The sequence below is a fragment of the Perca fluviatilis genome, chromosome 17, assembly GCF_010015445.1.
Source record: "Perca fluviatilis chromosome 17, GENO_Pfluv_1.0, whole genome shotgun sequence".
NCBI classification, from domain to species: domain Eukaryota; kingdom Metazoa; phylum Chordata; class Actinopteri; order Perciformes; family Percidae; genus Perca; species Perca fluviatilis.
The window spans coordinates 33,929,093-34,058,705 of NC_053128.1; the positions used below are offsets into that span (position 1 = coordinate 33,929,093).

Sequence of the window (129,613 nt, forward strand, 5' to 3'; positions counted from 1 at the left end):
ATTGTTTTTCCCGTCAAATGAATTGGCTTTTTGAGGGCCTTAACATATTCAAAAACTCACCAAATTTGTGTGGTGTGGGCGTGGCGTGGCGGCCATTTTGAGTGTTTAGCGATGAACAAAGAAGTTGTTGTAACTTGAGTGTACGTTGTCGTATCTGCCCGAAATTTCTCACGATGGACAAGGGTCCAGGCCTGAGGACAGCTACAGGCCAAAATTGACTTTTGGTCATAGCGCCCCCCCCTGGCCACAGGAAATGCCCCTTATATGACAAACATCATCCGATTGACATAAAACTTATAATGTGTGGTCTACATGTGATCCTGAGCCAGCCCCTATAATATGACCACGCCCACTTACTCAGGCCACGCCCCCTTTCATAACATTTGAACCGTTTAAGGTAGAATCTTGTGTGAGGTGTCATTGAACTCAACAGAGACTTCATTTTTATTTGGTGATGGTTTGACCCGCCCCCTATGCTTAAGCCCCGCCCCCTTTCATACAATTTGAACCATTTAATGTATACCCTTGTGTGAGGTATCAATGAACTCTGCAGAGACATCCTTCTTCATTGGTGATGGTTTGGCCCGCTCCCTATGTTTAAGCAACGCCCCCTTTCATACATGCTGACCCATTTAAGGTAGAGTGTTGTGTGAGGTATCATTCATCTCAGCAGAGGCTTCATTTTTAATTGGTGATGGTTTGACCCACCCCCTATGCTTTAGCCACGCCCCCTTTCACAGCTAATGAACCGTATGACGTAGAGTCTTGTGTGAGGTATCGTTGAACTTGGCGGGGAGTTCCCTTTTCGTTGGTGACGGTTTGCGGCGTCTGAGTGCCGTGCAAATCGGTCGCAAGGAGCGGCGTCCGCCGGTAACCCCGACGCGCGCAGAGGCGCGAGGGCCCGTCCATCGCTGCTCGCCGCTTTAATTATTCTTTTTTTCTTTCTTTCTTTTCCCGTCAAATGAATTGGCTTTTTGAGGGCCTTAGCATATTCAAATTTGGCTGTCACATCAAGTCTGGTGAAGGTTTACGTATTTTAAGGGTTTTGGGAATAGGAGCACAAAAATGGCTCGCTAGCGCCCCCTAGAAAGTTAAGAAAATTGAGCCCCTGCAGTGCGTTTAACGTAGACTCACGAAACTTGGTACACCTATGTAACATGTCAAGACGTACAAAAACCTTCATTAGAGCCATACCCTAAACCCAACAGGAAGTCCGCCATTTTGATTTCAAAGTTCAAAATTAGTGTGATTTTGGCCAATTCCACATGTCGTACTTTAACGAACTCCTCCTAGAGATTTCATCCGATCAACTTCAAACTCGGTCTGTGCCATCTTAAGATGTTAAAGATGAAAAGTTGTTAAAGAAAAAAACTTTTCGTCATAGGGCGTGCCGGCAGGGCGGCCATTTTGCGTCGTTTCGCCAAACAGGAAGTGGGTGTAACTTCGAGGTACGTTGTCCGATTACCTCGAAACTTTTCAGGATTCATAAAAGTCCAACCCTGAGGACAAGTAAAGGCCGATATTTACTTAAAGTCATAGCGCCCCCTAGTGGCAACAGGAAGTAGGCCTAAAAGTCAAGGTGCTATACTTTAACGAACTCCTCCTAGAGATTTTATCCGATGGACTTCAAACTTGGTCTGTACCATCCCAACACCTTAACGATGAAAAGTTATTAAAAGAAAAACTTTTCGTCAGACGGTCTGGGCGTGGTGTGGCGGCCATTTTGAGTGTTTAGCGATGAAGAAAGAAGTTGTTGTAACTTCAGTGTACGTTGTCGTATCAGCCCGAAATTTCTCACAATTGACAAGGGTCCAGGCCTGAGGACACCTACAGGCCAAAATTGACTTTTGGTCATAGCGCCCCCCGCTGGCAACAGGAAATGTGCCTTATATGACAAACATCATTCGATTTACATGAAACTTAGAATGTGTGGTCTACATGTGATACTGACCCGGCCCCTATAATATGACCACGCCCACTTACTTAGGCCACGCCCCTTTTCATAACATTTGAACTGTTTAAGGTAGAGTATTGTGTGAGATGTCATTGAACTCAGCAAAGACTGCCTTATTCGTTGGTGATGGTTTGGCCCGCCCCCTATGTTTAGGCCATGCCCCCTTTCATAACGTTTCAACCGTTTAAGGTATACCCTGGTGTGAGTTATCATTGAACTCAGCAGAGACTTCCATCTTCATTGTTGATGGTATGGCCCGCCCCCTATGTTTAGGCCACGCCCTTTTTATAACTAATGACCTGTTTAATGTAGACCCTTGTGTGAGGTATCATTGACCTCAGCAGAGACTTCCTTCTTCATTGGTAATTGTTTGGCCCGCCCCCTATGTTCAAGCCACGCCCCCTTCCATACATGCTGACCCATCTAAGGTAGAGTCTTGTGTGTGGTATCGATGAACTCAGCAGAGACTGTCTTTTTAATTGGTGATGGTTTGACCCGCCCCCTATGCTTTAGCCACGCCCCCTTTCACAGCTAATGAACCGTATGACATAGAGTCTTGTGTGAGGTATCGTTGAACTCGTCGGGGAGTTCCCTTTTCATTGTTGACGATTTGCGGCGTCTGAGCACAACGCAAATGCACGGTCGCAAGGAGCGGTGTCCGCCAGTAACCCCGACGCGCGCCGAGGCGCGAGGGCCCGTCCATCGCTGCTCGCAGCTTTAATTGCATTTTGTGTCTGTTAAGAGGCACAAAGGCACTCTAAAACTTGCCCCGAGCACTGCCGTTTTAGCTCAGGGGACGCTTGTAGTACGTAGCTGCAGCTTCTCCGTGTTACCTGCACTGATTCGGGTTGGGGTTTTTTCTATCGAAAGTTCTCGCGTAGCTATAGCGATCAAGACTAACGTAAAAATTGGCCGGAATTCTCCTTTAACTCTCCACGTGTCACAAACACTAGATTAGTTATGGAAGGATTATATATGAACCATGTTACATATTTATTAACTCTCCACATATCACAAACACTAGATTAGTTATGGAAGGATTATATATGAACCATGTTACATATTTATTAACTCTCCACATATCACACACACTAGATTAGTTATGGAAGGATTATATATGAACCATGTTACATATTTATTAACTCTCCACATATCACACACACTAGATTAGTTATGGAAGGATTATATATGAACCATGTTACATATTTATTAACTCTCTGGCTCTTTACTTTCTATTTTCATAGCTGTGAATAATGCTCTCTAGAGACTTTATTGTATGTTTCTTCAGGTTATAAATTGTTTTTTTGCTTGTCAGAACTTCCTGTTGTCTTATGTTTGTATTGTTTATGACGCTGAAGTTGGCCTCCGACTCACAGCGTCCGATTCAGCAGGGAAACATAAATTAGATTGATGAGTGACTGAACCTCTGACTGTATTAAAAGTTAGTCGTTAAGGTGAATTATTAATTATGTGTAAAACACATTTTTAGATTTGTGAAAGCTTTATTGTCTTCATGAGAATGCAATAAAGGGAGATTTCACAGATTTTTTCATATGTAGACCACATTAGACAAGGAGTCTAAATTATCCTAGAGAGGCTAAAGATTCTTAAAAACACTGTTTCAGATTAGTGAAAACTAATCTGAAGTCTAGGCGTAGTACCAGATCCATTCTATGACAACAACACACACTCATGTACACACTCGTCACTATCTAACTTAGTTAATATCAATCGATCCAACACAACATGATCAACAAATGGTAAATGCTTCTTTCTACCATATAAGGCTTATTCTATATTCAAAGACCTAAGCTTAACCTTTTGTGCATCAGAGTTAACCCTGAGTTCTTCTAACCACTTCCTTAATGAGATGCACACAGCTTCTTTAGTAACAACCACAACACCCTTAAACTGTCATTCCTATCTGACATCTGCAGCTTTAAGCATTAACAGTCAGTATGTAATGCTATTATTTCTACAACACTTAGAATTATTAATTATTTTACTTTTATTTGCTGCTTTGTCTCAGGTGATCAATAAAAGTCTTCTAACGATAACCCCTCCCTCACTTCCCTTCTGGTTAAACTGATGATTTGAAGTCAAACTGTTTCTATGAAATCACGTGACATGAAAATCTTAAAAAAATCCTTCACAGCAGTCTATGATGTTACTCCATCTCTGTGACCACAGAGGGTCCTCTCTCCCTTCCCGTTTACTGATGATTTGAAGTCAAACTGTTTCTCTTAAATCATGTGACCCCAGATGGTCCTCCTCCCTCTCTACTGATATACCGTATGAACTGTTCTCTTCTCTCTCTGCCTCCTCAGCATCACAGAGCAACAACACAGGTAAGAGCACTTTACAACTGGAAACACTTTAAAATGATCAGATCAGGAGGTAATACCATATACAGTGCCCTCCACAATTACTGGCACCCCTGTTTAAGATGGGGTCATGGACTTCTAAAAATTCTCCTTTTTTTTAAACAACATAGAACTCAAATGCAAAAAAAGAGAAAAATCCAACCTTTTATTTAAGTACATTACTTTGGTGGTAAAAAACAAAAATTGCATTTAGAAAAAGAAAACTTTAAATCATGTGTCCCACAATTATTGGCACCCCTGATGTTTATACTTTGTACAACCCCCTTTTGCCAACAAGACAGCACTTAATCTCCTTCTATAACATTTCACAAGATTGGAGAACACAGAGAGAGGGATCTTTGACCATTCTTCTTTGCACAATCTTTCTAGATCATCCAGAGTCCTGGGTCCTCTCTCATGCACTCTCCTCTTTAGCTCACCCCACAGGTTTTCGATTGGGTTGAGGTCTGGGGACTGAGATGGCCATGGGAGGACCTTGAGTTTGTGACTGCTGAACCATTGTTGTGTAGATTTTGCCACATGTTTATGATCATTATCCTGCTGAAAGACCCAGTGACGAACCATCTTCAGCTTTCTGGCAGAGGCCATCAGGTTTTTATTTAAAATGTCCTAGTAGTTCAAAGCATTCATAATGCCATGCACCCTAACAAGGTTCCCAGGGCTTTGGAAGAGAAACAGCCCCAAAGCATCACAGATCCTCCACCATACTTCATGGTGGTGAAGGTGCTTTTCGGCATACTCATCTTTTGTTTTACGCCAGACCCACTTAGAGTGTTTGTTGCCAAAAAGCTCAATCTTAGTCTCATCTGACCAAAGCACACGATCCCAGTTGAAGTCCCAGTGCCGCTTAGCAAACTCCAGACGTTTACGTTTGTGAGTGTTAGTGAGAAAAGGCTTTTTCCTTGCATGCCTCCCAAACAGCTTGTTGGCATGTAGAGAGCGTCTGATGGTTTTTTTTGAGACTTCGTGACCCCAAGATGCCACTCTTTGATGCAATTCTGTGACAGTGAGTTTAGGACTTTTTTTTACTTATCTTACCATCCTCACTGTGCGTTGTGGCATGATAAACTTGGGACCTCTTCCAGCCTTGTTTGTCACTGTTCCAGTTGTTTTAAACGTCTTAATGATTCCTCTGACTGTAGATACGGGCAAGTTAAGGCCAGTGGCTATTTTCTTGTAGCCATTTCCTGACTTATGAAGGTCGACACACATCTGCCTTACTTGAATTGTGTGTTCTCTTGTCTTTGCCATGTTGACAAATGGGTAAGAGAATTAGGACTCTGTGTCACGTCATATTTATACTCCAGGGAAACAGGAAGTAATGAATTACTATTTCAAAGTTCCTAGATACCCTGACCAACTTTAGCAACTACAGAAAAATATATAAAAAAAAAAATCAATTACATTTTTCAGCGGAATTGTTAGGGGTTCCAATAATTGTGGGACGCATGATTTCAAGTTTTTTTTTCTAAATGTGTGATTTTTTTTTACCACCAAAATAATGTACTTAAATAAAAGGTTGGATTTTTCTTTTTTTTTGCATTTGAGTTCTATGTTGTTTAAAAAAAAGGAGAATTTTTAGAAGTCCATGACCCCATCTTAAACAGGGGTGCCAGTAATTGTGGAGGGCACTGTATATATATTATATATATATATATATATATATATATATATATATAGGGGACACGGTGGTGCGGTGGTGCGGTGGTTAGCACTGTCGCCTCACAGCAAGAAGGTTGTGGGTTCGTACCCCGGTTGGCCCGGCCTTTCTGTGTGGAGTTTGCATGTTCTCCCCGTGTCTGTGTGGGTTCTCTCCGGGTACTCCGGCTTCCTCCCGCCGACCAAAGACATGCGGGCTAGGTTTATTGGTGTCCCTAAATTGTCCGTAGGTGTGCATGTGTGAGTGAGTGGTTGTTTGTCTATGTGTGGCCCTGCGATGGACTGGCGACCTGTCCAGGGTGTACTCCGCCTCACGTATGCTGGGATTGGCTCCAGCCCCCACCGACCCTGTGCCGGGATGAGTGGTTGACGATGGATGGATGGATATATATATATATATATATATATATATATATATATATATATATATATTTTTTTTTTTTTTTTGTAGATTCTTCACTGATTGTTGGAGGCATCAAAACTATGAATGAACACATATGAAATTATGTATTTAAAAGTGAAATAACTGAAAATATGTCTTATATTTAAGATTCTTCAAAGTAGCCACCCTTTGCTTTTTTATTAATAAGGGAAATAATTCCACTAATGAACCCTGACAAGGCCCACCTGTGAAGGTAAAACCATTTCAGGTGACTACCTCATGAAGCTCATTGAGAGAACACCAAGGGTTTGCAGAGTTATCAAAAAAGCAAAGGGTGGCTACTTTGAGGAATCTAAAATATAAGACATGTTTTCAGTTATTTCACATTTTATTAAGTACATAATTCCTTATGTGTTCATTCATAGTTTTGATGCCTTCAGTGAGAATCTACAATGTAAATAGTCATGAAAATAAACAAACACATTGAATGAGAAGGTGTGTCCAAACTTTTGGCCTGTACTGTATATATATATATATATATATATATATATATATATATATATATATATATATATATATATATATATATATACAGTATGTATATATATATATATATATATATATATGCATGAGGAAAATGTATTTATCATAACTAATAACATACTACCTTAAATTCCTACAATTTATTTTCTTTCTTCCAGTGTCCGTAGTCACCACGTCACCGAGCTTCAGGAACTTCAGATCTACTTCTCTGGACCGTCGGGGTCGTGGTGACCAGGACTTTTAAAAACACAGGTATGGATCACAGGTTGGATGGTTCTGAATCAGTCTGTCTTCCTGTTTGTTACAGCAAATGACCTTTCAAATGTTTTCCTAGGAAAGAAAAAGTAATAAAGTGTTAATTCCATTTGATAAATGGCCATAATGTGAAAGTTTCTAAAGATGGAGTCTAGAGAGAAGTTTCCACATACAAACACCTCTGATTTTACCTCTGCTTTGTGTTTGAACTTGATAGATGACTCAATTTTAGATTAAAGTAATTCATACTTTTGAAACATTATCTTTGTAAAGGATCAGCCAGCCAGTTTAAGTCTATATTTTGCTCTGTGAAAACATCACTAAAGAGATAAACTGTATGTTATGGATTCTCTCTCAAGAAGTGATTAACTCTGATTAAAGTGATGTCATAAAGCAGGAATGTAACTGATCTAGTTTAGAGCCCCTGACCCCCACATATTAAACTCACTGTGGTTGATCTCTGACTTGTTCTTCCAGAAAACTCACAAGGTGCTCCATCCTCAACTCCTGGGAAGCCGTTACCATGGCAACGTGAGTATTACTTGCTAAAACAGCACAGTTTTAGTATTAAACACTGCTGGACCACATTTTACTACATGATGAGACAAGTCACTACATAAGAGACGTTGGTGGCGATACTTATACAGTATATGTCAACTATCTATATTGCAAAAAAGAGCCATGAGAATAATTCATAATAGAGGTCAACAGTGTGGTTCTGGAATTAACAATATCATTGACTGATTGATTGATTGATTGATTGATTGATTGATTGATTGATTGATTGATTGATTGACTTATTAGATTAGATTATCAGAGATAAAGTCTAGAGACAGTCTGAGGTAGACCGACCCCGAGCTCTGAAGATGTGAAACAAAGTTTCTGCTCTGGTAGAAGACATAAATCTGTATAAAATCAATCATTTGTTTTTTTATTTTATTCATAATCTTGTGGAGAAGTACTACACTACCCTCAATCCTAAGCCTAACGACGTCTGTGATTGGTCCAACTCACGGTTACCAAAATGTTTGCAGAACCTGCAAACAGCTAGAGCGAGCTGATACCACTGAAGTCTGTGATAGTTTCTGTACATAGTCTTGTTCCTTTGACGTTTCTTCAATATCCAAAAAATAATAAATTTGCCAAATTAAATGTCTTCTGGTCCTGATTCCTCTCGTAGCTGGTTGTCTTGGTTGCAGGGTTAAAACTCTTTATATCAACATTTAATGAAACATCAGCAATGTTGTAATATGTACTAGAAAGCAATACTTGAGTAAAAGTACAAGTATCGTACTAGAAAAAGACTTCGGTAGAAGTGAAAGTTACCTTTTATAATATTACTTAAGTAAAAGTCTTAAAGTATCTGATATATACTGTACTTAAGTATCAAAAGTAATTTTCTGATATTAAATGTACTTTTTAGAGCATTTAGAGCACTTTTTTTTAAAGCAAGTGGTTAGAACTTTCATTGTGGCTTTCTTATAGTAAAGCATAAAGCATATTCAGGGTTCCCATATCTTCTTAATCTCACTCATCAAATCAAAATCACATTCTTTTCTCTGACTTTTCAGGCACAATTATCTTAAGTTCAAAGAACAAACAGCAGATTTTTAGAGCTGACATCAATGTACAGAAACATTTCTTGCAACACGGGTGTATGACGTTATCTTCACCACTACCCTGTTCACCGAGTTCACCACTATAGTCAGGGTGGTCGCAGGGCTCAACATAAAAAAAAGTTTTGCTGGCCCCTTCTACATTTTTACTGGCCCTGAAAGAAATATCAGAGGTGTGATTGGAAAAGGACAAAAAAGCGGGAAAATATACGCCGTACCTATGCTTTAGAAAATGGTTCTAACCCAACTATAAATATATAAATTAATATATTAATACCCAGCTATAAATATATAAATTAATATATTAATACCCAGCTTGCCACTGCCACTGGATGTTGTGCCATTAGCAGCAAAGCTAGACCAGGGGTCATCAACTACATTTTTCCAAGGGACAGAATTTTTTTAAGCAGACACTCCAGGGGCCGGACTTTCAAATAAAGAAAATAAAATTATACCTAATACGCATCATCTTGTTTGATATTTTCACTTTCTTACTAAATTAATGCTATATTTATTCACATGTATTAGTGTAAGCAAACCCCTAAAAACATGGAAAATCCATAATGATAACTAGATAGGCTACTTAACTAGAAAATGATATCAGATTAGTCCTGTATGCCTAATTTGAAATAAGACAATTCTGTTGCTAAATAACCGGCAACATCGTCAAGAATGAAGAACGCGGCATCATTCACGTGCATATTAAGTAGCCACATGTATTTGTTTTGGTCTTAAAATACCTCCATAGGTTTACCGCTCCAGCAGAGAGGATGGCTCGTTTAGACAGCAGCTAGTTTACAAGAGTTTGTTCAAAGTTCAAGATTGGTTGCAAATTAATTCAATTCAATTCAATTTTTATTTATAGTATCAATTCATAACAATAGTTATCTTGAGACACTTTACATATAGAGTAGGTCTAGACCATACTCTATGATTTCCAAAACCCCAACAATTACAGTAATTCCCTCAAGAGCAAGCATTATTTCAGTCGTTATTGCGACAGTGGCAAGGAAAAACTCCCTTTTAGGAAGAAACCTCGGCAGACCCAGACTCTTGGTAGGCGGTGTCTGACGGGCCGGTTGGGGGTGTGATGAAGTGGCGATAATAGTCACATTAGAGATAACAGTGACTTTGAAGGTTATCGTGGAAGTTCATGTCATAGCAGGGCACCTTGTGTCATACTGAGTAGTGCAGTCCCCTATACCGGATCCTGACTACTCTGTGCATAGGAACATCACAGCAGGGCGTTGCGGGATGTAACGTGGTGCTGCAGAGCATGGGTGGATGCGGCGGATGCAGCAGGACGCAGCAGGACACGGCCGGGAATTGCAGAAAATCGCAGAGCATAGCTCTGCGAAGAAGAAACATAAGGACTCCGGGGAGTAAACTCCCCAGAGCTAGGTTAGTAACAAGCAATTCTGGGACAGGTTAGGTGGACCCTTCAACTCCTCGTTCCTTAACTATAAGCTTTATCAAAGAGGAGGGTTTTTAGTTTACTCTTAAATGTGGCGACGGTGTCTGCCCCTCGAACCCAGAGTGGGAGCTGGTTCCACAAAAGCGGAGCCTGATAGATGAAGGCCCTGGCCCCCAGTCTACTTCCAGAGACTCTAGGAACCACAAGTAGCCCCGCATTCCGGGAGCGCAGTGCTGTAGTGGGACAATACGTTACTAAGAGCTCTTCTAAGTATGATGGTGCTTGACCATTTAGAGCTTTGTAAGTCAGGAGGAGGATTTTAAATTCGATCCTAGATTTCACTGGAAGCCAGTGCAGAGAAGCTAATACAGGAGAAATATGATCTCTTCTCTTAGTTCTTGTCAGAACACGTGCTGCAGCATTCTGGATCAGCTGGAGAGTCTTAAGGGACTTATTTGGGCAACCTGATAATAAGAAATTGCAGTAATCTAGTCTAGAAGTAACGAATGCATGGACTAGTTTTTCAGCATCGTTTTGAGACAGGATATTCCTAATTTTTGCAATGTTACGAAGATGGAAAAAGGCTATTCTTGAGGTTTGTTTTAAGTGGGCGTTGAAGGATATATCCTAATCAAAAATAACTCCCAAATTTCTGACAGCAGTGCTGGAGGCCAGGGCAATACCATCCAGAGTAACTATATCTTTCGAAAACGAAGTTCGGTGGTGCGTTGGTCCTATCACAATAACTTCAGTTTTGTCTGAGTTTAACATCAGGAAATTGTGGGTCATCCAGGATTTTATATCCTCAATACACGTTTGAATTCTTGCTAACTGACCACTTTCATCTGGCTTAATTGACAGATATAATTGGGTATCGTCTGCGTAACAGTGATAGTTAATTGAGTGTTTCCTAATAATATTACCTAGAGGAAGCATATATAAGGAAAATAGAATTGGTCCAAGCACTGAGCCTTGAGGAACACCATGGCTAACTTTAGCGTGCTTGGAGGGTTTATCGTGAACATTAACAAATTGGGATCGCTCAGAGAAATAGGACTTAAACCAGCTTAGTGCGATTCCTTTTATGCCAAGTAAGTGTTCCAGTCTCTGTAACAGGATGGTATGGTCAATAGTGTCAAATGCAGCACTAAGATCTAGTAGAACAAGTATGGAGACAAGTCCTTTGTCTGGAGCTGTTAGAAGGTCGTTAGTAATTTTCACAAGTGCCGTCTCTGTGCTATGATTCTTTCTAAATCCTGATTGAAAATCATCAAATAAACTGTTGCTGTATAGAAAATCACATAACTGATTAGCAACCACTTTCTCAAGGATCTTGGATAGAAAGGGAAGGTTAGATATAGGTCTATAGTTTGCTAAGACCTCAGGATCTAGGGTGGGTTTTTTCAGAAGAGGTTTTATCACAGCAATTTTAAATGACTGCGGTACATAACCTGTTAATAGAGACATATTGATCATATCTAGTAATGAAGTGTTATCCACAGGTAACGCTTCTTTGAGTAGCCTCGTTGGGATGGGGTCTAAGAGACAGGTAGTTGGCTTAGCTGAGGATATCTTTAACATTAATTGTTGAAGGTCTATAGGATAAAAGCAGTCTAAGTATATGTCGGGACTAGTCGTTCTTTCTAGCGGTCCTGCATTTAAAGAGGAACTGTTAGAAGTTAAGGGCAAAAGGTGATGAATTTTATCTCTAATTGTTATAATTTTATCATTAAAGAAGGTCATGAAGTCATCACTACTCAGAGCTAGAGGAATAGATGGCTCAGTAGAGCTGTGACTATCTGTCAGCCTGGCTACAGTGCTGAAAAGGAACCTTGGGTTGTTCTTATTTTCTTCTATTAGTGAAGAGTAATAGTCTTATCTGGCCTTTCTTAGGGCCTTCCTATAGGTTTTGAGACTTTCTTGCCAAACCAAGCGGGATTCTTCCACTTTGGTGGAGCGCCACTTACTTTCGAGGTTTCGCGAGATTTGTTTTAATTTGCGAGTTTGGGAGTTATACCAAGGAGCTGTTTTCCTTCGCTTTATCGTCCTCTTTTTAAGAGGAGCGACAGAGTCTAAGGTCGTCCGTAGGCAAGTCGTAGCACCGTCTACAAATGTATCAATTTGAGAGGGACTGAGGTTAACATAGAGGTCCTCTGTTATGTTAAGGCACGACATAGAGTGGAATGCTGTTGGAATATCTTCCTTAAATTTAGCTACAGCACTGTCAGATAGGCATCTAGTGTAGAAGCTATTATCTGGTTTAGTATGGTCAGGTAGCAAGAATTCAAAAGTAATTAAAAAATGATCTGATAATACCAGATTCTGCGGAAATATTATTAAATCCTTAATTTCAATACCATATGCCAGCACAAGGTCGAGGGTGTGGTTAAAACAGTGCGTCGCCTTGTGCACACTCTGACTGAAACCGATTGAATCCAGTAATGAGTTGAAAGCAGTAGTAAGGCTATTGCTGTCAACGTCCACATGGATATTAAAATCACCTACAATAAGTCTGATTTAAGCACTACACATGATAAAAACTCTGAGAATTCAGATAAAAATTCAGAATACGGACCAGGAGCTCGGTAGACAACAACAAATATAATTGGCTGTTCTGATTTCCGTGTTGGATGTTGAAGATTAAGAAGAAGGCTTTCAAAAGAGTTATAATGTAGTTTGGGTTTAGGGTTAATTAACAGGCTTGAATCAAATATGGCTGCAACTCCCCCTCCTCGGCCTGAGCCTCTAGGAATTTGAGAATTAATATGACTGGGAGGAGTCGCTTCATTTAGACTAACATATTCTTCATGGCCCAGCCAGGTTTCAGTAAGACAGAATAGATCAATTTGATTATCAGATATCAATTAATTTGCTAGTACTGCTTTAGAAGACAGAGATCTGCTATTTAGTAATCCACATCTCATTTTCCTATCCTTTTCTATCATTGCATTGGTAGTTTTAATTCCAATTAGGTTGTTAAGTATTGCCCCTCTATTCACCACTTTGTGTGGTCTGTTGTTGATTATAATTGGAATAGTACTAGTACTACATGTTACTGGAATAGTACTAGTACTACACGTTACTGGAATAATACTAGTACTACATGTTATCCTACAGAAAACGTTTTCAGATTCATCCACTTGTATAGTGCTATCAGGATCAATACCTGGGGGACATGAATCTGTGATATTAAGACAAACAGACTACAAAATGACATCTTTCATTTTAGCTCGTTTGTGAAGTCACTATTTTCAGAGTAGAGCTGTGTTTGCACAGCGCGGTGGACGAGAGTGGACAGCGCAGACTGAAATATAGTTTCTACGTGTTTCTGCCTGTAGAACAGGTACGTGGGTTATTCATAAATATTGACTCTTTAATCATGGAGGTTTTATTGTAGGCTACCTACTTACAGTAACGAGTGTAGCGTTAGTTCATCTGTGCCATCGGCGGTAAATAATCCTCGGTAACGTTTCCATTCAGTAGGCTACATGTGCTGCGTGAAGTAACGCACACACCAGTGACTGTGGCTGCAACCAGCCCGACATACGTTTTTACATCGGGCCATTGCTTATGTCGAGCCTGGTGGTCTACGATAAAGGGAGGTCCTCCAGAGGTGCTCGTGCTTCCATGGCGGTTAGTGTTGACGAACTGACCGAAGAGCCGGTTAATTAACTCGACTCGTGTCACTGAGCCGGGACAATCGAGTGTCATACGTTAATGAACCGACTCACTCCTGTTTTTTTCTTTTACTTCATTCGTGCTGTTGGCATTATATATATGTCAATGGTTGGCTGTAGCTGGTATTCTTCTGCTACTGTTTGTGTAGTATCTAGCTCATTAGCGCCTCCACTGGACTGGAGTGGTGGTGGTAGAATCAATCAGGAAATTAGCTACTAATGCCCTAATGCCTAGACCCTATGACTAACGAGACCGAATGTGACTTAACAGGCCGGCCGCTAGAGTCTAATGTAACCGTGCAAGGTGCCGGCCGCTAGAGTCTAATGTAACCGTGCAACGTGCCGGCCGCTAGTGTCTAATGTAACCGTGCAACCTGCCGGCCGCTAGAGTCTAATGTAACCGTACACCTGCAGCGTCCGCGCGTCCTAGAGTCTATTAACCGCTGCGACCTGCGGCCGCTCGAGTCTAATGTAACCGTGCAACCTGCCGGCCGCTCGAGTCTAATGTAACCGTGCAACCTGCCGGCCGCTCGAGTCTAATGTAACCGTGCAACCTGCCGGCCGCTCGAGTCTAATGTAACCGTGCAACCTGCCGGCCGCTCGAGTCTAATGTAACCGTGCAACCTGCCGGCCGCTCGAGTCTAATGTAACCGTGCAACCTGCCGGCCACTAGAGTCTAATGTAACTGTTCAACGTGCCGGCCGCTAGAGTCTAATGTAACCGTGCAACCTGCCGGCCGCTAGAGTCTAATGTAACCGTGCAACCTGCCGGCCGCTCGAGTCTAATGTAACCGTGCAACCTGCCGGCCGCTAGAGTCTAATGTAACCGTGCAAGGTGCCGGCCGCTAGAGTCTAATGTAACCGTGCAACGTGCCGGCCACTAGAGTCTAATGTAACCGTGCAACCTGCCGGCCGCTAGAGTCTAATGTAACCGTGCAACCTGCCGGCCGCTAGAGTCTAATGTAACCGTGCGACCTGCCCGCCGCTAGAGTCTATCGTAACCGCGCGACCTGCCGGCCGCTCGAGTCTAATGTAACCGTGCAACCGCGCCGCGCTAGAGTCTAATGTAACCGCGGTAACCGGCCCGCTCGAAGTCTAATGTAATCAAGCGGTGTCTTGGTTCTCAGCAAGTTTGAGTTATTAACCGAGCCTTGTTTCTGGTGCATCTTTCTAGGATTGTGTTCATGGCAATTCACGCATTATCAATGCGGAAGTACAGTACATCACATACAAATACAAGTCATGTTATTTTGGTAGTTATGTTAAGTTAAATGTTAGAGAAGTGAATGTTGCTACGTTGTAGCTAGGCTAGGCTATCACAAGGAGACCGCGCACCAGGCTACTGAACGAGACCGTAAGGACCGTAACCAAGGGTACTGCATGAGTCTATATTCAAACGGGTGTCTAGGTTCTCGGCACATTTGAGTTATCAACTGATATCAGAAGCCTTTATTTCTCCTGCATCTTAGATGATTGTGTACATACAAATTCATAGACTACATTATCGATGGATATCACATACAAATGCACGTCATGTTATCTTAGGAGTAATGTTAAGTTAACTGTTTGTTACGTGATAGGTAGGTCTGTCACCATTGTGCACCAGGCTACTGAACGAGACCGTAACCGTGGCTAATGCATGAGTCATGTAATCAAACGGGTGTCTAGGTTCTCGGCAAGTTAGAGTTATCAACCGATAGCAGAAGCCTTTATGTCTCGTGCATTTTAGAATTGTGTTCATGGAAATTCATATGCTACATTACCAAGGGGAAAGTATTATATCACATACAAATACACATAATGTTATGTAAAGTTAAACGCGATCCCCCCCCGAATCTATTAACTCGGTAGGCCAACCAACGACCGTCCGGTTGAACCGACTCCCGTAAAAGAGTCGGTTATCCCATCACTAATGGCGTTTTCAGTTGTGCGTCCTCCTCCTCCTTTAGCAACAAACAAGCTGAAATAGAGACATGGCGTATGGAGCGTGCGTAATGCAATCTAGGAGCAGTGATTCGCCAAACCTCCCTTATTGCAGTTGCACACATTTCTTCTAATTTTATTTTTTAGTAACGAGTAATGAAGATGCTTAGTGGAAATATAACGGAGTAAAAGTATACATTTTATCTAGGAAATGTAGTGAAGTAAAAGTGAAAGTTGACATAAATTTAAGTAAAGTACAGATAGGCCTACGTGAAATTTCTACTTAAGTACAGTAACAAAGTATTTGTACTCCATTACATTACAACACTGAACATCAGAGCCGTTTAAAAAGTAGGCGGTCACTGTTGAGCTTCCTTTGACAATTCTTCAGTTTAAAAAAAAATAAGAAACGTGCCAAATAAAATGTTTGATGCTCCTGATTCCTCTCGTAGCTGGTTGTCTTGGTTCCAGGGTTAAAACACAGATACACACACATCAGAGCCATTTAAAAAGTGGGCGGTCACTGTTGAGCTCTATACCATTTTTAGGGATCACACACGTTCATTATTCTTCAAATCAAAAACATTGATATTCACTGATCTGGTTCATTTTCAAACAGCACAATTATTTACAATTTGTTCTATGGTGAATAAATACATATGTATAAATGTATGTTTTCTTTTTTGTGTGTGGGTATATACATATGTAAAGCATATGTTTAGATAGGATATGATATAAATATGAAAAATAAGAAACGTGCCAAATAAAATGTTTGATGCTCCTGATTCCTCTCGTAGCTGGTTGTCTTGGTTCCAGGGTTAAAACACAGATACACACACATCAGAGCCATTTAAAAAGTGGGCGGTCACTGTTGAGCTCTATACCATTTTTAGGGATCACACACGTTCATTATTCTTCAAATCAAAACATTGATATTCACTGATCTGGTTCATTTTCAAACAGCACAATTATTTACAATTTGTTCTATGGTGAATAAATACATATGTATAAATGTATGTTTTCTTTTTTGTGTGTGGGTATATACATATGTAAAGCATATGATTAGATAGGATATGATATAAATATGAAGCCGTTCTGATGATCGTTAATGAGTAGTGGAGTAGGGGAAGGATTAAAGGGGATTAAATAGAGTTATCCTTCCTATTCCTTTTGGATATTTTAAGTTAATATTGTTTTTGTATTCTTAGCTTTTATTGTATTATTTTGCACATGTTTGAGCTAAAACCTTCGTACATTCAGAGAACTAACTAAACAAATCAAATCAGGTCTGTTTTTTACTTAAGTGGCAATCAGGGGCGATCCTAGGATCAGAGCTTTAGGAGTGCCTGGTAGACTTTTAATGTAGTTTTTTAATGGTCTTCTGTGCCATTTTGCATTTTAAAATCATTTTGGACAATCGTGATAGAGGGAACACTGAATTGTTACATTCAGAGAAAACTTACTTTAATGCTGAGCCACAAGGCTGTTAAAGGTCAGGTGGTATTACAAATGAAATCAGATATTTATATACGAAAAAGCAGACATTTCCAAAATACAGCATCAATAACTTTTGAAAATTAGAACTTTTTTTAGAGCACTTTTTTTCTGAAAATGGCTCAGAAATATTTCTGATTGATCTAGGCGTCTAGACTCTTGGTTTAGTTTCACGATGCTTTGATATTTCTAAAGCCAAACTTCTAAGTTTACAATAGATTAACACAGACATTTTTATCAATTATATATTTAGAGCTGTAGGGATCAAGTTTAGGGGTACTTCTGCACCCCTAAAAAAAGGGCTAATATCACCCCAGGTGACAATCCTTAAGATTTCAGTTCTGGTTGATTTAGAATTTCTATTTGAGTTAAAACAATGTAATTGTGCTGAAAGTTTATATTTATACATTATATTTACATTTTATGGTCTGGAATATTATTGTTTATAAGTGAGCTTCAGGTTTTCACAATTGTGTGAATAAATCCATTTTTATTGTGAATACAATGGAGTTTTTTTTCTCCAAGAGATGTTGAGGCCAGACACCCAGTTCATGATACTGCCAATATATAAATATTGCAATACTTTAATCAGTGGACTGTAGACTAAATTAGCATAATTACTTCCTTAAGTGATTTATAGGGACTTAACAAAACTTTATTTAAAAGAAATTCTCCAGATTACAGCAAGAACCAGACCAGATATATTTTTAAATAATAGTTTCAATATCAAATGTATGTTATGGTCACTTGCATTACTACATTATTACATCATTATATTACTAGCACTGTTTTATTAAACAGTCTCTAACATGTCAGTGTCAGAGTACATGTGTTTCAATTTAGACTTTATTTAACTATATCTTTTAGTTCTAATATTATTTTGAATGATGACATAATATCTGATGATGTGTAAGTGCTTAGTTTATAGATAGTTTCATATTTTGAGCATTCACCAGTTAAAATAGTTTGGCCCCAGTAGGTGGAGTGATATTATTTAATTTCATTGTTTAGCTCTGGTCTTTACTTTTCTACAGGAACACATCATCCAAGTATGACTACATCCACAACAAAGTTCTTATCCAATTAGGATGTCCTGCTGTCTACCAGCTGAAACCAAAGAAAGAGAACATTGGAACTCTGACTAGAATGACTCTTGGTGAAAAAAATCCAAACAAGCAAAACAAAACCATCTTACTTGTTGGTGAAACAGGAGCAGGAAAATCTACTCTGATCAACGCTCTGGTCAACTACGCCATGGGAGTGAAGTGGGAGGATGATGTCTGGTTTCAGATCGTAGAAGACGAGAAGAGAAGTCAATCAGAAAGTCAGACATCAGATGTGATGGTGTACCAGATCTTTGGTTTTGAAGGTAAACCTCTGCCCTACTCTCTGACCATCATCGATACTCCTGGATATGGAGACATCAGAGGGATCGAATATGATGACATCATCAGGCAAAGATTATTAGACTTGTTCCAGTCAGAAGATGGAGTTCATGAGATTAATGCAGTGGGTCTGGTGATGAAAGGGAGTGAGAATCGCCTGAGTGACCGACTGAGGTACATCTTTGATTCAGTGATCTCTCCGTTTGGAAAAAACATGGAGAAGAACATTGTCGCCCTCATCACACACTCAGATGGTGTGACAGCTGAAAATGTTCTGAAAGCTCTCAAGGAGGCAAACATTAAATGTGCCAAAGATGAAGATGGTGATACTGTTCATTTTATGTTCAACAACCGCCAGACAATACAGAAAACAAAGAAAAATAATGTTGCTCTAAAAAGTGCATGGGACTTAACAATGGACCAAATAAGTCAGTTTGCTGATTTCCTGACCAAACAATCCCCTCAAAGCCTGATGACAACTATTGAAGTTATGAAATACCAAACCAGACTGACAGCCTGCATCAACAACCTGCAGGACAGAATCAAGTTGATTGATCTAAAACAGACAGAAATTCAACAGACTCAGGAAGCTCTGAAGAAACATGAAGAAGAGATGAAGAACAATGAGAAGTTCACTGTAGAAGTTGATGAGCCCTACAAAGTTAAACAAAAAGTCGGCAGAGAGAGGAGGTGGTGGGCACTTGGGTTAAATTATGGAGGAGCTGTCTGCTGTACTGTCTGTGAGGAGAACTGTCACTATCCATGCACACTGGCCTGGTATCCAAAACACTGTGAGGTCATAAAAGATGGCCGCTGCACTGTCTGTACCGGGAAGTGTCCTGTATCAGTTCATGTGAAGGAAGAACAGTGCATTAACTGTGCGGGTAAGTGTTCAGATGAATCAAGTCATGTCAAAACCCCCTGGATCTATGTGACCAAGACAAGGAAAGTTCAGAAGACCCTGAAAGAAATGAAGGAGAAGTATGAAAAGATCAAAGCAGGAGAGGAGGACAAGTCAAGCCTTTTTGAAACTCTTCAAAAAAACATCAAAGAACTTCAGAAAGAAAAAGATCGGTTGTTGGCAGGAGGTGAGATAAAGTCGAGACTTTTGGAAACTCTTGAGAACAACATGGATGAACTTCAGAAAGAAAAAGATCAGTGGTTGGAGGAGTCCTTTCAGCATGTTGTCAAACTGAAGCAGATCGCCCTGAATGTTAATTCACTGTCCACTCATGTCCACTTGGACTTCCTGATTGAGAAGATGAAGGAGAAAGGAGACACAGAGAAGAAGAAGAAACTGGAAGAGATGCAGAGTCAAATGGTTAAAGATGAAGGAATCAAGGCAGCGATGCGCTACGGGTTTGGTAAACTAAGATAAGCAGTTGGTAAAGAAGTAACCTAGTGATGATGTAGATCAGTGGTTCTCAACCTTTTTTGTGCCAGCGCCCCCCTATCCATTATCCCGGTCCCTAACGCCCCCCATCAAATATTATGTAGGCTAATTGCCCCGGATATTAATGATTACGCCCTAATATAGGCCTATTATTGTTGTTACTATTGTTATTAAAAATAATCAATAAATCAAATCATTGAATGACAAACAACACATGTATTAGTTTCCCAGGTATCAAAAAAGCCATGTGAATAGAAATATATATTTTTTTAAATGCAACCATTTGACATTCAAATTAAATAACAGCAGCCAATCAGAACTACTAGATATGTAACATTCAAACTATAATTAGGTATTATCAAAAGGCATGCTGCATGGTGTGAACCTCAGCACCTTTATAAGATGACTATAATTTGAATGTCCTTTTTTGGTTGTGAAGTGACCTTGGGTGTCATGAAAGGCGCTTTAAATAATATGTATTATTATTACAAACACTAACAGTAGCCAATCAGAAACAGCTAGCAATTTAACATTCAAATCTATTTTTCATTCAAATTGTTCCAACGGAAAACAAGCTTGCACTTATCAAGGGGTAAAAGCAGGATTACACGCACGCACGCTCGCACACACACACACACACACACACACACACACACACACACACACACACACACACACAGAAACAAGGTTTTCATTTTGGTGATGACAAACGACACCTACTGCCGAATGGAAATAAGTTTACAACCTTTGAAAGTTAGTGAGAGCCCTTTGTTGATGCTTAGAAGAGTATAAGTTAGAAGAGTCTAGGTTAGAAGAGTCTAGGTTAGAAGAGTCTAGGATTGAAGAGTCTAGGTTTGAAGAGTCTAGGTTTTAAGAGTCTAGGTTTGAAGAGTCTAGGTTAGAAGAGTCTAGGTTAGAAGAGTCTAGGATTGAAGAGTCTAGGATTGAAGAGTCTAGGTTTGAAGAGTCTAGGTTTGAAGAGTCTAGGTTAGAAGAGTCTAGGTTAGAAGAGTCTAGGTTAGAAGAGTCTAGGATTGAAGAGTCTAGGTTTGAAAGTCTAGGTTTGCTATCGCCCTGTCTTCGGCAATAACAGCGCAAAAAAACGTTTGGAGAAGCGCAACCCCACATCGCTCTGCGTTTTGAGGAGGTGGAGTCCCGTTACAGTAAACAGCACGACATCTCTGCCTCTATCGCTTCAACAAGAAAGTTTTAAAACAGCAAACACAAGCCCTGAATTGCCCGGAGTTTGGGGGACAGCTAAATGTTTGCCAAACAACAAAGCACAGTCGATATCTCTCGCCAGCAAAAAAAAAAAATCTGTCGCTCGTCTCTTTTTTCTTTTTCTTCGTCAAATTAAGCTGCTTTCAGGTACAGTAGGAAACGTTGGGTTCTATAAAAGATCTGACGAAAAACTGTTACTGTGAAATATAAAGTATACTTGTGCTACATTGGGGGATTAAAGAATACAACAGGACGTCGCACACCCTGCGGCGATTGGTGTTTTTCTGAACGCAGCTTCAGCGCGAAATACGGAGCTCATTTAAGACGATGCTCTGACGTCCCGTTTCCATGAAGGCAGCACGGAGCTGCCGAACAATGATCCACCGTCTCGTCCAGTTGCAGTGCCGTGAACTGGCAGGTTTTAATGTTGCAGAAAACTGTTTTTTGCAAGTAGTTTAAGTGTAAACATGTATTGTTATTGTGAATCTTTGGTTTAAACTAGTTTTCAAACAAACGCCCCCAAGGGCACCTCAACGCCCCCCTTTCCAAAATATTGCTTCCAACGCCCCCCATCATCTTCTGAACGCCCCCTGGGGGGCGGTACCGCCCCCGTTGAGAAACACTGATGTAGATGAACAGAATCACTGAGAGCAGAGAGCTGTGTAGAAAACAAGTTCCACACTGATGATATAATGTTTCATTAGTTCTATAATTAATCTATTAAATGTGAAGAGATTAATTAAATGTAAATGTGTAATTTCTGGAAACAGCGCTCTCTGTAGTGTAATGACTGTTTGGGACAATGCCCTGGTTTTAAATACAGTGAGGATGCCCCCTGCTGTTTAATGTTGAGTACAGCAGCTCCCTCCCTCTATATCACAAACTGAAGTCAGATCAAAAATACATTTATCATTCTTAAAGGAGAACTCCGGGCAATTTTTACGTTAATCTTGATTGCTATATGTATATGAGTACTGTCGATAGCAAACAAAACAAGCCGAATCGGTGCTAGCAACACGGAGCTGCTGCAGCTAATGCCGAGAGCTCCCACTTAGCTAAAATGGCAATTATTGGGGCATAAGATAAAGAGTGCCTTTGTGCCTCTTAACAGACACAAAATGCAATTAAAGCTGCGAGCAGCGATGGACGGGCCCTCGCGCCTCTGCGCGCGTCGGGGTTACCGGGCGGACGCCGCTCCTTGCGACCGTGTATTCGCGCGGCACTCAGACGCCGCAAACCGTCACCAATGAAAAGGGAACTCCCCGCCGAGTTCAACGATAGCTCACACAAGACTCTATGTCATACGGTTCATTAGCTGTGAAAGGGGGCGTGGCTAAAGCTTAGGGGGCGGGTCCAACCATCACCAATTAAAAATGAAGCCTCTGCCGAGATGAATGATACCTCACACAAGACTCTACCTTAAATGGGTCAACATGTATGAAAGGGGGCGTGGCTTACACATAGGGGGCGGGTCAAACCATCACCAATGAAGAAGGAAGTCTCTGCTGAGTTCAATGATACCTCACACAAGGGTGTACCTTAAACGGTTCAAATGTTATGAAAGGGGCGTGGCTTATGCATAGGGGGCGGGCCAAACCATCACCAATAAAAAAGGAAGTCTCTGCTGAGTTCAATGACACCTCACACAAGACTCTACCTTAAACGGTTCAATGTTATGTAATGCTATGTAACTACATGGAAACTGACCAAATTATGTTTATGCCCTGTACAGTAAAATAGTGTTTTAGACTGCTAGCTGTAGTCTCGCGCTGAAGTCCCGTGTGAATTCAGCTGTAGCGTGAAAAAGGTAAATAACACACTGCAGGTTGGAGGAGCGTAGTGTGTGAAAAGTGACGATCGGAGGTGTTCACAAGGGAAGAAGCTTAGAGTAACGTAACTATGGAGAATACAGAAGATATTGAACACATGGAAGAAGCTTTTGAGTTTTTAGTTACATAGTCACTAATATGGTCATAACCACTACAGTGCTCAATTACCTATTTGTGAGGGTGAAATAAATTACAATTATTCGCCGCGAAGGCTTGAACGGTCTTCTGGAAGACCTCCACCAGACCAGCGGGCGCTTGTTGGTTTGTTATCGGCCTCAGCAGGCGAGGGGGGCGGCTATAGGAAGGAGAAGGATGCCGGTCCGGGCTGCTAGCCTGGCTAAGGAAACTACCACACAATTCGCCACTGCAGAGACTCATATTCACCAACGACAGCACACAAAATGGATATATATGCTACAAATACACATGGAACTGCTGCGTGATGATTATTACCGGAGCCTGGCTGAACACACTCCCTCCTCCCAGACGGCAGCTAGCAGCTAAGAGGGTAGGTGAATTTAAACAATGGCTAAGTTGCTAAACGCATCTTGTTGTCATGTAAGGGCCCTGTTCATGTTGCACAGACATTTTAATTGCATTTTGTGTCTGTTAAGAGGCACAAAGACACTCTTTATCTTAGCTATGCCCCCATAACTGCCGTTTTAGCTGAGTGGAGCTCTCGGCATTAGCTGCAGCAGCTCCGTGTTGCTAGCACCGATTCGTATCGGTTTTTTTGCTATCGACAGTACTCATATACATATAGCAATCAAGATTAACGTAAAAATTGCCCGGAGTTCTCCTTTAAGTTTAATGTTTTAATACTTTTCTAACGTGCTGTTCAGTAGATAAAAGGCTGTGATTTATTCTGATGTTAGTGTGATGTTGACAGAAGTAATCTGGGGGTGGGACCGTAACACATCACTGACATTAATAAATATCCATATAAAGATGTTAAACATGATGTTTCCTCATCTTGTTAATCAGTTTGTACAGAGGATGTTACAGAACTGAACTCAGACACAAATGTTCTGCTGTGTTGGAGCTGAATCCAGCTTTCACAATTTCATTTGATGTATATTATAATCAATATATGTAATTATATATGATATACCCTGGTGTCTTCATGTTATTCATGCCTAATGACTAGTTATAATATTTCAGAAGACAAAAAAACATGTTAATCCCTTTATGTTGTTTATTGTACTTTGTTTTAATTTTGAGTGATTAACTATATTGACAGTAAATATATATTTAAACAAGAGGGTAGTGTGAGTGGTGACTGGTAGCTGGAGAGGTACCAGTCATCCTCCTGGAAACTACCTAACTGATCGCTGTGCTGTGCATGTTAATCCATATCAATGCATGTCTATCTTCCTGTGTGTGTATGCGTGAAGCAACAAAAAAAGAAAGACTAATAACTTCTTTATTATATTCTGTTGTTGCTCCTGGAATAACATCCTGATTGATTTGTAGTTTTCTGTCAAATATTAATAAAATGTCTGCTTGAAACCAATTTGCTCAGAGTGTCTTCATTGGATCATCAGCAGCTTTTTGAGTCTGATGAACTTTCTGCTCAACTTTCTTCAATAAATGACAATTTGTCTTTGTTATACATTTTTATTTTACAGACGTAGTCCTTGCCTCACTAGAAACACTCATCTATTCACATACTGTACATACAAAGGGTCCATAAGAAAACCTTTTTGTTTTCCAATATATTGGTCATCTTTTTCGACACTTTTGTGGCTTTTTTTCCCAATTGTTTTGTAGCTTTTTCCGATGTCTTTATCAATTTTAGTGTTTTTTGTTTTTTTTTACATTTGTGTTGTTTTTTATCAGGTTTTTTAAGCTTTTTCTGATGTCTCTGTCGATAAAAAAAAAAAAAATGTCATGTCACTTTTTAATCCTATAAATTTTTTTCAAATGCTATAAAATCTAATAAAATACCCTGATCATTGATTTTACACTAAAGAACGTTGTATGGAGTCATCCACGTTATTTTTTTTAAGATAATTTGTTGAAAGAAACCCACATTTTTGAAACAGAGACTTTTTGAAAATGGGTCAAATTTGACCCGAGGACAACAGGAGGGTTAAATACAGTTTGGGAGTCTGATAACTGACGATGTGAAACAAAGTTTATTATCCAATCAGAAAGAGGATTTGAACATGTTTTATTTGGTGACTCCTTTTGTCTCAGTGAGTTTCTCTGTTTCTATTTAGAATTTTATTGGTTGTTATGCTGATTATGTTTCATTGTTTTAAATTGGACTGTTATTAAAAAGTGTCCTAAAGTCAATAAAGTTTTCTTTATTTGAAGGAGAAGATAAACCAGCAGTGATGTTTCCTTTTGACCAGCAGGTGGTGAAAGAAACTAACTGAAGCTGAAACACCCTCTGGAGCTGGAAATTATACATCCTTTATAGTTTACATAGTTTAATAACATGAAAATATCATCACTGTCAAATATAAATATAATCACGCTGTTAATAAACTGTCATATCATCTACCTCATAAAGAAACCACTTACATTAATCATCCCATATTTATTCAGATAGCGTTTGCACTCGGCACTATTGTCTCACTCTTAACAAAGTCCATTGTTGTTGTTGGTTAATATATAGAGTTATATAATATGTATATCTATATAATATACGTACGTGTGTGTGTGTGTGTGTGTGTGTGTGTGTATATGCTTGAGTCTTAATGTGTAAAGTAACAAGTAACTAAAGCTGTCAGATTGATGTAGTGGAGTAAAAAGTACAATATTTATATATTCGTCGCCTTTTACTGTGTGTGTGTGTGTGTGTGTGTGTGTGTATTCTGATGATGTGTGTCTCTTCCTGTCTCCACAGTGTGATTTAAAGTCAGCTTCTTCATCACTCTGAAGAGGAGATCTCAACACTTCAGGAGGACCAGGAGACCTGGAGATGGGGGCTAAACCGTCAACATCAACACCAAGAAGATGGAGCAGAGAATATCCTCCTAATCTGTCTGAATTCATGAACAAACTCAAAGCACATGCATCTTCATTCATCAGAGAGTGGCAGCAGTGAACAGAAGATGAGAGAGATTGTAGAAGAGTTTAGGAAGATCGCTGATTGAGAATTCAGATTGATGGTGTTTTTCTCAAGACGATCAGCTGAGAGACACTTCATGAAGATGGTTGAACCGCTGAAGAAGGACCTGGAAGAAATAAAGAGGAAGTTGGCGAAAAGATCAGCTGAACTTCAGGCTGAAAAGACTCTGACAGACATGGAGGACTTTCAGAGGACTCTGAGAGAAGATAGTATCAATCATTCCTCTTTTTTATTGCACTATTTGCACATTAACACTGTACATTTCATATCTTATATATTATTACTGTATATTTGTTTTTATTATATATGTTAAAAGTCTTGATAATATACTGTATGTTGTTTTTATTTGTTGTTTGTATGCTTGGAGTGGTAACAAAAATAATTTCCCCCTAGGATTATTAAAGTATTTCTGATTCTGATTCTGACTCTGATGGAAGAGAAATCATAATTTTGCCTCATCTGTGTAGCAGGGTGGTTGATGACTGTGAAAAGATGAAGAAAGAACTCAAAGTCTTCCCAGAAAAGTAAAGATAGAAGCTACAGTTTGTAGAAAAGGCAGCGTTTCTTCATAATCTCTCACTAAATGTACTGAACACCGCCGGCCAACCGGGAGTTGTCCCGGTGCTCCTGATTAGCCAATCAGGGCCTGTCTCTAAATTTTGTTTTTGTAAACTCTTTAACATTAACCTGACTGAACATGTTATGAGTTATTATGTGATGGTGTGAACTGTAGGCTATTTAGCCTACATGAGGTAAACATGTCACATTTTAGCATTTAAAAGCCTAAAAATATATATTTTATATATTCACATTATGTTAAACATTGTTGAACTTGTTGTGTTGATTAAATAAAGTTTTTAAAGAATGATTAGTGTTGGTTGTTTCCAGTCTTGATGTTACACACTCCCGTCACAAGATGGCGGCGGGCTCCTTTAAGCTCTGGTTTGGAGCCCGCCCAAAAACAAGGTGAAGAAGAGGAAGAGGAAGGGCCAGTCAGCTGGTAAACAGACCAAGGGGGTAAGCTTCGCTTCAGAACTCAAACCTCCCATGGGATCGCTTCGTTGCTACAAAGCGATCACCTCCCGTTAGCATTCCGCTGACCGCCATTTTGTTTTTACGTCACCTGACAGAGAATAACTTTACATCTGAAGTGTTTAAAGACTCTATTTGTCCATTGTTTATTTCTACAGAAACACGAAAATGTATAAAAGGCTCCATTACCTTGTAGCTCACGTTATGATTCCGTAGCAGATGTTTTAGTGAAAATAGGCCAACGATTGGGTCATAACCACGAGACTTACTGTCGCATAGTCGAAAAATTACCGTACTGCCAGGAGAAGCATAGACAGTAGAGGAGAAGCCATAGACAGTATATAACATAAGAAGGGAGAAGCCAAGAAGCCAAGCTCGCAGGCAATCGGGTGGGCGTGGAGGCATGCAGTCAAGTGAGAAGGTGAAGCCCATAGAGAGTTTATGAAAAGCATCGGAACAAAATATTTCAGCTTTATTATATATAATATTTCAGTTTTCAGCAACGTTTTGATGGATTGGAATTACTCATACTTCGATATGTAGCAAATTAATTCATATGAAGTAACATTTATCCACGAACAAGTAGGCTATGATATTTTAAGAAATGTATATGTTGTTAAATAATGAGGGTTAAGAGGTATAGCTACACAGGGGATGGGGAAATTATACAGCCAATGGAGAAAAAAAACGTATCCATGTGATCCTGTTAATACATTGCACATAGCCTTACTGTAAACCATACCACTTGGTTAACTGTATACTACTGTCTACAGTGCACTATGCCATATACTGTTTATACTACACTACCTGTCTATACAGTACTTTTTTGCACTTGAACGTGCATTGAATTGTCTCTGTACTTGTACTCTGCACAATGACATTGAAGAGAAATATAATCAAATCTAATCTAAGTGTCTTGACACCTCCCTTATCAATATTCACTGTGTAGGCCACAGACTTTGAATATATATCATTATAAAGTTCTACCACATAAGTAATAAAACCACATGACATTTCTGTCAAAGCATGTCTACTTGAAGTGTCTACTGTGTGTTTCAATAATAAATATTGAATCATTTGGTTAATTGCTTTATTAAAAGTTGAAATAGTAAAACACAAATAAAAACATATAAAAAAGTAATAATAATAAATAAAAGAGCAGTGACAATTGAACAGTGTTATGTCTACCCAAGTGATGATGTATTAATCTAAAGACAAAATGCACATACACAACCCCAAAAGAATGTAACATTCTTTAACTGTTTCATATTAAAAACATGTTGAGAGGTTTAATCCAGTATCATCCCTACTGGATTAAGACTCTTAAACCTTCAGCTAAATTATTTAAAAAAATATTATTACCCCTAGTGGATAAATGAACTTCATCCCTATGAAACAGTTCAGACTTGTCAAATTAAATTTGAGAGTGATGCACGATACCCCCCTGCATTCCCAAGACAAAGGTAGCCATGACACTGTTCACCCATTTATGGGACTTGTCAATTTTCCCCGGATGGCCCGATCTCCACCGACGTCTCTGGGTGATGTCAGACAGCACGATGATCATCTGAGGGAAACGCCACGACGAACGTAGCTGCTGCCCAGGATCCAAATCACTGGACCTGTTAATACCATACAGTAATCACAATCATAAAAGTTTTTTTTTTTATGTGAAAGTGTCAGTACACATATGTTAACACACACAAGTAACTTGTCTCAGGCCATAAACAAAACAGAAAGAGTCTATGCAGATATACAATAAATCACTATGCAGATATGCAATAAATCACAAATGAATTGCTTATATCTCTTCATACTATATGGCGCCGCAGAATGGTGACACGGTGTATTGGTGCGCTCTGTTTTGTTTTGTTTTGTGTTTTAACTATGTTTCTTGCGATGGTACCCGTATCTCATTCACCAGTGAATACCGGACTCTGCGCTGCAGCTGGCAGGCTTCCAACTCTACAGAGCGGACAGAGACACGGACCTCTCCGGCAAAACTAAAGGTGGAGGAATCGGTTTCTACATCAATAGCGGTTGGTGCAACGACGTGACAGTGATCCAGCAGCATTGTTCTCCTAACCTGGAATATTTCATTATAAACTGTAAGCCTTTTTATTCACCCCGTGAGTTCGCGTCATTCATTCTGGTCGGTGTTTACATCTCACCCCGAGCCGCGTGCAGGGCCGGCGCGACGCTCGTGCACCGACCAGATTCTGCTGCGTGGAGGCGGACCAACCCGGAGTCCCTAGTTATTGTCCTTGGTGACTTTAATAAAGGGAACCTCACTCACGAACTCCCTAAATATAGACAGCATATTAAATGCCCGACCAGAGAGGAGAACATTCTGGATCACTGTTACACCACAGTCAGGGATTCTTATCACGCCGTCCCCCGTGCTGCACTGGGACACTCTGACCACGTCATGGTCCACCTGATCCCCACCTACAGGCAGAAACTAAAGCTCTGCAAACCTGTTTTGAGGACATCAAGGAAGTGGACCAGTGAGGCTGTGGAGGATCTCCAGTCGTGTTTGGATTCTACTGACTGGGATGTGTTCAGGACTGCTACCAACAGTCTGGATGAGTACACAGAGGCTGTGACATCATACATCAGCTTCTGTGAGGACTGCTGTGTTCCATCAAGCACCAGGGTGAGTTACAACAATGACAAACCCTGGTTCACAGCCAAACTCAGGAGGTTAAGGCTGGCTAAGGAAGACTCGTTCAGGAGTGGGGACAAAGACAGATTTAAAGAGTCAAAGTACAAGTTTAGCAAGGCGGTGAAGGAGGCTAAACGACGGTACTCTGAGAAACTCCAAAACCAGTTCTCAGCTAATGACTCTGCAACTGTCTGGAAAGGACTTAGGCAGATCACCAACTACAAGCCTAAAACCCCCCACTCCTTCAATGACAGACACCTAGCCAACGACCTGAACGAGTTCTACTGTCGATTTGAAAGACAAAAGGTCAGTCCTGACACCATCCCCCACGACACCTCCCTACAGCTACAGCCACTGTGCATCACCTCCACCTCCCCCACCTCAGCAGGGCCCTGGGCCCCCCCACCAATGCCCTCCTTAAAGGTCTCCACCTCCACCCCCCTACCCACCTCAGTGACGACTCTCTCCATCCACGAGAGGGACGTCAACAGACTCTTTAGGAGACAGAATCCCAGGAAAGCTGCTGGACCAGATGCTGTCTCCCCATCAAGCTTGAAGCACTGTGCTGACCAGCTGTCTCCAGTGTTCACAGACATTTTTAACACCTCACTGGAGACATGTCACGTGCCAGCCTGCTTCAGCCTGCTTCACTTCACCAGGCTGACCACCTGGTGAAGTGGTGCAACCAAAACAATTTAGATCTCAACGCTCTAAAGACAGTGGAGATGGTTGTGGACTTCAGGAAGAACCCAGCCCCACCGCCCCCCAACACCTTGTGGCGCCCCCACAAAAACCCCGGTGGTTTTTTCCCGCTTCCCCGGACGACCATCTCCCAGGACCTCAAGTGGGAGCTGAACATCAGCTCCCTTGTCAAGAAAGCACAACAGAGGATGTACTTCCTGCGGCAGCTGAAGAAATTCAACCTGCCAAAGACAATGATGGTGCACTTCTACACAGCCATCGTTGAGTCCATCCTCACATCCTCCATCACCATCTGGTACGCTGCTGCCACTGCCAAGGACAAGGGCAGACTGCAGCGTGTCATTTGGTCAGCAGAGAAGGTGATTGGCTGCAATCTGCCGCCGCTCCACGACCTTTACGCCACCAGGACTCTGAAGCGTGCTGGAAAGATTGTGGCTGACCCCTCCCACCCCGGACACAAACTCTTTGAGCCACTCCCATCTGGCAGGAGGCTGAGGTCCATCAGGACCAAAACCTCACGCCACATTAACAGCTTTTTCCCTTCCGCCACTAGCCTTATTAACAAGGCCCGGAAACCACCCTGACTCTCCACCTGGCTCTTCATGCCACTGTTCTCTCTGCTGTAATGCTCTTTGCTCTTTATTTATCTATTTTATTTTATTTCTATCTTTATTTTTAATTTAATACATACTGCGTACATATACTTATATTGTTTGTACCTATACTTATATTGTTTAATATTACATTTAGAGAATGTGTGATGTGCACCAACAACACCAAAACAAATTCCTTGTATGTGTCAAAAAACGTACTTGGCAATAAAAACCCTTTCTGATTCTGATTCTGATTCTTATCTGTTCATTGAAATAATAATATGACAATATAGGTATTACACAACGTTTGAGGGCTTTGCATTCTTTGCTACTGCTTGCTGTTAAACCTTAATTATAGTGTGAAGTTTTGCCATGTATTGATTTGCAGTGTGTCAGTTGGGTTACCTATTTGGACTTGAACTTTAGGCTTCATGGCCATTGTCTCTGCTGCTGTCCCCGAGGTGGAGGATGGGGACGGGTCCTAGAAAAATAAAAAGGCACAGTACAGAGCATGTTAGCTTTGGTATGACTAAATAACAACATTACAACTAACAGGTGACATCTTATTTTAGAACAATCTCATACAGTTCCGAAATATATCCTAGGGTCCTGTTTCTTCAGAGACGGCAATGTTTGCTAATTCAGTAGCTGACAGGGATTATATTTGGACCCAATCTTTTTTTTTAGTTATACAATTCAAATCAACTTGTGTAATACTTCCTTTGGGCACCTACAATTGATTGTTAGGCATGGTGTAGGATAACAGCTTAATGTTAGTATTTAAACCTATGTGGAAAGAAAAATGAAAAGGGAAACCCTCAGTTATAGATGTTATTGGTGACATTATTGCCCATCTATTACCTATCTTTTATTCAACAGGCCAAAGCAGACACTTTTGTCCAAAGCGATTTACTGATTAACTTTTTTATATGACTGATTCGTACATTTTCTTTTTCGATGTAGCTAGATAACAGTTGATGCCATTTTGTGGTTATATTCCGCCAAAATTAACGTTATACAACCCATATACTGTCTATGTATACAACATGTGCAAGCAAGCATGTTATCTTTACCGATGCCTCAGCTAGCTTAAATGATATTTAACTTAATCTGTCGTACTGGCGTTATATTTTAAAATAAATAAATGCTATGCAAAATGACCAAATAATTAATCATAATACTTAACAAAAGTTGCTTGTCTAAAATTAACGTTATACAACATGTGCAAGAAAGCATGCTATCTTTACCAATGCCTCAGCTAGTTTATGCATTAACTTAATCTGGCGTACTGGCGTTATATTTTAAATTAAATAAATACTATGCAAAATGACCAAATAATTAATCACAATACTTACCAAAAGTTGCTTCTCGGTCATCATCACGGTCTCTGTGAGATTCGTAATGATTGAGATTTCTCTTGGCACAGCTACTAGAAGACTTACATCTTTCAGACACGTTGCTCACGTCACATTTACGTTGTCTCTGTCAGTTGGAGGCTGCTCAGTAAAGGAAGAGATCACCGGAAAAGTGCTTCTAATAGCCTTCACTGGTCTCTGTCCAGAGACACGGGGTCTATTGGTCTATTATATACTGTCTATGGGTAAGCTTTGCTTCAGAACTCGAGCCATCTATGGCGCCATTTTGTTGCTAACTGGCCATCACTTCCTGTTAGCATTCCGCTGACCACCATTTTCTTTTTACGTCACTTGACAGTGAATAACTTTACATCTGAAGCGTTTAAAGACTCGATGTGTCCGTTGTTTAGTTCTAAAGAAACACGACAATGTATAAAAGGCTTCATTACCTTGTACCTCACGTTATTGCTCCGTAGCAGACACTTTTGTAAAAATAGGCTAACGATTGTGTCATAACCACGAGATTTACTGTCACACAGTAGAGGAATTACCGTATAGTACAGGAGAAGCTCGCAGGCAGTTTCGACTTACATGAGCTGTTTAGGTTTAACTACTAATGTTAACTAGCATGTTAGTTAGCAATAATTAACCTGTGCTTATGTTATCTCCTTATATATACCTACGCTCTCCGTCTCTGTAAGATTGGGAATGATTGAGATTTCTCTTGGCACAGCTACCAGAACACTTACAACTTTCAGACACGTTGCTCACGTCACATTTACGCTGTCTCTCTCAGTTGGAGGCTGCGCAGTAAAGCTGGCCATCACCGGAAAAGTGCTTCTAATAGCCTTCACTGGTCTCCGTCCAGAGCAACGGGGTCTATTGGTCCATTATACTGTTTATGAGACAGACAGGAAACTTTCTTCACATGTTCAACAAGCTGCAGACTTCTTCATGACTGCCAAGGTCAGTTTCACTCTGAATACACCAACACGCTGTTTACAGCGGGAAAGAGACGCCAGAGTCCGTTGACATTTCCGCTGACTTTAAAACAGCAGCTGTGATGATGAATGGACTGATAAGCAGGCTAGCATTCCTCCTGTATTCCTCATTTGAAATAAGACAATGTTGTTGCTAAATAATACAACCGGCAACATCATCAAGAATAAAGAACGCGGCGTCATTCACGTGCATATTAAGTAGCCACGTGTATTTGTTTTGGTCTTAAAATACCTCCATAGGTTTACTGCTCCAGCGGAGAGGATGGCTCGTTTAGACAGCAGCTATGTTTACAAGAGTTTGTCCAAAGTTCAAGATTGGTTGCGAATTAAGATAAACACTTAGACTACAAACTGACATCTTTAATTTTAGCTTGTTTGTAAAGTCGCTATTTGCAGAGTAGAGCTGTGTTTGCACAGCGCGGTGGACGAGAGTGGACAGCCAGACAGAGCAGACTGAAATATCGCTTTCTGCCTGTACAACAGGTAGGTGGGTATTGATAAGTATTGACTCTGTAATCATTGAGGGTTTATTGTAGGCTACTTACAGTAGGCTAACGATCTGCGCCATCGGCGGTAAATAATCCCCAGAAACGTTTCCAGTCAGTTAGCTACATGTGCTGCGTGAAATAACGCACACACCTCATCCCTGCTGTGTGTGCGCGCAGCGCGAGAATCGCTGTTCAGAATCCAAAATGCAAGGCTTGTATCCAAATTAATTGGTTATAAATTACCTGAGGTGAAAATGTGAAATGTTAACATTCACACGCTTCGAGCCACTCTGTATGACGTGTGCTGATGCAGCAGACAGAGCCACAGTGACAGAAACTTCACAACTTTATTGTCCACTCAAGGCCAGAAAATAAACAGTGACATAATCGATTATGGCACTTTGCCGCATCGATGCTGAATCGTGCATGCCCCGCATTGCAATGCATTGCCGAATCGATTATTGTTGACACCACTATTGAACAGTATCATCAATATTATAAATAATAGGCTATTAAATATTGGAAAATATAAAAAATATATTTAGTGGCCAGGTTGGCTCTCCTCTCTCCCCTAGCTGTCCTGTCAGATAAAGGTGGAAAACTCACAAAAATAATCTTTTTAAAAAAACCTTTTTAAATGAGAAATACAACCCAGAAAATGCACTATTGCCATATTAAAAACTTGTATTTAATTCATTTTTATTTCAAACAAAACTGAAAATACACGTACACATACAGTATGTATCCATATATACATACACACACACATACATATACACACATACACAAACATATATACATACATATATATATATATATATACATATATAAAATAAAAGGTGTGTAGCAACACACAAAGGAAAAACATAACTTTATATTTAATTTATTGTAGTTTAGTGTTGATCTTGTTGACTTCTGATAAATATCTGATAAATATGAAATATTAAAGGTCTAAATGTCTCCAGGTGTTCTTCGCTAAGAGCGCCGAGCTGACTGGACTGAAGCAGGAGGAGGCTGTTGCCGTGCCAACACCAATCAGCAGCCGGGACCTTTGGACACTGTTGCTACGGTGACACCCGAGGTACCGCAACGCTCTGCGAAGGTTTTTAACAACAGAAAAAATAACAAACAGATACACAACTTCATAACTTCATTTAAAATAACAGGGGTGTGTGTGTGTGTGAGTGTGTGTGTGTGTCTGTGTGTGTGTGTGTGTGTGTCTGTGTGTGTGTGTGTGTGTGTGTGTTTGTGTGTGTGTGTGTTTGTGTGTGTCTGTGTGTGTGTGTGTGTGTGTGTGTGTGTGTGTGTGTGTGTGTGTGTCTGTGTGTGTGTGTGTGTGTGTGTGTGTGTGTGTGTGTGTGTGTGTGTGTGTGTGTGTGTGTGTTTCTCTGTGTGTGTGTCTGTGTGTGTAGACTGTGTGTCCTGCAGGATCAGGTGGTGTTGGCGGTGCGTCAGCAGTACGTTGCCATCGGCGACCAGGTGGTAACCCTGGGAGACGGAGACGAGGTTGCCGTGGTACCCCCTCTCAGCGGACGCTAGAGTCCCACCCCAGCCAGCAATGACATGTGGGGCCCAGATGGGTTCCATAGTATCTGTGTGGGCATGGGCTTTGGCTGGGTGAAATCAGCGGGTCCCATGTAGGTTTTGTAGTATGAGTCCCACATAGGAAGCCCATATGAGCTGATTACATGGGCCCCATAAGGGACAGGCATGGGCCAATTGGCCATGGGTTTGAACTGGGAACGCATATATGGGTCCTGCATAGCATGTTTATGGGCCAAGTGGGCATGGGTTTGAACTGGGAACGCATATATGGGTCCTGCATGGCATTTTTATGGTCCAAGTGGGCATGGGTTTGATCTGGGAACGCATATATGGGTCCTGCATAGAATGTTTATAGGCCAAGTGGGCATGGGTTTGAACTGGGAACGCAAATATGGGTCCTGCATAGCATATTTATGGGGCCAAGTGGGCATGGGTTTGAACTGGGAACGCATATATGGGTCCTGCATAGAATGTTTATGGGCCAAGTGGGCATGGGTTTGAACTGGGAACGCATATGGGTCCTGCATAGCATGTTTATGGGCCAAGTGGGCATGGGTTTGAACTGGGAACGCATATATGGGTCCTGCATGGCATTTTTATGGTCCAAGTGGGCATGGGTTTGATCTGGGAACGCATATATGGGTCCTGCATAGAATGTTTATGGGCCAAGTGGGCATGGGTTTGAACTGGGAACGCAAATATGGGTCCTGCATAGCATATTTATGGGCCAAGTGGGCATGGGTTTGAACTGGGAACGCATATATGGGTCCTGCATAGAATGTTTATGGGCCAAGTGGGCATGGGTTTGAACTGGGAATGCATATATGGGTCCTGCATAGCATGTTTATGGGCCAAGTGGGCATGGGTTTGATCTGGGAACGCATATATGGGTCCTGCATGGCATTTTTATGGTCCAAGTGGGCATGGGTTTGAACTGGGAACGCATATATGGGTCCTGCATAGAATGTTTATGGGCCAAGTGGGCATGGGTTTGAACTGGGAACGCAAATATGGGTCCTGCATAGCATATTTATGGGCCAAGTGGGCATGGGTTTGAACTGGGAACGCATATATGGGTCCTGCATAGAATGTTTATGGGCCAAGTGGGCATGGGTTTGAACTGGGAACGCATATATGGGTCCTGCATAGCATGTTTATGGGCCAAGTGGGCATGGGTTTGATCTGGGAACGCATATATGGGTCCTGCATGGCATTTTTATGGTCCAAGTGGGCATGGGTTTGAACTGGGAACGCATATATGGGTCCTGCATAGCATGTTTATGGGCCAAGTGGGCATGGGTTTGATCTGGGAATGCATATATGGGTCCTGCATAGAATGTTTATGGGCCAAGTGGGCATGGGTTTGATCTGGGAAAGCATATATGGGTCCTGCATAGAATGTTTATGGGCCAAGTGGGCATGGGTTTGAACTGGGAACGCATATATGGGTCCTGCATAGAATGTTTATGGGCCAAGTGGGCATGGTTTTGAACTGGGAACGCATATATGGGTCCTGCATAGAATGTTTATGGGCCAAGTGGGCATGGGTTTGAACTGGGAACGCATATATGGGTCCTGCATAGAATGTTTATGGGCCAAGTGGGCATGGGTTTGATCTGGGAAAGCATATATGGGTCCTGCATAGAATTTTTATGGGCCGAGTGGGCATGGGTTTGATCTGGGAACACATATATGGGTCTTGCATGACATATTTATGTGCCGAGTGGGCATGGATTTAATCTGGGAACACATGTATGGGTCCTGCATGGCAGAAGCGCAAAGTAACTATGTAGGCCTATTGAGTTATGTAATTACTTACTGTTCAATTTTTAGTAACTTGTAGTAACTCTACATTTAGGCTAATCAAGCATGTTGAGATTTAGTAATTGTAACTCAATACATTTCAAGTCACGCTAGTCACCAAAGAACAAACATTGCATACATGTAGATCTTTCGCCAAAACAATCCATCAGTCATTTTTGTCAGTCGTGCAGAAAATGAAAAATGTAACTTCCCAAAAATGTAAAAAACATCAAAATAGTTCAAAGTTTACGCTGTGTTGAATTATGCTGATTAGTGGAATCTCAGAAAGGTTGCAGGCCTACCGTAACACTTCAAATAATAGCCCAGTCCCAGACGCTGGTCCCTTGGACAAATAACTATTCTCGATATTATCGGCCGATATTGGCTTTAAAATTCAATATCAGTAAATATCGGTATCAGTTTTTGAAATGGTTTAAAATGACTAAAGTATGTCATTTTATACCTTATTGGAAAGCTTGTTTCCTCTCAAAGCGAATGCAGACAAAATTTGGGTGTAGGTTGTTGGCCAACCAGCATACACACAGGGTTTGTAGAGTAAATAAATTCTTGAGCATGGCAGATCTAAGCCCCAATGAGTGGAATGAGTTGAATTTTTGTTCTTGTGTGGCTATTTGTTTTCAGTTTACCTCAGTCAAAGAAATGTTCAGTTGGCATCTTGCGTCTTGAAGGTGTAGTAGCACCGCACCCCAGTTAGCCTACCGGTTGCTGGCTAGTCCTTCAAAACATTCAAATCCCCAGTATCAAGGGAGTCATGGAACAGTGGGCAGTAAGCCTATAAACGATCATATGTTTCGTATCTGTATCGGCTAATATCGGTTCGAAATTAAGCATTGGACAATATTGGTATATCGGATATCGGTACAAAATCAATGTCAAGCATCCCTACAAATAACCCCATACGGTTATCCACATCCCACAGATGTCTGTCCCAATGGTCTATTTGATCAAATAAAACTCCGGGATCCTATTCGAAGTTTTACGGTACTTCATTTTTGAAGATGAGGCCAAATAGCTCACAGACAGCTAGTCCCTTTATGGACATGAATATGATGCATTTATTACCTCTTAGGAAATTGTAATTCAATATTTGTTTGAAAAGGACTTGCAGGAGGCCTCATCATCAATCTGTCTTCCACTTCTGTGTTGTTAGATGTCTTTGGACCAAGGAGTAGCATGTGTTTCTATCAAGGTGTAGCACATACACCAACAATGACTGATGTGTTGGCTGTAAAAGGTACAGTAGATCTGTTTGAGAAAAAAATGAGGGAAAAACACTTGTTTTGTATCTAATCAATTATTAATGATTAATAGATTGTTGGCATTTTAACTTTTGGTAAAGAAAAACACACATCCAGCCCTAGTCTGGAGAAGTGACGGTGGTTAAAAGTAACTAATACTCTGAGTAGTTTCTTTTTGTTTTTTTACAAATTGTACTTTTACTTGAGTATTTCTCTAACACCAGTACTTTTACTTGTAACAGAGTAATATTTTAGCAATGTAACAGTACTTGTACTTGAGTACAGATTTTCAGTACTCTTTCCGCCTGCTATGCACACAACACCTAATTAGGCTCATTCATAATGAAGCCTGCGGAGCAGTTAACGTTTGTTAATTCTCTCAATTTACGAATTTTACTGTATTTAATTGTTATTTGGTCAGGCAGTTCTTAGGACATCTATAAGGGGCCTGTATGCAAAGGCCTTGTTTCGCGCTCAAAACGTTAGCAGTCCATTCGGAAAGCACTGCTGCTAGCTGTGACTTCCATAGAATGGACCAATAGACCCCGTTGCTCTGGACGGAGACCAGTGAAGGCTATTAGAAGCACTTTTCCGGTGATGGCCAGCTTTACTGCGCAGCCTCCAACTGAGAGAATGTGACGTGAGCAACGTGTCTGAAAGTTGTAAGACTTCTGGTGGCTGCGCTAAGAGAAATCTCAATCATTCCCAATCTTACAGATACAGAGAGTGTAGGTGTATGTAAGGAGATAACATAAGCACAGGCTAATTATTGCTAACTAAAATGCTAGTTAACATTAGTAATTAAACCTAAACAGCTCATGTAAGTCGAAACTGCCTGCGAGCTTCTCCTGTACTATACGGTAATTCCTCTACTGTGCGACAGTAAGTCACTTAGTTATGACACAATCGTTAGCCTATTTTTACAAAAACGTCTGCTACGGAGCCATAACGTGAGGTACAAGGTAATGAAGCCTTTTATACATTGTCGTGTTTCTTTGGAACTAAACGGACAAATAGAGTCAGTAGTTATATACTGTGGCTAAAATGGCGGACGGAAGTGGGTGTGTCTATGAACCGGAAGTCGAAAACCCGTTATATCCGGAATATGTAAATCAGAAACCGGAAGTTAGAAACCCGTTATATCCGGAATATGTAAATCTGAAACCGGAAGTCGGAAAACCGTTATATCCGGAATATGTAAATAGTAAACCGGAAGTTAGAATACCGTTATATCCTGAAAATGTAAATATTGACCGGAAACGGAAGTCAGAAACAAGGGTTGGGTTAAAAACTAGTTAAATGTGTTAAACCATCCTACAGGGTGTGTCTTTGTAGGTTAAAAGGGGTTTCGGATTTTGTGAAGACAATTCACTTTTTGGGTCTCTGCTAAAAGAGCAACGTCAGTACCAAAGAAGCTTTTACTTAAATCTTTGTTGGAGCAGAGATTTACTTTTCTTCAGTCTACAATTCTTCAGTCATGGCTAGCCACAGATTTGGATATAGAGATGAGTCATCTGTTGAAGGAGGAGGAGGACTCGGCCCAGGTACAACATTTGAATTGCGTTGTTCACCACAGAAAAAGAGATGTCGTCCAGAGATCTTCACCACAAGCATGTCTGAAACCTGTACAGCTGATCTAGAATATGTTGGTAACAATGGCTACTGCTATTCTATTCAATATAGTGCGGGGTATGTGACATTAGCTGTGTACACTTGTGTTGTTGTGGAGTTAACCAGCAAAGCTAAAACTGAGTGTACAATATCAGTGAAAGACTGGCACCTTTTCCGTAATGTGGTGTGTCCAGACCTCGACAATCCTGGATTTCCTGAGATAGTTTATGTATCCCAGTGGGACAGTGACAAAGGGGTTAAACTCTATCGTGTTGAAGAGGATCGGTTCAACAGACTTGCAGAGGACTTCATTTTTCTCAGGGTGTGTCAAGATAGGGAGAAGATAGTTGCTGCTAGAGGTCATGAAGAATGGAAGCTAAAGCCATATCCTGTTTCTCACGAAGAATACAACAAGTGGTTTAAAAATGGATTCTTCATACAATGGTGTGATTGGGAAATTTTGAAGAAACAGTTTGATACCATCGACTATGTCATCAGAAGAGACAGAATAAGGAGCTCTTATGAGAGTATTAGAAAAAGTTGATATTTGATGATCGATGGGCCGACTACCGCCACTACCACGCCCCTTATATAAACTAAAATCGTCAGACACAAAGATTAGGAAAAATGGTGGGTCTAATTTCTATGTGTTATTTAATTGCAAATTATTTAATTTTTTTTTTTGCATTTGTTACTGTGACTGAAATGTATGATTTTCTTTTGATCCCCAGAAGGTCTTGAGTGGTGTTATCCTTCACCCGGCACACCTCCTAGCCTGCAAACGTTGTTTAACGTATTCGGATCTCCATCATCATCATCATCATCATCATCGTCCTGTCCATCTCCTGAACAATTCCTGTCGCCACCTCCATCTCCTGAAGGTTTCTGTTCATCCCTCCTTTTCTCATCTCCTCTGGCACCATCCCTGTTGATTCGATCGCTTCCACCTTCCCCCCAATCATCTGCTGTCTTACATATGGCTGTTGATGGCGAATGTTCAGGAAATGTGGGTGTGGACCAGTTGGATGGAGTGGTGTCATCGCTGTTCATAGATAGTGTTAAAATGGTGTCTCTACATCTGCTACACAAATATTTGGAAGACATCTGTTATGGCTGTCAGATTAGTCATCCTAGTCAGAAACAACATGACTGTGTGTGGGGTATCCCCGAATTTTTCTATGCACAACACTTTGATCAGCTTATGAAAAGACTCTTGACTGATAAATTCATCTCAGTTGGACAACACTTTCTGGCATTGAAACACCTCAGTGCTAAGGCTTGTAGAATCCGAGGAGTGGCTGAGACTGTTTTGTATGAATTGAAAACATCTGAGAATGTCACAGATAAAATCAAAGAAATGTATGATGCTATTATTGGCGACGACGTTGTCAAAGTAGCTGAAATTCGCGAGATTGGGGACTACTGGAGAGATTTATATGAGAAAAAAAATTAACTGTCTGAAAATATGGGGAATTGTCTGTGTGTAATGTATGACCATATCAATAAGCGATATGTAATATCTCGTTTATCTGGTATTCTAGATCAAACCATTGCAAACAAAGTGTACGATGCTACAAAGTACCAAAGTAAAAGTAGTGTTGATAACTCTGATGTCTGTAGATTAGAAAAACTGATGATACTTGTAAGAAAGCAATATTCCACATCCTCTTGGGAAGAAATGGTACACGTTATTATCAATGTTAAGGACTCAAAACAATGTATTGGAAACCTTCTGTGATGTCATAAGTAACATCACTAATGGCTTTAAGTTGTTGAAAGTTCACCATATCTTGTTTCTGTACACTATGATTGTAGATACAATGAGTATGTATGTGAAAGAAAAACAATGCAATGATTTCTTACATGATTTGCATAAACTACACATTTTCATACTCAGTAAAACTGCTGTAGCTAACTTAACCAAAACATTATATGTGATAGAAGGTGTTTCACTGTTATAATTGTTATGGATGTGAGTTGTAAATAAATAATGTTGAAACAAAACTAATGTGGTCACATATGTCTTAGAATCATCATGGAGAAGGTTATGCAAAAAATGTATTATGATCCAGCACATCCTGGAGGATTAGGTAGCGTGAATAAGCTCCGTGATGCCGTCAAGGATTGCACAGGGGTGTCTCCATCAATAGCCAATGTTAAAAACTTTTTATTGAGACAGGATACGTACACACTACATGCACCTGCTCTGAAACATTTCACTAGAAATAGGGTGTTGGTTAGTGGTATTGATAAACAGTTTCAGATTGACTTAGTTGATATGTCCGAATATTCTGCGGAAAACGATAATGTGCGATACTTATTGACATGTATTGATGTATTTTCTAAATACGCATGGGTTAGATGTCTTAAAAACAAATCTGGAGCTGTTGTGACAAATGCTTTTAAAGATATATTAAGAGAAGGGCGTATACCTCTGAAACTTCAAACAGACGCGGGTAAGGAGTTTTACAACAAGGATTTTCAACTATTAGTAGCACAGTATAAAATTCAACATTTCTCAACATCAAATGAGACAAAGGCCAGTGTGGTGGAATGTTTCAACAGGACATTCAAGACGCGTATGTGGAAATATTTAACGGGTGTTAACTCACGAAGATATATTGATGTGGTGCAAGATTTGATGGAGGCTTACAACAGATCATACCATCGGTCAATAAAAATGTCATCGTCCGCTGTAAATAAAGACAATGAGAAAACCGTTGTTAACAATCTGTACAAACTGAAATCCCCCGGAAAGGTGACTTTTAAATTCCAACAGGGTGATACTGTGAGGATATCAAAACACAGAGGAGTATTTAGAAAAGGATATGAGCAAACTTTTACAGATGAGTTCTTCACAATAACGCAACGTATAGCCAGAAATCCCTCTGTTTATAAACTAAAAGACTGTGGAGGTGAGACGCTGACAGGTACATTTTACGAGGCAGAGTTACAGCAGGTGATTGTCGATAAAAACAAAGAGTTTAAAATAGAAAAAGTACTGGCTAGAAAGAAAGATGGTCGTAAAAATATAGTCCTGGTGAAGTGGTTAGGGTGGCCTGAGAAATTCAATTCATGGATACCGGAAAAAGATATAGTCGATGTACAATAAAAGACGTGGAAAAACACTTAACCTATCCATTTTGATTTGGTTGTGAAAGGCTGCGGAACGATGAATAAGAACGGATTTTTTGTTACGTTACCTAGTAATGCATCATCAGCAGTTTATCCAAATAATAAGATTTGGCAGTTCAGAACAAAATTGGCAAAACCGATCATATTACAACAACCCTATGAAGTAGGTCTTATTGAGATACAATATCACAGGATCTGGAATAGTTTTACTGAGAACGATTCCAAAATTGAATTCTTTGAGACAAAAACAAAACTGATCAATAAGATACGGCTATCAGTCGGCTATTATAGTACGGTAACCAGTATTTCTAAAGAATATAATATGAAATGTGCGGCTAACCCAGGCACGTCACAAATAACTATGAACTACAACAATATCACTAATAAGATATTTTTTACTGGAGGGGACGGATTTCATATTGTATTTAAAGGGCGTCTGGCCGAAATTCTTGGATTCATTCCAGACGAGGTGTTCGAAATTCACATCAACCCCCATTTAAAATGTATAGCCCCCCACCCTGCAGACATTCATGCGGGCAGATATAACATATTCGTATATAGTGATATAGTGGACTACCAGCTAGTAGGTGATACTAGTGTTCCACTACTTAGATGTGTGAACATAGCTGATGAGATCAGACGTATGCCTACTCTGAGTTACGACACACCTCATTACACATCGCTGTCACGTTCAACTATTACCGATATTCAAATAGATTTACGAGACGATCAGAACCAGTTCATCCCATTCTCATACGGAAAAGTCATTGTCAAACTACATTTTAGGCCAGTGAAGCAATATTAAAATGACGCGCAAGCCGTACACCAGGGATGATGGCCGATATATGTCCTATTATATGAATCGCTGTCACGTTCAACTATTACCGATATTCAAATAGATTTACGAGACGATCAGAACCAGTTCATCCCATTCTCATACGGAAAAGTCATTGTCAAACTACATTTTAGGCCAGTGAAGCAATATTAAAATGACGCGCAAGCCGTACACCAGGGATGATGGCCGATATATGTCCTATTATATGAATCAGGCAGGTGGGGAGTTGCCTGGTTTTATAGGATTTAGTACTCAGTATGGAAATGGATTAGGGGGGATATTCAGAAATTTATTCAGAATGGCTGTCCCCCTACTAAAGACAGGATTTAATCTGGCCAAACCTCATCTGAAAACTGCAGCCACAGGTATTATAGGCGATGTAGTGTCTAATGTGAGGAATGCTGTATCTGCCAGACAACAGGGAAATGGCATTATGGTGTACAGTCGCAAGCCGTTAAAAAAAAACCCCTCAGGATGTGGGCGTAACCAAACTGTGTATAAAAAGCGTAAAAACACAGGCAAAACACACAGAGTCATCAAAAAGAAGACAGCTGTCAGAAGGCGCAGAGCTCCAATCAGACGCTCTCTGGCATTGTCAAAAGACATATTCTAGAACGATTTTCGGAAATAAACATGGCATTCATTCATAATCTGTCTGAAGAATGTGTAAAAACAGAACTGGATCTGTTTACTGTTCCATACACACAAACATCAATCGAAAAATCTACATTTTTGGAAATACCACCAATATCAGCGTTAACAACCAGTGGACCTATTGAGTTTTTCATATCTGCTAGCGGTAAAGATTATCTGAATTTGAACGATTCATATTTGTATACACGTGTACAAATTACAAACCCTGATGGTACAGCACTGGCTAATGACGCAGATGTGGGATTTATAAATTACCCAGGGTGTAGCCTTTTTTCACAAGTAGATATAATGTTGGGTGATAGGCTAATTACACAGTCGTCAAATACATATTCATACAGAGGAATCATTGAGTGTCTGCTCAACTATGGAAAGGACACATTGGACACTCAGTTTAGTGCGGGACTATTTTGTAAGGACACCGGGGGTAAAATGAACGACACATCTATTACAGGCGATAATAAGGGGCTGGAGCAACGGGGGGAATACACTGCTGAAAGTCGTATTGTGGAATTAATATCACCAGTACATGCTGATCTGTTTTTTCAAGAAAAACTAATGCTAAATGGTGTGGATATTTCTCTGAAATTTATCAGATCAAAAGATGACTTTGTTCTAATGACTCCTGGCAATGTCCAATTCATTGTGAAAATAGTGTCTGCCAGTCTGTTTGTAAAGAAAATAACGGTTGCACCCACTATTAGGTTGGCTCACAGTCGAGCACTGCAGCAAACCAATGCAAAATATGCCATTGACAGAGTGACCCTAAAAACATTTTCCATACCAGCGGGGACCCGCGTGTGCAATCAAGAAAATGTATTCATTGGGCAGATACCAAAATTTGTTGTTATTTCTTTTGTTGATAATGAAGCATATACAGGTAGCTACGCACGCAATCCCTTCAATTTTGAACACTATAATACAGAGTTTATCTGTCTGTATGCAGACGGTCAGCCTTACCCTGCTAGACCTTTTCAACCACATTTCCAAAGAGGGCAATACACAAGAGAATATTATCAGCTGATTGAATCAACAGGACGCCACTTAAAAGACAGACCCCTGGCCATAACCCGATCAGATTTTGGGGAGAGTTATACAATGTTTTGTTTCAACTTGGAACCTGATGGTGGTTGTTCAGGAAATGTCTCACTGATTAAAACAGGCAACATCAGATTGGAGGCACGTTTCAGAATCCCCCTACCTCGTACGGCGACCCTGATCTGTTATTCTGTTTTTGATTCTGTAATAGAGATATCTAACCGTAGACAAGTACTTCTGGATCACTACTAAAGATGAATACCATAGAACTAACTAGTATTCTTAGAAAAAGAATAATTAGTGATACAAATTTTCTAGGAGTCATGGCATTCGATCAACTGCCAAAATACAGAGTCTGTAAACTACCATCTATGTTGGTTGAAAATACCCAACCTAGTAATATGCCCGGTGAACACTGGCTAGCTATTTATATTACAAAAAACAAACAAGGTTATTTCTTTGACAGCTTTGGTAACCCTCCTACCAGTTTTGCCCTGGAGATAAACAATTTCCTCTTAACAAATTGCTTGGATATACATCATTCTGGAAGACAAGTGCAAAATAATTATTCCACAACCTGTGGCCAACATTGTGTATTCTTTTTATGCAATATTCAGAAAAACATGTCTTATAAAAATTTTATGAAAAAGTACGGCTCTAATCTTGTATGTAATGACACAATGGTATGTAATTTTGTTAAAACCATACACCCAGATGTACTTCATGATCAGAAGTTTAACGAGTCCTTCTTTTGACTTACAAAGCTCTAAATGGTCTAGCACCATCATATCTAGAAGAGCTCCTAATACCCTATTGTCCCACTAGAGCACTGCGCTCCCAGAATGCAGAGTTACTGGTGGTACCTAGAGTCTCTAAAAGGAGAATGGGAGCCAGAGCCTTCAGTTATCAGGCTCCTCTCCTATGGAACACACCCGATCTGGGTTCGGGGGCAGAAACTGTCACCTCATTCAAGAATGAACTTAAAACTCTCCTATTTGATAAAGCTTATAGTTAGGGAGTGAGGAGTTGCAGTGTTCACCTAACTGGGCCCAACTGCTTCTCTTCATAATTGTTAGATTAATAATACATAACAAAGTAGAGGGGAGGCGCAGCCAAGCCCGATCCAGCAGGGGAGAGTTCTAAGCCCCTCGCAAAAAGCTACCTCTCCTTATGACCTGTCTCTCTTAGTTACCTGTTATAGTTACGCTGTTATAGTTCTACGGGACTGCCGGACGTTTCTTCCTTTGACACACTGAGCTGCTCTCTCCTCTCCCTTTCTATTACTGTTACTATTACTATTACCATTACTATTACTATTTGTGTGCAGCCCGTCCCAGAAATGCTTGTTACTAATCCTAGCTTCTGGGGAGTTTACTCCCCGGAGTCCTTATGTTTTTTCCCCCAGCGTATTTCCTTGGAGAACGTTGGCACCAAGATCCTGGTTCCAGCTGTCGCCGTGGTCCTGCTGCACTCCCTGCTGAGCACGGCGGTGCCCTGAAATGTCATGCTGCGTCCTGCTGAACCCTGCAGCTTCCCGCTACATCCATTTGACTACTATCGCCACTGTTCTTCACACCCCCAACCGGCCCATCAGACGCCGCCTACCAAGAGCCTGGGTCTGTCCGAGGTTTCTTCCCAAGAGGGAGTTTTTCCTCGCCACTGTCGCACTGCTTGCTCTTGGGGGAATTACTGGAATTGTTGGAATTGTTGGGGCTTTGTAAATTATAGAGTGTGGTCTAGACCTACTCTATCTAAAGTGTCTCGAGATGACTTATGTTATGATTTGATACTATAAATAAAATTGAATTGAATTGAATTGAACTATACACACTACACACACACTACACACACTACATACACTATACTACACACTACACACACTATACTACACACTACACACACTACACACACACTACACACACTACACACACTACACACACATCTAAACACACTACACACACTACACACACACTACACACACTATACTACACACTACACACAACAATACACACCACTATACTACCCACTATACACACTCCACACACACACTACACACACTACACACACTATACTACACACTACACACACACTACACACACTATACTACACACCACACACACTACACACACACTACACACACTATACTACACACTATACACACTACACACACACACTACACACACTACACACACTATACTACACACTACACACACACTACACACACTATACCAGTGTTTCTCAACGGGCGGTACCGATTCCCAGGCGTTCAGAAGATGATGGGGCGTTCGGAAGCAATATTTTGGAAAGCGGCGTTGAGGTGCCCTTGGGGCGTTGGCGGTTTGAAAACTAGTTTAAACCAAAGATTCACAATAACAATACATGTTTACACTTAAACTACTTGCAAAAACAGTTTTCTGCAACATTAAAAACCTGCCAGTTCACGGCACTGCAACTGGACGAGACGGTGGATCATTGTTCGGCGAGCTCGCATTCGCCTTCATGGAAACGGGACGTCAGAGCATCGTCTTAAATGAGCTCCGGTATTTCAGCGTGAAGCTGCGTTCAGAAAAACACCAATCACCGCGAGGGTGGTGCGACGGTCCTGTTGTATTCTTTAATCCCCCAATGTAGCACAAGTATACTTTATATTTCACAGTAACAGTTTTTTTGGTCAGATCTTTTATAGAACCCAACGTTTCCTACTGTACCTGAAAGCAGCTTAATTTGACGAAGAAAAAGAGAAAAGAGACGAAAGCGACAGATTTTTGTATTTTTTTACGAAAGCAGAGATATCAACTGTGCTTTGTTGTTTGGCAAACATTTAGCTGTCCCCCAACCCCCGGGCAATTCAGGGCTTGTGGTTTGCTGTTTTAAAACTTTCTTGTTGAAGGATAGAGGCAGAGATGTCGCTGTTTACTGTAATGGACTCCACCTCCTCAAAACGCGCCATGTGGGGCTTCGCTTTCTCCAAACGTTTTTTTCTGCTATTTACTCGCAAGACAGGCGATAGCAAACCTAGACATTCAAACCTAGACTCTTCAATCCTAGACTCTTCTAACCTAGACTCTTCTAACCTAGACTCTTCTAACTTATACTCTTCTAAGCATCAACAAAGGGCTCTCACTAACTTTCAAAGGTTGTAAACTTATTTCCATTCGGCAGTAGGTGTCGTTTGTCATCACCAAAATGAAAACCTTGTTTCTGTGTGTGTGTGTGTGTGTGTGTGTGTTTGTTGTGTGTGTGTGTGTGTGTGTGTGTGTGTGTGTGTGTGTGTGTGTGTGCGATGCGCGGCGCGTGTAATCCTGCCTTTACCCCTTTGATAAGTGCAAGCTTGTTTTCCGTTGGAACAATTACAAGTAAAAAATAGATTTGAATGTTAAATTGCTAGCTGTTTCTGATTGGCTACTGTTAGTGTTTGTAATAATAATACATATTATTTAAAGCGCTTTCATGACACCCAAGGTCACTTCACAACCAAAAAGGACATTCAAATTATAGTCATCTTCTAAAGGTGCTGAGGTTCACACCATGCAGCATGCCTCTTTGATAATACCTAATTATAGTTTGAATGTTACATATCTAGTAGTTCTGATTGGCTGCTGTTATTTAATTTGAATGTCAAATGGTTGCATTTAAAAAAAATATATTTCTATTCACATGGCTTTTTGATACCTGGGAAACTAATACATGTGTTGTTTGTCATTCAATGATTTGATTTATTGATTATTTTTAATAACAATAGTAACAACAATAATAGGCCTATATTAGGGCGTAATCATTAATATCCGGGGCAATTAGCCTACATAATATTTGATGGGGGGCGTTAGGGACCTGGATAATGGATAGGGGGGCGCTGGCACAAAAAAGGTTGAGAACCACTGCACTATACACACTGCATCACTCAGCTGAAGGCCCAAATCCCTGTCTGGAAGAAGGTACACACACTATACTACACACTACACACACTACACACACATACACACACTATACTACACTATACTACACACTATACTACACACTACACACACTATACTACACTATACTACACATTACACACACTATACTACACTATACTACACACACTATACTACACTACACATACTATACTACACACTACACACACACTACACACACTACACACACTATACTACACACTATACTACACACTACACACACTATACTACACACTACACACACTGCATCACTCAGCTGAAGGCCCAAATCCCTGTCTGGAAGAAGGTACACACACTATACTACACACTACATTACACACTATACTACACACTACATTACACACTATACTACACACTACATTACACACTATACTACACACTACATTACACACTATACTACACACTATACTACACACTATACTACACACTACATTACACACTATACTACACACTATAATAGTCTATATGAATGCTGAGGTGTAGTAAAGAGTAAATATACAGTATTATAGTATATACTAATACAGTATTAGTTCAGGGTGTAATCTAGGTAGTGATGGAGGTCAGTGATAACAGACAGTCTGTATCAATGATACATACTGAGAAGTAGTAAAGGGTCAGTATACAGTTACTGCAGGTAGTGAGGTAGGAGTAGATATGAGTACTAGATGTGAGTACTAGATGAGTACTAGATATGTACTAGATATGCAAAGATTGTGTGACAACGAGGTATTACTACGATGGAGAAATATAGTTTACATACCAGAGATGCAAAGAGGAAAACATGTAAACAGAAATGTAGAAAATGAGGCATGACAGAGACAGAGATAGGGTGTGTGTATGTGTGTGTGTAGTACAGTAGTAAATAGGGAACTATTTGTGCGATAGGGAACTAACAGATGTTTACGATAACTGTCTGAGTTATAATCGTGTTATTGTCTCTGTCAGTTATAAACACGTTCATTCATGTTTAACTTTCTCTAAACTAATAAAGTTGTGAATGAATCCCAGAACTCATGTTGAGGTTGTAACGGTCATGTGACCCAGATAATATAACAACACAGGTACACACACACACACACACACACACACACACAGCCTCTTTATTACCATAAAACATCACAAACAAAACACACTATACTACACACACTATATACACTACACACACACACACACACACACACAAACACACACACACACACTATACACACTACACATACACAGCCTCTTTATCATCATAAAAACATCACATTATTCTGATTAAATTCACATAAAATCATTAATTAGGCAAATTAGACATGTGCAGCCCCCCCACTCTGATATCTCTCCATTAGTGCATGTATTGTGTGTGTGTGTCGATGTGTGTTTCAGTGTGTTTTTTCTGTGTGTAATGTGTAATAACAACAGAGTGACAACATTGTAATTTCCCCTTGTGGGATTAATAAAGTATACATTACATTGTTATTATTAAAATATTCCAACTTCTTTTCTAAAATGTGAACAGTTATATGGTGAGGAGCTTAGCTACGGTTAAAGGCTGATAGAATGATTATTATATAATAATATATTATAACAGGGGTCTTCAACATGTTTTAAACCAAGGACCCCTTAACTGAAAGACAGACACATCCCCCCTACTACATATACTGTTAGGTTGCTGTAGCTGCTGCTAGACAGCTCTCTGTCTCTACTCTCCCCCTCCCCTCTCTGTCCTTAATTGCAGGAGTGAAGTCTGGTGTGCAGGAGTCAGGGTTCCAGCTGCAGGCCATCTACACCAATCACCTCTGCTACAAATACCTGGTCAATCTTCCACTCCTCGTTGGATCATAGTCTAGACCACATGTTAGTCTCCCTGTTGATACCACCTGCTAGTTGCTCTTTGTGTTTTTGGCCTGTTCTTTTTGTGCTACAGTATATCGGAACCTGACTCCTGCCTCCACTTCACTCTTGCCCCCCACCACTCCTGCTTACCATACTGGATCTCTCAACGGACTCGACACCACCACTTGGACCACACGGTATTATTCCTGCTCAGAACCCTGGACCTGTACACCTCTGTGGACCTGGACTTGTTATCCATTTTTGTAAAACCTGGAACCCTGAACTTGGAATAAATCTGTTAACCCTTCTCCGGCTCTGAGTTGTGTCTGCAATTGGGTTCTATTCTGTCTAAAACGTACATATATACTGTATAAAATGAAGTTGCATATTAATCTGGTCCTACAATAACTTTTAGGGCAGCCTAAACTGTTTATAGATACCTGTTTTTACATAGAATACTAAGCTATTCTAATAGCCTGATAATTGTTGGCATGATTTTATAAATCATGTTTTAATGTTAACCCTTAAATGTGGATCAGTCACTCCTTTGGGATGACCTGTATCTGTGGATATCTACCTTAGTGATTACATTACTTATAGGCCAGTAAGCATAAGGAGTTATATTTGATAATAATGTGTTGGAATCATGTTAGACTTTTGATTTTTTTTTTTAAAAATTAAGAATAATTTTGAGGTCCCTCTGCAATGACTCTGAGGACCCCTTAGGGGTCCTGGACCCCCTGTTGAACATCCCTGTTATTTAGGGTATTTCACACAGTTCCTTAAGGTCTCCTAATGGATCCCTTATGCATCCCTGTGTTTTGGCTCTATTTGTAACGAGAGCTTTTCTTCCACATATGGTCTGCTCATGAATATTTAGATGAGCTGCGCTCTGATTGGTTGAGAGAAGCACATTCACATACAGTGGAGACGATACAGCAGGTCTCATATTTAAGACACTGCAAAGTTATACATTGTTTGTCTGCTATTTCGTTATTAACTTTACTTCTGAGACTTTTATCTATGCAAGAAATCAACTATATAAATCTCAAATATCAGCTGTTTTAGGAACATTGACGGCTGATAGGAAATTTGGTAAACTGTCAGACTTTAGGAGCTCCACAAAGTCTGGTGAAACAGACAAAGAAAAAGTCCATTTCCTCTGCTGCACGGTGTGGTATTGATGTGTGTGTGTGTGTGTGTGATTAGACATGTTATTAATTGATGTTATTAATTGATGTTATTGATTGATGTTATTAATTGATGTTATTAATTGATGTTATTAATTGATGTTTGTGTTATTGAATACAGGAAGTGTACGACACACAGGAGACCAGCTGGAAGGAGAACGCTGAGTGTTGGTGGACCAACAGACCTCCAGATACACAACTCTAGACACACAACACACACACACAGACACACAACAGACCTCCAGATACAGACACACAACTCTAGACACACAACACACACACACACACACAGACACACAACAGACCACCAGACACAGACACACAACTCTAGACACACACACACACACAACAGACCTCCTCACGACACAGACACACAACTCTAGACACACAACACACACACACAACAGACCTCCAGACACAGACGCACAACTCTAGACACACAACACACACACACACACCTCCTCCAGACACAGACGCACAACTCTAGACACACACACACACACAACAGACCTCCTCCAGACACAGACACACAACTCTAGACACACACACACACACACACACACACACACACACACACACAACCAGACCTCCTCCAGACACAGACGCACAACTCTAGACACACAACACACACACACAACCAAGACACACAACACACACACACAACAGACCTCCTCCAGACACAGACGCACAACTCTAGACACACAACACACACACACAAACCTAGACACACAACACACACACAAAACAGACCTCCTCCAGACACAGACGCACAACTCTAGACACACAACACACACACAACACACACACACACACACACACACAACAGACCTCCTCCAGACACAGACACACAACCCTAGACACACAACACACACACAACAGAGCTCCTCCAGACACAGACGCACAACCCTAGACACACACACACACACACACACACACCTCCAGACACAGCACACAACCCTAGACACACAACACACACACACACACACACACACACAGAGACCTCCTCCAGACACAGACGCACAACTCTAGACACACAACACACACACAACACACACACACACACACAACAGACCTCCTCCAGACACAGACACACAACCCTAGACACACAACACACACACAACAGAGCTCCTCCAGACACAGACGCACAACCCTAGACACACACACACACACACACACCTCCTCCAGACACAGACGCACAACCCTAGACACACAACACACACACACACACACACAACAGACCTCCTCCAGACACAGACGCACAACCCTAGACACACAACACACACACACACACAACAGACCTCCTCCAGACACAGACACACAACCCTAGACACACAACACACACACACACTCAACAGAGCTCCTCCAGACACATATGCACAACCCTAGACACACACACACACACACACACTCACACAACAGACCTCCAGACACAGACGCACAACTCTAGACACACAATACACACACACACAACAGACCTCCTCCAGACACAGACGCACAACTCTAGACACACAACTGTAATGGGAAAATTACATTCAAGCATAATTCCTTATATTTTTATGTTTTATTTCTACTTTACTTCTCTCACAAATGCTGAAAGAGTCTATCTCATTTCCCACATGTAGATTGTGATTCTAACTTTGTGAGACGTCCAGTCTGGAACATTATGTGAGCACTGTTAGGCTGAACCGATAAAGGTACAAGGTCACCCTAAAACTCTCTAGTTTTCCCATGCCAGTTAAGATGTAACTGGGGGGGTGAATGTCGTACAGGGAGGAGGAGGTGAGATGACTCCAAGATGTCTCTTGTATTTCTCTGATTGTCTTCATGTGTATCAGATTGCCTGTAAGAATTGTAGCGTCATAATAATCCAAGTGTGTGTGTGCTGTCACTCTGAAGATGCATAAAAGCCTAGTGTTTCTGTGCACTCATTTGAGAAACTGACTCCACACTGGGCTGCGGCCTTTTGTGAAATCATGTTGCTTCTATATTTGCAAATATATCTTTTTTAATAAAATACAAAAACCCAATTTGGTTCTAGTCTCAGTCTGTCTTATTTGTTTCAATTTACTAAACTCTGAAAACTCTTCCCCCTGCTGCAAAGGAAACTTCCACTACAAACATGGCGATGAGAATGGGGATCATGTGCGGGTGTCAGATAAAAGAGACTCCGTGGTTGACTGAGGACTCGCGATCCGAGATCCAACGATCTTCGCCTCTACCTCGCCCAAAAAGCATTCAGAGAGAGAGGATCAGAAACCACGGAGGCTTCTACTGCATGGATGTATTAAGAGAACTGGATACAGTGATCGGCGGGAAGCCCCGTACGTTCCAATGAGAGTGCTCAAAAGCGCATTAAGACAACATGGAGCTCGGCTCTTCCGCATTCTTGGCCCATGACGTCACGATGGACATGTGCACTAGCAACAATTTGTTTGTGTTGTCTTAGCAACCGGTAGCAACATGCTCGTTCATGAGCGTCTCTCTTACAAGTGGCGAACTCAGGAAATCGCCGTTTTGATTGTAAAAAATATTCGTTAAACACGTTAAACACTGTGTTCGTTGTTCCCGGTCGTTTACATGCTTAGCTAAATAAACGATAGATGTATTTTGACAACCAAGGACATTTAATACTTATGTCGTGCTACTAGCTAGCTAGCAGTTAGCCTGCAGTTTCGTGAACAGAGCTCATCCACGGCTTCATCTCTCCTCCACGTTACAAGCTTTACAGCATACAGCCCTCGGATGGATCAGGACGATGTAATCACTATGTCTGTAGTAACATTATGTAGGCATGATCTTAATACAGCCATGCTAGCTAACCCTGATGTTAGCAACTAGCTAGCTAGCCGATTGCCCCGCCAGTTTGGGAAACGCTAATGACGTTACATCCACGTAACAGGCTTTACAACATACATACATCCCTCGGATGTATCATAACTTTATAAGATAATACCATGGACGTATTAATAGAACACATGGTGAATAACAACCACTAGCTATATCCATTATTACAGCTAGCTACATGAGCTCAGAGAAGAGTCATGTGAGCGGGCGTGCGCAGTCCCGTGGGTCTGCTTGCGTCCATTATGCGCGTTCATCATTTCAAATTTTATAATTCTGGATTCGCTTCTAGTGAATGTTAAAAATGTTAAAAACGTAACGTTTTAAACAAGGACCCTTTCATTGTTCAAGCTGGTAAGTTATATACCCCAAAACTAATGATCCGCTGAAATATAATCGTTTCTTTCGCCATGTAATGTCTATGTGAAAAGTCTTTCTGGGCCATGGCGTGCAGTACCACCGTTATCCGCTAAGCCCATGTTGGCATATAGACATAGCGCTCCTCCTGGGGGCTTGGTCTACTGACCCAACACTGATCTATTAAGACGGAAGCAATTGACCTCTCCCCCAAAATGGCCATTGTCCAATCACACATCATAGCAACCGTTACTATGTGAGCAGGTCCGACAAACATTGACTCCAAGCAAGATGGTGAAGCGGTGCACCCACGGCGTTTGTAAATCGGACACTAGATACCCCGATTGTCTGGAGGATTCATTTGCACTAACGTGTTTACTATTTGGCAGCCTGAAAACTGTTATTAAAGGCTGTAGAAAGAATGCGGAATGAAAAGAGATCATGCGGTCAACGTGTTGCCGTAGTAAATCGGACTCCAGCTGAAGTTTATAGCCTACATCCTTGACACATGTATTCTATAGTCCTAATAGTAATATACAGGCTTATATTGCAATCTCTTAGGCCTACATGCAGGGGCCCATTCTTCGTACGTCGCTAACTCACTTAGCTGGATTTGATTGTTGGCGATTTGGCATGATCTTGGATTGTTTGGTTCTTCGACGCTCATCCTGGACTTGCTGTCATAGCAACAGGTGCGCAATCTTAAACCTGCTCGTGAGCAGGCTTATTTCATGTCAACAGGATTAGATCCCGGCTATATAAACGGAGGTGATTTGGGAAGTCTGTCCCAGCCATGTCTTGTCCGTTTTTACGTCAGGAACCTGTTGCTGAAGGTGCCAGAATAATTCAAAGAGCTTTTCGAAGCAATCGCGTTTTGCGAGATCGACAGGATCCTTTAGCGCAGCGCGATAATCTACTGATTGAGAGATATTGTTTTTTCTCGGGAGGGTCTCATCTACATTATCAACTTGTTGGAGCCACATGTTAAAAGTTTGACTCGTCTGAAAAGAGAACACAATGGCATTACAATGAACTACACTATGAAAAAATATGATCAATAACATATTGCAAAACATTACTACATTAAGTTATGCAGTTTTCACCTTCACAAGTCAAAGCAATTGACTCAATATTTATCTGTTGGAATGACTGTACCAGCCATTTGGATTATAGACATACTTAATTTAATGCAGCAACAAATTATTTACACTGTAGCAAGATGATTTAGAACTCATTTACCTGTAATTAAGGTGTTGCTGTTACTGGTCCCTGGCTGTAGGTCTAAGGAAGAGCTGCCCCCAGGGATGCCCTCCACAATGGGTCGGTTCTCATTTAGCCCAAGGGCCAGCTCTTCTGCCGGGGTATAATATGGGGGTGCAGGACCACCACCTGTTTTTTTATGCTCTGCCTTTTTATTGGTTGCTGTTATAAACAAACACATCATTTAAAATGTTTTTGGGTAAAAGAGACTAAACAGTAGAAGTAGAAAAGCTTACTAGTTTGAAGAATATTCTTGTACTTCACTTTTACTTGTTCCCATGTTCTAGTGGGTCCTGAGCTGGCTCTGACAATAAGCAATTATTAAATTATTAAAATACAAGAATATATACTGTAATAAGTGATATAACCATAACATGGAACACTTATGGATTTAATTTGTCTGCTACTTTTTGCCAGCCCTCTCTCCTGGCTTTTGTAGACTTTGAGGTGTTCCCTGGCATTTTAATTATTGTTTCAAACTCAGCATACCCTTCCAGTAATAGTTCTTGATCTGCTGCGTTGAAAAACTGAGCGCGCTCTTTGGCCACGGTGAGCAGCCAATAGCAGCGTTGCTGATCAATGTTTCAAAGTCCAATAATAAACAATCAAATCATACTAGTATCTTTGTGGGCCCTCTTCACACGAGGACCCTGTATACTCGGTTCCCTTTTTTTCTGATGACTTGGTACATCCCAGGTAGGAGAAGTTATATGCAACCAATATCCCATTTTTACACTAATATGACTAATGAAAACATGAATATTATACATAGTCTAGATGGAAACAGGGGTCCACGCGCACCCCCCGGCTTTTTTTATGCCACTTGATTTTTTTAAATCCTTAATGTGTCTATTTTCAGAATCTGCCAGGTACCAAGCTGAAATAATGTCCCAAAGGCTTCATTTTTTAACCCTTTGCTGCACCCGATCGGAACCCGAAAAATCAAAAAATTATATAGAAAGTGGCATAACATTTGAAGTAAACAACATACAGAGACAAATGAACACATTTTCCCATACAATTCCGACGCCAGGAATTTAATGGGATGGTTATTTTTAACATTTGACAACATATTGACCCTATTTCTGGACAAAAATAGTAAAAAATGGCCAAAGATGTGTAGAGGATCAACTATTTTTTCGTTTTCTCAAGCGCATAGGGTGATATATTTTTACACCCTGTTATTTCTTTATCATTCAAGTGTCTATTTTAAGATTAAATTGGGTACCAAGCTGAAATAATGTCCAAAATGCTTTATTTTTAACCTTTGCACCAAACCCGAAAAATCTAAATATGATATAAAGTGGCACAACTTTTGATGTAAACAACTTACAGAGACAAATGGACACATTTTTCTATACAATTCTGGACCCAGGTAAATTGGTATTTGTTATAATATACAACATCTTGACCATCTATGGTCAAAAAACGCAAAAAAAAAAGCTAATTTGACAGTGTTTTTATTATACTAATAGCAGCCTGAAATGGGGTTTATTTTAACCTTTTACTGCAACTATCCCGAACCTGAAGAAATTGAAAATTGCTTTTATTTTTGAAGTAAACAAAACAAAGCAAATTAACTTAAAAAAAAATGAAAACTACAAAATAAATTCAAAAAAGGTCCAAAAAGTTGACTAAGCATCAACTGCCAGTTTTGGAAAGTTGGGACTTTGCATTTGGCAGTTGGTGGCTGTCTATTGGTACCTGCACATCGCCATCTCCCACTGTTCTCTGTTTTTGAAAAATTTCAGTAAGTATTTAAAACTATAATCAATATTATATATATATATACACAAACACCTCTGTAGTCATAACTTATAGTAATATTTCAACAGTTTTTACTATAATCATAGGCTTTCGGAAATCAAAACTGTATTCTTAACTAGCAGTGTTGGTAGCTTAGTTGGTCACTAGCTAAAGTTTTAGTTTAATTTTCAGGCTCAATACTTCATACATACTTACCATGGGGAAACTTAAACATTATAAAACTGCTATAAAACCTTTACAGGGAAAATAGATTGTTTACAAGTGTCAAAGGCTGCTAAATCTGGTGAATCATCATCATTAAAAAAGGACTCTCTGCGCCATGTCAAATCTCTGTCAATTCAATCTGAAGGAGCTCCAAGAAGGTATTCATTCTTTTTTCCCCAATCAGTGCATTTTCTGTGACAAAGCAAAATCCAAGTTCAAGGGCAAAACTGAAGAGCTTACAAAGTTTCAGAGTTGGAAACACAAGGAATTAGCCTGTAAAGTTATTGAACCTAGGGCACAGGAATTAAAGAAAGAGGCTCTTTATCGCAAGGTGCAGGGCAAGGACCATTTTTGCAATGGAAGCCAAGTATCATCCATCATGCAGAAACAACTTCAACACAGAATACCAAACCCAATGCGTGGAAGGGAGAGGGCAGAAAAGGCAGCAGACAACATTGACAGCCTGCAGGCCCAGAAGATAGCAGCACATAACAAGTCATATTGTGTGGTAAAGGATTACATTCTTAGGAATGTGATTGAATGCATAGAGGTTGTCCAGCTAAGATCTATGTGCAACTTGCAAATGAAGACATTGGAAAATCAAGGTTTTCCTAATCCTGAATACCGCAGTGAGAAATTGGCAAGACGGTTACAAGGAGACAAAGACATCTCTCATGAACTCACATTCTCCAAGGTGCAACACCGTGGGTGTATTGAGTCGAACCTCATATACAGATCTAGCATTACTGTATATGAAGCAGTTGGATGTGCGTACAAACATGGAACAGCTGACCAACTTCAAGAAGCAGCATTCACCCTCCATTCTCACATTATATAGGCATTCAACGAGTCAAAGGAGCTACCATGGCCTCCGACAGCACAGGTGCTAGATGCTATGAAGATGGACGTGCTTCTTCCAGAGCATCTTGTACAATTTCTGAGCTCAGTGGTGACTGGAACATTTAATGGCGAAAAGTGCGAGAAGACACAGAGGCTGGTCTATTCGATTACACAAGATGTCTTTGTCTCCTTGTAACCGTCTCGCATACTGCGGTATTCAGGATTAGGAAAACCTTGATTTTCCAATGTCTTCATTTACAAGTTGCTAATGGATCTTACTCAGATTATAACTGAGCCCACTAGACCTAACCCTAAATCTACCTCATCATCCACTTTGATTGACCTCCTTTTGACTAACAACCCATCTAATTATAAAGCTGGAGTTTTCAGTCAAATAAGTGATCACTGCGCTATTGCATGTGTAAGGAAGTGTTCTGTATTGGCCAGCAGATGGCACCTTGGTTTTAATTTGAGTGCTCCTTTTCTGTTTGGCTTGCCCTGGCACAGAGTCTTTATGACCCTCCGCGGCCACCATAGGTCATATTCTCTTTTGTTTCCCAAAAGGTAAGCCATGTATCAGAGCACTGTAACATTGAAACGTTGATTTAAATCATAAATAAGTTGTTTGGTGCAACAATTTTGTATATTAAACCTGTTTGAAGTTGCACTGTGTAGATGGCTGAACAGAATATGTGGGCCTTGTGAGCCAATGTTTAAGAGACCCACAGCTAATGCTAGTGGCTAGCTAAGTGTGTGGATGAGGCAAGCTAGCTTAATCCAGCATTTATGTTCTTCATGTTAAGCAGACACATGGAGCTAGCTGAGTAACTACTGCTTAATGCTAAGAGGGGCAGCTAAGGTTTATTTTATACTGTGGTTTATTATGGGCCAGATTGTTGTTCTTAACTGGCTGTGTGTGAGATATTCTCTTTTGTTTCCCAAAAGGCTCAATAAATGAGAGGAGTTTTGCTTGTCTCAACCACCATTTGGTCTCCTGTTTTCCTGTCCCTGCCACACGCCCTGGTATCTCCAACGTCTTAAATAAACACAACGCAGAGTCAGACTTTTCTGGGGCCTGCGGCCTGACGGATAGGGTTACACATGTATACGCTTTGTCCTTTCATTTAAAAGGCCCCCAGTAATTGTAACCAAGTGCTCCCTGAAAAACCTTGACATGCAAACTTTTCTCCAAGATGTTGCGGCTGTGTCCCGGGACCGTATTAATTCCTTCATCTCCTTGGAAGAGGCATGGTATTTTTTCAAAAATACTTTTAGCTCGATTATGACTAAGCATGCCCCCCTGAAAACATGTAGAATTAAAAATCGATATAGTCCTTGGTTTTCTAATGATCTGGCTGAGATTATTCATCGTAAAAACGCCCTCTGGAGAAAGGCCCGCTCCATCCAATCTCCAGTTGACTGGCTGGCCTTCCGTAAATGCAGAAATAAAGCAACACAGGCTATTAGAAATGCCAAAATCTCTTATTTTAAAGAGAAACTCACCACATGTGGGAGTGATGTTAGGGCATTCTGGAAAACAGTCAAGGTAATGGAAAATAAAGTTCTTTCCTCCAATTTACCAACTTCTATGTTATTTAATGACAATATTATCACTGAAAAGTCTTGGATGGCCTCCCTTTTAAACCATCACTTTACTAATGCAATACATACAGTGTCAACTTCAAATCCTAACCCAGTCTCAATGGACACTTCAGCTATAATTTCAGCAGATCTTCAATTTTCCCCACCAAGTAACAGTGGCTTCTCCTTTACGCCTTTTTCCATCTCTGAAGTCCAGGATGAACTTATCAAGCTGAATACAAATAAATCTGCTGGCCTTGATGGTCTCAATCCCATGTTTTTAAAAGCAGCAGTCCGCTTTATTGCTGCTTCTGTCACAAGATTATTTAATATGTCCACACAGCACACAGAGTTTCCCACTGACTGGAAATCAGCCATAATCTTTCCCCTCTTCAAAGGGGGCTCTAAATCTGACCCAAATTGTTATCGTCCAATTTCTATCTTACCATGCCTTTCCAAAGTTCTTGAGAAGCTCGTCCAAAAACAGTTAAATGATTTTTTGGGTAATAATCATATATTATTCGATATGCAATCTGGTTTCCGAATGGGACATGGGTGCATAACAGCCACCACTAAAGTGCTTGATGATGTAAATACAGCATTAGACAGTAAGCAGATCTGTATTGCCACCTTTATAGACCTCACCAAGGCCTTTGACTCCGTCGACCATAGGATACTTTTGCATAGACTTTCCAGTATTGGTCTGTCCACCTCTGCCTGTGATTGGTTTGCCAGTTATCTCACCAACCGTGTTCAGCAATTGAAGGCTGAAACCATCATGTCAGACCCACTTACCATCTCTAAAGGGGTGCCTCAAGACTCCATCTTGGGCCTACATATACTTAAGCAATTTATTTTATTTTTTCTCTTTGCTTTCTATTTTTTTATTGCTTGTTCTGTGTGTTATGTGTATGACATGTATATGTATAGTTGTAGAGTATGTTACCATTTATTTCTGTAGCCTCTTGGCCAGGTCATGTTTGTAAATGAGAAGTTGTTCTCAAACAGTTTACCTGGATAAATAAAGGTTAAATAAAAATAAATAAAAATCTTCGCAGATAAAGATCTTAGCTGGACAACCTCTTTGCATTCAATCACATTCCTAAGAATGTAATCCTTTACCACACAATACGACATGTGCTGCTATCTTCTGGGCCTGCAGGCTGTCAATGTTGTCTGCTGATACTTGGCTTCCATGGCAAAAATGGTCCTTTCCCTGCACCTTGCGATAAAGAGCCTCTTTCTTTAATTCCTGTGCCCTAGGTTAAATAACTTTAGAGGCTAATTCCTTGTATTTCCAACTCTGAAACTTTGTAAACTCTTCAGTTTTGCCCTTGAACTTGGATTTTGTTTTTTTCACAGAAAATGCACTGATTGTTCTTTTCACCCTACATTGGCTCCCTGTGCGTTTTAGAATAGATTTTAAGATTTTATTTTTTGTTTTTAAGGCCCTTAATGGCCTAGCCCCGGAGTACCTATCCGAGATTTTAACCCTGCGTGAGCACAGCCGGTCTTTGCGGTCTTCTAACCAACTGGTTTTAGAAGTCCCAAGGTCAAGGTACAAACAATGGGGTGATCAGGCTTTTTGCGGTTGCTGCCGAGACTCTGGAACAAGTTACCCCCTGATATTCGCACAATTACAGATGTTGCTCTTTTTAGGTCTAAACTCAAAACCTACCTGTTTAGAATGGCTTTTAATACGCAGTAGTGGTGTGACAATTTCCTCTTTCTGTTTCTATGTAACCTTTTTATGATTTTACTGTTTTCTACATTTCATTCTTCTAATTGCAACATATGTTGTCTATTCTTAGCTCAAGATGTGAAGCACTTTGGATACCTGTTGGTTGTTTTAAAGCGCTATACAAATAAATTTTGATTGATTGATTGATTGATTGGGAAAAAAGAATGAATACCTTCTTGGAGCTCCTTCAGATTGAATTGACAGAGATTTGACATGGCGCAGAGAGTCCTTTTTCAATGATGATGATTCACCAGATTTAGAAGCCTTTGACACTTGTAAACAATCTATTTTCCTTGTAAAGGTTTTATAGCAGTTTTATAATGTTTAATTTTCCCCATTGTAAGTATGTATGAAGTATTGAGCCTGAAAATTAAACTAAAACTTTAGCTAGTGACCAACTAAGCTACCAACACTGCTAGTTAAGAATACAGTTTTGATTTCCGAAAGCCTATGATTATAGTAAAAACTGTTGAAATATTACTATAAGTTATGACTGCAAAGGTGTGTGTGTATATATAAATATAATATTGATTATAGTTTTAATTACTTACTGAAATTTTTCAAAAACAGAGAACAGTGGGAGATGGCGATCTGCAGGTACCAATAGACAGCCACCAACTGCCAAATGCAAAGCCCCAACTTTCCAAAACTGGCAGTTGATGCTTAGTCAACTTTTTGGACCTTTTTTGAATTTATTTTGTTGTTTTCTTTTTTTTTTAAGTTAATTTGCTTTGTTTTGTTTACTTCAACAGTAAATCAATTTTCAATTTCTTCAGGTTCGGGATAGTTGCAGTAAAAGGTTAAAATAAACCCCATTTCAGGCTGCTATTAGTATAATAAAAACATTGTCAAATTAGCTTTTTTTTTGCTGTTTTTGACCATAGATGGTCAAGATGTTGTATATTATAACAAATACCAATTTCCCTGGGCCAGAATTGTATAGAAAAATGTGTCCATTTGTCTCTGTAAGTTGTTTACATCAAAAGTTATGCCACTTTATATCATATTTAGATTTTTCGGGTTTGGTGCAAAGGTTAAAAATAAAGCATTTTGGACATTATTTCAGCTTGGTACCCAATTTAATCTTAAAATAGACACTTGAATGATAAAGAAATAACAGGGTGTGAAAATATATCACCCTATGCGCTTGAGAAAATGAAAAAATAGTTGATCCTCTACACATCTTTGGCCATGTTTTGCTATTTTTGTCCAGAAATAGGGTCAATATGTTGTCAAATGTTAAAAATAACCATCCCATTAAATTCCTGGCGTCAGAATTGTATGGGAAAATGTGTTCATTTGTCTCTGTATGTTGTTTACTTCAAATGTTATGCTATTGTGTATATGTTATGTTATTTTTCGGGTTCGGTCGGGTGCAGCAAAGGGTTAAAAATGGAGCCTTTGGGACATTATTTCAGCTTGGTACCTGGCAGATTCTGAAAATAGACACATTAAGGATTTAAAAAAATCAGGTGGCATAAAAAAAGCCGGGGGGTGCGCGTGGACCCCTGTTTCCATCTAGACTAACAGGTATATGAATAAAAATAGCACAAATTTAGCATATATCTTTTAATTCCACTCTAAAAATCAAGGTTAGTGACCAGGTGAGCACAGAAAAGTACGCAGACATGACAAAAACATTTGATTAAATTCTTTTGAACAAAGCACAACCTTTCACTGTGAGGTCAGAGACGGTAATCAAGATATGAAACCCACAGAAGTGTGACCAACATGAGCTGCTCTTCTCGTTTGTTAACTTCAACAATGAGACTTGCACACAAAGATGACAACTTGATATACATGTGGAAGTTTGTTAATGATATGTACCCATAAGAGTGATCAATAACTAAATAATGTTTAAATATAAAAACACATTTCTGAAGGGAAAACATTTGACATGAAAACTGCTGCTGGCTGCAGTCCCTGGAGAGGACACTGGTTCTCCTCTTCATCATCACCTTGAGTTTAAGGAGCACAGGCTCTTGTCCTGGTGTGACCCCTGATGTTACATTTCTATTACTTGATGTTTGGGTTCTTACATTTAGACATGGCATGTACGTCTAACTTGAAATAATTCTGACTGTAATTTTCCCAAAACTGTAATAATTCATGCTGTTATCTGACATCAAACATGACATTTTTTAGCAAAGTTTAAAAATCCACAAAATGTTCCAACATGTTAAATAATGCAATTTATATCACAAGAGTTTGGGAGAGAATATGTCTGACACAGTGGTTGAGTTAATATAACTAGCATTTTAAATATTTTGTAGTAGAGCAGAGACAAAAAAAAGTCTAAACACAACCTGATTCCTGATTTTGTTTTGGGGAGAGTATGTTTGAGATTCTCCATATTTAGGGCCCGAGCGCCGACAGCGGCGAAGGCCCTATTGAAACTGAAGGAATTATTAGGGCCCGAGCGCCGACAGCGGCGAAGGCCCTATTGAAACTGAAGGAATTATTAGGGCCCGAGCGCCGACAGCGGCGAAGGCCCTATTGAAACTGAAGGAATTCTTCTTTCTTTCTTTCTATTATTTTCCCGTCAAATGAATTGGCTTTTTGAGGGCCTTAATATATTCAAAAACTCACCAAATTTGGCGGTCGCATCAAGTCTGGTGAAAATTTACGTATTTTCAGGGTTTCGGGAATTGGCGCACAAAAATGGCTCGCTAGCGCCCCCTAAAAAGTTAAGAAAATTGAGCCCCTCCAGTGCGTTTAACGTAGACTCACGAAACTTGGTAAACATATGTAACATGTCAAGATGTACAAAAACCTTCATTAGAGCCATACCCTAAACCCAACAGGAAGTCCGCCATTTTGATTTCAAAGTTCGAAATTAGTGCGATTTTGGCCATTTCCACATGTCGTACTTTAACGAACTCCTCCTAGAGATTTCATCCGATCAACTTCAAACTCGGTCTGTGCCATCTTAAGACGTTAAAGATGAAAATTTGTTAAAAGAAAAACTTTCGTCATAGGACGTGGCGCGGTGGGCGGCCATTTTGTGCGTTCGCCCGCCCGAAACAGGAAGTGGGTGTAACTTCGAGTGTCTACGTTGTCCCGATTACCTCGAAACTTTTCAGGATTCATAAGAGTCCAACCCTGAGGACAAATAAAGGCCGATATTTACTTAAAGTCATAGCGCCCCCTAGTGGCAACAGGAAGTAGGCCTAAAAGTCAAGGTGCTATACTTTTATGAACTCCTCCTAGAGATTTCATCTGATGGACTTCAAACTTGGTCTGTACCATCCCAACACCTTAACGATGAAAAGTTATTTAAAGAAAAACTTTTCGTCACACGGTGTGGGCGTGGCGTGGCGGCCATTTTGAGTGTTTAGCGATGACCAAAGAAGTTGTTGTAACTTGAGTGTACGTTGTCGTATCTGCCCGAAATTTGTCACGATGGACAAGGGTCCGGGCCTGAGGACACCTACAGGCCAAAATTGACTTTTGGTCATAGCGCCCCCCCCTGGCCACAGGGATCTGCCTTATATGACAAACATCATCCGATTTACATGAAACTTATAATGTGTGGTCTACATGTGATACTGAGCCAGCCCCTATAATATGTCCACGCCCACTTACTCAGGCCACGCCCACTTCCTAGCATTTGAACCGTTTAAGGTAGAGTCTTGTGTGAAGTATCATTGAACTCAGCAGAGACTTCCTTCTTCATCGGTGATGGTTTTAGCCCGCCCTATGCTTTAGCCACGCCCCTTTCACAGCTAATGAACCGTGCGGCGTAGAGTCTTGTGTGAGGTATCATTGAACTTCGGCCCGGGAGTTCCCTTTTCATTGGTGACAGTTTGCCCAGCGTCCGAAGTGCGGCGCAATACACGGTTCGCAGGAGCAGTGTCCGCCCGGTAACGCGGAGCGCCGCAAAAGCGAGGGCCCGTCCATCGCTGCTCGCAGCTTTAATTGAGTAATATGTTGATTATTAGTCTGATAGTTTGTTCTGTGAAGGTTTCCTTGTTGGACACATTAACTAAAGTAGTGAACTCTTAATCCACACTAACTAGAAACCTAACGAGCTCTCTAATCACCTGAGACAAGTTTTTGTTTCATACACTGATAATTATTAATTATTTTACTTTTATTTCGTGCTGCTACATCTGAACTTCGTCTCCAGGTGATCAATAAAAGTATTATCTAAAGAGAACTCCTCCCTCCCTTCTCCTCTGGTTTTGCTGATGATTTGAAGTCAAACTGTTCCTGTGAAATCACGTGACATTAAATTATTAACTTTTTCTTCTTTAAGTTTCTGTGAAATCATGAATACTACCGAAAGCCCCCTTTCTCAAAATATTTAAACTTCTCTTCCTTCTCTCTCTCTCTCCAACATCACAGATCAACAACCCCCCCCCTCTTTTTTTTTCTCTCCTCTCTCCTCTCTCTCCCCCCCCCCACCCACACAGGTAAGAACACTTTAGAACTGGAAATACTTTACAATGATATGATCTGGAGACACATCAGATATACAGTATATGCATGAAGAAAATGTATTTGCCATAAATAATAACTGAACATACTACTTTACATTATGATTTATTATTTCTAACACTTCTGGCACCCCACACCGGCGACGGTGCCAGCAGCACATCAGAAATGTTAGTTTGTAATTTCTTGATGTCTATTATGTTGTTTTTCTTTACACAAACCCCGTTATTAACACCAGTATAGATTGGTAAAGTGCTGAGAAGTTGAATGGAGGCAAGATGCGTCTAACAGGATTTTTCTTTATCTTTACTGCAGAAACTTTCCACTCGACCTACCTGAGGAATGCAGGAGAGCAACAAAGACAAAGAAAAAAAACCGGGCGGGAGGGAAGCAACAACAAGTTTTGGCCCGGATACAAGCCACCTCTACCCACGGTGATTCTGACAAACACCCGCACTCTGCCCAAGCAACTCACGGAGCTACAGACTGCAGTGAGGTACCTCTCTGAGTACAGAGACAGTTGTTTACTGTGCTTTACCGAAACATGGCTCAGGGAGTCTATTGACAATTCTATTCTTTACAGGATTAGCTACCCTATAAGACTGGACCGTGACAAACAGGTGACAGGCAAAAAACTGGTTGGGGAGTGTTTACATTAAAGAACCCGCCCGACTTATTGGGAATTTAGCTTATTCACCGTAATCCCCAGAGTAAGACAAGTCGATACATACCCTTCTCATCTCCGTGCGTGCTGTAACGCTGCCTGACGGTTCCAGCATTAGCTTAGCCTAGCACAGACCCTGCAGGTAACAGGTTCCAACTAGCCTACTGCTCCAAATTGTGACAAAAGTGACAAAATAACGCCAACATGTTCCTATTTCCATGTTGTGATTTGTAGAGTCACAGCGTGTACAAAAAACAACGTAACATGAGACACAGCCATCTTCTAACAGTAAACAAACCGGGAACTATATTCTCAGACAGGCTTGCTGCGAGCATATCACTCCGCCCAAGTACTATATTCTTCCACCTGAGAATATAGTTCCCGGTTTGTTTACTGTTAAAAGACGGCTGTGTCTCAAGTTATGTGGTTTTTTGTACACGATGTGACTCTACAAATCACAACATGTAAATAGGAACATGTTGGCGTTATTTTGTCACTTATTCGGAGCAGTAGGATTACTGGAACCAGTCACCTGCATGTTCTGTGCTGGCCTGATGCCGCTGGAGCCGTCAGACAGCATTACAGCACGCACGGAGATGAGAAGGGTATGTATGGACTTGTCTAACTCTGGGGGTTACAGTGAATAAGCTAAATTCCCAATAAGTCGGCGTGTTCCTTTAAACAGGGGTGGTCACACTCAGATACTATCATTGCTCAGAGGATGTTGAACTTTTATCCCTGTAAGTTAGGCCTTACTAATGACTTAAAACAGGCATGGCAAGCGATTATGGGCTGAAATATGTGCCACCAGAAACTGAATTTGAATCATTAGGGCCCGAGCGCCGACAGCGGCGAAGGCCCTATTGAAACTGAAGGAATTATAGGGCCCGAGCGCTGACAGCGGCGAAGGCCCTATTGAAACTGAAGGAATTAATCTTTCTTTCTTTCTTTCTTTCTTTCTTTCTTTCTTTCTTTCTTTCTTCCGTCAAATGAATTGGCTTTTTGAGGGCCTTAACATATTCAAAAACTCACCAAATTTGGCGGTTGCATCAAGTCTGGTGAAAATTTACGTATTTTAAGGGTTTCGGGAATATGCGCACAAAAATGGCTCGCTAGCGCCCCCTAGAAAGTTACGAAAATTGGGCCCCTGCAGTGCGTTTAACGTAGACTCACGAAACTTGGTACACATATGTAACATCTCAAGATGTACAAAAACCTTCATTAGAGCCATACCGTAAACCCAACAGGAAGTCCGCCATTTTGATATCAAAGTTTGAAATTAGTGCGATTTTGGCCATTTCCACATGTCGTACTTTAACGAACTCCTCCTAGAGATTTCATCCGATCAACTTCAAACTCCAAACTCGGTCTGTTCCATCTTAAGACGTTAAAGATGAAAAGTTGTTAAAAGAAAAACTTTTCGTCATAGGGCGTGGCCGTGGCGGGGCGGCCATTTTTTGCGTTTCACCGCCGAAACAGGAAGTGGGTGTAACTCGAGTGTACGTTGTCCGATTACCTCGAAACCTTTCAGGATTCATAAGAGTCCAACCCTGAGGACAAATAAAGGCCGATATTTACTTAAAGTCATAGCGCCCCCTAGTGGCAACAGGAAGTAGGCCTAAAAGACAAGGTGCTATACTTTAACGAACTCCTCCTACAGATTTCATCCGATGGACTGCAAACTTGGTCTGCACCATCCCAACACCTTAGCGATGAAAAGTTATCAAAGAAAAACTTTTCGTCAGACGGTTAATGGGCGCGGCCATTTTGAGTGTTTAGCGATGAACAAAGAAGTTGTTGTAACTTGAGTGTACGTTGTCGTATCTGCCCGAAATTTCTCAGGATGGACAAGGGTCCAGGCCTGAGGACACCTACAGGCCAAAATTGACTTTTGGTCATAGCGCCCCCCCCTGGCAACAGAAAATCTGCATTATATGATAAACATCATCCGATTTGCATGAAACTCAGAATGTGTGGTCTACGTGTGATACTGAGCCGCCCCCTATAATATGACCACGCCCACTTACTCAGGCCACGCCCCCTTTCATAACATTTGAACCGTTTAAGGTAGAGTATTGTGTGAGGTGTCATTGAACTCAGCAGAGACTTCCTTCTTCATTGGTGATGGTTTGGCCCCAACGGTGCCTTGCACTGAAAGTGCGAAGGAACCTATTGTTTTTCGGTCAGATTATTATTATTTTTCCGAGTCCTTTGTTGCATTTTGAGGGGGTTAGCATGCGCCGAAAACTCACAAAATTTGATATTGCTACATTCGGTCACAACTGGTGAAAATTGCAAAGTATTGTAGTAAATGGGCTTGGGCGTTGCCAGGGGGCTCCATAGCGCCCCCTAATGTGCGCATTAATTACGACAAAAGTAATAAGTTAATATACCAACTTTTGAGGGAACATAGGTCTCATCTTGAACTCTATCGTGCTATTTTTAGAAAAAATTACAAAATTCTAAAATTTCTGAAATATTGGTTTTCGTGAAAAAATCTTCATTTTTCTAACACATGTTTGAGGACTTTAGGATGCACGAAAACTCTCAAACTTTTGCATGCCATTTGCAGAATATTAAAATCTTTCATCTGAATACACATTTAGGCTTGGGAGTTGTACAGTTGCTCTATAGCGCCCCCTAATTGGATTTAGCACTTGGGCACATTTTTGACGGCCTCAATATATACGAAAACTCAAAAAGATTGGCGCACACATAAACACCTGGGAGCTTTGCGAGACTGTAGAGCGATTTGGGCCATACATCTAAGCAGGCTCCATAGCGCCCCCTAAAGGCGTGGAAGGCCTTAACGTGGACATAGTTGCTCGATCATCAACAGATTTAATACACATATTGCTCTAATAATTGCAGACACATTTCCCATTTACCTTCATTAGCTCCACCAACCGGATGGCGGCCATATTTAATTATGCATATTTCAGGCGGTTTTACGTTCTGTATTGAACTCGTCCTAGGCCGTGATTTCAATCTTCTCGAATCTTTGCAGGTAGTATCTGTTGACCCTCAAGACGAAAAATTATCCAGAGAATTTTGATAGTTGAAAAAATGCGCAAGTTATAGAACTTCCTGTCTAAACAGGAAGTTGCCTTATCGTGGCAACAATTATTTGGATTGCCGCAAAACTTGACAAGGTTGTTCCTCATGGCCAGTTTAGCATCTGTGCCAAACCTGGTGGCAATCTGCCATTAGATGGCGCTGTTTCGATTTTTTTTAATTAGTCAGCAAATATTGATATATGGGAAACATACTCTGTCTAACTACTCCTGGGGCGTGAGTCCGATCAGCATGAAAACTTGCATGTAGACTGGAGGACCCTCTTGACAAAAAGTTATCAAAAGAATTACAGAGGACCAACTTCCTGTACGTGGGTGTCGAAACAGGAACTGTTGTATCTTGCACACGGCTATTCCAATGGACACAAAACTTAATGCAGTTGTTCCTCATGTGCCAATGAAGCTGTGTGCCAAATATGGTGCCAATCGGCCTTTAGATGGCGCTGTTCTTTTATTAATTAGCAAATTCGCTTTATGCAAAACCTACTTTTTTTTAACTCCTCGTAGAGCGCGAGTCCCATCTGCACAAACAATTACGCGTAGACTCTGAGGACCCTCCTGACAAAAAGTTATCAAAAGAATTTTGATAGCTAACACAATGCGCAAGTTACAGAGGACCAACTTCCTAAAGGTGGCTGTCGAAACAGGAAGTTGCGTATCTTACCAAGACTTATTCCGATTGCCACCCAAAATGACACAGTTGTTCCGCATAGGGGCTTGAGCATCCATGCCAAATTTAGAGTGAATTGGCCATTAGATGGCGCTGTTAGAATTTATTTTATTAATTATTCACATTGCGATATATGGGAAATATACTTTGTCTAACTCCTCCTGGGCCGTGAGTCAAATCTGCACGAAAACTTGGATATAGACTAGGTGGATCCTCGTGACAAAAAGTTATCAAAAGAATATTGAAAAACAGTAAAACAGTACGCAAGTTATGGAGTTAACACGATCCAATGTAGTAATTAATACAGGTTATTATGCAGTTACATCTATTGCCACTAGATGGTGCTCTAAGACCACAACTGAACCTAATAGCAACATACAGGTACAATAGTCATGTGATAGACCAACGGTGCGAATGGCACGGTGAAATGCACTTCAACAATTAAACCAGCAACGCCATCGCGAGAGCAGCAGCTGATCTAATCCTCAGCAGGATTGTATTTAACTAATGGACAACAATACATCGATGAATCAAAGTATTAACTATTGTTTCTGAATGATATATTTGCAGTAAGTTCCTAGCATTACAGTAGACAAGCATGCAATCCTGAACTATAATAAAGAAAAATACTGTCATGTTAATTACACAAACAAAGATACATGCAACACCAGCATGGACATAAAATTGTGCACTGACATTCTCAATAACGCACACGGCAACACAACAGAATGCTATACAAATACGCGTACGCTTTAGGAGCAGCTGTACTCATGTCTGCAGCGAACTACAAAAGGAAATGGCGAAGTTGCACGTATGCGCAAATCGTGAGTCCAAGGAGTGGCGTCAGCTCAGTCCAACAGGGAGTTTTCCACAGGTTGTATCTTGGTAAAAGTTATTCCGATTTACATGAAACTTAGAATGTGTGGTCTACATGTGATGTTGCGTCTGCCGTAGCCACCGAAGAAGCGAGGGGCCCGTCATTCGCTGCTTGCAGCTTTAATTCTTTCTTTCTTTCTTTCTTCTTTCTTTCTTCTATTATTTTCCCGTCAAATGAATTGGCTTTTTGAGGGGCTTAATATATTCAAAAATTCACCAAATTTGGCGGTCGCATCAAGTCTGGTGAAAATGTACGTATTTTAAGGGTTTCGGGAATAGGCGCACAAAAATGGCTCGCTAGCGCCCCCTACAATGTTAAGAAAATTGAGCCCCTCCAGTGCGTTTAACGTAGACTCACGAAACTTGGTAAACATATGTATCATGTCAAGATGTACAAAAAACTTCACAAGAGCCATACCCTAAACCCAACAGGAAGTCCGCCATTTTGATTTCAAAGTTCGAAATTAGTGGGATTTTGGCCATTTCCACATGTCGTACTTTAACGAACTCCTCCTAGAGATTTCATCCGATCAACTTCAAACTCGGTCTGTGCCATCTTAAGATGTTAAAGATGAAAAGTTGTTAAAAGAAAAACTTTTCGTCATAGGGCGTGGCCGTGGCGGGGCGGCCATTTTGTGCGTTTCGCCGCCGAAACAGGAAGTGGGTGTAACTCGAGTGTACGTTGTCCGATTACCTCGAAACTTTTCAGGATTCATAAGAGTCCAACCATGAGGACAAGTAAAGGCCGATATTTACTTAAAGTCATAGCGCCCCCTAGTGGCAACAGGAAGTAGGCCTAAAAGTCAAGGTGCTATACTTTAACGAACTCCTCCTAGAGATTTCATCCGATGGACTTCAAACTTGGTCTGTACCATCCCAACACCTTAACGTTGAGAAGTTATTAAAAGAAAAACTTTTCGTCAGACGGTGTGGGCGTGGCGTGGCGGCCATTTTGAGTGTTTAGCGATGAACAAAGAAGTTGTTGTAACTTCAGTGTACGTTGTCGTATCTGCCCGAAATTTCTCACAATTGACAAGGGTCCATGCCTGAGGACACCTACACGCCAAAATTGACTTTTGGTCATAGCGCCCCCCGCTGGCAACAGGAATTGTGCCTTATATGACAAACATCATCCGATTTACATGAAACTTAGAATGTGTGGTCTACATGTGATACTGAGCCGGCCCCTATAATATGACCACGCCCACTTACTCAGGCCACGCCCCCTTTCATAACATTTGAACTGTTTAAGGTAGAGTATTGTGTGAGATGTCATTGAACTCAGCAAAGACTGCCTTATTCGTTGGTGATGGTTTGGCCAGCCCCCTATGTTTAGGCCATGCCCCCTTTCATAACGTTTCAACCGTTTAAGGTATACCCTGGTGTGAGGTATCATTGAACTCAGCAGAGACTTCCATCTTCATTGTTTATGGTATGGCCCGCCCCCTATGTTTAGGCCACGCCCCTTTTATAACTAATGACCTGTTTAATGTAGACCCTTGTGTGAGGTATCATTGACCTCAACAGAGACTTCCTTCTTCATTGGTAATTGTTTGGCCCGCCCCCTATGTTCAAGCTAGTCTTGAGTCTTGTGTGTGGTATCGATGAACTCAGCAGAGACTGTCTTTTTAATTGGTGATGGTTTGACCCGCCCCCTGTGCTTTAGCCACGCCCCCTTTCACAGCTAATGAACCGTATGACGTAGAGTCTTGTGTGAGGTATCGTTGAACTCGTCCGGGAGTTCCCTTTTCGTTGTTGACGATTTGTGGCGTCTGAGCGCAACGCAAATGCGCGGTCGCAAGGAGCGGTGTCCGCCAGTAACCCCGACGCGCGCCGAGGCGCGAGGGCCCGTCCATCGCTGCTCGCAGCTTTAATTCCATTTTGTGTCTGTTAAGAGGCACAAAGGCACTCTAAAACTTGCCCCGAGCACTGCCGTTTTAGCTCAGGGGACGCTTGTAGTACGTAGCTGCAGCTTCTCCGTGTTACCTGCACTGATTCGGGTTGGGGTTTCTCGCGTAGCTATAGCAATCAAGACTAACGTAAAAGTTGGCCGGAATTCTCCTTTAACTCTCCACATATCACAAACACTAGATTAGTTATGGAAGGATTATATATGAACCATGTTACATATTTATTAACTCTCCACATATCACACACACTAGATTAGTTATGGAAGGATTATATATGAACCATGTTACATATTTATTAACTCTCTGGCTCTTTACTTTCTATTTTCATAGCTGTGAATAATGCTCTCTAGAGACTTTAATGTATGTTTCTTCAGGTTATAAATAGTTTTTTTGCTTGTCAGAACTTCCTGTTGTCTTATGTTTGTATTGTTTATGACGCTGAAGTTGGCCTCCGACTCAGAGCGTCCGATTCAGCAGGGAAACATAAATTAGATTGATGAGTGACTGAACCTCTGACTGTATTGAAAGTTAGTCATTAAGGTGAATCATTAATTATGTCTAAAACACATTTTTAGATTTGTGAAAGCTTTATTGTCTTCATGAGAATGCAATAAAGGGAGATTTCACAGATTTTTTCATATGTAGACCACATTAGACCAGGAGTCTAAATTATCCTAGAGAGGCTAAAGATTCTTAAAAACACTGTTTCAGATTAGTGAAAACTAATCTGAAGTCTAGGCGTAGTACCAGATCCATTCTATGACAACAACACACACTCATGTACACACTCGTCACTATCTAACTTAGTTAATATCAATCGATCCAACACAACATGATCAACAAATGGTAAATGCTTCTTTCTACCATATAAGGCTTATTCTATATTCAAAGACCTAAGCTTAACCTTTTGTGCATCAGAGGTAACCCTGAGTTCTTCTAACCACTTCCTTAATGAGATGCACACAGCTTCTTTAGCAACAACCACAACACCCTTAAACTGTCATTCCTATCTGACGTCTGCAGCTTTAAGCATTAACAGTCAGTATGTAATGCTATTATTTCTACAACACTTAGAATTATTAATTATTTTACTTTTATTTGCTGCTTTGTCTCAGGTGATCAATAAAAGTCTTCTAACGATAACCCCTCCCTCCACTTCCCTTCTGGTTAAACTGATGATTTGAAGTCAAACTGTTTTTAAAAGAAATTCAGCGCGCATGAAAATCTTTAAAAAATCCTTCACAGCAGTCTATGATGTTACTCCATCTCTGTGACCACAGAGGGTCCTCCTCTCCCTTCCCGTTTACTGATGATTTGAAGTCAAACTGTTTCTCTTAAATCATGTGACCCCAGATGGTCCTCCTCCCTCTCTACTGATATACCGTATGAACTGTTCTCTTCTCTCTCTGCCTCCTCAGCATCACAGAGCAACAACACAGGTAAGAGCACTTTACAACTGGAAACACTTTAAAATGATCAGATCAGGAGGTAATACCATATACAGTGCCCTCCACAATTACTGGCACCCGTGTTTAAGATGGGGTCATGGACTTCTAAAAATTCTCCTTTTTTTTAAACAACATAGAACTCAAATTGCAAAAGAGAAAAAACCCAACCTTTTATTTAAGTACATTACTTTGGTGGTAAAAAAAAAAATTGCATTTAGAAAAGAAAAACTTTAAATCATGTGTCCCACAATTATTGGCACCCCTGATGTTTATACTTTGTACAACCCCTTTTGCCAACAAGACAGCACTTAATCTCCTTCTATAACATTTCACAAGATTGGAGAACACAGAGAGAGGGATCTTTGACCATTCTTCTTTGCACAATCTTTCTAGATCATCCAGAGTCCTGGGTCCTCTCTCATGCACTCTCCTCTTTAGCTCACCCCACAGGTTTTCGATTGGGTTGAGGTCTGGGGACTGAGATGGCCATGGGAGGACCTTGAATTTGTGACTGCTGAACCATTGTTGTGTAGATTTTGCCACATTTTAGGATCATTATCCTGCTGAAAGACCCAGTGACGAACCATCTTCAGCTTTCTGGCAGAGGCCATCAGGTTTTTATTTAAAATGTCCTAGTAGTTCAAAGCATTCATAATGCCATGCACCCTAACAAGGTTCCCAGGGCTTTGGAAGAGAAACAGCCCCAAAGCATCACAGATCCTCCACCATACTTCCGCGGGGGACGGGGGGTGGGGCTTTTCGGCATACTCATCTTTTGTTTTACGCCAGACCCACTTAGAGTGTTTGTTGCCAAAAGCTCAATCTTAGTCTCATCTGACCAAAGCACACGATCCCAGTTGAAGTCCCAGTGCCGCTTAGCAAACTCCAGACGTTTACGTTTGTGAGTGTTAGTGAGAAAAGGCTTTTTCCTTGCATGCCTCCCAAACAGCTTGTTGGCATGTAGAGAGCGTCTGATGGTTTTTTTTGAGACTTCGTGACCCCAAGATGCCACTCTTTGATGCAATTCTGTGACAGTGAGTTTAGGACTTTTTTTTACTTATCTTGTGGCATGATAAACTTGGGACCTCTTCCAGCCTTGTTTGTCACTGTTCCAGTTGTTTTAAACGTCTTAATGATTCCTCTGACTGTAGATACGGGCAAGTTAAGGCCAGTGGCTATTTTCTTGTAGCCATTTCCTGACTTATGAAGGTCGACACACGTCTGCCTTACTTGAATTGTGTGTTCTCTTGTCTTTGCCATGTTGACAAATGGGTAAGAGAATTAGGACTCTGTGTCACGTCATATTTATACCCCAGGGAAACAGGAAGTAATGAATTACTATTTCAAAGTTCCTAGATACCCTGACCAACTTTAGCAACTACAGAAAAATATATAAAAAAAAAAAATCAATTACATTTTTCAGCGGAATTGTTAGGGGTTCCAATAATTGTGGGACGCATGATTTCAAGTTTTTTTTTCTAAATGTGTGATTTTTTTTTACCACCAAAGTAATGTACTTAAATAAAAGGTTGGATTTTTCTCTTTTTTTGCATTTGAGTTCTATGTTGTTTAAAAAAAGTAGAATTTTTAGAAGTCCATGACCCCATCTTAAACAGGGGTGCCAGTAATTGTGGAGGGCACTGTATATATAAATATATATATATATATATATATATGTTTTCATGACTATTTACATTGTAGATTCTCAATGAAGGCATCAAAACTATGAATGAACACATATGGAATTATGTACTTAACAAAAAAGTGTGAAATAACTGAAAATATGTCTTATATTTAAGATTCTTCAAAGTAGCCACCCTTTGCTTTTTTATTAATAAGGGAAATAATTCCACTAATGAACCCTGACAAGGCCCACCTGTGAAGGTAAAACCATTTCAGGTGACTACCTCATGAAGCTCATTGAGAGAACACCAAGGGTTTGCAGAGTTATCAAAAAAAGCAAAGGGTGGCTACTTTGAGGAATCTAAAATATAAGACATGTTTTCAGTTATTTCACACTTTTTTATTAAGTACATAATTCCTTATGTGTTCATTCATAGTTTTGATGCCTTCAGTGAGAATCTACAATGTTAATAGTCATGAAAATAAACAAACACATTGAATGAGAAGGTGTGTCCAAACTTTTGGCCTGTACTGTATATATATATATATATATATATATATATATATATATATATGCATGAGGAAAATGTATTTATCATAACTAATAACATACTACCTTAAATTCATACAATTTATTTTCTTTCTTCCAGTGTCCGTAGTCACCACGTCACCGAGCTTCAGGAACTTCAGATCTACTTCTCTGGACCTCGTTCTGGGTTGACCAGGACTTTAAAAACACAGGTATGGATCACAGGTTGGATGGTTCTGAATCAGTCTGTCTTCCTGTTTGTTACAGCAAATGACCTTTCAAATGTTTTCCTAGGAAAGAAAAAGTAATAAAGTGTTAATTACATTTGATAAATGGCCATAATGTGAAAGTTTCTAAAGATGGAGTCTAGAGAGAAGTTTCCACATACAGACACCTCTGATTTTACCTCTGCTTTGTGTTTGAACTTGATAGATGACTCAATTTTAGATTAAAGTAATTCATACTTTTGAAACATTATCTTTGTAAAGGATCAGCCAGCCCCTGACCCCACATATTAAACTCACTGTGGTTGATCTCTGACTTGTTCTTCCAGAAAACTCACAAGGTGCTCCATCCTCAACTCCTGGGAAGCCGTTAACATGGCAACGCGGAGTATTACTTGCTAAAACAGCACAGTTTTAGTATTAAACACTGCTGGACCACATTTTACTACATGATGAGACAAGTCACTACATAAGAGACGTTGGTGGCGATACTTATACAGTATATGTCAACTATCTATATTGCAAAAAAGAGCCATGAGAATAATTCATAATAGAGGTCAACAGTGTGGTTCTGGAAATAACAATATCATTGACTGATTGATTGATTGATTGATTGATTGATTTATTAGATTAGATTATCAGAGATAAAGTCTAAAGACAGTTTGAGGTAGACCGACCCCGAGCTCTGAAGATGTGAAACAAAGTTTCTGCTCTGGTAGAAGACATAAATCTGTATAAAATCAATCATTTATTTTTTTATTTTATTCATAATCTTGTGGAGAAGTACTACACTACCCTCAATCCTAAGCCTAACGACGTCTGTGATTGGTCCAACTCATGGTTACCAAAATGTTTACAGAACCTGCGAACAGCTAGAGCGAGCTGATACCACTGAAGTCTGTGATAGTTTCTGTACACAGTCTTGTTCCTTTGACGTTTCTTCAATATCCAAAAAATAATAAATTTGCCAAATTAAATGTCTTCTGGTCCTGATTCCTCTCGTAGCTGGTTGTCTTGGTTGCAGGGTTAAAACTCTTTATATCAACATTTAAAGGTGCAATATGTAATATTGTGTGTAATACTGGCAGCTAGCGGTTAAAATAGTTACTGCAGTACAAATTCAAAATACTGGAGAGTCGTCTCCCCCGCCCCCTCCTGCTCAGACTCGAAGTTCACGGGGGTTGCCAGGCTGAGACCGCAGCATTCACAACAATGTTGCTAGACGCTTGTCTCACATAGCCAGACATTACTCCACAGCACAGCGGAGTAGCTAACGGTAGATGCTGGCTATATTGACAGTCATAAAAGCCCGTGCTCATTCGGAGCTCTGTAACCAACTGACAGACACACTTTTTCAGTTTAAAATTACAGTATGAACCGCTAAAAACACAACAACCTCACTGTCCTCTCCACACGCCAGTCAGGCACACTTCCTCGGCTTAGAATTACAATACGAACCGCTAAAAATACCATTACCTTGCCGACGGAACACACTATATTGGCTTGGAATTACAGCAACAATCGCTAAACACACTGCAAACTCACAGTCCTCTCTTTCCGATTTACAGCCCCCCTCTCGTGGCTTAAAATAACTCACCGTTGTCGGCTCCAGCCGCTGACGAGGCTACACGCTGTAAACAGCCGTGGCCCGCTTGCCTGGTTCTCCGGTAACGTTAGCAGTAAGCAGGGTTAGCAAGGCGGCGTTAGCCAGGACCAGTCGGGATCACTTTACTGGCTATGTCTCAATTGTTTTTGCGAGTAACCAACTCGGTTACTCTAGCTATATAATTCAATGTGAGTACACAAATTTTGAAATGACAAAAAATGCCCCTGGTAGCTGTGATAAATTAGCCTGAAGCTAATGCTTACCGGTTCAGGAGAAAATACAGTTTCTTGCGAAAGTATTCGGCCCCCTTGAACGTTTCGACCTTTTGCCACATTTCAGGCCTCAAACATAAAGATATAAAACTGTAATTTTTTGTGAAGAATCAACAACAAGTGGGTCCCAATTATGAAGTGGAACGAAATTCATTGGCTATTTCAAACTTTTTTAACAAATAAAAAACTGAAAAAGTGGGCGTGCAAAATTATTCAGCCCCTTTACTTTCAGTGCAGCAAACTCTCTCCAGAAGTTCAGTGAGGATCTCTGAATGATCCAATGTTGACCTAAATGACTAATGATGATAAATAGAATCCAGCTGTGTGTAATCAAGTCTCCGTATAAATGCACCTGCTCTGTGATAGTCTCAGAGGTCCGTGTAGCGCAGAGAGCATCATGAAGAACAAGGAACACACCAGGCAGGTCCGAGATACTGTTGTGGGAGAAGTTTAAAGCCGGATTTGGATACAAAAAGATTTCCCAAGCTTTAAACATCCCAAGGAGCACTGTGCAAGCGATAATATTGAAATGGAAGGAGTATCAGACCACTACAAATCTAACGAAACCGGCGCCCCTCTAAACTTTCAGCTCATACAATGAGTAGACTGATCAGAGATGCAGCCAAGAGGCCCATGATCACTCTGGATGAACTGCAGAGATCTACAGCTGAGGTGGGAGACTCTGTCCATAGGACAACAATCAGTCGTATACTGCACAAATCTGGCCTTTATGGAAGAGTGGCAAGAAGAAAGCCATTTCTTAAAGATATCCATAAAAAGTGTTGTTTAAAGTTTGCCATAGCCACCTGGGAGACACACCAAACATGTGGAAGAAGGTGCTGTGGTCAGATGAAACCAAAATCGAACTTTTTGCAACAATGCAAAAAAGCGTTATGTTTTGGCGTTAAAAGCAACACAGCTGATCACCTTAACACCACCATAAACCCCACTGTCAAACATGGTGGTGGCAGCATCATGGTTTGGGCCTGCTTTTCTTCAGCAGGGACAGGGAAGATGGTTAAAATTGATGGGAAGATGGATGGAGCCAAATACAGGACCATTCTGGAAGAAAACCTGATGGAGTCTGCAAAAGACCTGAGACTGGGACGGAGATTTGTCTTCCAACAAGACAATGATCCAAAACATAAAGCAAAATCTACAATGGAATGGTTCACAAATAAACATATCCAGGTGTTAGAATGGCCAAGTCAAAGTCCAGACCTGAATCCAATCGAGAATCTGTGGAAAGAACTGAAAACTGCTGTTCACAAACGCTCTCCATCCAACCTCACTGAGCTCGAGCTGTTTTGCAAGGAGGAATGGGCAAAAATGTCAGTTTCTTGATGTGCAAAACTGATAGACATACCCCAAGCAACTTACAGCTGTAATCGCAGCAAAAGGTGACGCTACAAAGTATTAACTTAAGGGGGCTGAATAATTTTGCACGCCCAATATTTCAGTTTTTTTTTTGTTTAAAAGGTTTGAAATATCCAATAAATTTCGTTCCACTTCATGATTGTGTCCCACTTGTTGTTGATTCTTCACAAAAAATTACAGTTTTATATCTTTATGTTTGAGGCCTGAAATGTGGCAAAAGGTCGAAAAGTTCAAGGGGGCCGAATACTTTCGCAAGGCACTGTAAGCCAACTCTGCGTCCTTTTGGGCTCTAAGCTGTCTCCATCTTTCAAATACATCTCCAATATTTACCAGGGGGTTGTTACGTCTCTGGTCACGCAACTGTTAGAAACATGCTGTTTTCTTTTTTTTAGGACGGGTAGAATCTATCTCTGTTGATCCTGTTTGTTTGTTAGCTGCTTTCATGGCTGTACTAACGTTACAGCTGTAGCGCGCTGGGTTTACGTTTTTACAGGTATATCTGGCAACCCGGCCTGGCTGTCAAACTGGGCCGTTGATAACAACACACAGATCAAAACATAAACAGAAATTCCGTCACGGAATGTAAATTTCAAAAAGAAAAATACTGAAATTAGCATTGTTGTCAGAAAAGATAGTATTTCAGTTTAACATTTTTCCTTAATATCTGATGAGGCATTGGTATCATTTTTGGATTTATTACACTACAAATATTACATATTGGACCTTTAATGAAACATCAGCAGTGTTGTAATATGTACTAGAAAGCAATACTTGAGTAAAAGTACAAGTATCGTACTAGAAAAAGACTTCGGTAGAAGTGAAAGTTACCTTTTATAATATTACTTAAGTAAAAGTCTTAAAGTATCTGATATATACTGTACTTAAGTATCAAACGTAATTTTCTGATATTAAATGTACTTTTTAGAGCATTTAGAGCACTTTTTTAAAGCAAGTGGTTAGAACTTTTATTGTGGCTTTCTTATAGTAAAGCATAAAGCATATTCAGGGTTCCCATATCTTCTTAATCTCACTCATCAAATCAAAATCACATTCTTTTCTCTGACTTTTCAGGCACAATTATCTTAAGTTCAAAGAACAAACAGCTGATTTTTAGAGCTGACATCAATGTACAGAAACATTTCTTGCAACACGCGTGTATGACGTTATCTTCACCACTACCCTGTTCACCGAGTTCACCACTATCGTCAGGGTGGTCGCAGGGCTCAACATAAAAAAAAGTTTTGCTGGCCCCTTCTACATTTTTACTGGCCCTGAAAGAAATATCAGAGGTGTGATTGGAAAAGGACAAAAAAGCGGGAAAATATACGCCGCACCTATGCTTTAGAAAATGGTTCTAACCCAGCTATAAATATATAAGTTAATATATTAATACCCAGCTATATACATATTAGGGCCGGGACTCGATTAAAAAAATTTATCTAATTAATTACAGGCTTTGTAATTAATTAATCGAAATTAATCGCATTTTAATCGCATAAATATTTGACCTGAGAACAGTGAGAAGTAATTTTTTTCACATGGATTTTTAGTATACCGTTGAATGACTGAATACATAAGCTTAAGCAACAAAATATTGTTTATTTTTGTTCAACCAAGTCCAGCAGACCAGTGCAATTCTTGCCATTAAGTGTAGCAGTAGCATATTTAGAAATATAGTACATTTCAAAAATTCAGGTAGCCTATAGGTAGGTAGACCTTCTTTAGTAAAACACAATACTTTCAAGTCCATTCAGACTTAGTTACCCTGGTCCTTAAACCAGTCATCTGGTGGAGTGTAGGTTGGGTGTGGATCCTTGTAGAGCCCTGCACGGGCCAAAAACTCCAGCCCTAACCCGGCCCTGGCCCGTGGTGTTCAAGCCCTACCCGACCCCAGCCCGACCCTAGACCAACATCAATCACTTTTCAGCTCTCTCTGACGCGCGCGCTCTTTGATGTGCTCTCTCTCTCTCTCTCTCTCTCTCTCTCTCTCTCTCTCTCTGACGCGCGCTCTCTGATGCGCGCTGTCTCTCCTACACACGCAAACACACACACGTCACACCTTCTCCATAAACAACATGAAATCAAGGAGAGGGTTAACTTTTCCTGCTACAGATTCCCCACCGTGGTCAGAAAACACAGAGGAGACACTTTGTTTCTCTCACTATGACTCTAGAGTCGCTACTCGCTCCGATCGCCGGCACTCTCTCACTTCTCCCTCTACCACACACTCCTCACACACACACACTCCCCACACACACTCCCCACACACACACACACACACACACATGCGGCTCGACGCACACATCAGCGCACAAGTATAAACATCAGGCCACTTACATAGGCTACGGCGAGAGCTCTGCGTGGCGCCTCCGCACAACTGTAAAACGGCCTTAAGATGGGCACAATGAGGAGAGAAGCTAAAATAAGCCCGAGTCCGACCAGAGCCCGATCTGTAAAAAAAAAAAACGGCCCGAGCCCGGCCCGAATGGGCTTAGCCCGTCGGACCCCGACGGGCTTGCAGGGCTCTAGCTCCTTGTTCTCGGAGTCGGGCTAACGTCCACGCTAGCTGCTAAATTTTTTTTTTTTTTTTTTTTTTAAGAAAAAAAAAATTTATTCTCAAATCCAAGTGGTAGAAAGAAACAATTACAATATTCATGTTGTATAAACACAAACATACTTAACACCATTCGCAAAAACAAAACAAGGAGGGAAACATTTCTTTCTAGGAAAGGTAAGGTTTGTAGGCATCTCCACTGTCCTAGGTGGTCACACTCTGCAGCAAGGTAATGTTGTCTCCTTTCAACATGATCCTCCCCAGCGGCTTTCTGTTCTTAGTGCTAGCTGCTAAATGGCTCGATGTGCTCCGGTGATGTGCGAATTCCTTGTTGCATAGCTCGCACACAACCATGCTCTCTTATCGACGCTTCGATCCGTTCGTTTTTTATAACAAAATGTCCCATCCGCGGGGCCAACCAAAGCGGTCTCGTCAGCTTCTTCGTTCATGTTCACCGTGGTTTGTTGTTGTCTTAGTTGGTGCGCCAGTATAATCGGTCCGCCGAAACTCATCCAGTGAGAAATGTCCCGCGGTGCAAAAATAAGTCTGATTAAAATGCATAAAAAATTAATTTTTTTGTGTAATTAATTAACGCATTAAAGTCTGTAATTAATTAATCTTAATTAACGCGTTAAAGTCCCGGCCCTAATATATATATATATATAAAATGTTGTGCCATTAGCAGCAAAGCTAGACCAGGGGTCATCAACTACATTTTTCCAAGGGACAGAATTTTTTTAAGCAGACACTCCAGGGGCCGGACTTTCAAATAAAGAAAATAAAATTATACCTAATACGTATCATCTTGTTTGATATTTTCACTTTCTTACTAAATTAATGCTATATTTATTTACATGTATTAGTGTAAGCAAACCCCTAAAAACATGGAAAATCCATAATGATAACTAGATAGGCTACTTAACTAGAAAATGATATCAGATTAGTCCTGTATGCCTAATTTGAAATAAGACAATTCTGATTCTAAATAGCCGGCAACATCGTCAAGAATGAAGAACGCGGCATCATTCACGTGATATTAAGTAGCCACATGTATTTGTTTTGGTCTTAAAATACCTCCATAGGTTTACCGCTCCAGCAGAGAGGATGGCTCGTTTAGACAGCAGCTAGTTTACAAGAGTTTGTCCAAAGTTCAAGATTGGTTGCAAATTAAGACAAACAGTTAGACTACAAACTGACATCTTTCGTTTTAGCTTCGTTTGTAAAGTCGCTATTTGCAGAGTAGAGCTGTGTTTGCACAGCGCGTGGGCGGAAGTGGACGAAGCGAGACAGATCAGACTGAAATATCGGTTTCTACGTGTTTCTGCCTGTAGAACAGGTACGTGGGTTAATGATAAGTATTGACTCTTTAATCATGGAGGTTTTATTGTAGGATACCTACTTACAGTAACGAGTGTAGCGTTAGTTCATCTGTGCCATCGGCGGTAAATAATCCTCGGTAACGTTTCCAGTCAGTAGGCTACATGTGCTGCGTGTAACGCACACACCAGTGACTGTGGCTGCAACCAGCCCGACATACGTTTTTACATCGGGCCATTGCTTATGTCGAGCCTGGTGGTCTACGATAAAGGGAGGTCCTCCAGAGGTGCTCGTGCTTCCATGGCGGTTAGTGTTGACGAACTGACCGAAGAGCCGGTTAATTAACTCGACTCGTGTCTCTGAGCCGGGACAATCGAGTGCCATACGTTAATGAACCGACTCACTCCTGTTTTTTTCTTTCACTTCATTCGTGCCGTTGGCATTATGCATGTCAATGGTTGGCCGTTGTGTAGCTGGTATTCTTCTGCTACTGTGTGCGTAGTATCTAGCTCATTAGCGCCTCCACTGGACTGGAGTGGTGGTGGTAGAATCAATCAGGAAATGAGCTACTAATGCCCTAATGCCTAGACCCTATGACTAACGAGACCGAATGTAACCATGCAACAGGCCGGCCACCATTTGTCTAATGTAACCGTGCAACCTGCCGGGCCGCTAGAGTCTAATGTAACCGTGCAAACCTGCCGGCCGCTAGAGTCATAATGTAACCGTCGCGACCTGCGGCCGCTAGAGTCTAATGTAACCGTCGGCCGCTGCGGCCGCTAGAGTCTAATTAACCGTGCCACCTCCGGGCCGCTAGAGTCTAATGTAACCGTTGCGCCGGCCGCTAGAGTCTAATGTAACCGTGCAACCTGCGGCCGCTAGAGTCTAATGTAACCGTGCAACCTGCCGGCCGCTAGAGTCTAATGTAACCGTGCAACCTGCCGGCCGCTAGAGTCTAATGTAACCGTGCGACCTGCCGGCCGCTAGAGTCTAATGTAACCGTGCAACCTGCCGGCCGCTAGAGTCTAATGTAACCGTGCAACCTGCCGGCCGCTAGAGTCTAATGTAACCGTGCAACCTGCCGGCCGCTAGAGTCTAATGTAACCGTGCAACCTGCCGGCCGCTAGAGTCTAATGTAACCGTGCAACCTGCCGGCCGCTAGAGTCTAATGTAACCGTGCAACCTGCCGGCCGCTAGAGTCTAATGTAACCGTGCGACCTGCCGGCCGCTAGAGTCTAATGTAACCGCGCCGCCTGCGGCCGCTAGAGTCTAATGTAACCGTGCCACCGCGGCCGCTAGAGTCTAATGTAACCCGCGGCGCTACGGCGAGTCTAATGTAATCAAGCGGTGTCTTGGTTCTCAGCAAGTTTGAGTTATTAACCGAGCCTTGTTTCTGGTGCATCTTTCTAGGATTGTGTTCATGGCAATTCACTCATTATCGATGGGGAAGTACAGTACATCACATACAAATACATGTCATGTTATTTTGGTAGTTATGTTAAGTTAAATGTTAGAGAAGTGAATGTTGCTACGTGGTAGCTAGGCTAGGCTTTCACAAGGAGACCGCGCACCAGGCTACTGAACGAGACCGTAAGGACCGTAACCGAGGGACATTATAGAGTGTGGTCTAGACCTACTCTATCTGTAAAGTGTCTCGAGATAACTTCTGTTATGATTTGATACTATAAATAAAATTGAATTGAATTGAATTACTGCATGAGTCTATATTCAAACGGGTGTCTAGGGGCTCGCACGTTTAGAGTTATCAACCGATAGCCCTAAACACACATTTTTCCAAGGGACAGAATTTTTTAAGCAGACACTCCAGGGGCCGGACTTTCAAATAAAGAAAATAAAATTATACCTAATAACGTATCATCTTGTTTGATATTTTCACTTTCTTACTAAATTAATGCTATATTTATTTACATGTATTAGTGTAAGCAAACCCTAAAAACATGGAAAATCCATAATGATAACTAGATAGGCTACTTAACTAGAAAATGATATCAGATTAGTCCTGTATGCCTAATTTGAAATAAGACAATTCTGATTCTAAATAGCCGGCAACATCGTCAAGAATGAAGAAGCGCGGCATCATTCACGTGATATTAAGTAGCCACATGTATTTGTTTTGGTCTTAAAATACCTCCATAGGTTTACCGCTCCAGCAGAGAGGATGGCTCGTTTAGACAGCAGCTAGTTTACAAGAGTTTGTCCAAAGTTCAAGATTGGTTGCAAATTAAGACAAACAGTTAGACTACAAACTGACATCTTTCGTTTTAGCTCGTTTGTAAAGTCGCTATTTGCAGATAGAGCTGTGTTTGCACAGCGCGGGTGGACGAGTGGACAGCGCAGACAGATCAGACTGAAATATCGGTTTTTACGCTGTTTCTGCCTGTAGAACAGGAATGCGGGTTAATGATAAGTATTGACTCTTTAATCATGGAGGTTTTATTGTAGGATACCTACTTACAGTAACGAGTGTAGCGTTAGTTCATCTGTGCCATCGGCGGTAAATAATCCTCGGTAACGTTTCCAGTCAGTAGGCTACATGTGCTGCGTGTAACGCACACACCAGTGACTGTGGCTGCAACCAGCCCGACATACGTTTTTACATCGGGCCATTGCTTATGTCGAGCCTGGTGGTCTACGATAAAGGGAGGTCCTCCAGAGGTGCTCGTGCTTCCATGGCGGTTAGTGTTGACGAACTGACCGAAGAGCCGGTTAATTAACTCGACTCGTGTCTCTGAGCCGGGACAATCGAGTGCCATACGTTAATGAACCGACTCACTCCTGTTTTTTTCTTTCACTTCATTCGTGCCGTTGGCATTATGCATGTCAATGGTTGGCCGTTGTGTAGCTGGTATTCTTCTGCTACTGTGTGCGTAGTATCTAGCTCATTAGCGCCTCCACTGGACTGGAGTGGTGGTGGTAGAATCAATCAGGAAATGAGCTACTAATGCCCTAATGCCTAGACCCTATGACTAACGAGACCGAATGTAACCATGCAACAGGCCGGCCATTATAGTCTAATGTAACCGTGCAACCTGCCGGCCGCTAGAGTCTAATGTAACCGTGCGACCTGCCGGCCGCTAGAGTCTAATGTAACCGTGCAACCTGCCGGCCGCTAGAGTCTAATGTAACCGTGCAACCTGCCGGCCGCTAGAGTCTAATGTAACCGTGCGACCTGCCGGCCGCTAGAGTCTAATGTAACCGTGCAACCTGCCGGCCGCTAGAGTCTAATGTAACCGTGCAACCTGCCGGCCGCTAGAGTCTAATGTAACCGTACACCTGCCGGCCGCTAGAGTCTAATGTAACCGCTGTAACCTGCGGCCGCTAGAGTCTAATGTAACCGTGCAACCTGCCGGCCGCTAGAGTCTAATGTAACCGTGCAACCCGCCGGCCGCTAGAGTCTAATAACCGTGCGACCTGCCGGCCGCTAGAGTCTAATTAACCGTGCGACCTGCCGGCCGCTAGAGTCTAATGTAACCGCGCAACCGCCGGCCGCTAGAGTCTAATGTAACCGTGCGACCTGCCGGCCGCTAGAGTCTAATGTAACCGTGCAACCTGCCGCTAGAGTCTAATGTAACCGTGCAACCTGCCGGCCGCTAGAGTTTAATGTTTCAACAGGTTTGAGTTATTAACCGAGCCTTGTTTCTGGTGCATCTTTCTAGGATTGTGTTCATGGCAATTCACTCATTATCGATGGGGAAGTACAGTACATCACATACAAATACATGTCATGTTATTTTGGTAGTTATGTTAAGTTAAATGTTAGAGAAGTGAATGTTGCTACGTGGTAGCTAGGCTAGGCTTTCACAAGGAGACCGCGCACCAGGCTACTGAACGAGACCGTAAGGACCGTAACCGAGGGACATTATAGAGTGTGGTCTAGACCTACTCTATCTGTAAAGTGTCTCGAGATAACTTCTGTTATGATTTGATACTATAAATAAAATTGAATTGAATTGAATTACTGCATGAGTCTATATTCAAACGGGTGTCTAGGTTCTCGGCACGTTAGAGTTATCAACCGATAGCCCTAAACACACATTTTTCCAAGGGACAGAATTTTTTTAAGCAGACACTCCAGGGGCCGGACTTTCAAATAAAGAAAATAAAATTATACCTAATACGTATCATCTTGTTTGATATTTTCACTTTCTTACTAAATTAATGCTATATTTATTTACATGTATTAGTGTAAGCAAACCCCTAAAAACATGGAAAATCCATAATGATAACTAGATAGGCTACTTAACTAGAAAATGATATCAGATTAGTCCTGTATGCCTAATTTGAAATAAGACAATTCTGATTCTAAATAGCCGGCAACATCGTCAAGAATGAAGAACGCGGCATCATTCACGCTGATATTGCGTAGCCACATGTATTTGTTTTGGTCTTAAAATACCTCCATAGGTTTACCGCTCCAGCAGAGAGGATGGCTCGCGTTGACAGCAGCTAGTTTACAAGAGTTTGTCCAAAGTTCAAGATTGGTTGCAAATTAAGACAAACAGTTAGACTACAAACTGACATCTTTCGTTTTAGCTCGTTTGTAAAGTCGCTATTTGCAGAGTAGAGCTGTGTTTGCACAGCGCGGTGGACGAGAGTGGACAGCGCAGACAGATCAGACTGAAATATCGGTTTCTACGTGTTTCTGCCTGTAGAACAGGTACGTGGGTTAATGATAAGTATTGACTCTTTAATCATGGAGGTTTTATTGTAGGATACCTACTTACAGTAACGAGTGTAGCGTTAGTTCATCTGTGCCATCGGCGGTAAATAATCCTCGGTAACGTTTCCAGTCAGTAGGCTACATGTGCTGCGTGTAACGCACACACCAGTGACTGTGGCTGCAACCAGCCCGACATACGTTTTACATCGGGCCATTGCTTATGTCGAGCCTGGTGGTCTACGATAAAGGGAGGTCCTCCAGAGGTGCTCGTGCTTCCATGGCGGTTAGTGTTGACGAACTGACCGAGCCGGTTAATTAACTCGACTCGTGTCTCTGAGCCGGACAATCGAGTGCCATACGTTAATGAACCGACTTCCTGTTTTTTCTTTCACTTCATTCGTGCCGTTGGCATTATGCATGTCAATGGTTGGCCGTTGTGTAGCTGGTATTCTTCTGCTACTGTGTGCAGTATCTAGCTCATTACGCCTCCACTGGACTGGAGTGGTGGTGGTAGAATCAATCAGGAAATGAGCTACTAATGCCCTAATGCCTAGACCCTATGACTAACGAGACCGAATGTAACCATGCAACAGGCCGCCATTATAGTCTAATGTAACCGGCAACCTGCGGCCGCTAGAGTCTAATTAACCGTGCGACCTGCCGCCGCTAGAGTCTAATAACCGCGCGACCTGCCGGCCGCTAGAGTCTAATTAACGCGCGACCTGCGGCCGCTAGAGTCTAATGTAACCGTGCAACCTGCCGGCCGCTAGAGTCTAATGTAACCGGCAACCTGCCGCCGCTAGAGTCTAATGTAACCGTGACACCTGCCGCCGCTAGAGTCTAATGTAACCGCGGCAACCTGCCGCCGCTAGAGTCTAATTAACCGCGGCAACCTGCCGCCGCTAGAGTCTATCGTAACCGTGCACCTGCCGGCCGCTAGAGTCTAATTAACCGCGCGACCTGCCGGCCGCTAGAGTCTAATAACCGTGCAACCTGCCGGCCGCTAGAGTCTAATGTAACCGTGCAACCTGCCGGCCGCTAGAGTCTAATGTAACCGTGCGACCTGCCGGCCGCTAGAGTCTAATGTAACCGTGCAACCTGCCGGCCGCTAGAGTCTAATGTAACCGTGCAACCTGCCGGCCGCTAGAGTCTAATGTAATCAAGCGGTGTCTTGGTTCTCAGCAAGTTTGAGTTATTAACCGAGCCTTGTTTCTGGTGCATCTTTCTAGGATTGTGTTCATGGCAATTCACTCATTATCGATGGGGAAGTACAGTACATCACATACAAATACATGTCATGTTATTTTGGTAGTTATGTTAAGTTAAATGTTAGAGAAGTGAATGTTGCTAACGCGGGTAGCTAGGCTAGGCTTTCACAAGGAGACCGCGCACCAGGCTACTGAACGGACCGTAAGGACCGTAATCGAGGGACATTATAGAGTGTGGTCTAGACCTACTCTATCTGTAAAGTGTCTCGAGATAACTTCTGATTATGATTTGATACTATAAATAAAATTGAATTGAATTGAATTACCGCATGAGTCTATATTCAAACGGGTGTCTAGGGTTCTCGCACGTTAGAGTTATCAACCGATAGCCCTAAACACACATTTTCCAAGGGACAGAATTTTTTTAAGCAGACACTCCAGGGGCCGGACTTTCAAATAAAGAAAATAAAATTATACCTAATACGTATCATCTTGTTTGATATTTTCACTTTCTTACTAAATTAATGCTATATTTATTTACATGTATTAGTGTAAGCAAACCCCTAAAAACATGGAAAATCCATAATGATAACTAGATAGGCTACTTAACTAGAAAATGATATCAGATTAGTCCTGTATGCCTAATTTGAAATAAGACAATTCTGATTCTAAATAGCCGGCAACATCGTCAAGAATGAAGAACGCGGCATCATTCACGTGATATTAAGTAGCCACATGTATTTGTTTTGGTCTTAAAATACCTCCATAGGTTTACCGCTCCAGCAGAGAGGATGGCTCGTTTAGACAGCAGCTAGTTTACAAGAGTTTGTCCAAAGTTCAAGATTGGTTGCAAATTAAGACAAACAGTTAGACTACAAACTGACATCTTTCGTTTTAGCTCGTTTGTAAAGTCGCTATTTGCAGAGTAGAGCTGTGTTTGCACAGCGCGGTGGACGAGAGTGGACAGCGCAGACAGATCAGACTGAAATATCGGTTTCTACGTGTTTCTGCCTGTAGAACAGGTACGTGGGTTAATGATAAGTATTGACTCTTTAATCATGGAGGTTTTATTGTAGGATACCTACTTACAGTAACGAGTGTAGCGTTAGTTCATCTGTGCCATCGGCGGTAAATAATCCTCGGTAACGTTTCCAGTCAGTAGGCTACATGTGCTGCGTGTAACGCACACACCAGTGACTGTGGCTGCAACCAGCCCGACATACGTTTTTACATCGGGCCATTGCTTATGTCGAGCCTGGTGGTCTACGATAAAGGGAGGTCCTCCAGAGGTGCTCGTGCTTCCATGGCGGTTAGTGTTGACGAACTGACCGAAGAGCCGGTTAATTAACTCGACTCGTGTCTCTGAGCCGGGACAATCGAGTGCCATACGTTAATGAACCGACTCACTCCTGTTTTTTTCTTTCACTTCATTCGTGCCGTTGGCATTATGCATGTCAATGGTTGGCCGTTGTGTAGCTGGTATTCTTCTGCTACTGTGTGCGTAGTATCTAGCTCATTAGCGCCTCCACTGGACTGGAGTGGTGGTGGTAGAATCAATCAGGAAATGAGCTACTAATGCCCTAATGCCTAGACCCTATGACTAACGAGACCGAATGTAACCATGCAACAGGCCGGCCATTATAGTCTAATGTAACCGTGCAACCTGCCGGCCGCTAGAGTCTAATGTAACCGTGCAACCTGCCGGCCGCTAGAGTCTAATGTAACCGTGCGATGGCCGCCGCTAGAGTCTAATCAACCGTGCGACCCGCCGGCCGCTAGAGTCTAATGTAACCGTGCAACGCTGCGCGCTAGAGTCTAATGTAACCGTACGACCTGGCCGCCACTAGAGTCTAATGTAACCATGCAACCTGCCGCCGCTAGAGTCTAATGTAACCGGCAACCTGCCGGCCGCTAGAGTCTAATGTAAACCGCGTGCAACCTGCCGCCGCTAGAGTCTAATGTAATCAGCCGTGTCTTGGTTCTCAGCAAGTTTGAGTTATTAACCGAGCCTTGTTTCTGGTGCATCTTTCTAGGATTGTGTTCATGGCAATTCACTCATTATCGATGGGGAAGTACAGTACATCACATACAAATACATGTCATGTTATTTTGGTAGTTATGTTAAGTTAAATGTTAGAGAAGTGAATGTTGCTACGTGGTAGCTAGGCTAGGGCTTTCACAAGGAGACCGCGCACCAGGCTACTGAACGGACCGTAAGGACCGTAACGAGGGACATTATAGAGTGTGGTCTAGACCTACTCTATCTGTAAAGTGTCTCGAGATAACTTCTGTTATGATTTGATACTATAAATAAAATTGAATTGAATTGAATTACTGCATGAGTCTATATTCAAACGGGTGTCTAGGTTCTCGGCACGTTAGAGTTATCAACCGATAGCCCTAAACACACATTTTTCCAAGGGACAGAATTTTTTAAGCAGACACTCCAGGGCCGGACTTTCAAATAAAGAAAATAAAATTATACCTAATACGTATCATCTTGTTTGATATTTTCACTTTCTTACTAAATTAATGCTATATTTATTTACATGTATTAGTGTAAGCAAACCCCTAAAAACATGGAAAATCCATAATGATAACTAGATAGGCTACTTAACTAGAAAATGATATCAGATTAGTCCTGTATGCCTAATTTGAAATAAGACAATTCTGATTCTAAATAGCCGGCAACATCGTCAAGAATGAAGAACGCGGCATCATTCACGTGATATTAAGTAGCCACATGTATTTGTTTTGGTCTTAAAATACCTCCATAGGTTTACCGCTCCAGCAGAGAGGATGGCTCGTTTAGACAGCAGCTAGTTTACAAGAGTTTGTCCAAAGTTCAAGATTGGTTGCAAATTAAGACAAACAGTTAGACTACAAACTGACATCTTTCGTTTTAGCTCGTTTGTAAAGTCGCTATTTGCAGAGTAGAGCTGTGTTTGCACAGCCGGTGGACGAGTGGACAGCGCAGACAGATCAGACTGAAATATCGGTTTACGCGGTTTCTGCCTGTAGAACAGGTACGGGGTTAATGATAAGTATTGACTCTTTAATCATGGAGGTTTTATTGTAGGATACCTACTTACAGTAACGAGTGTAGCGTTAGTTCATCTGTGCCATCGGGCGTAAATAATCCCGGTAACGTTTCCAGTCAGTAGGCTACATGTGCTGCGTGGTAACATGACACACCAGTGACTGTGGCTGCAACCAGCCCGACATACGTTTTACATCGGGCCATTGCTTATGTCGGAGCCTGGTGGTCTACGATAAAGGGAGGTCCTCCAGAGGTGCTCGTTGCGCTTCCATGGGCGGTTAGTGTTGACGAACCGACCGAAGAGCCGGTTAATTAACCTCGACTCGTCTCTGAGCCGGGACAATCGAAGTGCCATACGGCTAATGAACCGACTCACTCCTGTTTTTCTTTCACTTCATTCGTACGTTGGCATTATGCATGTCAATGGTTGGCCGTTGTGTAGCTGGTATTCTTCTGCTACTGTGTGCGTAGTATCTAGCTCATTAGCGCCTCCACTGGACTGGAGTGGTGGTGGTAGAATCAATCAGGAAATGAGCTACTAATGCCCTAATGCCTAGACCCTATGACTAACGGACCGAATGTAACCATGCAACAGGCCGGCCATTATAGTCTATTGTAACCGCGGCAACCTGCCGGCCGCTAGAGTCTAATGTAACCGTGCAACCTGCCGGCCGCTAGAGTCTATCAACCGTGCGACCTGCCGCCGCTAGAGTCTAATAACCGTGCGACCTGCCGGCCGCTAGAGTCTAATGTAACCGGCAACCTGCCGGCCGCTAGAGTCTAATGTAACCGTGCGACCTGCCGGCCACTAGAGTCTAATGTAACCATGCAACCTGCCGGCCGCTAGAGTCTAATGTAACCGTGCCACCTGCCGGCCGCTAGAGTCTAATGTAACCGTGCAACTGGCCGGCCACTAGAGTCTAATGTAACCATGCAACTGGCCGGCCACTAGAGTCTAATGTAACCGGTAAAACCGGGCCGGCCGCCGAAGTCTAATGTAATCAAGCGGTGTCTTGGTTCTCAGCAAGTTTGAGTTATTAACCGAGCCTTGTTTCTGGTGCATCTTTCTAGGATTGTGTTCATGGCAATTCACTCATTATCGATGGGGAAGTACAGTACATCACATACAAATACATGTCATGTTATTTTGGTAGTTATGTTAAGTTAAATGTTAGAGAAGTGAATGTTGCTACGTGGTAGCTAGGCTAGGCTTTCACAAGGAGACCGCGCACCAGGCTACTGAACGAGACCGTAAGGACCGTAACCGAGGGACATTATAGAGTGTGGTCTAGACCTACTCTATCTGTAAAGTGTCTCGAGATAACTTCTGTTATGATTTGATACTATAAATAAAATTGAATTGAATTGAATTACTGCATGAGTCTATATTCAAACGGGTGTCTAGGTTCTCGGCACGTTAGAGTTATCAACCGATAGCCCTAAACACACATTTTTCCAAGGGACAGAATTTTTTTAAGCAGACACTCCAGGGGCCGGACTTTCAAATAAAGAAAATAAAATTATACCTAATACGTATCATCTTGTTTGATATTTTCACTTTCTTACTAAATTAATGCTATATTTATTTACATGTATTAGTGTAAGCAAACCCCTAAAAACATGGAAAATCCATAATGATAACTAGATAGGCTACTTAACTAGAAAATGATATCAGATTAGTCCTGTATGCCTAATTTGAAATAAGACAATTCTGATTCTAAATAGCCGGCAACATCGTCAAGAATGAAGAACGCGGCATCATTCACGTGATATTAAGTAGCCACATGTATTTGTTTTGGTCTTAAAATACCTCCATAGGTTTACCGCTCCAGCAGAGAGGATGGCTCGTTTAGACAGCAGCTAGTTTACAAGAGTTTGTCCAAAGTTCAAGATTGGTTGCAAATTAAGACAAACAGTTAGACTACAAACTGACATCTTTCGTTTTAGCTCGTTTGTAAAGTCGCTATTTGCAGAGTAGAGCTGTGTTTGCACAGCGCGGTGGACGAGAGTGGACAGCGCAGACAGATCAGACTGAAATATCGGTTTCTACGTGTTTCTGCCTGTAGAACAGGTACGTGGGTTAATGATAAGTATTGACTCTTTAATCATGGAGGTTTTATTGTAGGATACCTACTTACAGTAACGAGTGTAGCGTTAGTTCATCTGTGCCATCGGGCGTAAATAATCCCTCGGTAACGTTTCCAGTCAGTATAGCATAAAGCTGCGCGGTAACGCACACACCAGTGACTGTGGCTGCAACCAGCCCGACATAACGCTTTACATCGGGCCATTGCTTATGTCGAGCCTGGTGGTCTACGATAAAGGGAGGTCCTCCAGAGGTGCTCGTGCTTCCATGGCGGTTAGTGTTGACGAACTGACCGAAGAGCCGGTTAATTAACTTCGATTCGCGGTCTCTGAGCCGGGACAATCGAGTGCCATACGTTAATGAACCGACTCACTCCTGTTTTTTCTTTCACTTCATTCGTAGCCGTTGGCATTATGCATGTCAATGGTTGACGTTGTGTAGCTGGTATTCTTCTGCTACTGTGTGCGTAGTATCTAGCTCATTAGCCTCCACTGGACTGGAGTGGTGGTGGTAGAATCAATCAGGAAATGAGCTACTAATGCCCTAATGCCTTAGACCCTATGACTAACGAGACCGAATGTAACCATGCAACAGGCCGGCCATTATAGTCTAATCGTAACCGTGCAACCTGCCGCCGCTAGAGTCTAATTAACCGTGCGACCTGCGCGCCCGCAGTCTAATGTAACCGTGCAACCGGCCGCCGCTCGAAGCTAATGAAACCATGCAACCTGCCGGCCGCTAGAGTCTAATGTAACGCGCAACCTGCCGGCCGCTAGAGTCTAACGTAACCGCGCAACCTGGCCGGCGCTAGAGTCTAATGTAACCGTGCAACCTGCCGGCCGCTAGAGTCTAATGTAACCGTGCCACCTGGCCGGGCCGCTAGAGTCTAATGTAACCGTGCAACACCTGCCGCGCTAGAGTCTAATGTAACCGCTGCAACCTGCCGGCCGCTAGAGTCTAATGTAACCGCAACCTGCCGGCCGCTAGAGTCTAATTAACCGTCGCGACCGTCGGCCGCTAGAGTCTAATGTAACCGTGCAACCTGCCGCCGCCGAAGTCTAATGAAACCATGCAACCTGCCGGCCGCTAGAGGCTAATGTAACCGTACAACCTGCCGGCCGCTAGAGTCTAATTAACCGTGCGACCTGCCGGCCGCTAGAGTCTAATGTAACCGTGCAACCTGCGCGCTAGAGTCTAATGTAACCGTGCTACCCTGCCGGCCGCTAGAGTCAATTGTAACCGTGCAACCTGCCGCCGCTAGAGTCTAATGTAACGCGGCAACCTGCCGGCCGCTAGAGTCTATCGTAACCTGCAACCTGCCGGCCGCTTAGAGTCTAATAACCGTACCCGCTCGCCGCTAGAGTCTAGTGTAACCGTGCAACCTGCGGCCGCTAGAGTCTAATGTAACCGCAACCTGCCGGGCCGCTAGAGTCTATTAACCGTGCGACCCGCGCCGCTAGAGTCTAATGTAACCGCGTAACCTGCGCCGCTCGAAGTCTAATGAAACCATGCAACCTGCCGGCCGCTAGAGTCTAATGTAACCGTGCACCTCGTCGGCCGCGAGTCTAATAACCGTGCGACCTGCCGGCCGCTAGAGTCTAATGTAACCGGCAACCTGCCGGCCGCTAGAGTCTAATGTAACCGTGCAACCTCCGGCCGCTAGAGTCTATTAACCGCGCGACCTGCCGGCCGCTAGAGTCTAATGTAACCGTAACCTGCCGGCCGCTCGAGTTCATCGAAACCATGCAACCTCCGGCCGCTAGAGTCTAATGTAACCGGCAACCTGCCGCCGCTAGAGTCTAATGTAACCGTCGCGACCTGCCGCCACTAGAGTCTAATGTAACCATGCAACCTGCCGGCCGCTAGAGTCTAATGTAAACCGTACACGCTCGGCCGCTAGAGTCTAATGTAACCGTGCAACTGGCCGGCCACTAGAGTCCAATGTAACCGCGGTGTCTTGGTTCTCAGCAAGTTTGAGTTATTAACCGAGCCTTGTTTCTGGTGCATCTTTCTAGGATTGTGTTCATGGCAATCCACTCATTATCGATGGGGAAGTACAGTACATCACATACAAATACATGTCATGTTATTTTGGTAGTTATGTTAAGTTAAATGTTAGAGAAGTGAATGTTGCTACGTGGTAGCTAGGCTAGGCTTTCACAAGGAGACCGCGCACCAGGCTACTGAACGAGACCGTAAGGACCGTAACCGAGGGACATTATAGAGTGTGGTCTAGACCTACTCTATCTGTAAAGTGTCTCGAGATAACTTCTGTTATGATTTGATACTATAAATAAAATTGAATTGAATTGAATTACTGCATGAGTCTATATTCAAACGGGTGTCTAGGTTCTCCGGCACGTTAGAGTTATCAACCGATAGCCCTAAACACACATTTTTCCAAGGGACAGAATTTTTTAAGCAGACACTCCAGGGCCGGACTTTCAAATAAAGAAAATAAAATTATACCCAATAATGTATCATCTTGTTTGATATTTTCACTTTCTTACTAAATTAATGCTATATTTATTTACATGTATTAGTGTAAGCAAACCCCCAAAACATGGAAAATCCATAATGATAACTAGATAGGCTACTTAACTAGAAAATGATATCAGATTAGTCCTGTATGCCTAATTTGAAATAAGACAATTCTGATTCTAAATAGCCGGCAACATCGTCAGAATGAAGAAGCGCGCATCATTCACGTGATATTAAGTAGCCACATGTATTTGTTTTGGTCTTAAAATACCTCCATAGGTTTACCGCTCCAGCAGAGAGGATGGCTCGTTTAGACAGCAGCTAGTTTACAAGAGTTTGTCCAAAGTTCAAGATTGGTTGCAAATTAAGACAAACAGTTAGACTACAAACTGACATCTTTCGTTTTAGCTCGTTTGTAAAGTCGCTATTTGCAGAGTAGAGCTGTGTTTGCACAGCGGTGGGACGAGTGGACAGCGCGACAGATCAGACTGAAATATCGGTTTCTACGTGTTTCTGCCTGTAGAACAGGTAATGCGGGTTAATGATAAGTATTGACTCTTTAATCATGGAGGTTTTATTGTAGGATACCTACTTACAGTAACGAGTGTAGCGTTAGTTCATCTGTGCCATCGGGCGTAAATAATCCTCCGTAACGTTTCCAGTCAGTAGGCTACATGTGCTGGCGTGTAACGCACACCAGTGACTGTGGCTGCAACCAGCCCGACATACGCTTTTACATCGGGCCATTGCTTATGTCGAGCCTGGTGGTCTACGATAAAGGGAGGTCCTCCAGAGGTGCTCGGCTTCCATGGCGGTTAGTGTTGACGAACTGACCGAAGAGCCGGTTAATTAACTTGACTCGGTCTCTGAGCCGGACAATCGAAAGTGCCATACGTTAATGAACCGACTCAATCCTGTTTTTTCTTTCACTTCATTCGTACGTTGGCATTATGCATGTCAATGGTTGACCGTTGTGTAGCTGGTATTCTTCTACACTGTGCGTAGTATCTAGCTCATTAGCCTCCACTGGACTGGAGTGGTGGTGGTAGAATCAATCAGGAAATGAGCTACTAATGCCCTAATGCCTAGACCCTATGACTAACGAGACCGAATGTAACCATGCAACAGGCCGGCCATTATAGTCTATCGTAACCGTCGCAACCTGCGGCCGCTAGAGTCTAATGTAACCGTGCAACCTGCCGGCCGCTAGAGTCTAATGTAACCGCGGCAACCTGCCGGCCGCTAGAGTCTAATGTAACCGCGCAACCTGCCGGCCGCTAGAGTCTAATGTAACCGGGCAACCTGCCGCGCTAGAGTCTAATGTAACCGCGCCACCCGGGCCGTCTAGAGTCTAATGTAACCGCGCAACCTGCCGGCCGCTAGAGTCTAATGTAACCGTGCCACCTGCCGGCCGCTAGAGTCTAATGTAACCGTGCGACCTGCCGGCCGCTAGAGTCTAATGTAACCGTGCAACTGGCCGGCCACTAGAGTCTAATGTAACCGTGCAACTGGCCGGCCACTAGAGTCTAATGTAACCGTGCAACCGGCCGGCCGCTCGAGTCTAATGTAATCAAGCGGTGTCTTGGTTCTCAGCAAGTTTGAGTTATTAACCGAGCCTTGTTTCTGGTGCATCTTTCTAGGATTGTGTTCATGGCAATTCACTCATTATCGATGGGGAAGTACAGTACATCACATACAAATACATGTCATGTTATTTTGGTAGTTATGTTAAGTTAAATGTTAGAGAAGTGAATGTTGCTACGTGGTAGCTAGGCTAGGCTTTCACAAGGAGACCGCGCACCAGGCTACTGAACGAGACCGTAAGGACCGTAACCGAGGGACATTATAGAGTGTGGTCTAGACCTACTCTATCTGTAAAGTGTCTCGAGATAACTTCTGTTATGATTTGATACTATAAATAAAATTGAATTGAATTGAATTACTGCATGAGTCTATATTCAAACGGGTGTCTAGGTTCTCGGCACGTTAGAGTTATCAACCGATAGCCCTAAACACACATTTTTCCAAGGGACAGAATTTTTTTAAGCAGACACTCCCGGGGCCGGACTTTCAAATAAAGAAAATAAAATTATACCTAATAATGTATCATCTTGTTTGATATTTTCACTTTCTTACTAAATTAATGCTATATTTATTTACATGTATTAGTGTAAGCAAACCCCTAAAAACATGGAAAATCCATAATGATAACTAGATAGGCTACTTAACTAGAAAATGATATCAGATTAGTCCTGTATGCCTAATTTGAAATAAGACAATTCTGATTCTAAATAGCCGGCAACATCGTCAAGAATGAAGAACGCGGCATCATTCACTGATATTAAGTAGCCACATGTATTTGTTTTGGTCTTAAAATACCTCCATAGGTTTACCGCTCCAGCAGAGAGGAGGCTCGTTAGACAGCAGCTAGTTTACAAGAGTTTGTCCAAAGTTCAAGATTGGTTGCAAATTAAGACAAACAGTTAGACTACAAACTGACATCTTTCGTTTTAGCTCGTTTGTAAAGTCGCTATTTGCAGAGTAGAGCTGTGTTTGCACAGCCGGTGGACGAGTGGACAGCGCAGGCAGATCAGACTGAAATATCGGTTTCTACGCGGTTTCTGCCTGTAGAACAGGTACGTGGGTTAATGATAAGTATTGACTCTTTAATCATGGAGGTTTTATTGTAGGATACCTACTTACAGTAACGAGTGTAGCGTTAGTTCATCTGTGCCATCGGGCGTAAATAATCCCTCGGTAACGTTTCCCAGTCAGTAGGCTACATGTGCTGCGCTGTAACGCACGCCAGTGACTGTGTGCTGCAACCAGCCCGCACACGTTTTTACATCGGGCCATTGCTTATGTCGAGCCTGGTGGTCTACGATAAAGGGAGGTCCTCCAGAGGTGCTCGTGCTTCCATGGCGGTTAGTGTTGACGAACTGACCGAAGAGCCGGTTAATTAACTCGACTTCGGTCTCTGAGCGGACAATCGAGTGCCATACGTTAATGAACCGACTCACTCCTGTTTTTCTTTCACTTCATTCGTGCCGTTGGCATTATGCATGTCAATGGTTGGCCGTTGTGTAGCTGGTATTCTTCTGCTACTGTGTGCGTAGTATCTAGCTCATTAGCGTCCCACTGGACTGGAGTGGTGGTAGTAAATCAATCAGGAAATGAGCTACTAATGCCCTAATGCCTCAGACCCTATGACTAACGGACCGAATGTAACCATGCAACAGGCCGGCCATTATAGTCTATCGTAACCGTGCAACCTGCGGCCGCTAGAGTCTAATGTAACCGTGCAACCTGCCGGCCGCTAGAGTCTAATCAACCGTGCGACCTGCCGGCCGCTAGAGTCTAATTAACCGTGCGACCTGCCGGCCGCTTAGAGTCTAATGTAACCGCGGCAACCTGCCGGCCGCTAGAGTCTAATGTAACCGTGCGACCTGCCGGCCACTAGAGTCTAATGTAACCATGCAACCTGCCGCGCTAGAGTCTAATGTAACCGTGCCAACCTGCCGGCCGCTAGAGTCTAATGTAACCGCGGCAACTGGCGGGCCATTAGAGTCTAATGTAACCGCGGCAACTGGCCGGCCACTAGAGTCTAATGTAACCGTGCAACCGGCCGGCCGCTCGAGTCTAATGTAATCAAGCGGTGTCTTGGTTCTCAGCAAGTTTGAGTTATTAACCGAGCCTTGTTTCTGGTGCATCTTTCTAGGATTGTGTTCATGGCAATTCACTCATTATCGATGGGGAAGTACAGTACATCACATACAAATACATGTCATGTTATTTTGGTAGTTATGTTAAGTTAAATGTTAGAGAAGTGAATGTTGCTGGCGTAGCTAGGTAGGCTTTCACAAGGAGACCGCGCACCAGGCTACTGAACGAGACCGTAAGGACCGTAACCGAGGGACATTATAGAGTGTGGTCTAGACCTACTCTATCTGTAAAGTGTCTCGAGATAACTTCTGTTATGATTTGATACTATAAATAAAATTGAATTGAATTGAATTACTGCATGAGTCTATATTCAAACGGGTGTCTAGGTTCTCGGCACGTCGTGAGTTATCAACCGATAGCCCTAAACACACATTTTTCCAAGGGACAGAATTTTTTTAAGCAGACACTCCAGGGGCCGGACTTTCAAATAAAGAAAATAAAATTATACCTAATACGTATCATCTTGTTTGATATTTTCACTTTCTTACTAAATTAATGCTATATTTATTTACATGTATTAGTGTAAGCAAACCCCTAAAAACATGGAAAATCCATAATGATAACTAGATAGGCTACTTAACTAGAAAATGATATCAGATTAGTCCTGTATGCCTAATTTGAAATAAGACAATTCTGATTCTAAATAGCCGGCAACATCGTCAAGAAAGAACGCGGCATCATTCACGTGATATTAAGTAGCCACATGTATTTGTTTTGGTCTTAAAATACCTCCATAGGTTTACCGCTCCAGCAGAGAGGATGGCTCGTTTAGACAGCAGCTAGTTTACAAGAGTTTGTCCAAAGTTCAAGATTGGTTGCAAATTAAGACAAACAGTTAGACTACAAACTGACATCTTCGTTTTAGCTCGTTTGTAAAGTCGCTATTTGCAGAGTAGAGCTGTGTTTGCACAGCCGGTGGGACGAGTGGACAGCGCAGACAGATCAGACTGAAATATCGGTTTCTACGGTTTCTGCCTGTAGAACAGGTACGGGTTAATGATAAGTATTGACTCTTTAATCATGGAGGTTTTATTGTAGGATACCTACTTACAGTAACGAGTGTAGCGTTAGTTCATCTGTGCCATCGGCGGTAAATAATCCTCGGTAACGTTTCCAGTCAGTAGGCTACATGTGCTGCGTGTAACGCATACACCAGTGACTGTGGCTGCAACCAGCCCGACATACGTTTACATCGGGCCATTGCTTATGTCGAGCCTGGTGGTCTACGATAAAAGGGAGGTCCTCCAGAGGTGCTCGTGCTTCCATGGCGGTTAGTGTTGACGGAACTGACCGAAGAGCCGGTTAATTAACTCGACTCGTGTCTCTGAGCCGGGACAATCGAGTGCCATACGTTAATGAACCGACTCACTCCTGTTTTTTCTTTCACTTCATTCGTACGTTGGCATTATGCATGTCAATGGTTGGCCGTTGTGTAGCTGGTATTCTTCTGCTACTGTGCGTAGTATCTAGCTCATTAGCGCCTCCACTGGACTGGAGTGGTGGTGGTAGAATCAATCAGGAAATGAGCTACTAATGCCCTAATGCCTAGACCCTATGACTAACGGACCGAATGTAACCATGCAACAGGCCGGCCATTATAGTTAATCGTAACCGGCAACCTGCCGGCCGCTAGAGTCTATAACCCGTGCGACCTGCCGGCCGCTAGAAGTCTAATCGTAACCGCGCAACCTGCCGGCCGTCGAGTCTAATGAAACCATGCAACCTGCCGGCCGCTTAGAGTCTAATGTAACCGTGCAACCTGCCCGCCGCTAGAGTCTAATGTAACCGGCAACCTGCCGGCCGCTAGAGTCTATTGTAACCCGTGCAAGGGCCTGGCCGGCCTAGAGTCTAATGTAACCGTGCCACCTGCCGCGCTAGAGTCTAATGTAACCGTGCAACACCTGCCGGCGCTAGAGTCTAATGTAACGCGCAACCTGCCGGCCGCTAGAGTCTAATGTAACCGTGCCACCTGGCGGCCGCTAGAGTCTATCGTAACCGCTGCCGGCCGCTAGAGTCTAATTAACCGCGCGACCTGCGCCGCCTAGAGTCTAATCGTAACCGCGGCAACCCCGCGGCCGCCGAAATTCATCTGAAACCATGCAACCTGCCGGCCGCTTAGAGTCTATAACCGTGCGACCTGCCGGCGCTAGAGTCTAATGTAACCGCGGCGACCTGCCCGCCACTAGAGTCTATTGTAACCATGCAACCTGCGGCCGCTAGAGTCTAATGTAACCGTTCCCTGCCGTCGCTAGAGTCTAATGTAACCGTGCAACTGGCCGGCCACTAGAGTCTAATGTAACCGTGCAACTGGCCGGCCACTAGAGTCTAATGTAACCGTGCAACCGGCCGGCCGCTCGAGTCTAATGTAATCAAGCGGTGTCTTGGTTCTCAGCAAGTTTGAGTTATTAACCGAGCCTTGTTTCTGGTGCATCTTTCTAGGATTGTGTTCATGGCAATTCACTCATTATCGATGGGGAAGTACAGTACATCACATACAAATACATGTCATGTTATTTTGGTAGTTATGTTAAGTTAAATGTTAGAGAAGTGAATGTTGCTACGTGGTAGCTAGGCTAGGCTTTCATAAAGGACAGCCGAGGCTACTGAACGAGACCGTAAGGACCGGAACCGAGGGACATTATAGAGTGTGGTCTAGACCTACTCTATCTGTAAAGTTTCTCGAGATAACTTCTGTTATGATTTGATACTATAAATAAAATTGAATTGAATTGAATTACTGCATGAGTCTATATTCAAACGGGTGTCTAGGTTCTCGCACGTTAGAGTTATCAACCGATAGCCCTAAACACACATTTTTCCAAGGGACAGAATTTTTTAAGCAGACACCCCAGGGCCGGACTTTCAAATAAAGAAAATAAAATTATACCTAATACGTATCATCTTGTTTGATATTTTCACTTTCTTACTAAATTAATGCTATATTTATTTACATGTATTAGTGTAAGCAAAACCCCTAAAAACATGGAAAATCCATAATGATAACTAGATAGGCTACTTAACTAGAAAATGATATCAGATTAGTCCTGTATGCCTAATTTGAAATAAGACAATTCTGATTCTAAATAGCCGGCAACATCGGCAAGAATGAAGAACGCGCATCATTCACGTGATATTAAGTAGCCACATGTATTTGTTTTGGTCTTAAAATACCTCCATAGGTTTACCGCTCCAGCAGAGAGGATGGCTCGTTTAGACAGCAGCTAGTTTACAAGAGTTTGTCCAAAGTTCAAGATTGGTGCAAATTAAGACAAACAGTTAGACTACAAACTGATATTTTTACTCGTTCGTTTTTTTGTCCAGTCGCTATTTGCAGAGTAGAGCTGTGTTTGCACAGCGGTGGTGGACAGAGTGGACAGCGCAGACAGATCAGACTGAAATATCGGTTTCTATCGCTGTTTCTGCCTGTAGAACAGGTACGTGGGTTAATGATAAGTATTGACTCTTTAATCATGGAGGTTTTATTGTAGGATACCTACTTACAGTAACGAGTGTAGCGTTAGTTCATCTGTGCCATCGGGCGGTAAATAATCCTCGGTAACGTTTCCAGTCAGTAGGCTACATGTGCTGCGGTAACGACACACCAGTGACTGTGGCTGCAACCAGCCCGCGACATACGTTTTTACATCGGGCCATTGCTTATGTCGAGCCTGGGGGTCTACGATAAAGGGAGGTCCTCCAGAGGTGCTTTGTGCTTCCATGGCGGTTAGTGTTGACGAACTGACCGAAGAGCCGGTTAATTAACTCGACTTCGTGTCTCTGAGCCGGACAATCGAATGCCATACGTTAATGAACCGACTCACTCCTGTTTTTCCTTTCACTTCATTCGTACGTTGGCATTATGCATGTCAATGGTTGGCCGTTGTGTAGCTGGTATTCTTCTGCTACTGTGTGCGTAGTATCTAGCTCATTAGCGCCTCCACTGGACTGGAGTGGTGGTGGTAGAATCAATCAGGAAATGAGCTACTAATGCCCTAATGCCTAGACCCTGTGACTAACGGGGACCGAATGTAACCATGCAACAGGCCGGCCATTATAGTCAATGCAACCGCGGCAACCTGCCGCCGCTAGAGTCTAATGTAACCGTGCAACCTGCCGCCGCGTAGAGTCTAATGTAACCGGCAACCTGCCGGCCGCTAGAGTCTAATGTAAACCCGCAACCTGCGGCCGCTAGAGTCTAATGTAACCGTGCAACCTGCCGGCGCTAGAGTCTAATGTAACCGTGCAACCTGGCGGGCCGCTAGAGTCTAATTAACCGCGCGACCTGCCGGCCGCTAGAGTCTAATGTAACCGTGCAACCTGCCGGCCGCTCAAGTCTAATGTAACCGGCAACCTGCCGGCCGCTAGAGTCTAATGTAACCGTGCAACCTGCGGCCGCTAGAGTCTAATGTAACCGCGCGACCTCCGTCGCCGCTAGAGTCTAATGTAACCGTTCAACGCGTGCGGCCACTAGAGTCTAATGTAACCGTGCCGCCGGCCGCTAGAGTCTAATGTAACCGTGTAACCTGCCGGCGCTAGAGTCTAATGTAACCGCGGCACCGCCGCCGCTAGAGTCTAATGTAACCTTGCAACTGGCCGGCCACTAGAGTCTAATGTAACCGCGGCAACCCGGCCGGCCGCTAGAGTCTATCGTAACCGTGCAACCCGGCCGCTAGAGTCTAATAACCGCGCGACCTGCCGGCCGCTAGAGTCTAATGTAACCGTTCAACGTGCCGCCACTAGAGTCTAATGTAACCGCGCACCTGCCGGCCGCTAGAGTCTAATGTAACCGCGGCAACCTGCCGGCCGCTAGAGTCTAATGTAACCGCGCAGCCCCGCCGGCCGCTAGAGTCTAATGTAACCTTGCAACTGGCCGGCCACTAGAGTCTAATGTAACCGTAACCGGCCGTCTGCTTCGGGTCTAATGTAATCAAGCGGTGTCTTGGTTCTCAGCAAGTTTGAGTTATTAACCGAGCCTTGTTTCTGGTGCATCTTTCTAGGATTGTGTTCATGGCAATTCACTCATTATCGATGGGGAAGTACAGTACATCACATACAAATACATGTCATGTTATTTTGGTAGTTATGTTAAGTTAAATGTTAGAGAAGTGAATGTTGCTACGTGGTAGCTAGGCTAGGCTTTCACAAGGAGACCGCGCACCAGGCTACTGAACGAGACCGTAAGGACCGTAACCGAGGGACATTATAGAGTGTGGTCTAGACCTACTCTATCTGTAAAGTGTCTCGAGATAACTTCTGTTATGATTTGATACTATAAATAAAATTGAATTGAATTGAATTACTGCATGAGTCTATATTCAAACGGGTGTCTAGGTTCTCGGCACGTTAGAGTTATCAACCGATAGCAGAAGCCTTTATGCTAATATTCTATATTCTATATTTTAGAATTGTGTTCATGGAAATTCATATGCTACATTACCAAGGGGAAAGTATTATATCACATACAAATACACATAATGTTATGTAAAGTTAAACGCGATCCCCCCCCACCGAGGGCACGCAAACCAGTGACCGAATCTATTACCTCGGTAGGCCAACCAACGACCGTCCGGTTGAACCGACTCCCGTAAAAGAGTCGGTTATCCCATCACTAATGGCGGTTTCAGTTGTGCGTCCTCCTCCTCCTTTAGCAACAAACAAGCGCTGAAATAGAGCGTGCGGCGTGCGGAGCGTGCGTAATGCAATCTAGGAGCAGTGATTCGCCAAACCTCCCTTATTGCAGTTGCAAACATTTCTTCTAATTTTATTTTTTAGTAACGAGTAACAAAGATGCGTAGTGGAAATATAACGGAGTAAAAGTATACATTTTATCTAGGAAATGTAGTGAAGTAAAAGTGAAAGTTGACATAAATTTAAGTAAAGTACAGATAGGCCTACGTGAAATTTCTACTTAAGTACAGTAACAACGTATTTGTACTCCGTTACATTACAACACTGAACATCAGAGCCGTTTAAAAAGTAGGCGGTCACTGTTGAGCTTCCTTTGACGATTCTTCAGTTTAAAAAAAAATAAGAAACGTGCCAAATAAAATGTTTGATGCTCCTGATTCCTCTCGTAGCTGGTTGTCTTGGTTCCAGGGTTAAAACACAGATACACACACATCAGAGCCATTTAAAAAGTGGGCGGTCACTGTTGAGCTCTATACCATTTTTAGGGATCACACACGTTCATTATTCTTCAAATCAAAAACATTGATATTCACTGATCTGGTTCATTTTCAAACAGCACAATTATTTGCAATTTGTTCTATGGTGGATAAATACATATGTATAAATGTATGTTTTCTTTTTTTTTGTGGGTATATACATATGTTGCAAATGTAAAGCATATGTTTAGATAGGATATGATATAAATATGAAGCCGTTCTGATGATCGTTAATGAGTAGTGGAGTAGGGGAAGGATTAAAGGGGATTAAATAGAGTTATCCTTCCTATTCCTTTTGGATATTTTAAGGTAATATTGTTTTGTATTCTTAGCTTTTATTGTATAATTTTGTACATATTTGAGCTAAAACCTTCGTACATTCAGAGAACTAAGACTGAAAAAGTGTCAGATTGATGTGATTATATAAACAAATCAAATCAGGTCTGTTTTTTACTTAAATGGCAATCAGGGGCGATCCTAGGATCAGAGCTTTAGGAGTGCCTCGTAGACTTTTAATGTAGTTTTTTAATGGTCTTCTGTGCGATTTTGCATTTTAGAATCATTTTGGACCATCGTGATAGAGGGAACACTGAATTGTTACAACCAGAGAGACACCACCCATTCAGAGAAAACTTACTTTAATGCTGAGCCACAGGGCTGTTACTACAAAGCGGCATGGTGGCCCAGTGGTTAGCACTGTGACCTCACAGCAAGAAGGTTCTGGGTTCTAATCTAGGTCGTTCCCGGGGCCTTTCTGTTTGCATGTTCTCCCCACGTTTGCGTCGGTTTCCTCTGGGTGCTCCGATTTCCCCCACCATCAAAAACATTTACTATGTTCTGGAGTTGGTCCCGGGGCGCTGTGATTGGCTGCCCACTGCTCCCTTGAGCGATGGATAAAATGCAGAGAATGAATTTCACTACATGTACGTGTATGTGACAAATAAAGTACCTTTAAAGGTCAGGTTGTATTACAAATGAAATCATTTATCAACGAAAAAGTAGACATTTCCAAAATACAGCATTAATACCTTTTGAAAATTAGAGCACTTTTTTTCTGAAAATGGCTCAGAATTATTTCTGAGCCATTTTCTGTCTAGATTCTTGGTTTAGTTTCACGATGCTTTGATATTTCTGAAGCCAAACTTCTAAGTTTACAATAGATTAACACAGACTTTTTTTCAATTATATATTTAGAGCTGTAGGGATCAAGTTTAGGGGTACTTCTAGGGGTAATATATAAATATTGCAATACTTTAATCATTGGACTGTAGACTAAATTAGCATAATTACTTCCTTAAAGTGATAGTTCGGAGTAATGTCCCCCTAGGGTCCTTTGCACCATGACCTCGAGCCAAACACCCCCCCAGAAGCTTTTTTCACCTGGGTCGAACATTGGGAGAGTTAGCGTAGAGTAGCGTTATCAGCTGAATAGCTTAGCGCAGGGGCTAATGGATCCGAAGTGTCTCTTAACATTACCCCACTAATAATGCCCGAAATGATACCAAACGTCTACAGTAGTACAAATATGTCATGTACTCATAAAACGATGGATTGGAAAGTTTGTAAGTACACCAGAAGTTTATGTAAATAACACTTGCCTGCTGGCTTCTGCTCTCTGCTGTTGTTGTTGCTGCTGTGAGATGAGTGCTTAGGGCCGTCTACAAATTACTACACCGAAAAAAGATGCAACAAAAATATTTATTAATTAAAGCTGCGAGCAGCGATGGACGGGCCCTCACGCCTCTGTGCGCGTCGGGGTTACCGGCGGACGCCGCTCCTTGCGACCGTGCATTCGCGCGGCACTCGTACGCCGCAAACCGTCACCAATGAAAAGGGAACTCCCCGCCGAGTTCAATGACACCTCACACAAGACTCTACGTCATATGGTTCATTAGCTGCGAAAAGGGGCGTGGCTAAAGCATAGGGGGTGGGTCCAACCATCACCAATTAAAAATGAAGCCTCTGCTGAGATGAATGATACCTCACACAAGACTCTACCTTAAATGGGTAAGCATGTATGAAAGGGGGCGTGGCTTAAAGATAGGGGACGGGCCAAACCATCACCAATGAAGAAGGAAGTCTCTGCTGAGTTCAATGATACCTCACACAAGGTTCTACATTAAACAGGTCATTAGTTATAAAAGGGGGCGTGGCCTAAACATAGGGGGCGGGCCAAACCATCACCAATGAAGAAGGAAGTCTCTGCTGAGTTCAATGATACCTCACACAAGGGTCTACATTAAACGGTTGAAACGTTGAAAGGGGGCGTGGCTTATGCAAAGGGGGCGGGCCAAACCATCACCAATAAAGAAGGAACTCTCTGCTGAGTTCAATGACACCTCACACAATACTCTACCTTAAACGGTTCAAATGTTATGAAAGGGGGCGTGGCCTGAGTAAGTGGGCGTGGTCATATTATAGGGGCCGGCTGAGTATCACACGTAGACCACACATTCTGAGTTTCATGCAAATCGGATGATGTTTGTCATATAAGGCACATTTCATGTTGCCAGCGGGGCGCTATGACCAAAAGTCAATTTTGGCCTGTAAGTTGTCCTGCAGGCCGGACCCTTGTCCATCGTGAAAAATTACTGGCAGATACGACAACGCACTCAAGGTTACAAAACTCTTTTGTTCATCGCTAGAGCGACCCAAAATGGGCATCGAAACGCGCCCACACCGTCTGGCGATTTATTTTTTAATAACTTTTCATCGTTAAGGTGTTGGGATGGTACAGACCAAGTTTGAATTCCATCGGATGAAATCTCTAGGAGGAGTTCGTTAAAATATAGCACCTTGACTTTTAGGCCTACCCTGTTGCCACTAGGGGGGCTATGACTTTAAGTAAATATCGGCCTTTATTTGTCCTCAGGGTTGGACTGTTATGAATCCTGAAAAGTTTTGAGGTAATCGGACAACGTACACTCGAGTTACACCCACTTCCTGTTCCGGTGGCAAAACACACAAAATGGCCGCCGACCACGGCCACGCCCTATGACGAAAAGTTTTTCTTCTTAAGATGGTACAGACCGAGTTTGAAGTTGATCAGATGAAATCTCTAGGAGGAGTTTGTTAAAGTACGACATGTGGAAATGGCCAAAATCGCACTAATTTCGAACTTTGAAATCAAAATGGCGGACTTCCTGTTGGGTTTAGGGTATGGCTCTAATGAAGGTTTTTGTACATCTTGACATGCTACATATGTGTACCAAGTTTCGTGAGTCTACGTTAAAACGCACTGGAGGGGCTCAATTTTCTTAACTTTGTAGGGGGCGCTAGCGAGCCATTTTTGTGCGCCTATTCCCTAATAATTATTAGGGCCCGAGCGCCGACAGCGGCGAAGGCCCTATTGAAACTGAAGGAATTATTCTTTCTTTCTTTCTTTCTTTCTTTCTTTCTTTCTTTCTTTCTTTCTTTCTATTCTTTTTCCCGTCAAATGAATTGGCTTTTTGAGGGCCTTTACATATTCAAAAACTCACCAAATTTGGCGGTCGCATCAAGTCTGGTGAAAATTTACGTAATTTAAGGGTTTCGGGAATAGGCGCACAAAAATGGCTCGCTAGCTCCCCCTACAAAGTTAAATAAATTGAGCCCCTCCAGTGCGTTTAACGTAGACTCACGAAACTTGGTTCACATATGTAAAATGTCAAGACGTACAAACAACTTCATTAGAGCCATACCCTAAACCCAACAGGAAGTCCGCCATTTTGATTTCAAAGTTCGAAATTAGTGCGATTTTGGCCATTTCCACATGTCGTACTTTAACGAACTCCTCCTAGAGATTTCATCCGATCAACTTCAAACTCGGTCTGTGCCATCTTAAGATGTTAAAGATGACAAGTTGTTAAAAGAAAAACTTTTCGTCATAGGGCGTGGCCTGCGGGGCGGCTATTTTGGTGCTTTCGGAGCCGAAACAGGAAGTGGGTGTAACTTCGAAAATGCGTTGTCCGATTACTCTCGAAACCTTTTAGGATTCATAAGAGTCCAACCCTGACGACAAATATAGGCCGATATTTACTTAAAGTCATAGCGCCCCCTTAGTGGCAACAGGAAGTAGGCCTAAAAGTCAAGGTGCTATACTTTAACAAACTCCTCCTAGAGATTTCGTCCGATGGACTTCAAACTTGGTCTGTTCCATCCCAACACCTGAACGATGAAAAGTTATTAAAAGAAAAACTTTTGGTCGCAGACGGGCGTATGCGCTGCGGCCATTTTGAGTGTTTAGCGATGAACAAAGAAGTTGTTGTAACTTGAGTGTACGTTGTCGTATCTGCCCGAAATTTCTCACGATGGACAAGGGTCCAGGCCTGAGGACAGCTACAGGCCAAAATTGACTTTTGGTCATAGCGCCCCCCCCTGGCCACAGGAAATGCGCCTTATATGACAAACATCCGATTTACATGAAACTTAACATGTGATCCTGAGCCAGCCCCTATAATATGATTACGCCCACTTACTCAGGCCACGCCCCCTTCCATACCATTTGAACCGTTTAAGGTAGGACCTTGTGTGAGGTATCATTGAACTCAGCAGAGACTTCGTTATTAATTGGTTATGGTTTGACCCGCCCCCTTTGCTCAAGCCACGCCCCCTTTCATACAATTTGAACCCTTTAAGGTATACCCTTGTGTGAGGTATCATTGAACTCAGCAGACACTTCCTTCTTCATTGGTGATGGTTTGGCCCGCCCCCTATGCTTAAGCCACGCCCCCTTTCATAAATGCTGACCCATCTAAGGTAGAGTCTTGTGTGAGGTATTGTTGAACTCAGCAGAGACTTCCTTTTTTATTGGTGATGGTTTGACCCGCCCCCTATGCTTTGGCCACGCCCCCTTTCACAGCTAATGAACCGCATGACGTAGAATCTTGTGTGAGGTATCGTTGTACTCGGCAGGAAGTTCCCTTTTCATTGTTGACGATTCACAGCGTCTGAGTGCCGCGCAAATGCGCAATCGCAAGGAGCGCCGTCCGCCGGTAACCCCGATGCGCGCAGAGGCGCGAGGGCCCGTCCATCGCTGCTCGCAGCTTTAATTTAACTTATTTTTTAAAATGCTGTAGTATAACTAGCAGGAGACAAGTTATAATTGAGGTAAGTTTGGAGACATTACCTTATTTAAGCATTAAATTAATAAATATTTTTGTTGCATCTCTTTTCGGTGTAGTAATTTGTAGACGGCCCTAAGCACTCGTCTCACAGCAGCAACAACAGCAGAGAGCAGAAGCCAGCAGGAAAGTGTTCATAAACTTCTGGTGTACTTACAAACTTTCCAATCCATCGTTTTATAAGTGCATAACCTATTTGTACTACCTAGACGTATGGTATCATTTCGGGCATTATTAGTGGGGTAATGTTAAGAGACACTTCGGATCCATTAGCCCCTGCGCTAAGCTATTCAGCTGATAACGCTACTCTACGCTAACTCTCCCAATGTTCGACCCAGGTGAAAAAAGCTTCTGAGGGGGTGTTTGGCTTGAGGTCATGGTGCAAAGGACCCTAGGGTGACATTACTCCGAACCATCACTTTAAGTGATTTATAGGGTCTTAACAAAACTTTATTTAAAATACATCCCCCAGATTACAGCAAGAACCAGACCAGATATATTTTTAAGTAATAGTTTCAATATCAAATGTATGTTATGGTCACATGCATTACTACATTATTACATCATTATATTACTAGCACTGTTTTATTAAACAGTCTCTAACATGTCAGTGTCAGAGTACATGTGTTTCAATTTAGACTTTATTTAACTATCTTTTAGCACTAATATTATTTTGAATGATGACATAATATCTGATGATGTGTAAGTGCTTAGTTTATAGATAGTTTCATATTTTGAGCATTCACCAGGTAAAATAGTTTAGCCCCAGTAGGTGGAGTGATATTATTTAATTTCATTGTTTAGCTCTGGTCTTTACTTTTCTACAGGAACACATCATCCAAGTTTGACAACATCACCTGCAAAGTTCTGATCCAATCAGGATCTCCTGCTCTCTACCAGCTGAAACCAAAGGAAGATAACATTGGAACTCTGACAAGAATGACTCTTGGTGAAAAAAATCCAAACAAGATAAATAAAACCATCTTACTTGTTGGTGAAACAGGAGCAGGAAAATCTACTCTGATCAACGCTCTGGTCAACTATGCCATGGGAGTGAAGTGGGCGGATGATGTCTGGTTTAAGATCGTAGAAGAGGAGAGAAGTCAATCAGAAAGTCAGAGAGTAAGTCAGACAGTAAGTCAGACATCAGATGTGATCGTGTACCAGATCTTTGGTTTTGAAGGTAAACCTCTGCCCTACTCTCTGACCATTATCGATACTCCTGGATACGGAGACACCAGAGGGTTCGAACATGATGACATCATCAGTCAAAGATTATTAGACTTGTTCCTCTCAGAAGATGGAGTTCATGAGATTGATGCAGTGGGTCTGGTGATGAAAGGGAGTGAGAATCGACTGAGTGACCGACTGAGGTACATCTTTGATTCAGTGATCTCTCCGTTTGGAAAAGACATGGAGAAGAACATTGTTGCCCTCATCTCACACTCAGATGGTGTGACAGCTGAAAATGTTCTGGAAGCTCTCAAGGAGGCAAACATTAAATGTGCCAAAGATAAAGATGGTGATACTGTTCATTTTATGTTCAACAACCACCAGAAAACACAGAAAACAAATAAAAATAATGTTGCTCTAAAAGGTGCATGGGACTTTACAATGTACCAAATAAGTCAATTTGCTGATTTCCTGACCAAACAATCCCCTCAAAGCCTGATGACAACTATTGAAGTTATGAAATACCAAACCAGACTGACAGCCTGCATCAACAACCTGCAGGACAGAATCAAGTTGATTGATCTAAAACAGACAGAAATCCAACAGAATCAGGAAGCTCTGAAGAAACATGAAGAAGAGATGAAGAACAATGAGATGTTCACTGTAGAAGTTGATGAAGTCTACAAAGCTAAACAAAAAGTCAACAGAGAGAGGAGGTTGTGGGCACTTGGGTTAAATTATGGAGGAGCTGTCTGCTGTACTGTCTGTGAGGAGACCTGTCACTACCCATGCACACTGGCCTGGTATCCAAAACACTGTGAGGTCATAGAAGATGGGTACTGCACTGTCTGTACCAGGGGGTGTCCTGCATCAGTTCATGTGAAGGAAGAACAATGCATTGACTGTGAGGGTGAGTGTTCAGATGAATCAAGTCATGTCAAAACCCCCTGGATCTATGTGACCAAGACAAGGAAAGTTCAGAAGACCCTGAAAGAAATGAAGGAGAAGTATGAAAAGATCAAAGCAGGAGGGGAGGACAAGTCAAGCCTTTTTGAAACTCTTGAGAAGAACTTGGAAGAACTTCATAAAGAAAAAGATCGGTTGTTGGAGGAGTCCTTTCAGCATGTTGTCAAACTGAAGCAGATCGCCCTGAATGTTAATTCACTGTCCACTCATGTCCACTTGGACTTCCTGATTGAGAAGATGAAGGAGAAAGGAGACACAGAGAAGAAGAAGAAACTGGAAGAGATGCAAAGTCAAATGGATAAAGATAAAGGAATGAAGGCAGCAATGCACTACGGGTTTGGTAAACTAAGAGAAGCAGTTGGTGTTGGTAAGAAGTAACCTAGTGATGATGTAGATGAACAGAATCACTGAGAGCAGACAGCTGTGTAGAAAACAAGGTATATACTGGTGATCAAATGTTTCATTATAATTCTTATAATTAATCTATTAAAGAGCCCTACGATGTCGTCGGCGACGTCACACGCGACCTCCGATTAATATTTATATAATTTCGGAACGATTTATTGTTGCTGCTTACCGTTTTTTCCTGCTAATAGCCAAGGAGCTAGCCATCACGGGGTGTCTTTGGTGTCTTTGTAGCCTTTCCAGAAGGTTTTCTATCCAGCCTGCAACTTGTGCGTCTTTTCGGAGTAGTTCAGCAATAAATCCAAACGCTTACATCCAAGATTTATTCACTCGATGTCCATAATTTATTACGTTTTCGGTAATTTCTGCCGCTAGCTCTGTCCGAGTGAGAACAAACAGTAAAGTGAAAAAGAGAGATAATGGCGTCACTGTTTAGATATTTGGGATACATTTGGGCCTTTTTTGAAGAAATGTAAATAGTTTGTCATTTATATGAGTTATAATGTTCATTATGTTTATTTTTGCACTGGACGACTAATAATACATAGAACTGTTTTAGACAACACAAATGCTTGTGTAGCATTGCTGTGTGTGTCATAGCAATACATTTGATATTATTATTTTGATTATTGGCAAAAGCGACTTTTTAAAAAAAAATTATATAAATATATAAATTATATATTTTGTCAACTGTATAAGTTATAATGTTTATTTCTTCACAGTTTGACACCAAAGACATATGGGAACTGATTTAGATTGGCTTAGCTTTTATTGTTCTGTGTGTGATATCAATACATATCTGTGAGATTCATTTTCCGTTTTATTTATTTATTTGTCTTTAAGGTCATACAACCTTTTTTTACATTCAAGTGACCTCAGTACAGCAAAAATATTCTAATAGCCCCATTCTTTCCTGAAAAAATTGATGTACATTGATTGACTATAGACAACAGGGTTTCTGTTTTACAAGCTTTTTTAGAAAATAAAACCTGACGGAAAAGTAATTGTAAAAATGGCCTCAGGTTTCTCAGCGTTAAATGTGATGAAATTAAATGTAAATGTTAAATGTGTAATTCCTGGAAACAGCACTCTGTGTTGTAATGCCTGTTTGTTCTTGTAGTTTCATGTTTCATCGTGATAAATTACTACCGATTAGAGAACAGCTCTGGTTTTAAATGCAGTGATGACGCCCCCTGCTGTTTAATGTTGAGTACAGCAGCTCCCTCCCTCTATATCACTAACTGAAGTCAGATCACAAATACATTTATCATTCTTAAGTTTTCTTTGTGTAAGTTTGATGTTTTAATGCTTTTCTAACGTGCTGTTCAGTAGATAAAAGGCTGTGATTTATTCTGATGTTAGTTTGATGATGACAGAAGTAAACTGGTGGTGGGACCGTAACACATCACTGACATTAATAAATATCCATATAAAGATGTTAAACATGATGTTTCCTCATCTTGTTAATCAGTTTGTTCAGAGGATGTTACAGAACTGATCTCAGATAGAAATATTCTGCTCAACTTTCACTCTTCAGCCATGAAATCTAATGGACTCTCATTTGATGTATATTATAATCAATATATGTGATTATATATTATATACCTATCTTCATTATGTATTCATGCTTAATGATGACAGTTATAATATTTCAGAAGACCCTGGCCATGTGGAAACATGTTGATCATTTCATGTTGTACTTTTATTTTTTTATTTTGAGTGATTCAATGTATTTACAGTATATATTGGGACCAGAGGGTAGTGTGAGTGCTGACTGGTAGCTGGAGAGGTACCAGTCATCCTCCTGGAAACTACCTAACTGATCGCTGTGCTGTGCATGTTAATCCATATCAATGCATGTCTATATGTTTCTCTTTGTGTGGAAATGAAGCAAAATAACAACAATGTAAAAAATAACTAATTATATTCTGTTGTTCCTCATGAAATCCCATCCTGACTGATTCAGTTTTCTGTCAAATATTAATAAAATGTCTGCTTGATATAAGTTTCCTCAGAGTGTCTTCACTGGATCATCAGCAGCTTTTTGAGTCTGTTGAATTTTCTGCTCAACTTTCTTCAATATATGACAATTTGTCTTTGTTCTTTTTTTGTGATCAATTATTCATTTTCTTACAATCATTCATACATTGAGGAGGAAGCATCCTCAGAAAGAAAAACAACAAGAAACCTTAAGCTGATTACATCGCCATTGAAAACACAACAAAAGCACAACAAAGTGTTGTTCAATTCTGATATGTATGATGAAACATGCATTGGGTAGACAACTCATACTTAAAAATATCAGGCACATCCTGATTTCCTCCTTCACATTTTAAAATCCACAGCGGTCAGTACAATATTCTAGATAATAATAAAAAAACTGAATGAAGTATATGCACAACAACATTATACATTGAATACATTAGATACACATTCCGAAAAAACACAATAAAATAAATAAAGCAAATGTATAAAACAAATCAGGATGTAAACAATAGGAAAAGTCTGACCTTATCTACATTATTTCATTTATTTTCTCTAATAGCTCTGACTAGCAGTCAATATTCAAAGTTTTGGCATAATGTAAACGTGCTGTAGAGAGCTCAAGCTGAGCAATATCCCGGTAGGAAGAGAGCCATTTCTTTACTAACAATGTGTGTGGTGGTTTCCAGTGACAGAGTATCATTCTTTTGGCAGCTTAACGCCTATTGTTAATAGTTAGCTTTAGAGACGATGTGTCATTGAGTAGAAGCAAATATGGTAAGAAAGGGATGGGTCGTTTAATGATACTAGACATGATAGATGAAACACTATGCCAAAATCTATTGACCTCTGGACACTGAAACACCATATGGTAAAAAGTAGCAATGGTATTGTCTGGGTAGAAATCACAGTATGGGTTGTCTCTGAGTTTCATTTGCTGTAATTTTTGCGGGACAATTTGTCTTTGTTATACAATTTTATTTAATAGACTTAGTCCTGGCCTCACTAGAAACACTCATATGTATTCACATACATACATAAATACAGTATACACTTGAAATTAAAGTTGTGAATATGTTGATGTGTTGAAACATGTTGAATGTCAATCAGTCTAATAAAGTTCAGGTCAAACACAGTAAAACTTGTGATGTTTAGTATTTGATATCAAACATTGTTGATATAAAATAATTGGAGGATGTAGAGGCAGAAACTCACCACCTTTTGGTAATGTTTCCTTTCATATTTCAGTTGGACCTCAAGACATGATCAGCCAATCAGAAAACATTCATATTATTATTATTATTATTATTATTATTATTATTATTATTATTATTATTATTATAAATACAGAAGATAATCAGTTTGGGAGTCTGATAACTGACCATGTGAAACAAAGTTTATTATCCATTCAGAAAGAGGATTTGAACATGTTTTATTGGGTGACTCCTTTTGTCTCAGTGAGTTTCTCTGTTTCTATTTAGTATTTTATTGGTTGTTATGCTGATTATGTTTCATTGTTTTAAACTGGGTTGTTATTAAAAAATGTCCTAAAGTCAATAAAGTTTTCATTTGAAGGAGAAGATGAACCAGCAGTGATGTTTCCTTTTGACCAGCAGGTGGTGAAAGAAACTAACTGAAGCTGAAACACCCACACTGTAAGACCCAACAGTAAAAGCTTGTTAAAGAAAATGAGTTCTGTTTTGTCAAAAATTCAAAAAAGTTAATTTTCCACTATTTTTCTGAGTAATTAGTACAAATTTGTAATCTCAAGTTTACAGTGCTCAACCACTTTAATTATTTTTCGTCATTGTACTCAAATAGTTTAACAGTAATAGCTGAGACGTCACGTACGTGCGTACATGCTTCGACGTGCCACTTCATCGAGCCACGCACCCTGCACGCACCGATCCTCTGGAAAATTCCGCCATTGTTGCTTTCCGTGTCAGTGGAGAAATTTAGAAGAGTAGCTAATTTGCAGCTTGTGGAGAACTTCGGTGATGTATATGTGTAAGTGAAAGAAGATACTGTCGAAAATTAACCATGGGACTGCCAGTGAAGATTTTTCAGGGAACACCGCTGTGGCATGCAGCAATTTTCTGAACCTGACAAGCTAACTTTTGCCATTGTGCTAACCGCACTGACTGCCGTTATATTGATGTTCTCTTTGGGCGCGCTAATTTGGTAAGTTATGTGTTGATTTAACACCATATTATTTCGATATTTTATTATTGTCTTCATCAAACACATTTTGCTGTCAGTGGTTATTGTATGCATTAAAGCTAATATGAGTTGAGTTTAGTTTAAGCTTTCTTTATCGTTATTAACCCATTTTAAATTTAACGTTTTAAAAAGTGGGAACCAGTGTATTTAGATTTATTTTTCATCTTAAAGTGAAACGTTTTTAGTGTAGAAGTTTTCTGGATATTTGTATAACCGTTAATGTTCCAACAACCAGTCACGTCAAGTCTGTGACCGCTTTTTTTTTTTCCATCGACGATGTCTGGGCAGGTTTTACAAGACGTAGCTAACGTCAACTAACGTTAACGGTTTTGAGGTTTTAAACACATTTATTTCACGCAATACGTTGACATGTGTTCTAAATTTTGTAAGGCCAGTTAAATTTAGAATATGTTTGTAAAATAGCGTTGTCACAGTCTGTGAGGTCCAGTATCCTCTGTCGGTGCGTGGTGACTTCCAGGTTAAACATTTAAAAATAACGTGAAGTTAAAATAAGGTAACTTTCTGAGATTAACGTTATCTCCCTTCTTAACCTGATAGTGCCATTTGTTCATATCTTTGTTTAGCTTATTGATTTACGGTTTGAAGACATTTTGGTTTGTCTTTATGGACTAGCTAGCTAGCTAGTAACGTTAAGGACATTATTCTGCCACAGAGGTTAAAATAAACATTCCACATAGTCGTAATGTTACTTAACTAATTTGTATTAAATGCTCCCAAGATATTTTACATAAAGTTAGTGCTTTTGTGAAAGTTTCGCAACCTAGTTAACGTTTCAATCTTCTCTCTATTAAGGCTGAAGCTGAGGCAACTGGCTGACATACGGAGTCTTCTATCTGGTATGTTCATGTGAATGAATGCACAACACTGACATGACTCCAACCTATCCATAACTGTTTTCACTATGTATGTAGACTTGTGGATTTGATAGGAGGGTAATATAGTTTTACGATGGCTTGGATGTGCAAACTTTGTGCTGCTGCTGCCTTTGATAAAAGAGCACAGTTGCTTGAACACTATCATTTGCATCACAGCAATTGTTTCTCAGTCAGTCCTTTGCCTTGTCTGTATGAAGACTGTATCTGCACATTTCAGTCAGTAAATGCTTTGAAAATTCACCTTACACGTTTACATAGTCCGACAGTTGTGACTAGTGAAAGTCAGGTGGGATGTGTGTCATTTATCTGTCCTGTGTGTGGATTCAAGCAACCATTTAATGATAAAAGTCTTCTTAGTCATTTAAGGACACATTTAAAACAACATGAGATGGTTCATTGCCCATTCAAAAATTGTCACTACTGTACTAATGTGTACTCTTCCTTCAATGCCCATAAAAGCAGGAATCATCCAGACTGTGATGTCTCAGATTTTAAGGATGAGATTGTCTTGACAGAAACTGACAGAAACGGCCAACCGATGCCTAGTCAAGCTGACTCTGATCAGGGTTCTCTTTCTCCTGAGCTGGATGCCCTTGAGTGCAATCCTCCTGAGTCTACAGATGACATTGGTGAATTGCGCACTCAATTGAGAAACAATTTGGCTTTTTTGTTCTTGAAAATGAACAGTGTTCTTCATGTATCAGAGATGGCTATACAGGACATAGTTGAAAATTTGTCACAAATATTCTCATTGTCCAAACCTCTTGTGAAAGACTCTGTCATTAGTATTTTTCGAGAGCATGATCAGTCGATCAGTGATGCCCTTCTTCATGAATTAGTTGAAGCTATCATGAAAAGTAATCTTTTTGTCAGTGCTACTTTGGAAGGTGCAGAACTTTCCACTGCCAAGAGGAGGAAAACGTATGTAAAGAATAACTACCCTCTGGTAATGCCAGTGCAATATACTGTAGATTCCAGTGGACACACAGCAGTGTATGTTCCAATACTACAGATGCTTCAAACTATGTTTAAAAATACTGATCTCCTTGACAAGATTCAAGAAACTAAACCATCACCACCTGGAATGTTCATGTCTCATGAAGATGGAACATATTTCAAAGAAAATCAGTTTTTGTCAGAAGCAGGAGAGATGAAATTGTCACTGATTTTGTATGTCGATGACATTGAAATAGCTAATCCTTTAGGCACATTGAGAAAGATCAACAAGCTTTGTGCAGTATACTGGTTGCTGGCCAATGTTCCCAGTCAGTATAGGTCCAGCCTGCATACAGCTAGCTCTGCTGTGCAAAGTACCTGATCTACAGAGCTGTGGTTTTCAAAGTGCTCTTTCACCTTTGTTGAAAGACTTGCGCACTCTTGAGGAGGATGGCATTTTCATTGAAAGTTTTGGTCAGTGTATCAGGGGCACTGTGTTGTGTGTCGCAGCTGATAATTTGGCTGCCCATGGGCTTGCAGGCTTTGTGCAGGGTTTCCGAGGACAATATGTCTGCAGATTCTGTTGCTGTACTCAAGACCAGATACAGTCTGTTGAAGTTTCAGAAGGAAAATTTAGCATGAGAACGAGGGCCTGCCATGATCTTCATGTGCAGAATGTTGTGCAAGGAGAAAATGCATCTCACTTTGGTGTTACGGGTGAGTGTGCTCTCAGCAAGACATTGCAGCATTTCCATCCCATTACTGGTTTCCCGCCTGATATACTTCATGACCTGTTTGAGGGTATTGTGCCAGTTGAGTTGGCCTTGTGCATCCGTGAGATGATTCGTCTGAAGTATTTCACTCTTGAATATCTAAACACAAACATTCGCACATTTCCTTATGAGCACTTCGATAGGCTTGATAAACCACAACCTATCCCAAAGACTTTTGCAGCCAAAGTAAGCATTGGCGGGAATGGGCATGAAAATTCCACTTTGCTACGTTTGTTACCACTTATGGTAGGAAGTAAAGTACCTGAAGGGGATGAAATATGGGTCATATTGATGGACCTTAAAGAAATCGTGCAGCTGGTCTTGTCTCCATCTTTCACTGAAGAATCCATCCAGTACATGCAAACTAAAATAAGTGATCACAGACAGGGTCTCCAAGAGGTGTTTCCAGACTTTAAGCTTCGACCAAAGCATCATTATGTTGAGCACTACCCTGAACTGACGCGGCGTTTCGGACCTCTTGTTCACTTATGGACCATGAGGTTTGAGGGAAAACACCGCTTTTTCAAAAGCACACACAATTTCAAGAATGTCTCAAGAATGTCTTAAAAACTCTGGCTACCAAGCATCAGCACATGATGGCATATCACTTTAGTGCGCCATCATTTTTCAGACCCCACACACAAGCCTCAAGTGTCACCTCTGTCCAAGTTACCACACTGCCTCAAGTGGCAAAAGATTTCATAGAGACAAAGACAGATAGCCAAAACATATACAGTACATCAAAGGTCTCCATAGATGGCACAGAGTATGCAAAGGGCATGTTTGTTTCTGCAGGCAACACTGGAGGACTTCCAAAATTCAGCAAGATTGAGCACATACTGCTTGTGAACAACTCTGTTTCCTTTCTATGCAGGAACTACGAGTGCTGGTTCAGTGAGCATTTAAGGTCATTTGAGCTGACATCCTCAGACAATTTCTCTGTGCATCAGCTGTCGGAACTAAATGACACGGTAAGTCTCAAAGCATACCATATTGACGGGCATTTGCTATTGACACAAAAAAGATTTATTTCTATCAGAGATTTACAGGATTAAAATGTTTTTGAAAGTGGGGAACTGTACAGTCTCATCGAGCATTGTGGAGAAAATGAACTCTGGTGTAATATCGCAATCAATTTGCCATTAGTGACACCGTTGTTAATGAACTGTATAAATTTGAGTTTATGATACTAATCCAAAGCAATGATATTTTTCATTTACAATTTGCTGGAAATTGCCTGAGTTTGTCTGGAACAAATCCTGATTGTGTGTTGCCAAACTAATGGTTCTTTATTCATCCTTTCGCAGCAAGAATGGTAGCGCCAAAACTTCCTACTTCATGTCCACCTACACCAGGACATTGTTAGGAAGATGACTTTATCTTCACGTCCAGAATCTGTTGATGAGCTAAAAACAATGATAAAGGAAAAATTTAACCTAGACTTTGACTTTAGCTTATCATACCAAGATCCAGACTTTGATGGGCAGTTGTGTTCCCTTGTAGAGATTGAGGAGCTTCCACATAAGGCTGTACTAAAAGTTACAAGGTCTGAGAGTGATGTCAGTTCAGTAGCATCAGATGACACAATAATATTGCCTTATGCCCTTACACCAGACAGGACTGAGAGATGGCCTGATGTATTTCCAGTGCCCGCTTTTTCCTACGAGGTAGAGCTCATTCTTGGTGAGGGAAATGTTACATATGAGAGAACAGGGAAAACCCTTAAGCTATCTATGGGACAAAAGCACGGCATCCTTGAGACCCTTGCAGCCAAAATGCATAGCTTCAAAGCATATCCCAATGATAGGGACATTTCAATGGTAGCTGAAGCGCTCGTCACTAAGCATCCTTGTCTAAAAGAGCCAGGATCTCGGACAGGATGGTACGGTTGGAAAAATAGTCTAAAGTTTAAGATGGGGAACTACCGCTCTAAGTTGAGCCGGGCAGGATTTAACGAGGTAGCTGTAAATTCTGGGAAAAAGAGTAGAAACAACCCAGAGAAACAAGCTCCCCACATTAACATCAAACGACCAAAGAGGGCAGAAGTAAATTTTCTCCCTAATTTCCCAAGAGGCGAAGATGGTGCAAGCCTTGATCAATTGAGACTCCAAATTGTGGATGAAGTTAAGATGAGTGACAAAAACCTTCCCCTCATTGCCAAGTTAATGCAGACCACCTTCGCTCTGCGGCGCAAAGAGGTCATCAATGATGACCTACCTTTTGGAGAAATCCTGGAACGCTGGCCTGCCCTTAAAATGGAGTCACAGGTAAAATTATTTTCCCATGTAGACCTATTCTAGCAGAGTATTGATGAGTATTAATTTTAATTATTTTGTGTGACTGTGTCAGTAAATTCAACAGTTTGACTCAGATTTACATCAACTATAGCATATGATATGGTTTAAGGATCTGCATGTTTTTCACCAAATCTGACACAGAACATGTTTTGCCATTATTGGCATATTTTGTAGGGTTGGGCATCAAGAACCAATTCCTACTTGGAATCGTTTCAAAAATTACAATTCCATCGGAATTTTTTGTTGGAATCGTTCGGAGGATTTGGTTTCAAATCTGATCACGGGTTCCAAATTTAACATGCGCAAGTTTTGGTTTCCGTAGCGACCAGGCGCTTGTGTTGCAGCCGTGGAGTACAGTAAGCGGTGCTCTAGTGTGGCTTGACATTGAAAAAGCCCCGTCAAATTGCAACCCACCTTTTGAATCAAAATAAAACTTTCCTCTTATTTGTGAAATAAGCATGTGACCCGTTTCAACTCCACCCCTCAAAGAATCAGAATCGAGAATCGATAAGAACCGGAATCGAAAGGAAAATTTGGAATCAGAATCGTTAATATCCCAACAATGCCCAACCCTAATATTTTGTTGCTATATATTTATGTATACAGTCAGACTGGAACAGATTTTTGTTTTTTACATTTCGGCAGGTCTGTGCTGAGTTTCACAGAATTGCAAACATGAACCTGAAGAACCACTTCTTTGCGGAGTTGGACCGTCATGCCCATCGTCTTCAGAGCTTGTTCAGGAAGAAAGCTGCTCGTACAGGAAAAGTTGCCGACGTTCTGGGTCAGCTCTTTAGAGCTTATGACCTCCAGGTTAGTTAGTTATGCTTCTTGGTTCTGCATAGTGATACTAAAGTAGATTTTGGTGTAAGCTTTTTAGAAACCCTTAACTCCTTAGACTTGAGAAATGTCTTTATTGTATAAGTATTATGTGGCTATGCTGTTTAACATCCAAAGTGAAGAAATATGTTCTCACACTCCAGGAACAAGTTGATGTCCATGTTAGACGCGCTGCTGTTCTCCGTGCTCTCCCTGCTTATCTAAATGAGGATGACTCTGGATTTCTGAAGCTGTGGGATGTAAGTCATATTAATTGTTTAGAAATTAGTCTATGACAGTTAATCATAGAAAAAAATTGTTAATTTTTGTCAAATATTTACATCGTTTCAGTTGTATAAAACTTAGAATAAATTGTGCAAAGAAATTGTGTAAAATTGTCCTGGGGTCATCATAAATGGAGCTTGATTGTGATTGTGTGAGGAATAAGTCCTTGTTGTATCTTCTTCTCGTCATCGTTCAGGTTCTAGTTGCAGGTTTTGAGTAGAACGATAATAATTGTAGTTATTGTAGGGTATAAACTGTTTGCAAGTCAGAAAAAGCAACACATGCATCCACATATTTGAGAACTGTTGTATTTTCACACTTTGAAGTTTTGAATAGGTCCACTTTGAAATAAAGCTTTTCAGGTTTCTAAGTAAAAAAATGTGTAGCTCTGAATTATTCATATTCTCTAAATTGTACTACACTTTCACAAACTCTGTTCAGGCTGCACTTAAAGCAACATAATGCTTTTGAGATAGTTTAGACAATCTGGGGTGACAGTTCTCTCTTCTTGTGTTTAGGAGGCGCAGTCTGATGAACCTACCATTGATGACCTACCGGTTGGGCTTCTCTTGATCAGTGCCAATTCAACAGATGCCACGTTCTTCTGCCCAGACAGGACTGCAGTTGTGCTTGAGGGTAACATAGTTATCGATTTCCCCACATTGGCTGACGCATTTGTGATGCTTTTTGCACTGATTTATGCTCTGCATTTAAGTTACCCAAAAGACATGGCCAACACATTTGACTTTATCCAGCCCCTCCACACCCAGAGCCTTGAGCATTTCTGGACGGATCTCATCAATCCCCGGGGCTTTGCCACTGTGGAGTTGTTTGACTACATCAGTGACCTCCGCCTGGGAAATCGACGCCAATCCCCCGTCATCCTCCAGCTCTGCCTCTAACATAGAGGGCATATTAATCGGATTAAGGAGTTCCTCAAAGTGCTCGTTCCACCGCCCTATTACCTCCTCAGTTGAGGTCAACAGTGTCCCATCCTTACTGTACACAGCTTGGATGGTTCCCCGCTTCCCCCTCCTGAGGTGGCGAACAGTTTTCCAGAAACACTTTGGTGCCGACCGAAAGTCCTTCTCAATGTCTTCTCCAAACTTCTCCCACACCTGCTGCTTTGCCTCTTTCACGGCAGAGGCTGCAGCCCTTCGGGCCCTTCGGTACCCTGCAACTGCCTCCGGAGTCCTCTGGGATAACACATCCCGGAAAGACTCCTTCTTCAGTCGACCGGCTTCCCTGACCACCGGTGTCCACCACGCGTGTTCGTGGGTTACCGCCCTTAGAGGCACCTAAGACCCTAAGACCACAGCTCCTCGCTGCAGCTTCAGCAATGGAAACTTTGAACATTGTCCACTTCGGGTTCAATGCCCCCAGCCTCCACAGGGATTCACAAAAAGCTCCGCCGGAGGTGTGAGTTGAAAGTCTGTCGGATAGGGGCCTCCTCCAGACGTTCCCAATTTACCCGCACTACACGTTTGGGCTTACCAGGTCTGTCCAGAGTCTTCCCCCACCCCCTGACCCAACTCACCACCAGATGGTGATCGGTTGACAGCTCCGCCCCTCTCTTCACCCGAGTGTCCAAAAAATACGGCCTCAGATCAGATGAAACGATTATAAAATTGATCATTGACCTTCCGGCCTAGGGTGCTCTGGTACCAGGTACAACTTAAGAGCATCCCTATATTCGAACATGGTGTTCGTTATAGACAATCCATGACTAGCACAGAAGTCCAACAACAAACAACCACTCTGGTTTAGATCGGAGGCCGCTCCCTCCCAATCACGCCTCTCCAGGTGTCTCCATCATTGCCACGTGCGCGTTGAAGTCCCCCAGCACAACAATGGAGTCCCCACTGGGCCCCATGCAGGACTCCACTCAAGGTCTCCAAGAATGCCGAATACTCCGAACTCCTGTTTGGTGCATATGCACAAACAACAGTCAGAGTTTTCCCCCACAACCCGCAGGGGAGGCGAAGGCGACCCTCTCGTCCACCGGGGTAAACTCCAACGTAGCGGTGCTCAGCCGGGGGCTTGTTAGTATCCCCACACCCGCCCGGCGCCCGCACACCCTGAGCAACTCCGGAGAAGAAAAAGACGTCCAACCCTATCCAGAGATACGGTTCCAGAACCGAGACTGCGTAGAGGTAAGCCCCACCAGATCTAACCGGTAGCGCTCCACCTCCCGCACCAGTTCCGGCTCCTTCTCCCACAGAGGGATGTGTCCCACGTCCCCCCAGAGCCAGCGTCTGCTGCCCGAAGTCTGGTCCGGGTCTGGTCCGTCGAGGCCCCTGACCTTCACTGCCACCCATGTGG

General features: G+C 41.7%; 2 protein-coding genes across 3 annotated transcripts; both read left to right on the plus strand.

Annotated features, from left to right (window-relative positions):
• Positions 1 to 7,150: 7,150 nt before the first annotated feature.
• Positions 7,151 to 20,159, plus strand: LOC120545261. The gene is made up of 3 exons (XM_039779451.1): positions 7,151 to 7,174; positions 7,655 to 7,708; positions 18,335 to 20,159. Exons 2-3 carry the CDS (start codon positions 7,701 to 7,703, stop codon positions 20,061 to 20,063), a joined length of 1,737 nt encoding a protein of 578 aa, XP_039635385.1. The 5' UTR covers positions 7,151 to 7,174; positions 7,655 to 7,700; the 3' UTR covers positions 20,064 to 20,159.
• Positions 20,160 to 68,318: 48,159 nt separating this feature from the next.
• Positions 68,319 to 117,532, plus strand: LOC120545262. Of its 2 annotated transcripts, none has more exons than XM_039779452.1 (5): positions 68,319 to 68,405; positions 76,522 to 76,542; positions 78,825 to 78,915; positions 79,257 to 79,310; positions 115,366 to 117,532. In XM_039779452.1, the coding sequence occupies exons 4-5, from the start codon at positions 79,303 to 79,305 to the stop codon at positions 117,053 to 117,055; spliced, it is 1,698 nt and encodes a 565-aa protein (XP_039635386.1). In that variant the 5' UTR covers positions 68,319 to 68,405; positions 76,522 to 76,542; positions 78,825 to 78,915; positions 79,257 to 79,302; the 3' UTR covers positions 117,056 to 117,532. The 2 variants fall into 2 exon arrangements, with proteins under 2 accessions (XP_039635386.1, XP_039635387.1); XM_039779453.1 differs by having other exon boundaries at positions 68,322 to 68,400.
• Positions 117,533 to 129,613: the final 12,081 nt, after the last annotated feature.